Genomic DNA, 137,569 nt, shown 5'->3' with positions numbered 1-137,569 from the left:
TCTTTCTTCCTTGCAGGAAGATCTTTCTCAGCCATGGCTTCAGGAACTGCCTTCAAGAGCCCCAGCAAGCCCTCGGAGAGAAGGAGCTCAGGTGAGCCCTGGCTGGGGGTGCTTTGTGCGTTGCCTCAGAGGCCCCCGGGGGTTAAGAAGCCAGACAGAAAGGCACATTCCCTTCTGAGTAAACCTGCTTCTTAAACCATGGCCCAAAACACACTGCAGAAATAATCCCGTTTGAGAGGGCTTTCACTGCCCTGGATCAATGCTAGGGAATTCTGGGAATTATAGTTTGGGAAGCCTTCTCTGTCAGAGAGCTCTGGTGCCACAAGAAACTACAACTTCCAGGGTTCCTTAGCACTGACGCAGGGCACTCAAAGCGGTCTCCATCCAACTGCATGATCTCTGCAGTGTCTTTTGGACTCGTCTGGTATTTTGTTGGAAGGACTGCTTATAGAGTGAAAACTGTTCTTATCTTTGTGTTGTTTTAACTCTTTTATCTCTTCATCCACCTGGAAGCCCTAGAAGTCCAGGAGGCGACACACAAATGCTTTAGATGAATCAGCAGAGGCCACTTGTGGGCCCTTCTTTCTGGAGGACGCTACAATTCGGCTGCTCAGGAGGGTTTGTGTACTTGGGCTCCAGTTTCTTTAGTCTTAATTCCTTGAGACAACCACAAATTCAGGACTAGATTACAAAAGAGCCATGCATACAGTTAAGCCTCCTGGAATTCCTCCCCGTTGCAGCTTTTGCTGTACAGCACAATGGCAACAGTTTGTGGTTTTGCTTCTCTGTGAGAAAGCAAAGGAAGGCTTGGAGTCTGAACTACTCAGAACCATTACTATCCTGCAGTGTTTAGACTGAAAAACAGGAGTAAGACAAAAGAGTACTAAGACAAGTGCATCATCCTGTCATCATATATGATAACTACATGGAATCACTCCCAGGTTCATGCAGGAAGCCTGTGGCAGAGTGTTAGAATCCTGAAGTCTTCTACCAGATGTATTCTGACTCTGGATGCTGGGGGATGTGTTGCGCTTCGCGTAGCATGTGTAGATGGTGATATGTGGTACTAGGCTGGACCAGGTGTGAGTTATCTAGTGTCCTTGAGAGGCTGGCCTGCAGAGACTTGGAATGCAGTTTCGTTTCTCAGGGGAGAGGGATGGAGGATGGGAACTAGTGCTGGGAAGGAGGGGCTTTTGCTGGGGGTGGAGTGCTTTGGCTTCGGGGGGGGGGGGAGAACTTATGCATTGCTTTGGCTGGTGGGGGGGTCAGTCTCAGCTTAGAAGCAGGTGATGAGACATGGCTGATCTTGGAACCTTCAATAAAGTTCTGTTGTTTCATTAAGCAAGCTGACTGGTTGATTGTCCAGGATGCTGGTCCCACACTCTGAGCCTCCTATACCTTGGCCTGTAAAAGCATTCTTGTGTTGTGTTAACAAAAGCTTATTTACTGGAAGTGAAAGCCTGGATATTGTCTCTTTCTCTCTTTGCCATCCAGGACAGGGCAGCCCTTCACCCTCAGTAACCATTCCAGCCTCTCCCTTCATGCAGAAGCTTGGCTATGGAACCGGAGTCAGCGTTTACCTGATGAAAAGGTATGGCATCTTAAAAGGCAGGAAAGATCAGGTTGAGATTGCTATGAAGTGGGTTTAAGCCTCTTATCCTTCCAGAAAAGCTGTGGGAGAATGGATGGTTTATCCCTGAGTTTACCTGGCCTCCAGATTTGGGACAAATGTTGGAATTACGTCCGCGTGAGATTGATTCTTGCGACAGGTACCTTTTCCTGTGGCTTGGCTCACTTGCTGCAGTAGCTCAGCTACTATGGAGACTCCTCATTATGGGGCCTCCCATATGAACGTGTTCTGTGTGGTGTGTGGCTGCAGCTTAGATTATTTGAAGACATGAAACTTGAGGGCCCAACAAGAGGGTTTTGAGTAAATTTCACAGTGTTGCTGCAGCAAATGTGTCAGTCAAACTAATTCTGGATTTGGCGACCAACATGATTTGGGGGAGCTGAGCTTCAATAATAGCCCCTGTAGGGTAGGCTCAGGTTCTAGGTATTGGCCCTCGGCCATTTCAAAATGGGGCAGGGCGGTTGAGTGTAAGCAGAGCTTCCAGTCTGTCCAGAGATCCCTCCTAACTGAGGCTCCTTCTTTCCAGGTCTCCCAAAGGCGTCTCTCGCTCTCCTTGGGCAGTGAAGAAAATCAATCCCCAATGTGACTCCAGCCAGCGAAGTACCTATCAGAAGAGGCTGAATGACGAAGCCACCATTCTGAGAAACCTCAAGCACCCCAACATCGTGGGTGAGTGAGTGAGGGAAGGGCCTTCGTTCTGACTCTTCTTAAAGGCTTTTCTTCTGGGCTGACATGCCCAGGTTTTTGGTGCCAGGCAGAAATCTCCTTTCTTCTCTTTAATAATAATAATAATAATAATAATAATAATAATAATAATAATAATAGTAAATTTTATTTATATACCGCTTTCCCAAAAGATCAAAGCGGTTTACACAGAATTAAAACCAGTTACAGACACATCATTAAAATAGATAAAAACCAGTAACACAATATACACTACACAAATCTAAAACAGTCATTCAATAGGGTGAAGCAAAGAGTCGATGGGATCAAAATACACAACTTCATTTTCCAGAGGGGAAGGCTTGACAGAAAGCCTTGGAAGCTTTGCTAAAGGTCTGTACACCGAGGGCTGTAGCTTCTATGTTCAATCTTAGTCTAAGCAGGGTCAGGTCTAGCGAGTACTTGGACGTCGCACCATCAAGAAATGATGTAAGCTACATTTCAGAGGAAGACTGACTTTGAGTATTAATTGCCTAAGAAAAACCTTATGAAATTCATGGGGTTGCAAAGAGGCAGTTTGAAGGAACATACACACAAGTGGAGTGGGGCCTTGGTATCCAATGGGGTTTGGTTCCAAGGTTTTAAAAAAATGCCCAGCAGATCATCAAAATCCATGGATATTAAATCCCATTAAATACAATGGCATAGTAAAATAATGCCCCTTATATATAAAATGGCAAAATCAATGTTTGCTCTTTGGAATATATATATATAAACAAACTGTGGATGGTTGCATTCATGGATAAAGAATTGTAGATCTGCAGGGCTGGAAACAAATATATTTCACATATTAAGGCTCCCACCTTGTCTTCTTCCTCTTCACAGAAGTCTTGAATTACTCCTGAAGTGGGAAATGTTGAGTTGTCTGGGTAGTTGCTATGGCTTTGAAACAATCATGCGATGTGCCTGTGACATTTTGCAGGGTATCGTGCCTTCACCGAAGCCAAAGATGGAAGCATGTGCCTTGCCATGGAATATGGGGGAGAAAAGTCTCTCAACGACCTCATTGAAGAAAGGCAGGCCAACCACCAGGGCCCCTTCCCGGCTTCGACCATCCTCCGAGTTGCCTTGCACATGGCAAGGGGGCTGAAGGTAGGCTGCGCACATTGCATGGGACACCTGGATGCAAATTACCATTGCCTTACAAAGGAGAAGCTGGGGGTAGAAGGACAGGGGCTTGGTTGAAAAGGTTCTCCCTGCCTCCTGCCCTTGCCTCAGGCGGTGGAACCAGCCTCTGGGGCTTGTGCTGATGCCATGGGCAAAAGACTGGGAGCTCAGTCTGGTCTCTGCAGGTGCACATCAGAGCATGGCTCTTAGGAGGAGAGGCTTGCTGGGAAAGAGACGGATGGGCTCACCTACCTCCACAGTGGCAACTACTGCAAAGTAGTGAGGGAGCATTTTTGACCCCGTGCCCTTCCCTGTTAGGTCGCATGAGGGACATTGCTTCTGGTTTTGCTTTTCATGGCTTGAGGGGGTTGTGGAGGGGAAACCAACCACCTCACCAAGTTTTATAGCAGTGCTGCAGCAGATCAAGTGGTTGGTGGGGGACAACTTTTTGCTGCAAAGTCTGGGAACTTTTCAGGTGTCTTTGGGAGATGCAGAAAAGAGATTGGGGCTCCTTGCAAACTGTGGGCTGCACTTTCCACTCCTTTGGCCTAGTACTTTGGGAAAGGGATGGGAGGGTGAGGGGGGCTGTTCCCAGAAGTCCTCAGGAAAGACACAGGAGGGAGGGACACACACAAATCCATGGCCATCCAAGGAGGAAGCAAACAAATGGGGGAACCTGTGCCCAAGCTTGGTAGTGATGTAGCCCCTGCCTTGAGAGGTTTACAGCCCACATGGAAAAGGACAGGAGAGATGCGATGGCAGGTCTTGGAAGACATAGAATGGGGCAGTAGCAGAGGAAGAGGCTGTTGAAAGAAATTAGCTTTCTCCTCCTGTTATTGGCTGGACCCCCTGCATCTGTTCCTATCCTTCCAAGGCTGTAAAACTCAGGGTATGAAACTCTGGGGCTTATGCCAACCATCACTGCTCCTTAGAAGTGACCTCTTCAAAGGTGGATGCACTGTATATAGCAGATTTCTAAAGGAAAGTAGCTCTTGAGTCTGCTAATTCTGCACTTTAAGAGCACCTGACGTTCTGGATGAGCCCTCAAGAGGCTGCAGTTACGCTCACTCTTTTTTTCAGATCCCTCTATGTCCAGATTCCTTTGGAAACAAGAAGACCCTCAACTGACCCCTTTTGTCTTATCTTTTCAGTATCTTCACAATGAAAAGAAATTGCTTCACGGTGACATCAAATCTTGCAATGTTGTCATTAAGGGTGACTTTGAGTCAATAAAGATCTGTGATGTGGGTGTTTCACTGCCTCTGGATGAAAATATGATGGGTAGGTTGAACCTGTGTCACTATTTTGTCTCTGGGAGAAGGCAGTTGCAATGCTGCCTGAGCCGCAGTCCCTTCTAGGGTCTTTTCACACCAGGCAGTAGTAGAGGATTGGAACAGAGAAAACCGAGCTCCTTTGCTGGTGTGTTTAAGCAACTAGGTGCATAGCCTTCCCAAACAAAAAGCCTAACAGCCAAGAGAGATTGCAAGGAAGCCTGAGAAAAGGCCCTGTGCTGCTGGAAAGCCCACTGTGTGTAGATCTGCTTAGATGTTCAGTTTGTAAAGCAGGAATGTGAATGTTGGGCTGAAAACTGTCCATCCAATGCAGGCAAGGCAATGCAGGAAAGGTGGGCAGGGGCTGGGATGCCTCCCCCATTGATCAGTTCCCTGTCTCTCCCTCCATGCTCCTTCAAGATGCTTTACAGTGAAAGCCAGAGGAAGGTTTCTGGTGTGTAACTGGTGTGCCCCACTGTTCTCTGCTTCCTTCTTCACTGGTAGGGAAGTGAAGGAGCCTGGGGACGAGGCCATGAGCCTCTCCTCTCCCAACCACAGTCATGGCCTTCTCTGCTATATGGGAGGCTGTGTATACACTATGATTCTCAGGCTTTAAAAAAAATACTGATATTGGTTCTACATGCAAATAAAACTGAGTCATGCGCTCAAAGGACGCAGCAGCTGTGCAGAGGACTGAAGTGCCTCCCTCCTTCCCTCCACCATTAGAAAGTTTACTCATCCCACCTCACCTGAAGCTTCTAAGGTTTCACCAGCATGCCTACAAATCTGGCTGACTAGTTTGTGAAGGCTTTTGAGAGGGGAGAAGAGGGAATGGGGGAGAAGGAAGTCCGATTCCCAGAATGATGGATTTCCCAGTAAATAGCAGGAGAGGCCGCTTGGGTCTCCCACCCAGTTTTCACAACCATCCATTCCAGTGACCGTTTCTCCTGCCTTCCTCTCTGCCTGTTGTCCCTCTGCCTCTGCAGCTGTCTTGAGCAGCTAGCCTTTCCTCCTGGGAAATGTACACCAGGCCCTAAGGCTAATAGCAATAGCAAGTCCATTTCTATACCACTTATCAGTGCACTTAAGCACTCCCTAAGTGGTTTACAGTGTGTAAGCTAGTTGGGGACTCATTTTAGCGACCGATGGGAGGATGCCAGGCTGAGTATACCCTGTGCCCCCTGGCTGGGATTGAACTCGCAACCTTATGGTTTGTGAGTGACTGGCTGCAATGCAGGCATTGAACCACTGTGCCACCAGGGCTACTCTCGGCATTTGACTTGGCTGCTCTCTTTCCACAGTGAGTGACCCAGAGGCGGTTTACATTGGCACCGAGCCCTGGAAGCCCAAGGAAGCTCTGGAGGAAGGCGGGGTCATCACTGACAAGGCAGACATCTTTGCCTTGGGGCTGACTTTGTGGGAGATGATGACCCTCTCCGTGCCCCATGTTAACCTGCTGGGAGATGCTGACGACTTGGACGAAGGTACGCCTGGGGCTGACTCCTCTTGGCTCAGCAGAACCAGGGCAGGTGGAGCTGCTTTCCGTTGAGCCAAAAATCTCTGAGTAGCCTGGGGTTGGAGGGTTGGGGAAGAGTGATGGAAAGTCAAACACTGAGCAGAAGCCCATCAATGATTCTAGCTCATTCTTTCCAGGAGGAAAGCTGGTTTTCTCTCTCCATGTGCTTTGGTGAGATCTGACCTTTTAAACTTGGGATATTGCTGTGGATCTTGGTGGGGGTGGCCAGAAGCCTAATTCTGTTCAAGTGCTGGGGAGGCGCACGCCGTTTATTTTTATGTTTAAAAAATTGTTATATAATCAAGGAGGGTTTGGAGTACAGAGGAGAAGCTGGCCCTTTAATTTTCCACATTTTCTTTTCCCTTTTCCTTAAGGGGCTTGTAGGTACTTCTGCTCAGAGGAAGTGAGTCAGAGACTTGCTCTGAAAGGAGCCAATCTACATAACTATAAGGCCAGTGAATTGAACTCAAGGACAGAGTTTGGGGACAAAGGCCAAGCCATCAGGGGGTCTTTACACTGGTGTTTAGCAGGGGAAACCCACAGTTTTGTTTCAGAGCCTCCTTAAGACTTCTCAAAATGGACACTGAAGGCCCTGCTGCAGTCACCTACAATACTTGTGGGATGTCTGTCTTCTTGCCTAGGGATATGGGGAACTTCACCTGCCCCAAGTGCAAGTTGGTAGCCCTCTTGGAAGAGAAAGTACAGCAGCTGGAGGCCCAGGTCGCTACGCTTCAGCATCATAGGGAGCAAGAGGTTGTCCTGACCAGAACGGACCAGACGGTCCTGGACAGGAAACACACAGAGGAAGTTGCTGGAGAGGAGGAGGTCACTTCACACACAACAGAAGGAGATAGTTGGAGGAAGGTCACACACAGAAGTAGGGAAACCAGGGAACATTCTGTAAGCTTGCAGCTACAGAATCAATTTCAGTCTCTCTACACTATCAAGGATGATGAGGAACAGCAGCAGGGACCGACCTCAGGGACAGAGCAGGGGACCCTGAGAGCTCCACCAAAGGGAATGGTTGCTGCTAAGCCTCGGAGGAGGCGAGTGGTAGTCGTGGGGGACTATTTGCTGAGAGGCACTGAAGCAGTGGTTTGTGGGCCTGACAAGAGTCTCGGGAGGTGTGCTGTCTCCCTGGGGCAAAGATCCGTGATGTGACAGAGAGGCTGACAAGACTGGTCAAGCCTACTGACCATTATCCCTTTCTTTTGGTTCATGTGGGAACCAAGGATACTGCAAGGCACAGCCTTCAGAATATCATAAGGGATGATGAGGTAGGAAGCTGAAAGAGCTGGATGCACAGGTTGTCATCTCTCTTCTCCCAGTCGAAGGGCATGGTCCAGGAAGGGAGAGGAAAATAGCGGATGTAAAGAACTAGCTCCGTAGATGGTGCCACCAAGAACAGTTTGGATTCTTGGACCATGGGCTGCGGTTCCATGAGGAAGGACTTCTGGCAAGGGATGGGTTGCATCTCACGCCAGTTGGCAAAAACGTCTTTGCCAATAGTCTCAAGAATTTGATCAGGAGGGCTTTAAACTGAGATATGTAGGGGAGGGAGACAGTATTCTGGAAGGCAAAAAGGCTGGAGAAAATAGTCAAACTGTCATAGAGGGAACAAGGCAAACAGTGCAAGGACCCAACAGTGGGAAGCAAAAATGTTTGCACAGGCAGCAAGTAAAGGGAACACATGGGCTTAAATGTCTCTACACTAATGCACAGAGCATGGGCAATAAGCAAGATGAACTCGAACTCCTAGTACAACAAAGCAAATATGATATAATAGGCCTCACTGAAACCTGGTGGGATGAGTCTCATGATTGGAATGTGGAAATAGAGGGGTATAACCTTTTTAAGGCCAAACAGGGAAGGAGGAGGAATAGCACTATATGTCAGAGATATTTACACCAGAGAAGAGATCCAGGACATCAATCCTGGAAGCCAGGTGGAGAGCATCTGGATAAGAATCAAAGGGGAGGGAAACAACAAGGATGTTACGGTGGGAGTCTACTACAGACCCCCAAGTCAGACTGAGGAATTGGATGATGCCTTTCTAGGACAGATGACCCATAGATTCAGAAAGGAGAGATGTAGTAGTGATGGGCGACTTCAACTACCCTGATATTTGCTGGAAGTCAAACTCAGCCAAATCCTCAAGGTCTAGCACATTCCTCACTTGCCTGGAAGACTATTTCATTGTCCAAAAGGTGGAAGAGGCAACAAGGGGGTCAGCTATTTTGGATCTGATCCTAACCAACAAGGATGACTTGGTTAATGGGGTGCAAGTGGTGGGATCCTTAGGTGGAAGTGACCATGTTCTCCTGGAGTTTGTTATACAGTGGAAAGGAGAAGCCAGGCAGAGTCAGACACACATCCTAGACTTTAGGAGAGCGGATTTCAGTAAACTTAGAGAAGTATTGAGGGCGATTCCATGGTCAGGAATACTAAAAGATAAAGGAGTTCAGGACGGATGGGAGTTTCTCAAAAGGGAGATACTGAAGGCAGAATTTCAAACAGTTCCAGTGAGAAAGAAAAATGGGAGGTGTCTCAAGAAACCAGGATGGATGACTAAGAAACTTCCAACGGAGCTAAGTTTGAAACAGAAGATGTATAAGAAATGGAAAAAGGGGGAAATCACCAAAGAGGAATTCAAAGAAATAGGAGGCATTTGTAGGGTAAAGTCAGAAAAGCTAAAGCGCAGAATGAACTCAGTCTTGCTAGAGAGGTTAAGAACAATAAAAAGGGCTTTTATGGATATGTCCACAGCAAAAGGAAGAAGAAGGAAACAATAGGGCCACTGCGTGGAGAAGATGGCAAAATGCTAACAGAGGACAGAGAAAAGGCAGAATTACTCAAGACCTTCTTTGCCTCAGTCTTCTCCGAAAAGGAAAAGGGGCTCAACCTGAGGATAATGGAGCAGAGGACAGAATAGGGGTATTTCAGCACAGAATAAGTAAAGAGATAGTAGAGGAATACCTTGTTAATCTAAATGAATTTAAGTCTCCAGGACCAGATGAACTACATCCAAGGGTACTAAAGGAACTGGCAAATGTCATATCGGAGCCATTGGCAATAATCTTTGAGGACTCCTGGAGAACAGGAGAGATCCCAGCAGACTGGAGGAGGGCAAACGTTGTCCCCATCTTCAAAAAGGGGAAGAAGAGAATCCCAACAATTATCATCCAGTTAGTCTGAGATCAATCCCAGGAAAGATTCTGGAGCAGATCATTAAACAGAGAGTCTCTGAACATCTAGAAGGCAATGCCATCATCACAAAAAGTCAACATGGGTTCCAGAGAAACAAGTCATGCCAGACAAACCTTATCTCCTTCTTTGATAAAATGACCAGCTTGGTAGATGAAGGGAATGCTGTGGATATAGTATATCTTGACTTCAGTAAGGCCTTTGACAAGGTTTCCCATGACATTCTTGCAAACAAACTAGTGGAATATGGGCTAGACAACGTAACTGTTAGATGGATTTGTAATAGGTTGACCGGCCAAAGTCAAAGTGGGCTCAACAATGGCTCCTTTTCATCCTGGAGAGAAGTGACCAGTGGGGTGTCCAGTGGGGCTCTGTCCTGGGCCCATGGCTATTCAACATCTTTATCAATGACTTGGAGGACAGAATTGGGAGCATACTTATCAAATTTGCAGATGACACCAAATTAGGAGGAATAGCTAATACTCCAGAGGACAGGATCAAGATTCAAAATGACCTGAATAGACTAGAAAGCTGGGCCAAAGCTAACAAAATGAAATTCAACACAGAAAAATGTTAGGGCAGAAAAATGAAAAGCACAGATATAGGATGGATGTCACCTGGCTGAATGAGAGACTTCTACGTGAGAAAGGGGTCTGGGAGTCCAAATAGACCACAGATTGAACATGAGTCAACAGTGCAATGCGGCAGCTAACAAGGCCAATGCGATTTTAGGCTGCATCAATAAAAGTATAGTGTCTAGATCAAGAGAAGTAATAGTGCCACTCTATTCAGGCCCCACCTGGAAGACTGTGTCCAGTTCTGGGCACCACAATTTTAAAAGGACGTTGAGAAACTGGAGCCATGTGTCCAAAGGAGGGCGGTGAAGGGTCTGGAACCATGTCCTATGAGCTGGGAATGTTTAGTCTGGAAAAGAGATGGTTAGGAGGCGATATGATAGTCCTGTTTATATACTTGAAGGGATGTCCTATTGAGGAGGGAGCGGACTTGTTTTCTGCTGCTCCAGAGAACAGGACCCAGAACAATAAGATGCAAGCTCCAGGAAAAGAGATTCCACCTCAACATTAGGAGGAACCTCCTGACAGTCAGGGCTGTTCAACAGTGGAACAAACTCCTTTCTTGGAGATTGTGGTGGAGTCTCCTTCCCTGGAGGTCTTTAAGCAGAGGCTGGATGGCCATCTGTCGGGGATGCTTCATCTGGATTTCCTGCATGGCACAATGGGGTTGGACTGGATCAGGGCCCTTGCGGTCTCTTCCAACTCTGTGATTCTATGATTCACCACAGATCTATTGCAGTAAATGTTCTGCTCAGTTGAAACTGAAAGAGACATTATTCATAGTGAAACCACACCCTTCCGAGTTCTTCCAAAATGGAAAGGGGGCCTGGAGAATATCCTCCCTCCCCCGGAACCCAAATCTCTTCTCTTTTCCTGATTCCCAACTTCTTTGGGGATGCAGCGTGGAACTTAAATGGCCCCCAAAGTGCACACGCTGAGCAACCTATTTGCAGGTGCCTCCTCAATTTCTCTCTCACACACATATCCTGTGATGTCTTTTCTAGATGCGTCTTTTGACGAAGATGACTTTGACGAGGATGCCTATTACGCGGCGCTTGGATCCCGGCCCCCCCCTCAACATGGAGGCGCTGGGCCCCTCCTACCAGAAGGCCATTGAGCTCTTTGTGCTCTGCACCATGGAGGACGCCAGGAAGCGCCCGCCTGCCGCCCACATTGTGGCCGTCTTGGAGCCAGACGGAGCCGTTCAATAGCACCCCCGCCACGCTCGCCTTGCGCCACAAGGACAGCAGCGCTCTTTTCTCCCAGAGGACTTGCTGTGTGGGAGGCCAGAGCTTCAGGTGTCCATAGTTTTTATAATTAGGGCTTGTTGCCCTGCGTGCCTTTCTGTTTTAAGCTGTTGGGAGCACCCAGACTCAATGTTTCAGAGTCACGAATGAGGGATCCAGGTAGGGGCTTTTCCATACTGAGTTGTTGTGGACTGATTTTGAGGGGCCTTTTGAGACTAGTGTTGTAAATGTGTCTCTTTTCTCCCCCTCAAAATCCAAATATTGTGTGTGTGTGTGTGTGTGTTTCTCCCCCATTTTTGAATCACAGACTTTTGTGGTAAAAATAGAATTATACTGCTGTTCTTTTGGAGAAAGAAACAAACATCCATCTGTTCTTGGCCAGTTCAGAAGAAGGTGGCTGCCCTTGTTCCCAAGATGGCCAGAGCAGTCTTTCTGTATTTGCCGGGTGGCCGAGGCCTCTCTGTCCACCAGAGTGACCATGTGGGCAGCCAGGGGAGGCCACTGGACTGTCCTGCTGCAATGGACCTCTTTGTCAACCGCCAGCCTCGGACTTCCTCTCGCTGCTTCTTCTGCTCTCAAAGGAGAGAACGTTTGGCTCATTTGCAATTGTTTCTCTTTGTTTGTCTCAGAAGCAATCTGGCTGGTCAACCAGCCCTTCTCCCAAAGAGGTTTGGGACATCAGCTATAACAAAAATGAAATCAATTTAAATAAAATAGTAGCTTTATACCATGTGTATGTAGATATGTACAATGGTCTTAACAAATAAACAACTGACAACAGTACTCCTGTTACTAAGGCCTTGCTACACAACCGAACAAGGGACGGTTACCCCACTCATCTGCTTCTTTGCTGAGAAACAGAGTTCCTTGCTTTCCACTTGTCAATCCATATCTAGCTAGAATTGTATATGGTTTTGCCATTTTGGTCATCTAAGCTCCCAAGGTTGAGTCCCTATATTGGGAGAAAAGCAGGATATAAGAAAAATATAACAACAGCCCAGTCTGCAGATGAATGTCAGCGTTCCCTGCAAGATTCTGATATGCTTTAGACTTTGAAGAAATTATTATATGGGAGGAGAAGAATAATTCAGAATCCCAGTGACTCCATGCATCTGAAGAAGTGGATTAAGATCCACCAATGCTTCTGCTAAAAGGAATAATAGAATCGGACTTGGAAGAGATCTCAATGGTTATCTAGTCCTACTCCATTCTGCCATGCAGGAAGTCAGTCAAAGCACCCCTTGGGACAGATGGCTCTCCAGCCTCTATTTAAAAACCTCCAGAGAAGGAGACTCAAAGGCAGCATCTTCCACTGTCAGGAAGTTCTTCCAAATGTTGAGCTGGAATCTCTTTTCCTGTAGCTTGCATCCATTGCTCTGTGTCCTAGTCTCTGGAGCAGCAGAAAACAAGCTTGCTCCCTCCTCAATGTGACACTCCTTCCAATACTTAAACAGGGCTATCATAACTGTCTCTTCTCCAGGCTAAACATCCCCAGTTCCGTAAGTCTCTCCTCATAGGGCTTAGGGAGCTGAGTATGTTTCCAGGCCCTTCACCATTTTGATCACCTTCCTCTGGACATGCTCCAGCTTGTCAACATCCTTTTTGAACAATGGTGCCCAGAATAATAAACATGTTAGCCATGTTTAAATATTTGAAAGGGTGTCATACTGAGGCTAGAGCAAGCTTGTTTTCTGCTCCTGAACAGACCAAGACATGAAGCAATGGAGTCCAACTCCAGACAAAGATATTCCACCTGAACATTACAAAGACTTTCCCGAGAGTAAGAGCTGTTCAACAGTGAAAGACACTGCTGCCTCAGCGAGTGGTGGAGTCCCCTTCTTTAAAGCCTGTTTTAAGCAGAGATCGTCGCAGGGAAGGCATGGATTGCATCTTCATGCATGCCAGAATGGGTTGGACTGGATGGCCTTTGTGGTCTCTCTCTTCCAAGATTGTATTACTCATTCTCTCACCATAAGCATGGCATAGTCTAGAGTCTAGACACACTGCTTCTTGCAGACATAACTGTCTTAGAGATGGTTATTTTTAAGCATCCTTTGCAAGCTGCCTTCGGTCCAGTTTGGAAGAAAGATGGCCCATAAGTAAAATATATGTAATTAGGCCTATAAGATGAAATTTGTTTATTGTCTTTTGAAAGGAATATTTCTTGTACTTGTAAGACAACTGGTACTTGTAATGCGTTGCCATGGGGAAGACCATCAACTTGCACTATCTTGATGCACCATGATTCATAGTTCACCTGCTGAGGCTTTCTCACGCAGGCACTGACATGTTGCGCTTGGTGGCATTTCCAGCACATTGTGGCACACCTAAGGCATCTCACATCTTACAAAATACAGTTCAGAGTCTTTTCAAACAGTTCACCTTTGTAGCATATTTACACCCCTTTGCTCCAGTTCAGCATCACTATACAGTTTTACCACTTTGTACAGGTCTTGCCAATTTGCAGCCTAGCAGGGCACCTAAGACTGTCCCCCTTTCTAGCCGGACATTTGCTCATCTGATGATTAACCATCCATGATGAAGCCAAGCCCTCCCTCCAGTCCATCTGCCTTGGTCCAGGCCTCGGAGGTAGAGAGGAACTGCTGGACCTCTTACCCTTTCCCTCCACCACTCCCTTCTTCTCCTTCTGTGTCATGTCTTTTTAGATTGTAAACCCGAGGGCAGGGATCCGTCTAACTAAAAAGATTGCATGTACAGCGCTGTGTAAATTTACAGCGCTTCATAAATAAAGGTTAATAATAATAATAATAAATGATCTTTGTCCAACAAAGGGACGGGTTTATTCCACCCTGAAGGAGACAAGAGGCTGACTTCCAGGTCCGTGTTATGAGACCTGCATCCATTGCTCATGACTGAGGCTGCCATTGACCACAGTCTTCTTAGGTGCTCCCAGATATTTGCTCCTCCTGAGATGCAAATCGCATCAGCTTGGCCTGGCAGCACCCTTTGGCTGCATTTCTATCTAGGCTTTGGGTTTTTGCCTTGTTCTGAGCTGGCTGGCACTGAGCCCAGACAGTTTTTATGATTCCTTTCATTCACAAGTGCCATCATATAAAGACACTGTGCAAACACTTTAACTCTGATCTGACACCTTTTCACTCTTAGAAGATTCTTGGAGGGCCTAGAATTGGCAAAATATAAGAGCTGCCTTATCATGCCAGTACTGCAAGCAAAACATTTCTTCCTCTCCTTTCTTGCCAGGCCAAGGACACCTAGCCTTTCCAAGCTTTGTTGTTACCTCCTTCAAGTCAATCTCGACCCATGGCGACCCTCTCTCTGGATGAGACATCCCCAAGACCCTCTGTCCTTCCCTGCTCTGCTTAATTCCTGCAGCCCCATAAAACCCTTACTAGATCTCCTTAATAGAGTCCCTCATCTCTTCCTCCTTCCCTCCACCTTTCACAGCATTACTATGGTCTTTTCCCCGTGAGCCTTTTCTTCTCATGATGCCTCACTTTGGTCATCTTGGTTTCTTCCAGGGAGGTTTCCAGCTTGATCTGCTCTAGGACCCCTTTGTTTGTCCTTCTGGCTGCTCTCCATGGGATCCTCAGCTATCTTCACCAGCCCCACATAATGCCAAATGAATTTATTGTCTTCCTATCTTCTTTCCTAACTGTCCAGCTCTCACATCCATCCATGGTAATTGGGAATACAATGGTTTGTATGATTTTGACTTTTGTGCTCAGTTCTATATCCTTGCATTTTAGGATCTTCTCTAACTCTTTCATAGCCGTCCTTCCATTCTTAATCTTCTTCTTCAGATTTCCTGTCTGCAGTCTCCATTTCTATCTGTTTGATCTCAAGTATGGGAATTCTTTTACTATTTCTGTTTCTTATGATGAGACACCCCAAATGAGACACAGGCAGGAACAGAGCATTAAGAGAGAGAGAAGGCGGGAGAAATAAAGGGATATCACATTTGCAAGCTTACCCAAAGGCATAAGAAAAATGCCAAGACAAATAGCAGATACCCTTAGGAAGGCAAATGGCATCCAAAGCAGCATTACACATAAAACAGGGAGGTGGCATTTGAGGAGCGTGAGCCAAGGGAAGCTGGAGATAGCAAAAATGGAAATGGGAGGCATGGACATATCAGTACTGGGGATAAGAGTTACAACGGACAGGAATGGGCCACTTTGAATCAGACAACCACAGAGTGTTCTCTTCAGGGAATGAAAAGACGAGAAGAAATGGGGTGGCTTTCATACTAAGGAAAGATGTGGCAAAAGCAGTCTGAGAATACAATGCAAAACCAGACTGAATCATTTCAGTAAGGCTCCACGGTAAACCTATGAATATCACCTTAATTCAAGCATATGCACCAACCACAGAGGCGGAACGGGAAGAAATTGATAAGATTCTATGAAAGAGTAGAGGAAGAAATTGACAGCACACCAAGACAGGAAATCTGGTAACCTTTCCTACCGTTGTCAACATGGAATCTGCGGCAGTTTCTCTCAGCTGGAGAAAGTGGGGTTGGCGTTTCGATTAATCCTGTGAACTGAAGCACCAAGCAAACGCCTGCCCTTCTGCAGTGGAGAGCCACCGGCTGCCCCTTTCGGAAGAGAGACGCTTCTTGCGTCACGCTCTTGACGCTCAGACGACCTCCAAAGGCAGAGGCACACGGGGCCTGGGTCCCTTTGGCCCCCTGAGTGGTTAATGCAGGGCTGGGCTAACAAGGTGCAGAGGCCTCCGCTGCTTTTAGTTTCGGGATCAATTCAAAGAGACTGAGGAAGCCAAGGAGCTCCGTAGAGCAACTGAAATCCAGCCAGCCTTACAATAGCTGGGCTTTAATCGGGGGAGATGCCTAAAGAAAAGCAAGCGGAGACTCTGGCAGAGTGCAAAGTTCTTTCTTGTTCTGTGTCATGTCATTTCTTGCGAATGTTTGAACAACATTCTATTCTATTTCTGTTTTCTATTCTAGGAAAAGCAGTTTGTTCTGGGAAGGTGCACTGAAAGAAGAACTGAGACGTCTAGGGACTGAGATTTCTGTTGCCCCTGTCAGACGCTTTAATGGCTGTGTAATAGATGGGCATTGGAATTTGTCATTTCAAATGTGGGTTCCAAGGGGATCAGCATCATAGAACCATAGAGTTGGAAGAGACCCCTAAAAGGGCCATGCAGTCCAACCCCCTTCTGCCAAGCAGGACCTCTCAATCAAAGCATCCCCAACAGACAGCCATCCAGCCTCTGTTTAAAAACCCCCAAAGAAGGAGACTCCACCAAAATCTCCATTGAGAGAGTGTGTTCCACTGTCGAACAGCCCTTACCGTGAGAAAGGTCCTCCTAATGTTGAGTGGAATCTCTTTTCCTGGAGCTTGCATCAATTGCTCCATTGGGTCCCAATCTCTGGAGCAGCAGAAACCAAGCTTGCTCCCTCCTCAATATGACCTCCCTTCAAATGCTTAAAGAGGGCTATCATATCACCTCTCAACAGTCATGACGGAACAATCTTGCTGAACAGAAGCAGATCTGAGTCAGGTGAATGCCCACCTGGGAAACCCAGATACACTGCCTTGTGTTCCATGAAAGAAAGAACAGCGGGATGTGAGTGAAGAGGAACGATCTGTGCGTTGTTCCTGCAGCCTGTTTGTGCCCACCTTGTCCCCTCTGCTCACCTGTTCAGGGAAATGGGCCAGGCTGGGATGGATGCACATTGTGTCTGAAGTTACCCCAGATCTCGGTTTGTTCCCCCTCTTCCAAATTAAAACCAGACATGGATGACGGTGCTCCAGAGGGCAGAAATGGAGACAGCAGAAATCCAAACTATAAAAGGGATTCTGACCAAACCTTAGGAAGCCCTCCCTAGTGATCAGGGCTTTTGAAAAGGTGGTCATGGTCAGCTCTCCTTTGATGGAGGCTTTTAAACAGATTGGTTGCTGCTGCCTTTCAAGGAGGCTTCAGCTGCCGGTGTCCTGCACAGCCGCTAGATGTCCCTTGGGCCCTTTGCAATTCTATGATGCCAATCCCAAGAAGCGGAATCAAAAGTGGTACCCTTCCTGTTTGCATTTTAGGGAAGCCTGAAGTTCCCAAGGAGCTTCATTTCTTTGCTCAGGAGAGGAAAGCCTTCCAAAAGACACCAACACCCACAAGATTGTGTCTGTAAAGAGAGGTAAAACGTTACACCAACTCATATTTGATTTTGTCCTTAGTCCATTTTGTTATTGTTATCTACCCTGGAGTCGATCTGGACCCATGGCGACCCTATGACTGAGACATCTCCAAGCCCCCCTGTGCTCCCCTGCTCTGCTCAGGTCCGGCAAACTCAGACCCATCGTGGCCTCCTTCATAGAGTCCATCCTCCATCTGGCCTGGGGCCTCCCTCTCTTTCTGCATCCCTCCACTTTTCCTAGCAGTATTAATGAGTCCATAAGCATGTAAAATATTCCTCTGAGGCCAGCCAGCTAATAAACTGCTGAACTTTCATTCTCTTCTTGGGTTCCCTGGCTTGTTTTTCTGGAATATCTGCAATACTAGCTCATCTTTCCCCTCATCTTTTCCCCTGCATACGATTCTCACAATTCAAAAAGGACATTGAGAAACTGGAGCCATGTGTCCAAACATGTCCTTCTTGTCTTAAGGAGGCAGTGGTCAGACCACTCTTAAAAAAGCCCTCCCTGGACCCTCTGGATAGAAATAACTATAGGCCAGTCTCGTTGTTGCCATTCTTGAGCAAGGTGATCGAGAGGGCGGTCGCCAATCAACTACAGGCAGTCTTGGATGAAGCTGATTATCTGGACCCATTTCAAACCGGATTCAGGGCAGGATACGGAGTTGAGACGGCCTTGGTCGCCTTAGTCGATGATCTCCTTCTGGGCATCGACAGAGGAAGTGTGACCCTGCTGGTGCTCTTAGACCTCTCAGCGGCCTTCGATACCATCGACCATGGTATCCTTCTAGAACGCCTGAGAGAGTTAGGTATCGGAGGCACTGTTCTACAGTGGTTCCGGTCCTACCTCTCAGGCAGATTCCAGATGGTGGCGCTCTTCTAAAAGAGAGATAAAATTTGGTGTACCCCAGGGAGCAATATTGTCTCCTATGCTGTTTAACATTTACATGAAGCCGCTGGGTGAGATCATCCGGAGACATGGGGCAGGATGTTATCAGTACGCTGATGACACCCAAATATATTTCTCTATGTCTCAAACTGATGCAGTGTCTATGGATGGCATCTCTCCTCTGAATGCCTGTCTTGGGGCGGTAATGGACTGGATGAGGGAAAACCGACTCAAGCTGAATCCAGGTAAGACGGAGGTACTTGCTATAGGAAACCCAAGACCAGGTATGGAATTATGTCAGCCAGTTCTGGATGGGGTCACACTTCCCCTGAAAGACTCTGTCCGCAGCTTAGGGGTGCTCCTTGACTTGTCGCTTCACCTGACAGCTCAGGTAGATGCGACAGTCAGGAACACTTGTTATCAGCTTCATATGATACACCAGCTGCACCCCTTCCTGGATCCAAGGGACCTAGAAACAGTAGTACATGCGCTGGTCACCTCTCGATTGGACTTCTGTAATGCGCTGTATATGGGGCTACCCTTGTGCCAAGTTCAGAAACTTCAACTTGTACAAAATATGGCAGCCAGGTTAATTACTGGTACTCGTCGTACCGACCACATAACACCGGTTTTGAAATCCCTTCACTGGCTGCCAATGAGTTTCCGGGCAAGGTACAAGGTATTGGTGATTACCTACAAAGCCCTACATGGCTTGGGTCCAGAATACTTAGGAGACCGCCTACTTCCATACTGTCCGTCCCGCACTCTAAGGTCCTGGGGGAAGAATCTACTTCAGCCAATAAAATCTAGGCTAACTTCAGTCACCCAGAGGGCCTTTTCCATCGCAGCCCCAAAGACATGGAATGACCTGCCGAAGGAGATCCGCGACATTTCTACTCTTACAGCCTTTAAGAAGGCTCTTAAAACGGATCTCTTCCGGCAGGCCTTCCCTACCTAGTTCCTCTCCCCATTTACTGTGACTTATGTCACTCTGTCCACCAATTCTTCTCTTAAATTTAATGAGAAGAATTAAATTAAAATTAATTAAAATAAAATCCTTGCCTCAAGAAGAAGAGCCCTCCCTCCATGACATTATCATCAGACCTGGGAGGGAGTGAAAAAGAGAGGCCCAACTTCCATCAGGCCTAACTGTGAATGTACTCACTTCGCTCTCTTTAATTTTATTGTATTTTATTTATTTATTGTATTTTATTTTATTATCTTTATTTTTACTGTTGTAACCCGCCTGGATTCCTTGTGATTGGGCGGGCTATAAATAAATCATTATTATTATTATTATTATTAAAGGAGGGCAACTGAAATGGTGAAGGGTCTGGAAACCATGAAACCCTATAAGGAGAGACTTAGGGAATTGCTGGGGATGTTTAGCCTGGAGAAGAGAAGGTTAACAGGTGATATGAGAGCCCTGTTTAAATACTTGAAGGGATGTCATATTGAGGAGGCAGTTGACTTGTTTTCTGATGCTCCAGAGACTAGGACCCAATGGAGCAATGGATGCAAAGTACAGGAAAAGAGACTCCACTAAAACATTAGGAGGAATTTCTTGACAGTAAGAGCAAAGACACTGCCGCCTCAATGGAGTCTATGGAGTCTCCTTCTTTGGAGGCTGTTTTTAAGCAGAAGCTAGATGTCGGAGCGAGGAATTGGATTGTGATTTCCTGCATGGCAGAAGGGCATTGGAGTGGATGGCCCTTGGGGTCTCTGCCAACTCTAGGATTCTAGCATTCTGTAATCTCAAATGAGTTGATTGTCTTCCTATCTGCTTTCTTCACTGTCCATCTCTCACATGCCTAAATGGTGATGGGGATTGCGATGGCTTGGGATGATCCTGACCTTTGTGTTCAATGTTACAGAATCATAGCCTAGTTCCTTCATAGCTACCCTTCCCAGTCTTCTTCTGATTTCCTGACCACAATCTCCGTTTTGATCGATAGTTGATTCATGGTATGCAAACTGTGACTATTTCAATTTCATCGTCTTCTAGACTAAATTTATGTAAGTCCTCATGGTCATTATTTTGTTTACTTGATGTTCAGCATTAAGTGTGCCTTCGCACTTTTCTCTTTTGACTTCCTTTAGTAACTGTTCCAAGTCTTTGTTGTTTCCTGCTAGTAGTATGGTGTCATCGGCGTATCTTAAATTGTCGTTGTTTCTTCCTTCGATTTCCACTGTGTAACGCATGGACCCTCCATCGATTCCTCCTCAACCAAGGGGCAGCCAACGTTGATAACCCCATTCCCAGCATGATTTTTACCATTTGTCCCTGAAAAGAAGCCAGCTGGTCCTGGAAAGCTAGCATGGGGCATTTTGTGCCTTCTGGTTGGCCTCATAAAGGGATTGCCGCTCTGCATACTTTGGGGCTCAAAGCCATGAAACCTTCATGATGGCAAAGGGAGCAAAAGAGGACGGCTGAGAGCCATGGAGGCTGAAGAGCTACGTGGAATTACTCAGGTTCACTGAGAAACAGAAAGTTGCTGCTAAAAAAAGAGAATTAACCAAAGGCTGAGAGAGAGAAAGCAGCTTTTAACAGAAAGCAAAGCATGCATTTTACTAGAGAGCCTCTGTTATTATGTGCCTTCTTTCAGGTTGAGTATGACTTATGGCAACCCTCTCTGGTGGTTTTCTTGGCAGGATTTCTTCAGCTGCAATCGACTACAACTATGGCTTTCCTCTGAGATCAAGAAAGTGTGACTTGCCCAGGGTCACCCAAGGGGTTTCCAGGGCTGAGCGGAGGGGATTCGAACCCTGGACTCACGCAGCCCTAGTCCAACAATCCAACGCTGGTTCAGTCATGGCAAGGATGCTTTGCGATGGAAATAATAATAATAATAACAAGTTGAAGGGAGCTTATAAACTCCTTTCTCCCAAGCTGGACTCCAGAGTCCTGAAGCTCCATTATTTGGAAGCAAGAGCCAGGTAAGCCTCAGGCATCCTTCATTTCCCAAACGTCTGACTCCATCCTGGGTTTTTAACATGAAGGCGGGAAGGGGAGCTTCCTCTCTGGCCTGCAACTAGAACTCCTCTTTGTAGGCAGATGTCAATGGATTTCTCAAAAAGTCTCCATGTTTTTGCATCAGGAATAATTTGTTAGGTATTGAGGTAAATTAAGTCCAGTCCAAATGGAGGCTCCTTGAGAAATCCATTGACATCTGCCTACAAAGAGCCTGTGGCTTCTCAGGAAGGGAGACTTATTGGATTGCAAGAGAAGAGTTCCTGTTGAGATGCAAATGGGCTTTCCATTCCCTGGACTTTGGAAATCTCCCCATTTCCACATGGTCAGAAGGAGGAAAAGCCAACCTGCAAGCAATGCCCTCCTCATAGCATCTTAACTAAGGGCAGAAACAACAAAATGTAGGCATCTTGCTAACATCTCCCTTGTTTCTCCCTCTTGTTTGGTTTGTAACATCTTGCCTAATGATGAAGGTGGCAGTGGAGCTTCCAGAGCTTGCAACAAGTATATTGTGCATCTTGATTGGCCAATAAAGGCATCAGTTTGGTGGGTTTTTATTTGAATCTGCTAAGTGGCCAAGACAGCTACCCCTGCATGCCATCTGCTGATGCTAAGCTTATTCTCGGGTTTCCTTGGCAAGGTCTGTTTTCGGAGGAGGTTTGCCACAGCCTCCCGGTGGTCTCTCTTCCGTGTACTAAGGCCCTGTTTTACATCTGATTCCAGGCCCTTTTGACAGCAGAGCCATGGATCCGGCTGCTTCCAGGCCGGAGGGACGGAGGCAGGTCCAGCTGGGCTGCATCAAGACGGAGGCCAAGTGGGACGGCTGGCAGGCCTGGGCCCCCAGATGTAGTTTGGGAAGGGGCCTGAGCACGAAGAAGGGAGACAAAGGACATTCCAGGAAAGCGGCTTGGTCTCTCCAGAGAGGCCTCAGTCAGGGGGGCTGCTGCTGCTGCTGCTGCTGCCGCCTTGCAGTCCTTAGCACCCGAAGACAGGAGGACTGACCACTGCCGGCTTTGCTGGCTAGCTGGGGACAGCAGCACCCCAACAACTGCCTGCCTCTGGCCCAGCGGTCAGTCCCACAGGGGAAGCTCAGCCACTTCAAGTGCTCACCTACCATTCAGGACCTGATCCTATGGGACTACTCTAGGGCTTCAGGATCCGGTCAGACTAGATTTGGAGCAGGCCGTTCCACAGAAGGAAATTACTCAGCACATAAACTGAATTCCTGGAGGAGGGATGGGCCTCCCTGCCCAGAGGCTTCTTGTACTTTGGGACACATTCAAAGAGCGAGGTTTTCTCCTGTTTTGGCCATTATGGAGGAGGAGGGGGGCGGCGAAGGGAGGGAAGGAAGCTGGTTTTTGGTCACATTCAAATGAAGACAAAAAATCCCAGAACCACACTGGATTAAACCACCCTGCAGGAAAACTCACACTGTGTAAATCAATTACAAATTACAATAGTATTGAGCATGCACAGACCTAACACTTCTACCTTGCCTTCAATACATATTTGCAAGACAAACCTCCCAAAAAGTAGGGAGGTTGCCTAAGAAACAGAGCAATAACTCTACTGACGGCAGCTAGGATAAAACGATCCAAGCTCTTAATGCAAAAAGGGAACGGACGCCAAGCGCTCGCCCAACTGCATGTGAGGCGGCGGGTTTTGTGTGCATTTCGGGGGTTGCAAAAGTTCAGTGCTATGGAGATTAAAAGACGGTTTTTTCCAAAAAAAGGAATTAGTTCCAGCAGGAGGAAGGGGAAAAGCAGCGTTTGGTTGTGTCATTGTTTCCTTGAAATTGCACGCAGCAAAAGGAAAGAAAGGAGTGTTTCTCACAGATACTGGATCGCTGGGTTTCTTTTCATCAGGAAATGCTTTCGGCACGAAACCGCAGAGAAACCAAGAACAGACCGAGTTGTTTTTATGAGGATTTGCAAAACGAGGCCTGCCTTCCCTCCCTCCACAAACACAGCAAAAGGCAGCGGGAAGAAGCGGCTCTGTTTGTGCCAGAGGCTCCAAGCCCTCTCTCTTCTGGGCCCAAAGATGCCGCAATGCAAAGCAACCGCAGGAAACCCATTCTGCCATGCAGGAACTCACAATCAAAGCACCCCTGACAGATGGCCGTTCAGCCTCTGTTTAAAGGCCTCCAAGGAAGGAGACCACCAAAATCTCAGAGGAAGTGTGTTCCACCAGTGAACAACCATTAAGAGTGAAGCCACCTTGGCAGCATTGTTGAACCTACAACCAGATTGATGTGCAAATGGTTGCAAGCATGCAGATCCTGAGCATAGAGCTGCTCTTAGGTTGCTCTTAGGTGTTGCAAGTGGGACTGGTTTTCTTACAATCAGCTGAATGAACTAAACCGAAGCTCCGCGTAGCACTTACTACATTCTCCAGCCAAGCTCCTTCTAACTCAGAGGCTGGTCCTATGATATGCAATATTTATTAGTCGCTTCCTTCCTCTGTTTGGCTTTATTCTGACCCTTTTATTGCTTCCTGTTCAAGCAGTAGAGGAGCTTAGCTACTACTACAGAGTTGCCCTTTAGTTGCATCAGCTCTTGTTTCCTACACACGCTCCGCTTTCTTTTTACAGAAAAGAATGGCAGGGGAAAGAAGCTGACCAGCCAAGGGGCAGCCAAGGGGCAGTGAATCCGTAGCCGTAACCCCATCCCTGCGGAGAGGAAGCCAGGGTCCGTGTCTGGATTCTGTCAAGAGCCGGAGAGTGAGCAAATGATGGGAATTCCAAGGAAAGGCCTGGCCTGGGAGCAGATCTCCTTTCGCAGGAAGCCTCCAGACCTTCCAGTTTATTTGGAGTTCAGGAGCAGCTTGGAAGCCACAGGGCCGGTGCTGGGGCCGGGTCCAGGCAGTCCCACCCTGCGGTCTTTATCTGCGGCCACTCAGGCATCTCTGGCCCATCTGGGGAAACGGTTGGGCTTTTTGAAGTTCCGCCTTTACGAGAAACCCTGGGTTCGAAGCTCATCTGAGCCAAGTGTGGGAAGCAGGCTGGGCAAAGGGCTGGGTAGGGCTGTGGGGGTGTTTGGCTTGGGAAGGCAAGCCTAGAACTGGGCTCCTGGCCTCCCGATGTCTTTAGCGGCTTATGGGCTCTTGTAGGTTCACAAGGATGTTGGGGGACACTTCTTGGCTTGCACACTTGCACAACCACAGCAATTGGTTTCCCAGAGGCAGCTTGAGAGTCACATCTCTTGGAAGGATTTACTTTAAACCCCAAAGTGGGATAGCAGTGGATGCATGCCACCCTGAAAGAGACACTATGGCAGCATTCCCACTATGATTTAAAGCAAATCGCTGATCAGGTTATATGACCGTCGTTCCCATTTGAAACTGGTTCTGATCCTACTGTGATCGGTTTCAATTGCGATGAAGTGAGGCAAACGCAAAAACCTCTGCTCTTTCCTAACACTCGCTCTTTGGCGGTTCTTTTGGAAAGAATTGATTCCTGAGCGTGTCCAGCAAGTGGGAACTACGGATCTCAATCACATCATTCTGGAGGAGAGGGGCTTGCCATCCCTCCTCAGTTTTTGGGACATCTGCCATTTCCCCCTCTCTCAGCACTGCCTTTGTGCTTCTGTTGTGACCTATAGGCGCATGATCTTTTTAAAAGATGTGATTCATTGGTTTTGTCACTACTTGCAATTACTCAGGTGGCAAGCCGGGCGATTGGGCTGATGGCAGCTCAGTGAGGCAAGTCATGGCAAAACCAATCAATCGAATCTTCTATCCTTTTTAAAAAACTATATAGTTCCCAAGCCGGGTGGCCGCTTATGTCGCTGATGATGCACAGATCATTGACATGCATTTTGAAATGGCACAAACCAGTGACGACAACAATTGTGCCAAAATAGAAGCAATTACAAGGGGATAATGAAAAGATCCACTTTCATAGTGGGAACGACAGACCTTTTGGGATCAATGCACCGACATGGAATGAAGGCGAATTGCAAACCACTTTAAATGTAAGTGGGAATGTGTCCAGACATGCACACAAACCAACATATGGTTCCCAGGAATGGGAGGACCATGCGGGACTCAGCCACAAGAATCTGCTGCTTCTGTGTACTTTACAGGGAAAAGCAATATGAAGTCTGTTGCTGTTAGCTACGGTCAAGTTGACTTTGTCTTATGTCGACCCCATGAATGAAAGACCTCCATGTCCTCCGTCATCAGCCGCCCGGCTCAATTCTTGACGGGTGACACCATGAGTTCCCCCACCGGTGGAGCCAGCCCTAGTGCCACCACTTCCTGCTGGTCTGCAGCTTGACCAAAGCGTGGCCAGATCTGCTGTCCTTTCCTGCGTCTGAGAGCCCAGGCAGAGAGGACAGTTTTCCCTCAAGGGCCAAAGGCAGGGCTATTGGGGAGCCCAGACCCCCAGACCTTTCCTTTTGGGGGCCTGCTTGGAAAAACAACTGTCCCCCAGCAGGTAAGCTGAGCTACACCTGGCAACCTGGAAGGTCATCTGGTTGCCCAGAGGGCAAGTAAAAGTGTGGTTTCACATGCCCTTTGGTCCTTAATGGCTGTGCCCCCAACATTTCACAGGCGAAATCTGCGAGAGGTGTAGCCCAGCAATATCCCAGTGTGTCCAGGACAGCCAAAGTTATGAGAAGCTAGGAGAGGCTGCAGCAGTTTGCTCTTGCCTGAGCCGCCTGGAAAGGGCGAGATTCTTGCCTCTCCTCTCCTCTCCTCTCCTGGGATGAATTCATTGAATTAACTACTTTTCAACTTTGAATGCAATTTGCAGCAAGTGGAGTATGTTAAGGACAAAGGAGGTGAGTAGGAGGAAGAGAGAGAGAGACACTGGAGCATTTTTAAGACCTACTGAAAAAGTGGGGTGGCAGAGGATTAATCGGAACCGTCCCTGGAAAGTGGGAGAAGTTGGGGTCATGAATGCCAGGGGATGGCGGCTCCGGCTGTCTGAGCAGTCACTAATTTTATTTTGAAAGAGTTTTTAATTGCTTGTATTTGTATTTAATGTTTTAGCCTGTTAATGTTTAGCTATTCAACATCTTCATCAATGACTTGGATGACAGAATTGGGGGCATTCTCATCAAATTTGCAGATGACACCAAATTAGGAGGAGTAGCTAATACTCCAGAGGACAGGATCAAGATTCAAAACGATCTGAATAGACTAGAAAGCTGGGCCAAAGCTAACAAAATGAACTTCAACACAGAGAAATGTAAGGCACTGCACTTAGGGCAGAAAAAATGCAATGCATAGATTGACCTCCCTCCAGTCTGCCCCCAACCCCATCGCACACATTACCCATCATCCACAGCCTGGATCAGTGGCTCAAGCAGAGCAAGGAGGGCACGGCTGCTGCTGCTGCTGACCGATGAGCCCTAAAAATGGGTCAGTGGCCCTCCTTCTTCCCTGTCCAGAGCTGCCCATTCAGGATTGCCCAGGCTCTGTGGTTTCTGGGCCAAAATCGAATGCCTAGGAATGGCTCCTGGGGATGTTTGTGAGCCGGCTTGGGTCTGGCATATCAATGCGATCATTAAACAAACAAACAAAGTATCAGCAACAGTTGCACACAGTCTCATTCAATACTCATACACAGCCATGTGCAACAAACACATTTTCCTGTTTGGCAATTGAGAGAGAAGAAGAGGAGGGGAAGAGGTGATATGATAGCCCTCCTCCAAATGGCTCTCCGTCCGGATTTCCCTCCAGTCTCCTTGCAGGCGATGTCCGCCCTCCTGCGCCCTCCGGCCTCTTCTCCCCACAGACATCTTCCTGGCCCCTTTCCTTTCCAGCTGCTTCAGGAACAAGGCGCCTGGCATGGACTTCCAGCCAGAAGAAAGGACTAATAGAAGAACTGAATCAGCAGAAGAACTGGGGGAAGTGTGCATGGGTTTTCCTGCTGCCCCAAAAGGTCTGGGTGTGATTGTGTGTGTCTCTGGTGCCAGGGATGTAGCCAGGATTTTAGGAAGGGGGGGGGGGGGTCCAGAATAAGTGCCAGCATTATAATGGGGCTTGGGCTCGGCAGCGCAGCAGCACACACCATTCATTTTTCTAATGGAAGGGGGGGTCCGGACCCCAAGAACCCCCCCTTGGCTACGTCCCTGCTGGTGCCCGCACATGTAGCAACCCAGAGATGTTGGCCGCTTCTTCGTGGCTTGCCATGCTTGTCGGAGGGCAGCCCAGTAGCATTGTCCATGGGCATCCTTGGCTCTCCTTATGGGGCAGAGGCCCCTTTGCTGGCACAAGGGACTTCCAAAGGGTCTCTGCAGCCAGACCCTTGCCGATGTGGACTCTGAGCCCAGCAGCCACAAACACCTTCCTCCATTGTGCTTCTGGACTCAGTTCCCTTGAAGATCCAAAGGGTGCATGTCCACTACAAATGTCCATCTGGTCACTGGTGGGTGGCCCGCAAACCCATGCTGGGTAGTAGGGAGGCAGTTCCAGCTAAAACCACACACACACACAAGCAAGTTGAGGGAGAACAGCCAAGCCAAGCCTCAGAATGGCTGAAATGCCTGTATTTGGAGCCAAAAACTTTGCAAAAACAGCTTTCCTATCTCTCTGTGTGTCTGGCAGCCGGGTGGAGCGGAGCAGGACAAGGCAAAAATAGACCCAGAGGCCAAGAGTGCCATTCCGCCCATCCTGTTTCCTCACCCTCACAATTCAACACAAAAGGTGTCCCTGGGCCCAAACGCGGGCAAGAGGGCCCTTGTGAACCCCACTTGGCCATGGGTCCCAGGGCAGGGCTGGGCAGGGGTCTGAGGTTAAAGGGGGGCATGCAAAAGGAAGAGACTGTGGCAATTCCTTGGAAACGCAAAAAGAGCCACAGTGGGAATGCGGCTCATGAAGCGCAACACAAAATCTCCTGCGCTGGGAAGTGCATCCAGGCATGGAATGGGATTAAACACCCACAATCCCCATCCAAGACATAAAGTTTGCTCTCCCCGGTCCCTAGGCTGGATTTGTGTCCCGTGTGTGTGTGTGTGTGTGTGTGTGTGTGTGTGTGTGTGTGTAGAGACGCAAAGGTTAGGATTTGTTGTACACAGCCTCCCTTGGGCTATTTTGGCTCCTTCCAGGAGATTTCTGGCTCCGTTTGCTCTCAGAGAGGAAATGTATCCTGAGTAGAGAGAGATGTCAAGGCCTGGGGGAAGCCCAGAAAATTCGGGGGGGAAGCCATTTCCCCCCATTCCTTCCCACCCAATGCTAAAATCATACATTCCATAACTTTATCCTTATTTCCCCCCCAATTTTTCCAGTCTTCCCCATGGCTCCCCATCTCTAATCCTGAGGTAAAAGAGTTGTAGGAAAAAGGGAAGAAAATATGGTGGCTTGTTTTGGGGACATGTGGACCAGATGAACTCCATCCAAGGGTTGTAAAAGAACTGGCAAATGTGATATTGGAGTCATTAGCAATAATAGTCTTTGAGGACTCCTGAAGAAGAGGAGAAGTCCCAGCAGAATGGAGGAGGGCAAACGTTGTCCCCATCTTCAAAAAGGGGAAAAAAGAGGATCCCAACAATTATCCTCCAGTTAGTCTGACATCAGTTCTAGGAAAGATTCTGGAGCAGATCATTAAACAGAGAGTCTGTGAACATCTAGAAGGCAATGCCATAATCACAAAAAGTCAACATGGGTTTCAGAGAAAGAAATCATGCCAGACAAATCTAATCTCTTTCTTTGACAAAATTACCAGCTTGGTAGATGAAGGGAATGCTGTGGATGTAGTATATCTTGATTTCAGTAAGGCCTTTGACAAGGTTTCCCATGACATACTTGCAAACAAGCTTGTAAAATGTGGGCTAGACAAAGGAACTGTTACATGGATCTGTAATTGGTTGACCGGCCGAACCCAAAGGGTGCTCAACAATGGCTCCTTTTCATCCTGGAGAGAAGTGACCAGTGGGGTGTCCAGTGGGGCTCTGTCCTGGGCCCAGGGCTATTCAACATCTTTATCAATGACCTGGATGACAGAATTGGGAGCATACTTATCAAATTTGCAGATGACACCAAATTAGGAGGAATAGCTAATACTCCAGAGGACAGGATCAAGATTCAAAATGACCTGAATAGACTAGAAAGCTGGGCCAAAGCTAACAAAATGAAATGCAACACACAGAAATGTAAGGTACTGCACTTAGGGCAGAAAAATGAAATGCACAGATATAGGATTATGGGGGACACCTGGCTGAATGAAAGTACATGTGAAAGGGATCTAGGAGTCCAAGTAGACAATAAGTTGAACATGAGTCAACAGTGCAATGCGGCAGCTAAAAAGGCCAATGCGATTTTAGGCTGCATCAATAGAAGTATAGTGTCTAGATCAAGGGAAGTCATAGTGCCACTATATTCTGCTCTGGTCAGGAATAATAAATAATAATAAATAAAAATTTTATTTATATACCGCCCTTCTTAAAATCAGGGCGGTGCACAGCAGAAACACAACAATACAATAATACAATTATACAAAATGATTAAAACAGTGCAATAGAAATAATAAAATTCATGCCGGCAAAACAGTGCTGACCGGGGGGGGGGGGGGAGGAGAGTATTCTGGGGAAGGTCAGGGGTAAGCCTGTTCAAATAGAAAGGTTTTTAATCCCTTCTTAAATTGGGCTAGGGAGGTGGCTGAGCGGAGCTCAAAGGGCAGCGAGTTCCAGAGGCTGGGGGCCGAGATGGAGAAGGCCCTCCTAGAGGTGGAAATGTATTTCCCCTCTGGAACTCTTAACAGTTGCTGCCCTGAAGATCTGAGGGTGCGGGACGGATTGTACGGAGAGAGGCGGTCCTCCAGATACCCTGGGCCCAAGCCATTTAGGGCTTTATAGGTGATAACCGACACCTTGTATTGCGCCTGGAAACGAATAGGCAACCAATGTAGGTCTTTAAGGACCGGTGTTATATGACTGGCCCTGGCAGAACCAGTGATCAGTCGGGCTGCCATATTCTGCACAAGTTGCAGCTTCCGGATATGGTACAAGGGTTGCCCCATGTAGAGCGCGTTGCAGAAATCCAAACGAGAGGTTACCAGAGCGTGTACTACAGTTTCAAGGTCCCCCCGGCCCAGGTAGGGTCGCAGCTGGCGAATCAGCCGAAGCTGATAACAGGCGCTCCTGACCGTCGCATCCACCTGAGATGTAAGGTGGAGCGACGAGTCAAGGAGCACCCCCAGACTGTGAACTGAGTCCTTCACGGAAAGCGTGATTCCGTTCAGGACAGGTGGAACCACCGCCAACCCCGGACCGGGAGAACCTATCACGAGTACTTCCATCTTCTCTGGATTCAGGCTGAGTCTGTTTTCCCTCATCCATCCCATTACCGACTCCAGACAGGTCACGAGAGGAGAGACGCCAACCCCAGTCACTGCATCAGTCGGAGACATAGAGAAGACTATTTGGGTGTCATCAGCGTACTGATAACCCCGCGCCCCATGTCTCCGGATGATCTCTCCCAGCGGTTTCATGTAAATGTTAAAGAGCATGGGAGACAGAATGGCTCCTTGAGGGACCCCAGTTTTAAGGGCCCTCTCATCGGAGCACACGTCTCCCAGCTGCACCATCTGGGACCTCCCGGAGAGGTAGGACCGGAACCACTGGAGCGCAGTGCCCCCGATTCCCACCTCTGCCAGGCGCTCCAGAAGGATACCATGGTCTATGGTATCGAAAGCCGCTGAGATGGCCAAGAGCACCAACAGGGACACGCTTCCCCTGTCGATGCCCAGACGGAGATCATCGACCAAGGCGACCATAGCAGTCTCAACCCCGTAACCCGCCCGAAAGCCAGTTTGAAATGGGTCCAGATAATCCGTTTCATCCAAGATCGATCGAAGCTGGATTGCAACCGCCCTCTCGATCACCTTCCCCAAAAATGGCAATAGCGAGATTGGCCGATAATTATTATGCAACAGGGGGTCGAGGGAGGGCTTTTTAAATAAAGGTTTTACTATGGCCAATTTCAAATTAGTTGGAAATTGCCCATCCCTCAAAGATGTATTAATAATCCGATGTAACAATGAAGTCACAATCGGGGGCCCCTGTGCCGCCAGCCATGAGGGACAGGGATCGAGAGAGCAAGTTGTCTTCCTAACGCTTCCAAGGATCTTGTCCACATCCTCGGTACTGACAGACTCAAACTGATCCAGAATAACCGAGTTCACAGAAGCTCTGGATGCCTGTGGAATAATCCTGTGTCCAGTTCTGGGCCACACAATTCAAAAAGGATGCTGAGAAACTGGAGCCATGTGTCCAAAGGAGGGCGACAAAAATGGTGAAGGGTCTGGAAACCATGAAGCCCTATGAGGAAGGACTGAGGGAGCTTAGGATGTTTAGCCTGGAGAAGAGAAGGTTAAGAGTGGATATGAGAGCTCTGTTTAAATATTTGAAGGGGTGTCACACTAAGGAAGGAGCAAGCTTTTTTCCTGCTGCTCCAGAGAACAGGACCCAGAGCAATGGTTGCAAGCTCCAGCAAAAGAGATTCCATCTAAAGATTAGGAGGAACTTCCTGAGAGTCAGGGCTGTTCGACAGTGGAATGCACTCCTTCCTTGGAGGGTGATAGAGTCTCCTTCCCTGGAGGTCTTTAAACAGAGGCTGGATGGCCATCTGTCATTGGGGATGCTTTGATTTGGATTTCCTGCATGGCAGAAGGGGTGGGACTGGATCAGGGCCCTTGCGGTCTCTTCCAACTCTATGATTCTAACGAGGGAACGGGGCTCCGTGTCTGGAAATCTCCCCAGCAAAAAGGGGAAAGCCTGTGGTTTCTTCCATGCCATACTGAAGGCCCCTGAGCTACAAATGAACAGACTATAGACCCTATGTTTAGTGAAATCTTGAAGGCATCACTACCATCCCCATCATCCCCACCTTCATCCTCTTTCTGAGGGAACAGAACAGAATAGAAGTGCTTGAACGGGAGGGAAAAGGAGGCTGGAAATTCAGAGAGAAAGGTTTGAATCCAAAATTAAACATTTAAAATCTGTCAGGTGAACGCAAGGAGAACAGGCCAAGGCAAACAGCCTCAAAGCTCCTAAAATTATCCCCAGCTAGAGGCAGTGTGACATAGTGGTTTCAGCACTAGACTATGACTCTTGAGACCAGGGTTCGAATCCCCACTCATCCATTGTCAATCCAATGGGGACCTTGGGTGAATCACACTCTCTCAGCCTCAGGATGGAAATGGCTGAAGCCCCTCTGAAGAAACGTGCCCAGAAAACACCACAATAGGTTTGCCTTAGCTTAGGTGCGTGCAAGTCAGAAACTTGACTTGACAACAACAACAACAACAACAACAAAAGGTGGATGAAGAGCTTCAGGTGCTTCTATCTTCGATTGTAAGGCTGAGGGCCAGGAAGAGTAAGGCCCTGAGGGCCTTTGTGGCTGAAGGGCCCAGCGGAAATACTCCACAGGAGTAAAACAAAGAGAGTGGAGGTGCAGGGCTGCTCAGTTGAGGGGGGATCTGTGAGGGTTTGGATGGCTGCATCCCTCTCTTTCCCCAGGAAATACATCTTTCAGGTTTCCCTCAGAGAAAAATGTATCACACAATGAGGAGAATAAAGGAATGAAGGAGCCGTTCTTTAAAAGGCTCAAGCTGGGGTCAGGCTCTTGGGGAAAGCTGATAACGGGAAGAGGCCAGAGACAAGATGGCAGCAGGCAGGGCCTTTGCGCTTCTGAGGAACAGGGCCATGTATTCGCCTGGCAAAATGGCGCCTGCAAGCACAAAGGCGGATGCAAAGGAGGGGTCTGAAAGATGTGGTGATATGAGAGCCCTGTTTAAATATTTGAAGGGATGTCCTATTCAAGGATGGAGCAAGCTTTTTTTCTGCTGCTCCAGAGAATAGGAGACAATGGAGCAATGGATGCAAGCTGCAGGAAAAGAGATTCCAGCTCAACATTAAGAGGAACTTCCTGGGAGTAAGGGCTGTTCGACAGAGGAACACACTCCTTCCTCGGAGTGTAGTGGAGTCTCTCTCCTTGGAGGTCTTTAAGCAGAGGCTGGATGGTCATCTGTCATTGGGGATGCTTTGACGGAGAGTTCCTGCATGGCAGAAGAGGGTTGGACTGGATCAGGGCCCTTCTTGGGGTCTCTTCCAACTCTATCAAAATGATTCTATGTCCGTATCGATCGACACAAAGAGAGACACAAGAGTCCCCAAGGATATTTGTGCGGCCTCAAATACAGCAGATCGGTTTATATCTGAACGGAGGAGAAGTAAAGCCCCAAAACCAACCCAGAGTCAGGATCTGAGGAAGAATGGTGCCACAGAAGCACAAAGCAAGGAAGACTCTCCAGTTGTTTCTCTTAACATGGTTCACCTTTCTTAATAACTAACTCTGCGTAATCCTTTTGTGTCCATGTGCCTTGAGGTAGCCTGTGGATTTATGGCAAACCCATGGATTTCATAGGGTTTTCTTAGGCAAGGAATCCTCAGAGGTGGTTTGGCCCGTTCCTTGTTCTGAAATTGAGTCTCCAGCACCTGGGACTGGTTGGCGGACTCCCGTCCAAGGACTATCCCAGGCTGACCCTGCTTAGCTTCCAAGATCAGATGAATTTTAGGTTATTTAGGCCCTAAATCCTTCCATGTGTGTGAACATGTGCCTTCAAGGCCTCTTTTGACTCTGGTGACCCCATGGATTTCTCAAAGGAGGCAAGGAATGCTCAGAAGTGGTTTGGCCAGTTCCTTCCTCTGAAAGGGAACCTCCAGCACCTAGTACTCCTTGGTGATCTCCCATCCAAACACTATCCAGGGCTGACCCTGCTTAGCTTCCAAGACCAGATGGCATCCGGTGCCTTTAGGGAACCTTCCTTAAAAAGTGGCCTCCAAATTCAGCTCAAAAACCCATTAATGTCTTTCTTACACTTTTCTTTGAGACGATCCCAGAAATCCTGCTGGAGCTGTGAAACCTGCCATTGGCCGCAGTTAGAGAGGCAAGCGCAGGACTCCACTTTTGCACAAACACACACAGAAAGGAACAAGTCCAGCTGTTTTCACTGTTTATCTTTCTGACTGGCAAGTTAAAATCCTCTTGTTTTGGCTTTGTTTTAATGAAGAGGGACAGAAAAAGCCATCCCAAACCCTTGGATTTTAAGGCCTTCATAGAGTCTTAGGGTGGTGCATGGGCCATCCAGTCCAATCCCCTAATCACGTCATGCAGGAATACCTAGAATCATAGGATGCTAGAGTTGGAAGAAACCACAAGAACCATCTAGTCCAACCCCATTCTGCCATGCAGGAACTCATCATCCTCAAAGGCCATCCAGTCCAATGCCCTTCTGCAGGATTAGACAACCAAAGCACTCTCTGTGAGAGATGGCCATCTGGCCTCTGTATAAAGACCTCCAAGGGATACCCCATTACACTCTGCTGAGGGAGCAGAACAGCTCTGACTCTCAGGAAGTTCCTCCTAATGTTCATAGAATCATAGATACCTAGAGTTGGAAGAGACCCCGAGAAGGGCCCTGATCCAGTCCACTCCTCTTCTGCCATGCAGGAACTCTCCATCAAAGCATCCCCATTGATAGATGGCCATCCAGACTCTGTTTAAAGACCTCCAAAGAAGGAGATTCAAGGCAGCACCTTCTGTTGTCAAACAGCTCTTACTGTTCCTCTTAATATTGAGGTGGAATCTCTTTTGCTGAAGTTTGCATCCTTTGCTCTGGATCCTATTATCTGGAGCAGCAGAAAACAAGCTTGCTCCCTCCTCAGTGTGACACCCCTTCAAATATTTAAACAGGGCTCTCATATCCCCTGTTAACCTTCTCTTCTCCAGGCTAAACATCCTAAGCTCCCTTAGTTGTTCCTCATAGGGCTTCATGGTTTCCAGACGCTTCACCATTTTGGTCGCCCTCCTTTGGACACATGGCTCCAGTTTCTCAATGTCCTTTTTGAATTGTGGTGCCCAGAACTGGACACAATATTCCAGGTGGGGCCTGACCAGAGCAGAATAGAGGGGCACTATTACTTCCCTTGATCTGGACACTATACTTTTATTGATGCAGCCTAAAATAGCATTGGCCTTGTTAGCTGCCGCACTGCACTGTTGACTCATGTTCAGCTTTGTCATTTAGCCTGTGGTCCTCTAAGACTCCTGGATCCCTTTCGGATGTACTACTGCCAACAATAACAATAACAACAAACATAGTTTGCTTCTTACCAACCTCCCCGTGGATCATGGTGGGGAACGGGACAAATCAATAATGAACAACAGCAATTAAAACACATTTATTAATTAAAACATACAACAGTCTGAAAGGACAGGTAATACATAGAGATGCACACAGAAGCCAGGCGTCCCCCATTTTATATCCCAACCTTTCATTTTTGCTGCCCAAGCGTAGCTCCTTCCGGTTTTCCTTGATGGAAGAAGACGAGCCCTCCCTTCATCCTCCATCTCTAGGGAGAGAGAGGCAGGCTAACACCACCAGGCCTGCCTAGAAGAAGACGAACCGTCCCTTCATCCTCCATCTCTAGGGAGAGAGAGGCAGGCTAGCTCCAAGAGGCCTGCCTGGAAGAAGACAAACCCTCCCTTCATCCTCCATCTCGAGGGAGAGAGAGGCAGGCTAGCTCCAAGAGGCCTGCTTGGAAGAAGACAAACCCTCCCTTCATCCTCCATCTCGAGGGGGAGAGAGGCAGGCTAGCTCCAAGAGGCCTGCCTGGAAGAAGACAAACCCTCCCTTCATCCTCCATCTCTAGGGAGAGAGAGGCAGGCTAACACCACCAGGCCTGCCTAGAAGAAGACGAACCGTCCCTTCATCCTCCATCTCTAGGGAGAGAGAGGCAGGCTAGCTCCAAGAGGCCTGCCTGGAAGAAGACAAACCCTCCCTTCATCCTCCATCTCTAGGGAGAGAGAGGCAGGCTAGCTCCAAGAGGCCTGCTTGGAAGAAGACAAACCCTCCCTTCATCCTCCATCTCGAGGGGGAGAGAGGCAGGCTAGCTCCAAGAGGCCTGCCTGGAAGAAGACAAACCCTCCCTTCATCCTCCATCTCTAGGGAGAGAGAGGCAGGCTAGCTCCAAGAGGCCTGCCTGGAAGAAGACAAACCCTCCCTTCATCCTCCATCTGGAGGGAGAGAGAGGCAGGCTAGCTCCAAGAGGCCTGCCTGGAAGAAGACAAACCCTCCCTTCATCCTCCAAAGGGGGAGAGAGGCAGGCTAGCTCCAAGAGGCCTGCTTGGAAGAAGACAAACCCTCCCTTCATCCTCCATCTCAAGGGAGAGAGAGGCAGGCTAGCTCCAAGAGGCCTGCCTGGAAGAAGACAAGCCCTCCCTGCATCCTCCATCTCTAGGGAGAGAGAGGCAGGCTAGCTCCAAGAGGCCTGCCTGGAAGAAGACAAACCCTCCCTTCATCCTCCATCTCTAGGGAGAGAGAGGCAGGCTAGCTCCAAGAGGCCTGCCTGGAAGAAGACAAGCCCTCCCTTCATCCTCCATCTCTAGGGAGAGAGAGGCAGGCTAGCTCCAAGAGGCCTGCCTGGAAGAAGACAAACCCTCCCTTCATCCTCCATCTCTAGGGAGAGAGAGGCAGGCTAGCTCCAAGAGGCCTGCCTGGAAGAAGACAAACCCTCCCTTCATCCTCCATCTCGAGGGAGAGAGAGGCAGGCTAGCTCCAAGAGGCCTGCCTGGAAGAAGACAAGCCCTCCCTTCATCCTCCATCTCTAGGGAAAGAGAGGCAGGCTAGCTCCAAGAGGCCTACTTGGAAGAAGACAAACCCTCCCTTCATCCTCCATCTCGAGGGAAAGAGAGGCATTCTAGCTCCACCAGGCCTGCCTGGAAGAAGACAAGCCCTCCCTTCATCCTCCATCTCTAGGGAGAGAGAGGCAGGCTAGGTCCAAGAGGCCTGCCTGGAAGAAGACAAACCCTCCCTTCATCCTCCATCTCGAGGGAAAGAGAGGCATTCTAGCTCCACCAGGCCTGCCTGGAAGAAGACAAGCCCTCCCTTCATCCTCCATCTCTAGGGAGAGAGAGGCAGGCTAGCTCCAAGAGACCTGCTTGGAAGAAGACAAACCCTCCCTTCATCCTCCAAAGGGGGAGAGAGGCAGGCTAGCTCCAAGAGGCCTGCTTGGAAGAAGACAAACCCTCCCTTCATCCTCCATCTGGAGGGAGAGAGAGGCAGGCTAGCTCCAAGAGGCCTGCCTGGAAGAAGACAAACCCTCCCTTCATCCTCCATCTCTAGGGAGAGAGAGGCAGGCTAGCTCCAAGAGGCCTGCCTGGAAGAAGACAAACCCTCCCTTCATCCTCCATCTGGAGGGAGAGAGAGGCAGGCTAGCTCCAAGAGGCCTGCTTGGAAGAAGACAAACCCTCCCTTCATCCTCCATCTCGAGGGAGAGAGAGGCAGGCTAGCTCCAAGAGACCTGCTTGGAAGAAGACAAGCCCTCCCTTCATCCTCCATCTCGAGGGAGAGAGAGGCAGGCTAGCTCCAAGAGGCCTGCCTGGAAGAAGACAAACCCTCCCTTCATCCTCCATCTCTAGGGAGAGAGAGGCAGGCTAGCTCCAAGAGGCCTGCCTGGAAGAAGACAAACCCTCCCTTCATCCTCCATCTCGAGGGAGAGAGAGGCAGGCTAGCTCCAAGAGGCCTGCCTGGAAGAAGACAAACCCTCCCTTCATCCTCCATCTCTAGGGAGAGAGAGGCAGGCTAGCTCCAAGAGGCCTGCCTGGAAGAAGACAAACCCTCCCTTCATCCTCCAAAGGGGGAGAGAGGCAGGCTAGCTCCAAGAGACCTGCTTGGAAGAAGACAAACCCTCCCTTCATCCTCCAAAGGGGGAGAGAGGCAGGCTAGCTCCAAGAGACCTGCTTGGAAGAAGACAAGCCCTCCCTGCATCCTCCATCTCGAGGGAGAGAGAGGCAGGCTAGCTCCAAGAGGCCTACTTGGAAGAAGACAAGCCCTCCCTGCATCCTCCATCTCGAGGGAGAGAGAGGCAGGCTAGCTCCAAGAGGCCTGCCTGGAAGAAGACAAACCCTCCCTTCATCCTCCATCTCGAGGGGGAGAGAGGCAGGCTAGCTCCAAGAGACCTGCTTGGAAGAAGACAAACCCTTCCTTCATCCTTCATCTCTAGGGAGAGAGAGGCAGGCTAGCTCCAAGAGGCCTGCCTGGAAGAAGACAAACCCTCCCTTCATCCTCCATCTCGAGGGGGAGAGAGGCAGGCTAGCTCCAAGAGACCTGCTTGGAAGAAGACAAACCCTCCCTTCATCCTCCATCTCGAGGGAGAGCGAGGCAGGCTAGCTCCAAGAGGCCTGCCTGGAAGAAGACAAACCCTCCCTTCATCCTCCATCTCGAGGGAGAGAGAGGCAGGCTAGCTCCAAGAGGCCTGCCTGGAAGAAGACAAACCCTCCCTTCATCCTCCATCTCGAGGGAGAGCGAGGCAGGCTAGCTCCAAGAGACCTGCTTGGAAGAAGACACACCCTCCCTTCATCTTCCATCTAGAGGGAGAGAGAGGCAGGCTAGCTCCAAGAGGCCTGCCTGGAAGAAGACAAGCCCTCCCTTCATCCTCCATCTCGAGGGAGAGAGAGGCAGGCTAGCTCCAAGAGGCCTGCCTGGAAGAAGACGAGCCCTCCCTTCATCCTCCATCTCGAGGGAGAGAGAGGCAGGCTAGCTCCAAGAGACCTGCTTGGAAGAAGACAAACCCTCCCTTCATCCTCCATCTCGAGGGAGAGAGAGGCAGGCTAGCTCCACCAGGCCTGCCTGGAAGAAGACGAGCCCTCCCTTCATCCTCCATCTCGAGGGAGAGAGAGGCAGGCTAGCTCCAAGAGGCCTGCCTGGAAGAAGACAAACCCTCCCTTCATCCTCCATCTCGAGGGAGAGAGAGGCAGGCTAGCTCCAAGAGGCCTGCCTGGAAGAAGACAAGCCCTCCCTTCATCCTCCATCTCGAGGGAGAGAGAGGCATTCTAGCTCCACCAGGCCTGCCTGGAAGAAGACAAGCCCTCCCTTCATCCTCCATCTCTAGGGAGAGAGAGGCAGGCTAGCTCCAAGAGGCCTGCCTGGAAGAAGACAAACCCTCCCTTCATCCTCCAAAGGGGGAGAGAGGCAGGCTAGCTCCAAGAGACCTGCTTGGAAGAAGACAAGCCCTCCCTTCATCCTCCATCTCGAGGGAGAGAGAGGCAGGCTAGCTCCAAGAGGCCTGCCTGGAAGAAGACAAACCCTCCCTTCATCCTCCATCTCGAGGGGGAGAGAGGCAGGCTAGCTCCAAGAGACCTGCTTGGAAGAAGACAAACCCTCCCTTCATCCTCCATCTCTAGGGAGAGAGAGGCAGGCTAGCTCCAAGAGGCCTGCCTGGAAGAAGACAAACCCTCCCTTCATCCTCCATCTCGAGGGGGAGAGAGGCAGGCTAGCTCCAAGAGACCTGCTTGGAAGAAGACAAACCCTCCCTTCATCCTCCATCTCGAGGGAGAGCGAGGCAGGCTAGCTCCAAGAGGCCTGCCTGGAAGAAGACAAACCCTCCCTTCATCCTCCATCTCGAGGGAGAGAGAGGCAGGCTAGCTCCAAGAGGCCTGCCTGGAAGAAGACAAACCCTCCCTTCATCCTCCATCTCGAGGGAGAGAGAGGCAGGCTAGCTCCAAGAGGCCTGCCTGGAAGAAGACGAGCCCTCCCTTCATCCTCCATCTCGAGGGAGAGAGAGGCAGGCTAGCTCCAAGAGGCCTGCCTGGAAGAAGACGAGCCCTCCCTTCATCCTCCATCTCGAGGGAGAGAGAGGCAGGCTAGCTCCACCAGGCCTGCCTGGAAGAAGACGAGCCCTCCCTTCATCCTCCATCTCGAGGGAGAGAGAGGCAGGCTAGCTCCAAGAGACCTGCTTGGAAGAAGACAAACCCTCCCTTCATCCTCCATCTCGAGGGAGAGAGAGGCAGGCTAGCTCCACCAGGCCTGCCTGGAAGAAGACGAGCCCTCCCTTCATCCTCCATCTCGAGGGAGAGAGAGGCAGGCTAGCTCCAAGAGGCCTGCCTGGAAGAAGACAAACCCTCCCTTCATCCTCCATCTCGAGGGAGAGAGAGGCAGGCTAGCTCCAAGAGGCCTGCCTGGAAGAAGACAAGCCCTCCCTTCATCCTCCATCTCGAGGGAGAGAGAGGCAGGCTAGCTCCAAGAGGCCTGCCTGGAAGAAGACAAACCCTCCCTTCATCCTCCATCTCTAGGGAAAGAGAGGCAGGCTAGCTCCAAGAGGCCTACTTGGAAGAAGACAAACCCTCCCTTCATCCTCCATCTCTAGGGAGAGAGAGGCAGGCTAGCTCCAAGAGGCCTGCCTGGAAGAAGACAAACCCTCCCTTCATCCTCCATCTCGAGGGAGAGAGAGGCAGGCTAGCTCCACCAGGCCTGCCTGGAAGAAGACGAGCCCTCCCTTCATCCTCCATCTCGAGGGAGAGAGAGGCAGGCTAGCTCCAAGAGGCCTGCCTGGAAGAAGACAAACCCTCCCTTCATCCTCCATCTCGAGGGAGAGAGAGGCAGGCTAGCTCCAAGAGGCCTGCCTGGAAGAAGACAAGCCCTCCCTTCATCCTCCATCTCGAGGGAGAGAGAGGCAGGCTAGCTCCAAGAGGCCTGCCTGGAAGAAGACAAACCCTCCCTTCATCCTCCATCTCGAGGGAGAGAGAGGCAGGCTAGCTCCACCAGGCCTGCCTGGAAGAAGACGAGCCCTCCCTTCATCCTCCATCTCGAGGGAGAGAGAGGCAGGCTAGCTCCAAGAGGCCTGCCTGGAAGAAGACAAACCCTCCCTTCATCCTCCATCTCGAGGGAGAGAGAGGCAGGCTAGCTCCAAGAGGCCTGCCTGGAAGAAGACAAGCCCTCCCTTCATCCTCCATCTCGAGGGAGAGAGAGGCAGGCTAGCTCCAAGAGGCCTGCCTGGAAGAAGACAAACCCTCCCTTCATCCTCCATCTCTAGGGAAAGAGAGGCAGGCTAGCTCCAAGAGGCCTACTTGGAAGAAGACAAACCCTCCCTTCATCCTCCATCTGGAGGGAGAGAGAGGCAGGCTAGCTCCAAGAGGCCTGCCTGGAAGAAGACAAACCCTCCCTTCATCCTCCATCTCGAGGGAGAGAGAGGCAGGCTAGCTCCAAGAGGCCTGCCTGGAAGAAGACAAACCCTCCCTTCATCCTCCATCTCTAGGGAAAGAGAGGCAGGCTAGCTCCAAGAGGCCTGCTTGGAAGAAGACAAACCCTCCCTTCATCCTCCATCTCGAGGGAGAGCGAGGCAGGCTAGCTCCAAGAGACCTGCTTGGAAGAAGACAAACCCTCCCTTCATCCTCCATCTCGAGGGAGAGCGAGGCAGGCTAGCTCCAAGAGACCTGCTTGGAAGAAGACAAACCCTCCCTTCATCCTCCATCTCGAGGGGGAGAGAGGCAGGCTAGCTCCAAGAGACCTGCTTGGAAGAAGACAAACCCTCCCTTCATCCTCCATCTCGAGGGAGAGCGAGGCAGGCTAGCTCCAAGAGACCTGCCTGGAAGAAGACAAACCCTCCCTTCATCCTCCATCTTTAGGGGGAGAGAGGCAGGCTAGCTCCAAGAGACCTGCCTGGAAGAAGAATAGCCCTCCCTCCAGTCCATCTGCCTTGGACCAGGCCTCGGAGGAAGAGAAGAGACACTAGACCTCATCCCCTTTCCCACCACCATTCCCTTCTCCTTTTGTGTCGTGTCTTTTTAGATTGTAAGCCTGAGGGCAGGGAACCGTCTATTATCCCCTCTGTTGTAAACCGCTCGGATTCCCAATGATTGGGCAGTATATAAATATTATTATTATTATTATTATTATTATTATTATTATTATTATTTTGTTAGTCCTCGCCCAACTTTCCAAGTGTTAAGGTTAATTTGAATTCAGATCCTGTCCTCTCCGGCGTTGTTAGCTACCCCTCCAAATTTCGTGCCATCTGCAAATTTGATAAGCTGCACATTTACATGTACTTGACATTTCTCCCTGCTGAATTTCATTTTCGCTCAGCTCTCTAATCCGCTCAGGTCATTTTGAATTCTGCGCCTGTCCTTTGGGATATTGGCTACTCTGGGATGTTGGCTAATTTGGTGTCATCTGCAAATCTGACACGAAATTAAGAGAGGTAGCAAATATCCCCGAGGACAGGATCAGAATTCAAAATGACCGGAGCAGATTGGGAGAAAACTAACCAAATGTTTATTTTAGGAGAACCCACAAACCATTCTCCTTCCCCATCTCTCTTATCTTCTGTCTCTTTCTCTCCCCAAAAGTTCCAGGGTCCACAAAATAGCCCCCACAGACCCCCACTTTTTCCTGTTTTAATTAATGGGTAACCCAAACCCAGTGGGGGACTTTGAACAAGTCACACTCTCTCATCCTCCTCAAGAAAAGGCAATGGCAAGCCTCCTCCGAACAAATCTTGCCTAGAAAACCCCAGGATAGATTTGCCTTAGGGCCACCGTAAGTCAGGAGCAGCTTGAAGGCACACAACAGCATCAGCAACAACAAACCCAGTTAAGAGCCAATGTGGCATAGTGGTCTGAGCTGTGGCCCTGGAAACTGGGATTCAATTCCCCGCTGAGTGATCCTGGGTAAGTCACAGCCCCAGAAAACCCTGTGATAGCAATAGCAAGTGCATTTCTATACTGCTTATCAGTGCACTTAAGCACTCCCTAAGCGGTTTTGCCCTCAGGTCACCATAAGTCAGAAATGACTTAAAGGCACACAATCCAGTTAGTTTTTTAATTGTTCCACCTTTAGCAATAGCAAGTCCATTTCTATACCACTTATCAGTGCTCTTAAGCACTCCATAAGTGGCTTACAATGTGTGTAAGCTAACTGCCAATCCCAACAAGCTGGGTACTCATTTATGCGACTTAGAAAAGGATGTAAGTCCGAGTCGACCCTGAGCCCCTGGCTGGAATTGAACTCGCAGGACCGGTATTTAAAGACTCTGCCACATTTGTGGCTTGCTCTTCTCCTCCCATCCTAAATAACACCCAGCATTTTATTCAGTGACCTATTAGTTTTGCCTGTTTGCAAAGACACTCTATTTGCTAGTCCTTTTCTCCATATTTTAGCTGTCCCTCTGCTTTTTAAATGCCTCTCAGACGCATGAGTCCAGTCCCCCTGAGAAACCTGGTTGAAACTCATTGTAATCCTCTCTGAACAATGGCACAAAGATGGCATCCAGGGGCCTTGTCTGTGGCCTCTGTCCTGCTTGCTTTTGGGGTGTGAGATCCGTGGCCCCCGAGTCCAGTCCCATGTGCTTCCATTGTGCTTATGGGGGTCACCTGCCTCTCTGCAACCGGGGCCCTTTCCCTTGCCCAGCCCCCCTGGAGGGGCCACCTTGAGCATGTTGTTCCGCGTGGGGCAGACAGTGGGCCACAATGGCTGGGCTTTTCCCTTCTGGCTCCTGGCCTTTGCCCCCGGCTTCCTTCCCCTGAGAGAGAGACGAGGGGGTTTTGGCTCATAAAGGAAGAGACAGGAAGGCAGAACAGCTGGATGCCAAGGCAGGCAGCCAGAGGAAATCCCAAAGGAGGGCATGCACACAGGCATATTTGTGCACATGTGTTCACCATGTTGGAGTTTCCCAAGACTGATGTGTGGAGGTATGCAGCCTCTAACACTGGAAGAAGTGTTTAGTCCTGCTGGCTGACAATCGTAGAACTGGAACAGACCTTCAAAGGCTGGTCAATCCAGCCCCCTTCAGCCATGCAAGAATGCACTATCCAAGGACAGCCTCCGTTTCAAAACCTCCAAAGGAGGAGCATCCTTGAAACATCCCTTCCTCCAAAGCGGAGCTCTTGAGGCGGCCTGCAGCCCTGGGGAAAGCCCAAAAGAGTGAGATTTGTGGAGTGCTTCCACTGGAGATATGCCAAAGCCCAAAGCTGGAGGAGACACGGCCTTTTGAACCGGGCCCAAGGGTTGAGCTGGTTCCTGCATCTGTACTCTTTATTCGAAAGGTGTTTGTTTCTTTGGTGCATCCATACGTTAACTATTTGTTTCAAACTATAGAAGTAATGAGCATCTCACATTTCCCTAACAGCAAAGCCTTTCCAAAGCAATCCAAGTCATACCAGAAGCTATAAAAATACAGAGCAAGAAAGAGGCAAAACCCACCAGGGCAAAGAGCAGCGGGAGGAGTAACAACAACAGTCAGTAAAAGAGCCATCTGCAAGATCATAAAACGGCGGCCAGCTGGTAAAACAGCAAGTGGCCAGAAGCCCTAAAGCCATCTCAGCTTGCCCTGATGGCGGCTGGAGGCCTTATCCCCACTGGGCATCTTGGCTACCAAATGGCCCCTTCCCTCTGGGGTCCGTGGGGAAGGCGCGGCGGGGGTCAAGAGTGAACCCACCAGTGTCCATCACCCCAGGGCTCTGAGGGGCAACATGGAGCACGGCGCTTCATCTGCGCACTTCAGGGCTGGGAAAGGTAGGGGGAAAAGGTGACCCAAATGCAAAGGGACCTGGGAGCACATTTGAGATGAAATGAGCAAAATAAGAGATATTCAGGGGCAGCCGTGTTGGACACATGGCAAAGTACAATAACGTCCCAAATCCAACCATCAGCGGTACCTTTATTGGGCCGGCCAAAATGCACCTGATCCATGTTGCAAGCTTTGGAAGCTCCGCTGGCTTCTTCATCAGGCAAAGTTGTTAGAAATCCAACAGCAGAAAGAAAGGAATGATGATGCTGGAGTATTGATTGATTGATTGTATTTATACCCTGCTCTTCAGCCAGAAATGATTATTACCATTCTTTTCTTATTTTGTTTTCTTCTATCCCGCTTTTCTCCCAACATAGGGACAAACAACAAGTGTAAAACAATACAATTAAAAACTGTACAAGAATATTCAAATATATAAATATGAAATGTAAAAAATAATTAAACCGTTATATAAAAAACATTAAAATGTCTAACATTACACAACCTTTAAAACCCAGTCCTTCTCAGTATCCTTATTATGGGTATCATGAAAGGCTCTCAGAGGGGCTTCCTGACAGTTGGTGAGACCTTCCCTGCCCTCCTCAGGCTCCCAATCTACAGAGACGGGACACAAAAGGAGAAGACGGGGTGGCCATGGGGAAGGGGTCTGCATTTTGTCAAGATGCTGTTATAGTTGTTCTTAGTTCAGATGGGATGGAGGGCTATCATGGAGGCCATGCCTCCTCCTGCTCAGCCATGCAGGCTCTTGTAAACTCCAGGAAATACAATGTAAAGTCCATTAGCAATGCAAAAAGAAACCTCCTTTGAGGTCCAGGCTGTCTCTGTCTCTGTGTCCTCTGTGCAAAACATGAAGGCTTCTTGAGAAATCCAGTGTCCTCTGCTGGGAGGGAGCCATTCTGGATCCCAAGGGAGCCTCTTCCTTGAACTGCCCATGGACCTTGCCTTGCCTTGAGGCTGAGACTCTCCCGGGGCCCATGGCTGCAGATAGCCCTCCCTGCCACCTGAACTAAGGCCAGAAGCAGCCAAAGGCAGGCCTAGGACTCCCGCCTTCCCTCTCTGCCTCCTCTTTGCCTGATGAAGAAGAAGCCAGAGTGACTTACAAAGCTTGTGACATGTCATTGTGCATTTGGGTTGGCCCCATAAAGGTCTCATGTTATTGGATTGCTATATGGCCCGCATGGCTGCCCCTGGATGTCCTGTGTCTGGCTCCTCGCCCCTTTCTTTGGCAACACCTTTTGTGGGCCTTTAGTCTTCTTCCTCAGGTGCCTGGAGACCCCAATGGTCAAGGAGCCGGGGGCCATGGCTCCTAGCCCAAGGGTCCCTGAAGCCCTGGCTCTCTTCCAGCCCCAGAGGCCCTCTTTCTTTGGGGCCCAGAGCCTTCCTGCTCTTCCGGCGGCTGAGGCAGAGGGACCAGATGCCATAACTGCCACGGAGGGGGACAAGGCACCGTGGAATGGAGGGACGGCAAGAAAAACCTAAGGCATTCCCAAAGAGAAGCTACAAGAACGCATGGAAATCTCAGTGCATGCTTCTTAGTCACACTTGAAGTGGAGGACATTTAGGAATCCTTCTGGACAGAAGGCAGGAATGGAGGACAGGTCCTGGGGAAGGAGGACGTGTTGGGTCCCCCTGCCCTGATGTGCCTTTATGTCCACAACAACCTATGTCCAGCCTCTGCTAGTGCTCTAGTGGCAAGGTTCCCTATCCATGGCCTTCTTCCTCTGAAGCTGAGAGAGTGTGACCTGCCCAAGGCCACTTGGGGGTTTCCACGGCTGAGAATGGGTCTGAACCCAGAGCCCTGTCCAGCACCCCCACCCCCACAGTACTCTGCCCCCCCAAAAAGGGTCAATGCCCCATAAGTTCTAAAACGGAGGAGTCATTGCAGAAGGCTTCCCAGAGAGATCATGACAGACTACTTGTCCATAGGGAATCGTTAGAGAATAATTGCCCCAATCGTTCCCTATGAGCAAGTATTCTCTAATGATTCTCTATGGGCAACTCTGTCCCGTGGGCCTCCAGGGCCCTCTTCCTCCGGGGCTGAGAGAGTGTGACTTGCCCAGGGCAGGGGGGTCTACGGTTGTTGCAGCCCCCTTTTCGGACCCCATCCTTGGGCCCCAATCCCTGGGAAAGAGGAGGAGGGCGATGCTTGCTGCCCCTTTCTGAAAGTGGGGCTCCTCGGCGGAGCCTCTCCCTCCCCATTGACCCTGTCTGCCTTTTTGCAGAGACTTTGGCCATAAAAGGGAAAGTGGCCGAGAAGAGAAGGAGGGAAGGAAAGAAGGAGGGGAGGAGAGAGAGGGAAGGAAAGAAGGAGGGGAGGAGTGGGGCGGAAGGAAGGAAGGAAGGGAGAGACGGAGGGCCCCCAACCCCAGCCCTTGCTCTCCTGTTGGGGGGGGAGAGCCCCAGAAAGCCCTGGGAGGGAGGGGGAACACTGGGTGTCCCCTAAAAAGTGAGGGTCCACTGACCCTCCCTTGCCAACTCCTTGACCCCTTTGTGCTGCCCAGGGGGGCTTCAGACCTAAGTTGGGGGGCACTTGGCACCCCGCTGAGAAAACCTCAGCCCTGCAAGACTCCCCCACCCCCTTTTCCCCTGCTGGGGATGGAAACCCCCCAGAAGACCCTCCCCCTCCCCCCAAAAGAAGGGCTGGATGCCCAGCCAGCCTCAGCCCTGGCCCCAGGCACACGCCCCAAAGAGCCCCGTCTCTCAGGCTTAAGGGAGGAAGGGAAGGGGGCCAGACTGGCTTTCCAAGCCCCAAACTAGTCCTTGGGAGGCGGCTAAAAATAGAAAGAGGGAGGGAGGAGGAGGAGGAGGAGGAGAGTCAGGCGGAGGAGGGGAAGGGAGGGGGCAGCTGAGTCTCCAGGGGTGCCAAGGGGGGCTCTGGGGGACCCCTCCCTCCTCCTGCTGAATGCTCAGGTTCTGCTCTTAGCGAGGCAGGAAGGGGGCCCTGGGAGCCCCTCCATCCATCCATCCATCCATCCATCCATCCATCCATCCATCCATCCAGCCATCCAGCCATCCATCCAGCCATCCATCTCCTTCTTCCCTCCTTGGCTGCGGATGCTGCAAATGGCTCCAGGAGGAAGCCAAGAGGGGACAACACAGGGAAGGAGCCTTGCAAGTGCCCCCATCCTCCCCGGGCCTAAGTTCCACTGGCCCCGTCCAGCTTGGGACACGGGAGGCAGCCAGGGGCCAGGAGCCCAGCCAGCCCCCAGGCCTGGCCTTGCCTAGTCCCCAGGCTGCCTGCCCTGCCAAGCCAAGAGGCCCAAGACAAAAGGCAGAGAGCCAGGAGGGAGGCAGGCAGGGAGAGGCCCAGTGGCTCCAGGAGTTGGCTTCTTCCAGGGAGAGACCAGCGGGGCTCCAGCAGGAAAGGGCCCAAAGAGAGGCTGCTGGGAGCCTGGACAAAGAGCAAAGGGGGAGACCCTCCTTGGGCTCCAGAGTCAGAATCATCATGGAAAGAGGGCTGGGGAGGGGGGCATTGGGACTGACTTCTTGCCCCAAAACTGGGACTCAAGGGAGCTTCCAAAGGAAAGGGCTTACAAAAAAGGCAGGATTCCAGGAGAACTAAACTATTAGCCACATTTTAAAAGATAAAAAGAAAACATGCATTTAAAGACAGGAAGACAGTTTAGAAGAATGCAGCACACTTGCCATTCATTTCTAAAAGTCTGTCTTTCTTCAAGACTAGAATCATAGAATGCTAGAGCTGGAAGGGACCCCAAGGGCCCTCCGCTCCAACCTCCTTCTGCCCTGCAGGAAGACCCCATCCAAGCCCTCCCTGGGACCCAAGGAGGGAGTCTGAAAAGCAGCATCTTCCACTGTCAAACAACCTTTACCTTCAGGAAGTTCCTCCTGAGGTTGAAGTGGAATCTCTTCTCCTTTAGTTTGCATCCATTGCTCCATTGTGTCCTATTCTCTGGAGGAGCAGAAAACCAGCTTGCTCCCTCCTCAATATGACACCCTTCAAGTATTTAAACAGGGCTATCATATCACCTCTTAACCTTCTCTTCTCCAGGCTAAACATCCCCAGATCCTTCAGCTACTTCTCATAGGGCAATATGGTTTCCAGACCTTTCACTATTTGGTGGCTCTCCTCTGGACTTGCTCCAACGTCTCGACATCCTTTTTGAATTGTGATGTCCAGAACTGGACACAGGATGATTCCAGGTGAAGCCTGACCAAAGCAGAAGGGAGTGGTGTCTGTTGATGGAAGAACTGCAAGGAAGGGGCTGCTCTAGTTTCCTCGGGGAGGGATGCCCAGGGTCTGGAGGCAACCCAGTTCAGGGGGGGGACTGAGAAGGGGGCTTCCACCGAAGACACTGGAGCCCAGGCAGGCTCCTATGGGGTCTGTTATGGTCTTTCAGGTCCAGTTCTGGACTGGCAGCCTGCTCCACTATTCCCTGGAGGCAGTGGGCTAGTATAGGGGACTTGGGCCAAGGATACAGGTCCCCCCTCACTTTCTAGTGCTGTGCTGACCCTCCCAGCATCTGCTGCCATACACAAAGCAGCTGGTGGTGGGAACCACAGAAGGAAAGGAGGCCAAAGCAATCCCAGGCAGAAGAAGAGGAGGAGGCCTTCACTTAATAATAATAATAATAATAATAATAATAATAATAATAATAATAAAAGTTTTATTTTTATACCGCCCTTCTTCAAATCAGGGCGGTGTACAACAAAGTCATATAAAAACAGTAGACACTAAGCCAATACAAATACAGAATCCGCATACAAAGAGCTAAACATTTTAAAAACATTGCAACCTCATGCCAGTCTACAGTGCTGGCAGAGGGGGGGGAATAATAGTCTAGGGGGAAATATTCAGGGGTAAGCCTGACCGAATAAATAGGTTTTTAAACCCTTCTTAAATTGGGGTAGGGAGGTGGCTGCGCGAAGCTCTGCAGGCAGCGAGTTCCAGAGGCTGGGGGCCGAGATCGTAAAGGCCCTCTTAGAGGTAGAAACTAATCTAGCCTCCGGAACTCTTAGAAGTTGCTGCCCAGATGATCTGAGGGTGCGGGGCGGATTGTATGGGGAGAGGCGGTCCATCAGGTACCCTGGGCCCAAGCCATTTAGGGCTTTATAGGTAACGACCAACACCTTGTATTGCGCCCGGAAACGAATAGGCAGCCAGTGCAGTTCTTTGAGCACTGGTGTTATGTGACTGGCCCTGGATGTATTAGTGACCAGTCGGGCTGCCATATTCTGCACTAATTGCAGTTTCTGGGTATGGTACAAGGGTTGCCCCATGTAGAGCGCATTACAGAAGTCCAGGCGAGAGGTTACCAGAGCGTGTACAACAGTTTCAAGGTCCCTCTGGCCCAGGTAGGGACGCAGCTGGCGTATCCGCCAAAGCTGATAACAGGTGCTCCTGACTGTCGCATCCACTTGAGATGTAAGGTGGAGCAATGAGTCAAGGAGTCCATCCTTTCCGTGGTGCAGGGGTTCAAAACCTGCGGGGTGCAGTCCTGAAAAGGCTGCCTTCCCTTCCTCCCTCCCTCCCTCCCTCCCTCCCTCCCTCCCTCTCTCCCTCCCTCCCTCCATAATGCCTTCTTCCACCTGACACTCTGAATGGGGCAGATTGCTAGGACTGGACATTCTGGAGACCCCCCCAGGCAGTCTGCCCCTCCCTGGAGGCCCACTTTCACCCCCATGGGACCCCTATGCGCTTGCATTGTGAGGCCCAGTGGGAGCCCTGGTCTAGTCCTCTGGCCAGCTGAGCCCCTCCCCACTCAGTGACCTCACTCTCCTTCCCTCGATGACATCATCACTTCCAGAGGAGGGACCCAGCCAGAAGTGAGGTCACTGGTGGTCGTGACAAGTGCCAAGGGGGTTCCCAGGGCCTCTTCCGGCCCCCACCCCACTTTTGCCTCTAAGCTTTGCAAACCCTATTGTGAGGTCAGCACTCTCCTTTGCTGCGCTCTAAGCACTAGGCCAGGGCATCCATCTTAGGTAGCCCTTGGAGGCAGCCATCCAGCCATCCGTCTGGCTGTCATAATTGAGAGAGATTGACTTTGAATCATAGAATCACAGAGTCATAGAACTGGAAGAGACCTCCAATGGTCATCCAGTCCCAACGCACTTCTGCCCTGAGGAAGACTCAGTCAAACCATTCCCAGTGACAGAGGTCCATCAGCCTCTGCTGAAAACCTCCAAAGAAGGAAACTCCACCACTCTCTGAAGCAGAAGTGTCTTCCACAGTCAGGATGTTCTTCCTAATGTTAAGGTGGAATCTCTTTTCCTGGAGCTTGCATCCATTGTTCCGGGTCCTGTTCTCTGGAGCAGCAGAAAACAAGCTTGCCATCCCTTCAAATATTTAAAGAGGGCTCTCATATCACCTCTTAACCTCCTCTTCCCCAGGCTAAACATCCCCAGCTCCCTCAGCTGGGGATGTTTAGCCTTCTTGGTTCTGCAGATCAGGGACTGGGAACCTTCACACCTCTGCAAAGTTCTCTTTCTGCACAGGAGTTTTTATGGGGTGTGCTATTGGTATCAGAGCTGACCCTGCTTAGCTCCAGACCTCCCTTTTCTCCAAGGCAAATGCAAAACCCAGGCTGGGTGGATGTTATTGGTGGCAGGGTTTGACCCATTGACTGTGCCAAAATCCCTGGGACACAAGGCTGGCTCTGTAAGCCAGGCGATGGGCAGCATCTTCTGGGGCCCCACCCGCCCCCTTTGCACACTGGGGCAAAGCCACTTAGAGGGGCCCATGTGCCTGGCTCTTCCCGCAGCCTGCCTCCTCCTCACCCACCCAGCCAGGAAACCATGCGCTCCTGGCTGGGAGCCCAGTTACTGGGAGCGCTTAAGGAGGGAAGGAAGGACCCCTCTCCCCAGCTGGAGGAGGAAAGTAGAGGAGTGTGTGACCAGAGGAGGGTCTCACAGGGGACACTGGTGGGAGGGAGGATGGGGGTCCAGGCAGGAAGGGCCTGTGCTTGGAGGCAGGCCAGCTGGCTGGGGGCTTGTCCCAACCCAAAGACCGCAAGAAGGTGTATTGCCAGCTTCCCATAAGATGCCCTTTTCTGTGCCAAGCACTGAAAGGCTGCCTCTGGGCATGTAGTCTTTCAGCCCTCCCTCCAAAGGGCTTCTTCTTTCATCCCATTCCACATCTCTTGTGCCATTTATGCACAAGTTCAGAAGATGTGATTCCTCAGCATGGATAGAGAAATGCCTGGCAGAATGAACATGGCCTCCCTTTGCCTCCCCCTTTATGGAAGGTGAAGGAAGAGATGGTCTGGGCTTCCCTAGGTGAGGCTGGGGGAAGGAGGCCTGAAGGCTTGGGATAAAAAAGCATTGGAACTGAAACCCCTGCCCACTTTGTATGCAGCAGCGCTCACAGGGCAGAGGGAAGGTGTGGGGCTGGAGGAAACCCACAAGCCTTGTTTATCCAAATTGTGTGGAAACCCTGGAGCCGAGGGGCCCCAGTGCCAGAGGTAAGGGGGCTGGACTGCCTCTGCTGCAACCTGAGCTGTGCCCCACGCACGGGATCCGAGTGTGAGGCCTGCTCCTCCCCACGCACACAGAGACTCACACAGACTGTGTGTACACATCCTCCTTTGGGGCCAAATATGTCGCCCCAAGAGGAAAGCCAAGCTTGTGTCTGCTGGCAATTCCCAGCTGGAGGAAGTGTTGTGTCTTGCATCTCTCTCCATCTCTCTCTTTCTGGCCGCGTGGCTTGTGTTCTCCTCCCCACACAGCTGTCCAGGGCAGATTCAAGAAACGGAGCCAAGCAGGCTCTTGGGGGGGGGGGTGAAGGGGTCCTGGCAGCCCCCTCTTGGCCCAGCTGAAGGGTCTCTGTCCATCCTGGGGACTTTCCTAGGCCCAGGAAACTCACTCCCAGGAGCAAGCTTGGTTTCTGTGGCTCCAGAGACTAGAAGGCTTGCATCCTTCTGTAGTTTGTTAAAATGAGCCCCCAGCAGCTTGTTGGGGGCAGTTAACTTACACACATTGTAAACCCCTCAGGGAGTGCTTAAGTGCAAAGAGAAGCAGTGTAGAAATGTGCTTGCTATTGCTTGCTAAACACAGAACAATGGTTTCAAGCTACAGGAAAAGAGATTCCAGCAATTAGGAGGAACATCCTGACAGTAAGAACTGTTCAACAGTGGAACATACTCCCTCGATGGAGTGTTATGGCCATCTGTCAATGGGGATGCTTTGATGACGAGTTCTTGCATGGCAGAAGAAGGGGGTTGGACTGGATCAGGGCCCTTCTTGGGGGTCTCTTCCAAATCTGTGGTTCTCTGATTCCCAGGGCCTCACAGCTGAACCAAGCCCCCCTGCCCTCCACATAGACCAGGGATGAGGGTCTGGGGAGCTTCTGCCTCAGAGTCAGAGCGCCAGGGGTTTGCCTTGGTGGCCCATGGCCTCTCCAGACCCCCAAGTCGGGGATTGCCTGCCTTTCTGTCATCTGGTGCAGTCGCTCATCCCCCCCCCGCCATCTTGCAGTTTGGAGTCTGGTTTGGGGGGTGTTTAGGGCTGGATAAAGCTAAAGGGACAGGCAAGGTAGCCTGGGCCTCAGGTGGGGCAGGAGCAGTCAAGGAAGGTCTGGGATGGAAAAGAGCACAAAGCCGCCATCTCGGCCCACAGCAAGGAGGCCCAGAGCAGCCCCAAGTCTGAAACAAAGACTCCCCTGTCTCATGCGCACACATGCACTCATGCACCCCTTGGGACCATGCAGACAGACGGACGGCTGGCTTGCTGAAAAAACCGCCCTGGAGAGCGTGACGTGGGGGAACCGGGCCGGGATGCGAGTGCGAAGAACCCGTGGCTCACACCAGACACAGTGTTGCTGAGGTCACTTCCGTCCCTGCCCAGGGCAAACATGGCCTTGCTGTGTCCACGCATGACCTGTTCCCCTTCCCCTGGCCCTGTGTTAGGGACCGTCCTCGGTAGCCATGGCACTGGGACTCTCATGCCCCCCCCGGCCCCTCTCCCTTTCCATCCCTCCCTCCTGCTTTCTGCCTGGAGAGTCCCGTCCCGACTGTAACGAGAAGCAGATGTGAGCAACAGCAGCAGCCGCAGCCGCAGCATTAGTGCAAAGCCAGCAAAGGGGGTGGAGGGGAAGAGACAGGGTCCTGGGACCAAAGCTGCAGACTTTGGTCCTTCTTTGTGGCCCAGACGGCTATCTGACCAGAGGAGTCCCAAGGCCAGCCTAGAGAGCCAGGGAGCCGGGCAGTGGGGCAGCCCAGGAGGGCCAGAGTTGGTGGCCGTGGGGCTGAGGTTGGCCAGGCGCTGGGGCCCAGGCCTGCCAGGCAGGAAGTCGGGGGAGAGCAGGAGTGAGGGAGGGAACCTGCCGCCAACTGTCCAGTCAGCCAGCCAGCCAGCCCTGGGAAGGCTCTGCAGAGCTGTCAGTGTGTCAGGAGCCAGAGCCTGGGAGTAGAGCCCTCCGGACGCCTGGCCACAGAGGAGGAGGGCCAGTCAGGGGCCACAGCCACAACCGGGCCTGTTCCACACTGTGGCAGCTGCAACTGCCACACCACTGAAGCTGTGGCTCAGGGCCATGTGCAGCTGACCGGAGCCCCCGGGCACGGCACGAGGAGAGCCCGGGATGGCCACCACCACCACCACTGCCACAGCATGGCTCTGGATCTGGTGGGGCCTGCTGGCCGGCCTGGCCTGGGCCATGAACTACCCCCCCAGGTACAGCCTCTACACAGGGGCCGCCCTGCCCTTCTCCCAGCTCCAGGGCACCACCGCTCAGGCCCCCGGTGGGTCTCGGGTGGCCAGCCGCCACAGGTAAGACTGGCCGGTGGGCCAGGTGGGCCAGGTGGGAGGGGGTCAGCTTCACCTGGGTTTCATTTGAGGGGGGGAGTCCCAAGGCTCAAGATGGAGACGGGGAAGGCAGAAGGGGACAGGCCAGGAGTTGTGGGCAAAGGGGGCAGGGGAAAGGCCCTTCTCTGCCTGGGAGAGCCTGAGGCCACCCCTCAGTGGCCCACATGGCCACCTGGCAAGGAGGACTGGGCAACCGCTTCTGATGGAGAGGAGGACCACAAGCCCTGAGAGGGGAAGGGGCAACTAAGAAGAAGATGGTGGAGAATGGAGGAGAGCAGGCATACTTCTTCACTCAACTGCTTTGCTTTGCTCTGATTTGCTATGTTTTGCTTTGCTCTGCTCTGCTCTTTTCTTCTTTTCTTTCTTTCTTTCTTTCTTTCCTTCCTTCTCTCTTTTCCTGCCTGGAATTTGGCAAAGTCCCTTTTCCAAACCACAAGCTGGCAGGGCCTTTTTTGGGGGGAGCTTTCTTTTGCCTTTCCCAAACAGGCATATTCTCAAGCCCTGGCCCCAAGAATCAATGGGGAGAGGGTCTGTTTCTTTGGTAGCACCCAGAGGCTCCCAAGGGCCCCTGAGGGCCACCAGAGAGGCATGGGGCCCAGGAGAGTTGGGGGGCTCTGTGGTTGTGGATGGTGCTCTTGTGTGGCGTCCTTGCATTTATCTTAGCACCGTTGACCGCAGCCTGCCCTGAAATCCTGAGATGGACAGCAGGGAGTCTAAAAATATTTAAAATAAGAGCAAGCAGGGACATAGCTAGGATTTTAGGAAGGGGGGGTCCAGACTAAGTGCCACCATTATAATGGGGCTTGAGTGCGGCGGCACAGCAGCACACACCATTCATTTTTCTAATGGAAGGGGGGGGGTTCCAGACCCCAAGAACCCCCCCTTTGGCTACGTCCCTGGAGGAAGGAAGGAAGACACAAAGATGGAAGCTGTGGAGAAGGGGGCCTGTTGCTCTGGCCATGTGGCCTGTCCCTCCCCACCCCATCCATATCTAGGGAGAGCCCTCCATGTACCCCTCAGGCCTGGACCCAGAAGGTGGAGGGTTACGATGTGGGGCCTGAGGCTCAAACCAGAGGGTTTGGCCGTCCAGCAGCTTACCCCTTGCTTCTTTGTTTGGGCATTGGCATGACCTTCCCTTCAGCCAGGGAGGCTGGGAGGACCACTTGCCACTTTGCTTGGGTGAGGGGGAAGAGTGGGGGCACAAGGAATGGGGGGACACTTTGCAAATCCAGCCTTGCAGCTGGCACCAAAAAAGAGGGGGCACTATTGTGGGGAGAAGTCCAGGAGACCAACATTGCCAGGGCAAACTGGGGAGAAGACAGAGCCCAGGCAGGCCCAAGATGCCAATGCATCTGTGCCAACCACCATTTTATCCCCCAATCCCATCCTCCTTCTCCAGTAAGTTCCCAAAACAACTGGGGAGGGAAAATCTACTTTGTACCCGATTTTGGGCCCCAAAACGACTGGGGAAGGGTGTGGGGTTGGAGGGGGCCTTGAGGTCATCTATTCCTCTTTATTCCTAAGTCGATTTATTGGCCGTTCTGCACCCATGGCCCCCACTCCAAGCCTGAAGTGGCTAAAAGGATCCTCCAACCATTGGAGGGGAGAAGCATCAATTTAGAAAGCAGACAGAGAGAAAGAACTGTTTCTCCCAAGCGACCCACAAGGCTAGTCCAGGCCAAGGGTTGTGTTGTTTTGGTTGTTGTTGTTGTTGCATGCCTCCAAGTCGTTTCTGACCTATGGAAAGCTATCATGGGGTTTTCTTGGAAAGATTTGTTCAGAGAATCCTAGAGTTGGAAGAGACCCCAAAAAGGGCCCTGATCCAATCCAAGCCCATTCTGCCATGCAGGAACTCTCTATCAAAGCATCCCCATTGATAGATGGCCATCCAGCCTCTGTTTAAAGACAGCTTCCAAAGAAGGAGTCCTTGGAGATGGATTGCCATTGCCTTCCCCAGAGGCTCAGAGAGTGTGACTGTCCCAGTTTCACCCAAAAGGTTTCCATGGCTGAGCGAGGATTCGAACTCCAGTCTCCCAACTTCCAAACCTCCATGCCATGCTGGCTCCCCACAAGGGGTCCTGACCCCCCCCCAGCAGACCCCTCCCCTCCCCTTAAATGACATTAAACGTCATCTGCTTGGGCTCCATCCTGGAATTTCCCTTCCATTAAAGCATAACAGGGTCCTTCTGTGCATGTGCAGAGTGCCTTTCCTTCCCACAAGTTGAAAAGGCTTTTCTATTCATGGTGGGAAGAGCATCCTGTTATTATTTGACCAAATAAGAGCCAGCTCTTGTGAAATGCCCCAGAAGAAGGATTTCCTGAACCGGGGAATTCAGCAATGATAAACCCACCTCTTGGCAAAGCGGTCAGCCCTCCTTGACCAAAGGTCTTTGCTTCCCCCAGGAGACCATGAAAGGCCCTCTTCATCCAATCCGGCCAGCGGTCAGCCCTCGGTGTTTGTGTGTATTTGCAGGCCTGCAAGTTGCCCATTGACTTATGGCGACCCCATGATATGGTGTTTTTTTAAGGCAAGGAATGCTCAGAGATGTTTTTCTTTTCAGTTCCTTCCTCTGAAATAGAGCTTACAGCACCTGGAATTCCTTGACGGTCTGCCATCCAGGTATTCACCAGGAGGTTTATCAGACGTGAGTTTTTGGCGATTTTTCCCGCCTATCGCGCAATGTTAGTGTCACGAACGATGCGCAATAACGCGAAAGCGCGATGTTCTTCCAGACACCATTCATTTCTATGGGAGCCCATTGCGCAACGCTCCCGTAGTTTAAGCGTCATTCCTCCCCCTTTTGGGCATTGCGGGTAAAAGTGGAAGCCAGGCCATGGTCTCCCGTTATCTTGCGAAATGTGTTGCGAAATGGTTTGGTGTAGTAGGCAGCAGCACAACGTAACGCTAAAGTTACTGATTGCAAAGTTCCCATGATGCTGGGCTGCTTTTTGACCCCATTCCCTTCCAGTGGCCTTCCTTCCTTTCCCCCCAGGGAAGGGGGGTGGCTCTGTCTTGCATGAACACCTAGGAGGCTTCCAATGTAAGGAACCCCCAGGGTCATCCACTCCAGCACCTGGAAGGCTGCCCCATTCCTCTTTCCTGCATGGACACTTGGGAGGCTGCAAATGAAAGGGGTCCCTAGGGGTCATCCATTCCAGCCCCATTCCTCTGCCCTGCAAGAACACCTAGGATGCTAGAAATTTAAGGGTCCCCTTCTGCCTGCCACCAATCCCATCATCCACTGCCTTTTCCCAGGGGCCCATCTGCATCTCCCCTTCTGCCTGCCACCGATCCCATCATCCACTGCCTTTCCCCAGGGGCCCATCTGCATATTCAAATGGGCATGTGTGAACATTCATGTATGTGAATATATATATAACTATATATATATGTATATATATGTATATATATACACATATATATATATGTATATATATATTCAAATGTGCGCTCATGTACATACATACATGTATGTGAGTATATATATATATATATATGTATATATCAATACATATTTATGTGAATATTTACTTATAAACAGATAGAGATAGATAGATAGATAGATAGATAGATAGATAGATAGATAGATAGATATGTATATATAAATATATATAGATCGATGTATCAATACTGACTGCCCCCATTATTTGACCTGCCACCAATCCCATCATCCACTGCCTTTCCCCAGGGGCCCATCTGCACCTCCCCTTCTGCCTGCCACCAATCCCATCATCCACTGCCTTTCCCCAGGGGCCCATCTGCACCTCCCCTTCTGCCTGCCACTGATCCCATCATCCACTGCCTTCTCCTAGGCCCCCTATCTGCCTCCCTAATTCGACCTGCAACCCTCCCAGAGAAAGCCCTTGGACAAGTCACACTCTCTCAGCCTCATAGGATGGAAATGGTGAACTTCATGTGCATAATCCTCCCACAGCTAGCATGTGCATATTTATGATCGCTCATAGCGATCATATATATGCACACACTGCAGGCGAAAACAGGAAACAGGAGACTGGAAGGGGCTTCTCCCCTTTCCCCTCTCCCCCCCCCCCCCCGGAAGAAAAAGGTCAGGATGCCACCAAAACCTCCAAGGCGCATGCGCAAATATGTTGTTGCAAAATGCAAAAGACAAAAGGAAGGCACGAGTGTAGTAAATAGTTCCGCAATGCGTGATTTCGCATCACGGAAATCGCAACTTTCACGCAACGTCGCGCTATTGTAGCGCTAACATAACGTTACGGGTGAATGACGGAAAAGCAAGCAATATGGTAAGACATTGCGCGAAATAGTCATTTCGCAACGTTCTTTACACTTCCTTAGCGCAATTGCAGGGTCCAAAACTTGAGTCTGATAAACCTCCAGGACTGACCCTGCTTAGCTTCCAGGATCAGACAGGGATCTGGTGCCCTTCAGGGGATTTAGGCCCCTTAGTTAAGTATAATGAACTATTCATGTATTTGTGTCAACTTGTCTTGAGAGACAGTGTGGCATAGTGGTTTGAGTGTTGGACTATGGCTCTGGAGACTAGAGTTCGATTGTCCGCTCGGCCATGAAACCCGTTGGAGGACCCTGGGCAAGACGTCACACTCTCTCAGCCTCAGGGAAAGGCAAAGGCAAACCTCCTCTGAACAGATCTTGCCAAGAAAACCCCATGATAGCTTTGCCTTGGGGTCACCATGAGTTAGAACTCAGACACGACTTGAAGGCACACAGCAACAATAACTACAAGCCTCACTGTATATTTTTGGTAGCATGGCCTATTATCCACGGATGCCCCTGCCACAAGAAACCTACCCTTTTCTCAGGTGCCCCATTGATTTCCCCCCACAACAGGCTGAGGCTGAGGAAAGCACATCCCCACAGTCTCCGCACCCTCTGGGTCTGGCCACATATCCCACATTCCCCTTTGTCCAGCTCTGGCCTCCGGACAAAGGAGGGAGGGTTGGGCCGGGCTCTTGTGGGGCTTGTTGTTTTTATTGTTGTGTATTGTACAAAACAGAAGAGGCGGGATATAAATATATTGTTATTATCTTTGAGAAGAGACCCAAGAAGTAGTAGTTTGGCCAGAGAGATGGGAGCCAAGACAGCAAGGATCCCTCCTTCCTCCAGAAAACCTTCCACTTGGAACTCAGGTTCCCAGACCATGAGACCCTCTTCTCCCGCTTCAGGACAGGCTTTGGGGTGGAGACTGACTGCCAGGGTTGCTCTGGCGCCTAGGCATTGGCAGAGGAAGCCTGACCCTGTTGGTGCCTCTAGGCCTCTCAGCGGCCTTCCACACGATAGATCACGACATCCTCTTGGAACGCCTGGCAGAGCTAGGAACCGGTGGCACTGCACTCCAGGGGTTCCGGTCCTTCCTCTCGGGTGATGCTCAGGGACAGTCGCTCCTCCAGAACGGAGCTTAAATGTGGCGTCCCTCAAGGCGCCATCCTGCCCCCGATGCTATTCAACATGATATGAAGCCGCTGGGGAAATCATTCGCAGACATGGGGCAGGTCTTATCAGTACGCGGATGACACCCAAATATATCAGCAGCTATGACAACAGATGGCATTTCTCCCCTCCATCAGTGTCTTGAAGCGGTAACGGGCTGCATGAAGAAAAACAAACTCAGGCTCAATCCAGACCAAACGGAGGTACTTACAGTAGGGGCCCCCAAACCAGGTACAGGGTTGCAACCTCCAGTCCTAGATGGGGTCTCCACAAAGGACTGTGTTCGCAGTCTGGGGGTGCTCCTAGATCCATCGCTTCACATGACGAACCAAGTGAATGCGACAATCAGGAGCGCCTGCTATCAGCTCCGGCTGATACACCAGCTGCGCCCTTTCCTGGAAGTAAAGGACCTAGAGACTGTTGTACATTCACTGGTAACTTCAGGACTTGATTTCTGTAATGCGCTCTACATGGGGCTACCCTTGTGCCTAGTCCGGAAACTTCATCTAGGCAAAATATGGCAGCCAGGCTGGTCGCCGGAAAAACTAGGAGTGACCGAATTACACCCATCTTAAAATCTCTTCACTGGCTGCCTGTTAGTTTCCAGGCCCAGTACAAGGTGTTGGTTATCACCTTTAAAGCCCTACCTGGCTTGGGCCCCACCTATTTGAGGGATCGCCTGCTCCCATATAATCCGCCCCCTGCACCCTCCGGTCCTCTGGGAGGAATCTATTGCAGCCTTTAAAGACCAGACTCACTGCTCCCTCCCAGAGGGCCTTCTCTGCAATGGCTCCCAGACTACGGAACGGACAGACGGACGAGATCCGTCAAATTGCCGGCTGTCAAGACGGGTCTCTTCTGGCAGGCCTTTCCTGAATAAAGGTGTCCGGCCACAGAATGACTGCCCCCACATCATGGATCAGCCCCCGCTCTGTCCTTGCTCTATTTCATTGTGTTTTTAATACAGTAGATGTTTTAATTGTAACTTGTTTAATCCTGTTTTAAGGGGGGGAATTTGGGACACAATGTTGTAAATGTGGATTTTAATTTGTTGTGAGCCGCTTTGGTTGTCTTGTCACAGAAAAGCGAGATGCAAATAAAAGTTTTATTATTATTTATTTAAGGAGGAGGAATCTCAGAGCGAGAGTGCTGTCTTGAACCATAGAATGAGTGAGTTGGAAGGGACCTTCAGGGCCATGAGGTCCAAACCGCTGTTTGGTGTAGGGTCACCAGGTAGACTGTGGGATGGACAAGGCAACTGTGAGGTGGATTTGGAATTGATTGAATGGCTGAACCCAAAGAGTCCTCAGCAATGGCTCCTCTTCTTTGTCCTGGAGAGAAGTGACCAGTGGGGTCCCATAGGGGTCTGTCTTGGCTATTCAACATCTTTATCAATTACTTGGTTGAAGAAACAAAGGGCATGCTTATCAAATTTGCAGATGACACCAAATTAGGAGGAGTAGCTAATACTCCAGAGGACAGGATCAACATTCAAGGAGACCTTAATAGGTTAGGAAGCTGGGCCAAAGCTAACAAAATGAACTTCAATACGGAGAAATGTAAGGCACTGCACTTAGGGCAGAAAAATGAAATGCACAGATAGAGGATTATGGGGGACACTGGCTGAATGAGAGACTTCTATGTGTGAAAGGGATCTTTGAGTCCAAGTAGACCACAAGTTGACCAATGGTCAACAGTGCGATGTGGCAGCTAAAAAGGCCAATGCGATTTTAGGCTGCATCAATAAAAGTATAGTGTCTAGATCAAGAGAAGTAATAATGCCACTCTATTCTGCTCTGGTCAGGCCCCACCTGGAATATTGTGTCCAGTTCTGGGCCACACAATTCAAAAAGGACATTGAGAAACTGGAGCCATGTGTCCAAAGGAGGGAGACCAAAATGGTGAAGGGTCTGGAAACCATGAAGCCCTATGAGGAAAGACTTAGGGAGCTGGGGATGTTTAGCCTGGAGAAGAAAGGTTAGGAGGTGACATTATAGTCCTGTTTAAATACTTGAAGGGATGTCATATTGAGAGAGCAAACTTGTTTTCTGCTGCTCCAGAGAATATGGAGCAATGGGTGCAGGCTCCAGGAAAAGAGATTCCAGCTCAACATTAGGAGGAGCCTCTTGAGAAGAAGAGCATTCCCTTGGTGTGTGATGGCGTCTTCTTTTTGGAGATCTTTAAACAGAGGCTGGATAGCCAATTTTTGGGTATGCTTTGATTGGGAGTTCCTGCATGACAGAATGGGGTTGGACTGGATGGCCCTTCTTGGGGTCTCTACCAACTCTGTGATTCTATGAGATCATCCCCAGCAGAGAGCTGTCCAGCCTCTTTTGGAAGACCTCCAGAGAAGGAGACCCCACCATCTCTCTAAGCCATTGGCTCCATTGGCCAACCATTCTTACCTTCAAGAAGTTCCTTCTAATGTTCAGTTGAAATCTGGCTTTCTGTAACTTCAAACCATTAGACCTGGTCCAAGCTCTGGGCAGCAAAGGGCCTGCCCCCTTCTCTCTGGGACATCCCTTGAGGAACATAAAGAGGGCCATCATGCCACCTCTTCATCTTCTCTTCACCAGGCTGAACATGCCCAGCTCATATATTTTGTCCTCCAGACCTCTTAGCATCCCCAGAATTTGGTCCAACCTGTCCTTAAAATGAGGCACCAAGAGCTGAATGCAGGACTTACACGCTGCCTCTCTGCTTAATATATAAAACATATTCATATATATAACACCGATATATTGTATAAAATACCAAATTTAATTACTACAAAGGAGGGCGACAAAAATGGTGAAGGGCCTGGAAACTATGCCTTATGAAGAAAGAATTAGGGAACTGCTGGGGATGTTTAGCCTGGAGAAGAGAAGGTTAAGAGGAGATATGATAGCCTTGTTTAAATATTTGAAGGGATGTCCTATTCAAGGATGGAGCAAGCTTGTTTTCTGCTGCTCCAAAGAGTAGGAGACACGGGAGCAATGGATGCAAACTACGGGAAAAGAGATTCCAGTTCAACATTAGGAGGAACTTCCTGAGTCACAGTCAGGGCTGATCGACAGTGGAAGATAGATACTGCCTTGGAGTCTCCTTCTTTGGAGGTTTTTAAAAAGAGGCTGGATGGCCATCTGTCAGGGATGCTTTGATGGAGATTTCCTGCATGGTAGAATGGGGTTGGACTAGATGGCCCTTGGAGTCTCTTCCAACCCTATGATGCACAAAGCCTCGAGGTGAGGTTGCAACAGATGCTGGACCCCTAGCTCATTTTCATTCTGGCGTCTGGTGCTTGGGGCCCTCACTGTGCCACGAGGAGCAGAGGATTGGGGCCTGTCTGGGAAGTGGGGGTCAGGAACTGGGCGAAGGGCCTTGGGGCGCCCAGACCCAATGGCCATTCCTTCTCTCTCTTTTCCTCCATTGCAGGAACTGGTGCGCGTACGTTGTGTCGCGCAGCATCAGCTGTGTGGTGGAGGATGGCGTTGACACCTACGTGAAGCCGGACTACCAGCCGTGTGTCTGGGGGCAGCTGCAATGCCCGCGGGTCCTGACGTGAGTGCGGAGCCCCATGGGCCTTTGCTTTGCGTGGGGGCTGGTGTGTTGGGGTGCCACTCCTTTTGGGTGCAGAGGGTATGCCAGGGGCGACGGAGGCAGGGCTGCTTGGCTGGGCTTCTGGGTGGAATGCAGCTGGGTCATGGTCGGATGCCTGCGGCTGGGTGCCTGGCGTGTGCCCAGCCCTTCAAAGACATGCTCTGGGGCCATTGTGGCCAGAGGGATCCAGTGGGGCCAGGCACATGGGAAGGAGACAGGGTGCCCCCTGCTGGGCATCCCCTGGAACTGCAGGACCACTCATTTGCACCACTTTGTGATGCCACTTTGGCTGCCATGGTGCCCTCCATCCTGCGCAGTCTTGCAAGAGCATTTTGAATAATTCCTAGCACTCTCAGGGGGTCGTGTTGCAGGGCCCTTGGAGAGCGTCCATAGATCTGCCAGAGTGAAAAATGGAGAAGGCTGCTGTGCCTTTTTTAATCGCTAGATAGAAGCAAGAATTTCAGAAGAGATTGCCTCTTACTTGACTGGATGAAACGCTAGACTGGCTGAAATCCCTTCTTCTGCACAGCCACTAAAGACCCTAAAGGCACCACCAGATCGCCTCTGGTCTTGGAAGCTAAGCAGGGTCAGCCCTAGTTAGCACTTGGATGGGAGATCACTAACGAATCTGGCCACCTGTCAGGAATGCTTTGAATGTGATTTCCTGCATGGCAGAATGGGGTTGGACTGGATGGCCCTTGCAGTATCTTCCAACTATGATTCTATGAGGTGCTGGAGGCTCTGTTTCAGAGGAAGGAACTGGCAAAACAGATAGCCCTCTCCAGTTTTCATCTGGCGACCCTAGGCATCTGCCACTGGACGTTCTGTGCTGGCTTCTCCAGCTTTAGTGGTCCTAGTTGTTTGGGGTCAAGCAGATGTAATAGCAAAACCTACAAGGACTAGGTCAGCTTCACAGCCAAGGATTCTTGCAAGGAATCTGTTTCCCTGCCAAGCAGCTTGCTTATCTAGAACAGCTGCTACTTGCTTGGGGGGGGCTTGCAGCGAGCCCCAAGGACACCCTGCTGAACCCCACTGGCTACCCTGGACCCCATTCCTAGCTGGCTTCACTCTCCCTTCCTTCTTGGCAGGTACCGGAGTTTTATGCGCCCGCGCTACAAGGTGGCCTACAAGACTGTCTCGGACATGGAGTGGCGCTGCTGCCCTGGCTACTCGGGTGACGACTGCGCAGAAGGAGGGGTGCCCCTGACAACTCCGCGGCCGCGGCTTCCTCCTGGCCGGCCCAACCTCTCTGGCTTCAGCAACACGCTCAGCAGTTTGGGTGGAGAAGGTACCTCCTGTGTCAATATGTCCCGGGTCCTCCTGGGTCAATGGCAGTAATCCATAGAGCCATCAGCACCTTATCAGTTGAAGTCGATTTAAGTACGTTTGGGGTCACTTACATAGGCATACATAGAATCTTTAATGGGGAAATAAGTCTAAGGGGTTGGAGTTTACTAGCTGAAAATGCATGGGATGAATTTCAATGAATTTAATAATGTTTAATGAGGAACACATTGCTAACTAAGGCCTCGACAGACTAGTGATAAACGCCGGCCTGGGGGTAGAGTGGGGGTGTAGCATCCATGCAACGCATGCCACAACGCTGCGCCGATGCCGCCGTCTTGCTGTGTGTCTGACCACATGGTGGGCGGCGTCATGGCACTTCCAGATGACGCAGCTCCAAAGGAGCACCGAAAAGCCACGGTGGCAGTGGCTATGGTGCCCTTTCCACGCCACAAAAAGGAGCCGCTTCTTGTGGCTCCTTTTTCCACCACAGAAGGGCCATATCAGGGCTGTGGCGTGCAGTTGCCACAGCCCCAATCTGGCAAAGAAAGAGGCAGCTGCAGAGCACCCCTTAGGGGTAGTCTGTTCAGCCCCTAATTTCAGCTAACTTTTAACCATACACACACACACACACACACACACACAGACACAGCTAATAAATATATACATTTAAACTAAAAATTACCGGAAAAGGTGTGGCCCTCAAGTGCTTGACCAACCTGAAAAATGACCTTTAGTCCCAAAGAGTGTCCTGCCCCATGCAGCATGCAAAGAAGCCAGCAGACTGCCCGCTGTTGTATGTCGAATGGTGTGGTGGTTTGAGCATTGGACTAGGGCTCCAGGACACCAAGGTTTGAATCCTCACTCAGCCACTGGGTGACCGTGGCCCAGTCCCACTCCCTCAGCCAGAAGAAGGCAATGGCAAACCCCTTCTGAAGAAATCTGGACAAGGAAAGCCCATAATAAGTTTGACTTAGGGTCACCACAAGCTGGAAGCAGCTTGAAGGTGCACAACAAGAAGGAGCCTTCAAGTTGTTTCCGACTTATGGCGACCCTATCAGGGGGTTTTCTTGGACAGATTTGTTCAGAGAGGATTTGCACCATTGCCTCAGAGGCTAAGAGACTGTGACTTGTCCAGAGTCACCCACTGGGTTGCCATAGCTGATCAGGGATTCGAACACTGGCTTCCAAAGTCATAATCCAATGCTGAAACCACTAAGCCACACTGGGTCTCTGTGATTAGAACCTAGAAACCCTTCATTTTCAGCCAAATAAAATGACTGATGAACCAAACTTGCAGAGGAGATCTCGGCTCAGCCTTGCCCGACTTGGGACACCTCCAGATGTGCTGGACCAAAACTCCCATTGTCCTTAGCCAGTGTGGTATAGTGATGATGGGAGTTGTGGTCCAACACACCTGAAAGCACCGGATTGGGAGAAAAGTTCAACTTTAACAGGGTGACTTCTTCATCACTTTGTGGGTGGATGGATGGGGAAAAGGATCCGCTTTGCCAGGGAGACAGTTCCCCTGTTTGCCCTCACCTTGGCATGGTTCGCCTCTGCCCCTGACCAGGTCACAGGGACTCAGAGAAGGTCCAGCAGCTGGAGGAAAAGGTCCAGCGCCTGAGCAAGCAGCTGCAGGACATGCAGTCCACCCTCCACGCCAACAACGCCAAGCTGACCGAGGACATTCGCCGAGCTGTGGAGGCCTCCCTGAACGGCAAGCAGCCAGCAGATGCGGCTGCCCACCCCGAGATGAAGGAGACTCTCAATGAGATCCAGCGCCATCTTCAGCGCCTTGACAACCGCATCTCTGACCACGAGAATGGCCAGGGGGCGGCAGGTGGTGGCAGCAGCAGCTCGGACGTCCGGGGTGAAGTCCTCCGAGAGGTGGAGCGCCGTTTGCAGGACTCATGTGCCTCCTGCCTGGCTGGGGTGGAGGGGCTTCAGCGGCAGCAGGCGGAGGACCGCGACCGTACACGGGCCCTGGAGAAGCTCTTCACTGCCGTGGACCAACGGAACCGAGATGCCATGGATGCCATCCGGCAGCATGTGGGCCGCCTGGCCAATCAGCTGCCTAAGGAGAATTGCTGCGCACAGCTGGACAGCCGGGTGGGTGGGCTGGAGCACCGCTTGAACACTCTTTCAGACTCCCTGGACACATTGACTGAGCAGGCAGGCAGCCCAGGACCACAGTCCCCTCCCTGGGGCCTGGACCAGCGCATGTCTGAGATGGAGAGCCGCGTTAACATCACCCGGCGTGGCCTGGAGGAGCATTTCGCGGACCTGCATGTGATGCTGGAGGGGGCCGATGAGAGGCTGCGGAGGGCTGAAGGGCAGCTGGACTTTGTTTTCTCCCGCCTGAATGACTTCCAGAGCCACATCCACCGGGCCCTGGCCAACCTCTCGCGGGACGTGGGGGTCCTGAAGGACAGCAGCCTCCAGCAGCAGGGAGCCCTGGACCGGGTGCGTGGCTCCGTCCACACCTGCACCCAGATCTGCACCCCACCAGGTAACCAGGACTCCCAGATCAGCGACATCTTGAGTGACCTGGAGCGGCGGGTGCTAGACAACGAGGGTCAGCTGCGCCTCTTGGGTGCCAGCCTCCACCAGCTGGACCTCTCAGGCAAACTGCGCCAGCTGCATGGGCTGGTGGGGGCCAACAGTGAAGGCCTGAGCAAGTTGGCCGGGGAAGTGGGTGAGCTGGAGAACCGGCTGGTGGTCTCCGGGAGTGCCGGACCCCCAGATCTGGCTCGTTATGCCAACTGGACCAACCAACGCCTGGAGAGGCTGGAGCAGGAAGTAGAAGGGTTGGGGACCTGCTCCATACTGCGTGGTGAAGTGGACCAGCTCCGGACGCAGGTGGAGGCCTGCCAGCCGGTCTGTCAGACAGCGGGAAAGAGGCTGGACCCTCTGGGCGGTAGTGGCGGTGGAGAGCGTCCACTGCCAGGGGAGGCCTCCAAGCCCCTGGATGGTTTCAGCGTGATTGGGGGCACCTCAGCGGTCCACCTGCAGTCACTGCAAGGTGAGCTCTCAGAGGTGATCCTGGGCTTCAGCTCCCTGAACGAGACGCTGGCTGGGCTGCAGGCCACGGTGGAGAAGCACCAGACGGACATCCATGAGCTGGGCAGCACCAAGGACCGCATTATCGCCGAGATCAACCGGGTGCAGCAGGAGGTGACGGAGCACGCCAGCGAGAGTGAGGAGCGCTTCCGCGGGCTGGGCCAGGACATCCAGCGTTTCGGTGGGACCGTCCGGGTGGAGGCCTCTGACTGCCGGCAGGCCTCCGGGGGTCTGGCCGAGCGATTGGCCAAGCTGGAGGGGTCCTGCGAGCGGCTGGACCACGTCTCCGGGAGTCTGCGGAAGATCAAGGAGGGTCTGGACAAGCATGTCTCTGCCCTGTGGGGCTGCCTGCGCGAAGTAAACGGGACCCTGCGCACCCACGAGGCCCTGCTGGACAAGATCCACAGCAACCACCTGGTCACCTTCCACCGCCGCCTCAGCACCCTCAACGGATCCCTCCAAACCCTCCAGGATCAGCTCCACGGCTTCACCTTGCAGGACTTCACAGGTGACCCTCTGGACCAGCTAGGAGGCAGAGAAGAGAGGAAGGAGGGAAGGAAGGAAGGAAGGAAGGAAGGAAGGAAGGAAGGAAGGAAGGAAGGAAGGAAGGGCAAGGAGAGGAGGGAGGGTGGGTGGATAAGGGGAGGGAAAGAGGGAAGGGAAGGGAAAAGTGGGCAGAGGGCAAAAGAGGAAAGGGAGGGGGAAAAGGTGGTATGGAGGAAGAGAGAAAGGGAAGGAGAAGGGCAGACAGGCGGAGGGCAGGAGGGTGGGCAGGAGGGCAGAAGTGCCCTATGGATCCCAATCTGGAATCTCTTTCTTTCCCTCCTCCCTCTCAGGCCCTCCAGGACTTCCAGGACCTATAGGGCCCATGGGGAGACAGGGCCCCCCAGGCCCAATGGGACCCCCTGGGAAGGATGGAAGGATGGGCTCCGTCGGGCCCCCAGGTGAGGAGCTCTTTATGGCAAAATGGAAGCCCTGCCCCTTCGGTGTGTGTCTGTGTATTCACTTCCACAGGATGCCCTGCTACCCTTGGCATTCCCCTCCCCACAGGGTCCCCAGAATTAAAGGGGTGGGGGTCTCATGGGTTCCCAAACAGTGGCTGCCCCACACTAAGGAGTGAAGGGAAAGGTACCAGCGGCAGGGAGTCCTTGGGCTTTCTCTCAAAAGGAAATGGAGGAAAGACACTGGGGCCTCCATGTGAAAAGACCCCATTAGCTTCAGAGGTCAAGGGAGGTTGTGGCTGGAGGGTCAGTGTGGGAAGGGGTCAGTTGGACCAGAACATCAAAAAGTCTCTCTCTACCCTGTCCAGGAGGCAGCAGCTCAAGGTGCCCCCCAGCACTGCCCCTACCCCAGGGCTTCCTCACCATCACAGGGGCGCGTGCAGAGCTACCTCCTTTGCCCTCCCAAGGAGGCTTTCCCAGCCTTCCCTGACAGGCATTCCTGACAATGCCAGGACCCTGCATAGCAGATCCAGGGGGAGTGGACCCCCTAATCCCCCAACCTCCCCAACCATGGCCTGGGCTCATGAGTCTCCCTTTTCTTTGCAGGTCTCCCTGGAGAACAAGGTAAATGGTGGGCCCAGTGGTCTGGGGGAGTGGGGGGTGGTGGTGGGCCGCCCTTGCCATTTTCTGGGGGCAGGAGCAACTGGAGGGGAGTGCTGAGCCCAAGGATGCCTGGTGCATTCTTGCCTGCTCTGCCATTCTGGGGAGGGGGTGCTGAACCCTGGACTGACCGGGGGTCTCCTGCAGGCAAGAGAGATGCATGGCAGGGCTGGGCACAAGACACGTCATTGAGTCCCTTGCGGTGGCACTTTCGTGGCCAGGAAGAGGGAGAGACGCTTGTGAGATTCTCTGCCCAAGGTGCCTCAAGGAGGGAAGAGCCTGAGCGGCGAGAAAGGAAATGGTGTGAAGAACACACGGAAAATGGTCACTCTTTCCACCGTTGGCCCCAGTGACACAGTGGCAACCAAGGCATTTGGCTGCCTGAGGCAGAGCAGCAAATGGGTACTCTCCCTCCAAACTTATAGTGGCCAGTACTGTGTCACTGGGGCCAACGGTGGAAAGAGTGACCATTTTCCACGAGCTCTTCCCACCTTCTCCTCTCTGGCTGGTCGGACTCTTTCCTCCTTCCTCTCTCTGGCAATTCAGTTAAGAGAACTGGGAGTCTTTTCAAGCGAAGGGGGGATTGTGTGAGGCAAGAGTGGGCACAGCATCACCCCAAATGTCCAGGCTCCCAGCTGTTTGCGTGTTCAGCCAGCAGCTCCCTCAGCTTAAGTGATTCATTGCTTATGAATAAATGTAAAACTTCATATGATGAACTCACAGCAGTTTATTAGAAACTGGACCTGAGGCACCTCTGCTCCTTTTTCTGTGTTCCACCAACAGACCAGAATCAAAATGGCTTCCAAGGAAATTGGGGGGGGGGGGGTTTCCCAGGTTTCAGTGGACAATTATGGCAACCCTACCCGTGGTGTGTGTGTGTGTGAGTTTCAGCCCCCCATTTCCTTTCCCTGGTGGGACCAGACCCCCCCCCATGTGCACCCCCTGATCTCTGAGGATCGTGGGAACACATTAAGGGGGATCTGGGTGTTGCCATGGTTGTGGGGCTGGGCAGAGCAGGGCAGGGGGCTCATGGTCCTTGAGGGGCTCTGCTCACCCTTGCCCCTTCCTCCTCTTGCAGGGATCCCTGGTCCAGTTGGAACGATGCCCAAAGTCTCCTTCACGGCAGCGCTGACCTCCCGCCACCTGGACACAGGCACCATCGTCTTTGACCGGGTTCTGGTGAACGACGGCGACTTCTACGACCGGGACTCTGGTCAGTCGGTGGCGGAGGGAGGGGTGGGGAGGGATGAGGTGGGGGGTGTCTTTTCAGAAGACCCTCAGGAGAGACCCCCAGCTGGATCAGGCCGAGGGTCTCGCTCAGGCCCTCCTCGGGTCTCCGTCCCGCCTCTTCCCTGACTCTGTTCCCAGGTCCTTTCCCAGGAGACCATCTGAACCGCAAAAGGGGTTATTCAGACATCGGGGTTTTTAGCACAACTGGGCAAATAATCTCACTCATGCATTCAGTTTTTACTGCTCACACTATTTTTTTTATCGGAACCCATTTCTGCGCATCTCTGTGAGGTCGGTTGCTCATATGTGCCAGCACTGTGAATAAAGAAGGAGTCGGTGGTGTGGATGTATTCACATTAAAAGCATGCAGATTTCTATCCCAGTTTATCCTGGGTCTATTCGCATCAGTTATTCAATGCAAATCTTTTTTTCAAAAACTCAGGAAAACACCCAGCATCAATTATCCCAGATTACGTGGGGGTTTTGGCAGCCCCCCATCCCAAAAATATTTACTCTGGTGTGTTCAAAATGTATGTGAACAACAAAGAGTCAACCCACATTCTGCCAGGATTATTATCACCGTTTGAATAACCCCAAAGTCATAAGACTTGGGACGATATACTCAGGGGTCCCTTCTGCCATGCAGGAACCCACAGCTAAAGCCCCCCTGAGGAATGTTACCCTCCAGACCCTGTTTAAAGCCCTCCAGAGAGAGGAGACCCAGACACCCTCCGAGGCAGTCCATTGATCCTCAGGCCCAGTTGGAATATCTTGCCTTGTGACCTTTCCCCCCTTGGACCCTCCGGTCTTCAGAGGGTGCCTTTGGGATCTGGGATCAAGAGGAAATGGGTCCCCTCACCTTCTTCTTTGCTCCACAGGGATCTTCACCGCTCCCGTTTCTGGACGCTACTTGGTCAGTGCCGTCCTAACTGGACATCGAGGCGAGAAGATTGAGGCGGTCCTGTCGCGCTCCAACCAGGCCATTGCCCGCAGCGACTCGGCTGGCTACCAGCCCGAAGGCTTGGAGAACAAACCCGTGGCCGAGCGCCAGCCCAGTGCCGGGGCCCTGGCGGTCTTCATCCTCATCGTCCCCATGGAGGCCGAGGACACCCTCTGCGTGGATCTGGTCTCGGGCCAGCTGGCCTACTCGCCGGACGAGCCCCTGACTGTCTTCAGCGCAGCCTTGCTCTATGAGGACAGGTTGGGGGTCTAGGTGAGCTTGGGGAGGATCAGGCGGGCACAGTGGGCATTCCCCAGCAGCCCAGCCTAGAAAGGGAGGTATTAGGGAGCCCACCCACCCCACTCTCTTGCAGCCCCCATCCAGGCTCCCTTCCTCCCCTTCTGAGCTGGTGCTACTGTCCAGAGGTCTGCCATCTGAGCTTGGAGGCTGGTAGCTTGACTTCAGTGAGTCCTGGGCAGGGAGGGTCTCTGTGCTACTCAGGACTTTCCAATGCCTGTGGGCACCACTTGTCCCTTTCCTACAGCCATAGCCATCTGACAAGCCCTTGGCATCACTCATGCCTTCTGTGCCCTCTGCCACAGCCATCCTGTGGTCCAAAATGGCTGGAGGGTGCCACTCCCAGTGCCCATCCAAGCCAACAGAGCTCACCAGTTAGGAAATGGAGGGGGAGAATGGAAAAAGAGAGGGATAGAGTGTATCCTTTTTGTTATTTATCTGCGTCTGTTGTTCCCCAAAGAAGCTTCTCCTCCTTTTCCCCACTCCGTCCTTCCTCTGTTCCTCCTGCCAGCACCAGCCTCCTCACTGTGCCACCATTGTGCCACCACCCGCCGACTTCCTGCCTTGCTCACACTTTGCCACAGCTGGCACTGCCTCCTCTCACTGTGCCAGGTGCAGAGCTCCTCAAAAGCCATGCCACGCCATGCCAGCTACAAAGAGGGCAAGGCCTTGGGATTGCCAGTCTCCAGGGAGACTGAAGGAGACACCCCATGCGAGAACTTTTGGCTGAGTTGGACGCAAAGGGCCGGGTGGGAGAGGAGGGTTTGGAAAGAGCCCCCTCCCCACAGGGCACAGGGTCTCTCCTGGGGTTGACCCCTCGTGTATTTGCTGTATAATGGTCAAACTCTGCTCCAGGTATGATGGTTGTTGAATAAAGAAACACTTTTCTTTTTTTAAAAAAGGACCTTCTAAATGGCTGAATGAAAGTACATGTGAAAGGGATCTGGGAGTCCAAGTAGACCACAAGTTGAACATGAGTGATCAGTGAGATGCGGCAGCTAAAAAGGCCAATGCAATTTTAGGCTGCATCAATAGAAGTATAGTCTCTAGATCAAGGGAAGTCGTAGTGCCACTCTAGTCTGTTTTCGTCAGGCCCCACCTGGAATATTGTGTCCAGTTCTGGGCCCACAATTCAAAAAGGACATTGAGAAACTGGAGCCATGTGTCCAAAGGAGGGCAACCAAGATGGTGAAGGGTCTGGAAACCATGAAGCCCTATGAGGAAGGACTCAGGGAGCTGGGGATGTTTAGCTTGGAGAAGAGAAGGTTAAGAGGTGATATGATAGCCCTGTTTAAATCTTTGAAGGGATGCCATATTGAGGAGGGAACAAGCTTGTTTTCTGCTGCTCCAGAGAACAGGACCCAATGGAGCAATGGATGCAAGCTCCAGGAAAAGAGATTCCAGCTCAACATTAGGAGGAACTTCCTGAGAGTAAGGGCGGTTCGACAGTGGAACACACTCCTTCCTCGGAGATTGTAGTGGAGTCTCCTTCCTTGGAGGTCTTTAAGCAGAGGCTGGATGGCCATCTGTCATTGGGGATGCTTTGATCTGGATTTCCTGCATGGCACAATGGGGTTGGACTGGGTGGCCCTTGGGGTCTCTTCCAACTCTGTGATTCTATGATTCTATATATCTTTACATTTGAGGGTCTTCTCAGGTTCTTTCATGGCTGCCCTTCCCATTCCTCATCTTCTCACGATCTCTTGACTGAAGTCTCCGTTCGGATCAATGTTTGACCCAAGGTGCAGGTACTCATCTACTATTTCAGTTTTCTTGTTGTCTAGGTTGAATGTGTGTTTATGCACATTTATCATTTATGCGCATGGCTCCATTCTTTAATGGCATCCCAGGGCTTGCCCCTTGACCTGGCAAGGCCTCATCCCTCGGTCTCAGGTCCTGGCCCTGAAATCCCCAGAGGTTTGGGGGAGTCCTCACTTGGCAAACCCCACTTGAAGAAGGACGGTACTCTCTAGGACCCAGAGTCGCCTCAGTCGTCCCACTCCACAGGTGTGCCTTTGCATTTCTTCCCAGTAAAGGTAACTCGTAAAGGTAACTCTGCCCTCCTGGCCTTGAAAGCAGGGACCGCTCCTCTGCTGGGAAAAAGGCACCATAAATAAATAAGAGCAAACAAAGGAGGAGGAGGAGGAAAGAAAGAAGGAAACCAGAAGGATTTACTGGAGACAGGTTAGGCCTCTCTCTTATCCCTTTCTGGGACACATTTAACACACCTTTTCTGAAGGCTCACCTTTCCTCCACCTGGAAAATAGTCTCACCTGGAAAGAGAGGGGAGCAAGGGCCAGAGAATCGCAGAATCTTAGATTTGGAAGGGACCCCGAGGACCCTCCAGTCCAACCCCATTCTGCCGGGCAGGAAAACACCATCCCAGCCCTCCCTGGCGCAGATGTCAAAGGCATTGCCATGCTAGTCTGAATAGTCAGTACCCAAAGGGATCTTGCAGCACCTCTGAGACTCACGGAAAGAAAAAAGGGGGTAGCATCAGCTTTCGTAGACTTGCGTACAGTGGTACCTCGGGATACGAAATACCCAGGTTACGAAATTTTCAGGATACGAAAAAAACCCATAGGAAATTATTGTTCCGGGTTAAGAAAGTTTTTTCGGGTTACGAAAAAACTTTTGGTGCTTTTCTGCGGGATTTCACACGGAATCGCGGCTTTTCCCCATTAGCGCCTATGGGGATTCGGCTTGCGAAAGCCTTTCGGGTTACGAAATTGACAGCGGAACGAATTAATTTCGTAACCCGAGGCACCACTGTACTTCCTCATAAGCATTTGCAACAGATGGCCTTCCAGCCTCTGCTTAAAAACCTCCAAAGGAGGAGACTCCAAAGCATCATTTTCCAATGTCAAACAGCTCTTACCCTTGAGAGGTTGTTTCTAATGTTGAGCTGGAACCTCTTTTCCTGCAGTTTGCATGCATTGCTCCATTGTGTCCTATTCAGCAGCAGAAACAAACTTACCCTTTCCTCAGTTTGACTTCCCTTCAAATGTTTAAACAGGGCTATTATCCTATCACCTCTTGTCTCTTCTCCAGGTTAAATGTACCCAGCTCCCTAAGTCTCTCCTCATAGGGCTTCATGGTTTCCAGGCCCTTCACCATTTTGATGCCCCTCCTTTGGAGCTGCTCCAATTTGTCCACATCCCTTTTGAATTGTTTTGCCCAGAACAGGACACAGCATTATTCCAGGTGAGGCCTGAGCAAGGTAGAATAGAGTGGCACTATGACTTCCATTGATCTAGGCACTATATGGAGGACATTTTGACATTCCTTCAGGACAGAAGGTTGACATGTAGGACAAGTCCAGGAAAAGGGGGGCATCTGATGGTCCCCTTGAGCCCAAGGCCCTTTGTTTCAGCTACACCGTTGACCATTAGCCTGGAAAAGAGACGGTTAAGAGGTGATATGATAGCCCTGTTTAAGTATCTGAAGGGCTGTCCTATTGGGGAGGGAGCAAGCTTGTTTTCTGCTGCTCCAGAGAATAGGACGCAGAACAATGAATGCAAGCTGCAGGAAAAGAGATTCCAGCTCAGCATTAGGAAGAACTTCCTGACAGCAAGGGCTGTTCGACAGAGGAACAAACTCCTTCCTTGGAGATTTTGATAGAGTCTCCTTTTTTGGAGGTCTTTAAGCAGAGGCTGGATGGCCACCTGTCAATGGGGATGATTTGAGTGTGAGTTCCTGCATGGCAGAAGGGGGGTTGGACTGGATCAGGGCCCTTCTTGAGGTCTCTTCCAACTCTAGGATTCTATGACTGAGACTTGGGGAAACCATATCCCAGAGGGAGAGGCGTCCCTACAGACAAGGTGTCAAGGGGCCCAGTGCAAGATGTGGGTGGGGGTCCCTCTATGTCTCCAGCAGGAGCTGGAAACCTGGCCTGGGTTCAGATGGATGGGCTGCCTTGGTTTTCTCAAGAAAGGCAGACCTGACCTGCAAGAGAAGTGCCATGAATCACAGCTTCCTTGGAAACCAGCGACTCAGGAGGGCCCTGGAGACGGTCGGAAGGAACAGGTGAGGAAACGTGCCATTTCTTGCGTCTTGCCGTCTGCCTCTGTACAGCCGTTTTGTTTCTCCCTCCAGGGCTTCCAACGCGCAGAGCCCCCTGGATGCACCAGGCAGCAGCCCCTCATGGGCCCAGAGGATGTGGGTCAGTGGGAGAAGCATAGCTGAGCATCCCCTGCATCCAGTGGGGCAGAGGGGGCTCAGCCCATGCCCCCATCCAGCCATGACACCTCCTTTCCAGCCGTGGGACCGGGAGGCCTTCTAAAAGCCTTTCCCACTTAGAACAGTGGGAAGTTGTGTCCGCACTGCAGAAATAATCCTGTTTGACACTACTTCAACTGCCATGGCTCAATGCTATGGAAACCTGTTCTGGCACCAGAGGTCCATAGCATTGAGCCAAGGCAGTTAAAGTGGCGTCAAGATGGATTATTTCTACAGTGCAGATGCAGCCCACTTCTCTCTTGAAGTGCAAAGGTGCCTCTTTGGGGTGGGCTTTGCAAAGTGAAGATGGACCAGCTTCCATAAAGCCCATGCCACCCGCCGTTCCAAGACCCCTTCCCAGAGTCACCGCAACTGGGCTGGATGGACCACGGCAGAGAGGGACGGCAAGCCACAGCCCCCCCCCCCCCCCCATTGAAGGGGAAAGAAACAAGATGGACCCAGAGAGCTTCTCCAAAATCAAACCCGCTCCTTGCAGCAAGATCCCCTCCCTGCAAAAATTCTCCATCCACTCTGTGGAAGAAGCCACCTTCCTGTAAAACTCTCGGGACCAATGGCTCCATGTGTGTTTTTCTCCCTGGGAAGCACTGGGGACCCCTGCAGTCCTTGGAAATGAGAAGGGTCCTCCTGGGTTATGATTGCAAGGGAAATAAGATCTTTTCCTATGTTTATTATGCTGAGGTTTATACACTGAAACTTTTATTCAGCTGAATATCATAAAGTTTTGGTATAAACAACAGTTTAATAAACATAGAAAAAATGCTCTTTCATAGCCATAATAACCCAGAGTATACTTCTCATCCCCAAGCTTTTTATGGAGCTTTTCCTTGGTTTTCTCACAACCTTCTGGAGAGGACACATGCCAGAGGCCTTAAGAGCAGGGTGGCCAATGAGTCGTCCTCCAGACGTCCCTGGAATGCGCCTCCCTGCGCATCTCTCATTATCCCTCATCCCCACCTAGGCTGGTGAGAGATGATGGGAGTTGTAGTCCAAGCACATCTGGCAGCCTGTGTGTGGATCCATCCCAAACCTGAGAGAGGAAGGAAGGAAGGAAGAAAGGAGAGGGGAGAAAGAAATAAGTGGAAGGAAGGACTGAAGGAGGCCCCCCGCACGGAAGCCGGTGTGTCCCCTGAATCCATTTATTCCCCACATTGAGCAGCACAACACAGCAGGGCTACGGCTTTCCCTTCTCACAGTGACGTCATCCAAAAGGCAGCCATTTCCCAGAGAACACTGGAGCAGTTGCTGGCAGACGGACAAAATGAGGGGCACACAAGTCACTGCCAAGCGCCGCGGAGGAAGTGGGGGGCACAGCAGGGCTTTAACACGGACACCCCACGTCCTGGAAGGAAGGAGCATCCCATCTGGGAGAAGCCTGGTGTCAGCGTCTCCAAGCACACATCCACAGGGGGGTCAAGGAGCAGGGTCCTGGCGAGGGGCCACCTCTCCCACAGTGGCACATGGGCTCAGAAGTCTTCGTCCCAGCCAGAGAACTCCTCCTCAGGCACTTGCCGCGAAATGGAAAAGCGCCGGAAGTTGGCATACGGGGAGCCCTGGAGCAGGGAGACAACGGAAACGAAGTCAACATGGCCTCGTGGTTTGAACATTGGACTCGAGAGAACCAGGTTCGAATCCCAGCTCAGTCATTGAAACCCACTGGGTGAGCCTAGACAAGTCACACTCTCTCAGCCTTAAGGGACGGCAATGGCAAACCCCTCTGAAGAAACGTGCCAAGACAACCCCATGCTGGATTTGCCTGAGGGTCGTCATAAGTCACAGTGGTTCCCAAACTTTGGCCTCCCAGGTGTTTTGGACTTCAGCTCCCAGAATTCCTGATCATTGCTCAAACTGGCTAGGGCTTCTGGGAAATGAAGTCCAAAAACCCAGAGGACCAATGTTTGGGAGACTTTAGCAGCAACAAATAAGAAATCAGGGCAGCCGAAGTCTCCCTTGCCCCCGACATTCTCCTAAAATCCTGGAGCCGGAAGGGACCCAAATGCCACCCCCCAAGTCTGGAGAGGTGGGAGGGGTGGGGAGAGGGGAAGGACCAGTTGTTTTTTGGGGGTTAACATTGCTGCCCCCCGCTTTACCTGTTTGAGCAGCACTGTGGTGGGGGCCTCGATCTGCCGTAGCGCCAACTTCTTCCAGGAGAGGGAGCTGAACCACCTGCGGGGCACAAGGGCAAAGGCTACGTCTGCAAGGGGGTCTACTGGGGCAGGGTGGCCGGGCCTCCTTTTCCAGGACCTTTTCCTATGTCCCAACCCTCTGCCCAGGAGGGTATCCAAAATGTCCTCCATTCAGGGTGACCAGGTGTCCTTCTTTTCTAAGACCTATCTACATTTCAACCTTTTGCCCAGGAGGAATTCCCAAATGCCCTCCAATTTGAGCACCGCCAAGAAGCATGAATTCATATTTATAGAAGTGTTTTCATCTTTTAACTGGTCATCCCCTACATTTTTCTTGACTGTCCTATATTTTATGGTGCCTTGTCCTTCTTTGTGGTCAGAACATCTGGTCACCTTGGGTGCCACAAGACCCCTTTTGGAAATGACTTGAAGGCACACAACAACAGCTATAAGAAACTTAATGCAATTGATATATATATTTATATATATATAAACTGTGCTTTACTAGCCACAAACCCTTCAATGAATCTACATTTAAATAGTTCTTTTAATTTGTCCATTGTGCTGAAAGCAAGCTTTTATTGAATAATGTCCCAAAATGTCCTCCATTTTGCAGTGTCTTGTCCTCCTTTGCAGTTATTAGGACATCTGGTCACTGTGGGAAGGAGAGGAAAATCACTCTGAAACCCATCGCCCTCAGCAGACAGATGGGGCTGGCGTGCTTCCCATTTATAGTTTATATTTATATTAGGGTTTTTTTAGCTTTGCTTTTGTAATGGTCCTCCATTTTCATAGAATCATAGACTCATAGAATCGTAGAGTTGGAAGAGACCACAAGGGCCCTGATCCAGTCCAACCCCCTTCTGCCATGCAGGAAATCCAAATCAAAGCATCCCTGACAGATGGCCATCCAGCCTCTGTTTAAAGACCTCCAAGGAAGGAGACTCTATCACCCTCCGAGGGAGTGCATTCCACTGCCGAACAGCCCTTACTCTCAGGAAGTTCCTCCTAATGTTCAGGTGGAATCTCTTTTCCTGCAGCTTACATCCATTGTTCCGGGTCCTGTTCTCTGGAGCAGCAGAAAACAAGCTTGCTCCCTCTTCAACATGACATCCTTTCAAATATTTGAACAGGGCTATCATATCACCTCTTAACCTTCTCTTCTCCAGGCTAAACATCCCCAGCTCCCTCAGTCGTTCCTCATAGGGCATGGTCTCCAGACCCTTCACCATTTTTGTTGCCCTCCTTTGGACACATGGCTCCAGTTTCTCAATGTCCTTTCTGAATTGTGGTGCCCAGAACTGGACACAATATTCTAGGTGGGGCCTGACCAAAACAGAATACAGCGGCACTATTACTTCTCTTGATCTAGACACTGTACTTCTATTGATGCAGCCTAAAATAGCATTGGCCATTTTGCAATGCCTTGTCCTCCTTTGCAGTTATTAGGACACCTGGTCACCCTGCAAGCTGCCCGCAGCCCTGGTCACTCCCAATGGGCCACCAAGATGGGGCCACTGAGAAATGACCACTCTCTGCTAGGCCAGCACCTGAGGGGGCAGCCTACTCCCCAGGAGACCCACCTGTGCTTCCGGATGCCCCGGATCCCGCTGCTGGTGTTTCCCAATCGCTGCCCAGGTCGCCGCCTGCAATCGTATTTCAGGAAAGAGAGCAGAAAATCAGTTTGGCTTCTTTGCGCAGCACACAGATCATGACCATGGGATTAGCGGATCAGGCCCACGTATGGATGGTTGAAGAATAGGAAGCTGAGAGCATTGGCATTTGGAAAGTCCTGCTGTGTGAACCACCTGAGATAGGCTCAGCCCTATGAAATATTTTGAATTTTACAAATTATGAAAGGCAACTGCGTGTCGCCAAATGAGGACTGACCAGAGCAGAATACAAGGGGACCATTACTTCCCACAGCTTGGAAACTATGCTGCTATTATATTGTGAGCCGCCTTGGGTCCCTTTTTGGGAGAAAGGTGGCATAGAAATTAATTAATTAATTAATTAATTAAATATTAATGCTAGCTAAGAGAGTGTTTGCCTTCTTTGCTGCAACATCACACTGCTAGCTAATGTTCAATTTATGATTGACAATAATCCCAATAATCATACTCAGTTCCCTAAGTTATTCCTCATAGGGCTTCATGGTTCCAGACCCTTCACCATTTTAGGTTGCCCTCCTTTGGACACATGGCTCCAGTTTCTCAACATCCTTCTTGAATTGTTTTGCCCAGAACTGGACACAGGATTATTCCAGGTAAGACTTTACCAAAACAGGATAGAGTGGCACTATTACTTCTCTTGATCTAGACACTATACTTTTATTGATGCAGCCTAAAATCGCACTGGCCTTTTTAGCTGCCACATCGCACTGTTGACTCATGTTCAACTTCTGGTCTACTTGGACTCCCAGATCCCTTTCACATGTAGAAGTCTCCTTAAACCAGGTGTCCCCCATGATCCTATATCTGTGCATTTCATTTTTATGCCCTAAGTGTAGTACTTTACATTGAATTTCATTTTGTTAGCTATGGCCCAGCTTTCCAGTCTATTTAGGTCATTTTGAATCTTGATCCTGTCCTCTGGAGTATTAGCTATTCCTCCTAATTTGGTGTCATCTGCAAATTTGATAAGTGTGCCCCCAATTCTGTCATCCAAGTCATTGATAAAGATGCTGAATAGCAGACTGGGCCCAGGACAGAGCCCCACTGGACACCCCACTGGTCACTTCTCTCCAGGACAAAGAAGAGGAGCCATTGCTGAGCACCCTTTGGGTTTGGCTAGTCAACCAATGACCAATACACCTAACAGTTGCATTGTCTAGCCCAGTGATTCCGCCTCTGGCCTTCCACCCATCCGTGACTGCAATAATGCAAAAGATTTTCAAATTGTAGCACCGATCCTGCCATCATTAAAGTGTCATTCCAATAACGTAAACATCTGTTAATGCAAAAACCCAGCAAATGTCACTTTAATGATGGTTTGATGGCAGGATAATGACAGGATATGTGTGACTTCATCTGAAAGCCTTTTGTGCAATTGCCATCATTTGCGCTTCCCAGATGGGATAAGTGTGAATCCCGTCTGAAAGTCCTTCCTGTGATTGCGCAGGCAGGACAGGAACATGATGGGACGTCCCTCGTCTGATAATCTCCATTGAGTTGGGAGGGACCCTGAAGGGCTATCTAATCCAATCCCATTCAGCCAAGCAGGAATCCACAACTAAAAGGCTTGCAAAAGAATCACAGGGTTAGAAGAGAGGGGGCCCCATTCTACCATTTGGGAAGACACCATCAAAGCTCTCCCGACAGATGACCTCCAAAGATGCATTGGAGGCCATTGATATTCCAACAGTTCTTGCAATAACTATGTGAAAATTAAGGGGAGCGTGCCCCCCTGGCTTGCTCCTTCCTCCTCAGGGAGGCAGATCCTGCAGACCCAGAGCCCTTCCCACCTGGCAGATCGGGTCCTGGCAGGGAGACCCACCTGCAAAGCTTGGCCACGAGGGAGCAAGCCGCCTCGCTGACAAAGACGGGAAAGGAGAAGACGCCGTCCATGATCTTGCTGTAGATCTTCTGAGGCTCAGTGCTGTGGAAGGGGGGTCTGTGGGGGAGAGATTGGAAAGCAGGGCAGGGGCAGGATCAGGGCCAATGTGGGGCACAGGCCCCACTCCTCCCTTGCCACCAGAAGGCCCCCCCCCTCCATGCCACTCATTGCTCGCCCCCTATACCCAGCTGGGCAGAGGCTGCGGGGGCTGTGGGGGCACAGGTTGCACATCTGGAGGACCTGGACTTTCTGGAAATGTTGGTGAGGAGTGATTGGCAACTGCCACCATCCATCCTGTGCACAAGTGTTAGATCCTTAAGGAATGCAGGACATGGCAACTGGGCATTTACTATCTAATCAAGCAGGTGCCTAGCAAATTAAAATAGGAATGTGGCCAGCTCACATGCAGAGAAAGGCAGGAATGTTTCCATCTTAGTATGGCTGGGAAACTGGCTCTTTGTTAGTTAGGATGGGGTGGTCATCTCCCTCCCTTGTCTGGGGAGAAAAGGTGTTGAAAGATCAGGAAAACCAAGACTGTTTGATCTCTTCCTGGAGGGATGCAATGGGCCACAATCCAGCCTAGGAGCCCTGTCTGGTGTCCATAGGGGCATAGGGGCAGTGCCTAGTTCATCCTGGGGACCCTGGTGAGTGGATGTGCGCTAACTGCACCTTTGCCTTTAGGTTTTCCTGCTACATCCCGCTTAACACCATTATGTAAGCAATAAACCCTTGTTTTGGTGCCCTTTGCCACTGCTTCATTGGCACAGACCCTCAAACCTGAATTGACCTGTGAGTGGATCGGGCCATAGGCTCCTTGCAAGATCCCAGGAGGGGGTGGAATGAAACCTCCCCAACCCAGGGAGGGGAGACGCCAAAGGATGCCTTTGCAGACCTCCACCCACTCCTCTTGCAGCCCCACTTCCCTGCCAGCATCTGCATTGCTCAGCTCCCAGAATTCCTGGGGCCCAGTGGTTTCTTTGCCCCTCTTCCCTTGGTGCCCATACCAGCTTCTCCTGGTGTCTCGCCACAGCTGCCCATCTATGGAGACCGTGACAGACTGCCCCACTGCATATGGGGCTGGCTGTGAGAGAGCCTCACCTTCCTACAAGCATCTCGAAGATGAGCACCCCGAGGGTCCAGAAGTCCACGGAGAAGTCATGGCCTTCGTGGCGCAGGATCTCTGGGGCCAGGTACTCGGGGGTCCCGCAGAAGGAGTAGGTCTTCTCCCCTCGCTTCAGGGCTTTGGCAAAGCCAAAGTCTACCTGAAAAGGTCAGGGGAGCAGACCATTGGGGGGGGGGGGGAGGAAGAGTTATCAAGGGGGCAGAGAAAATACAAGGACTCATATGAAGTGTCTCTGGAAAGTATTCCTCCTAAATACCTGTATCTTGGACTGAGGGGCCAGGCATGCCCAGTGCTCTCTCAGGTTGGGGGCTGGAGCTCAGCACCCAGCATCCCCCCACCCCATATATCAGCCCCCCTGCCCACCTTACCAGCTTGACATAGCCCTTGGCATCCAGCATCAGGTTCTCGGGCTTGAGGTCCCGGTAGACGATGCCCTGGGAATGGAGGTAGTCCAGGGCTTCCACCGCACAGGCGGAGCAGAAGATGGCCACCGGCTCCGAGAAGCAGCGGCTATGGGGCAGAGGGAGAGGAAGAAACCCAGTGGATGTGGGGAGAAGCAATGCTCAGAGGCAGGAGTGGCAGGCTGGGTTGGCATACACAGGGTCCCAGGAGTCAGCCCGCCTCAGCAACCCTCTTCTGCCCAGCAAGGTCTCTCCAGGGGAGACGTCAGCATAGCCATGGGGCAGACTTGGGGGGGTAGTCCTCTGTAGCCGCAGTGGAGCCAGGGTTACCCTCAAAAGGTGAAGGGGCTTTTCATACCCCACCATCTCTGCATTGGGATTCCACTTCTAAGTGGCACAGCTCCATCCTACAGCATCCTGGGATTTGTAGTCAGGTGGGTCACTAGATGTCTCTGGCTAAGAACCCAAAATGCCCCTCCCTATACCTCAGATCCCAGGAGTCTCTAGGATGGAGCCCTGATGGCTGTTGAAGAGGAATCAAAGTGTTGCAAATGTGGGGTGTAGCAGACTTGCACTCTTTCCCCACATCACAGGAAGTCAAAGGCATCTCAAGGGCCAGGGGGCAGCAATGGGGAGCAAGAGACCCAGGCCCCTGGCTGGGTAAATGACCCCTCCCCACATTTAGCATGGAAGGGGGGGGCAAAGGCTTCTGTTCTGGAGAGGGGACTCCCTCTAGGCCAGGAATAGGCGCTGCCACAGCCAACACCCTGCCCCATGGATGCTCACCCCTACCCTTGCCCCACAGCCTCCAGCCACCCCTTCCAACACTGAGCCCCTCTTGGCTGTTCCAAAGGCTCCAGCAGTCTTTTCTGACCCACAATGCCAGCCCCCTATCCCCACTCCAAGCCCATGCCCCCCTGCACCCCACGGCCCCCTCTCCATACGCCTCGCGCAGCTTCGCCCATAGCTCCCCTCCTTGGCAGAACTCCAGCAGCAGGTAGACGTGGCGGCTGTCCCGGAAAGTGGCAAAGAGCCTGGAAGAGAGGAAAGGAGATGGGAAATTCAGCCCCACTTCCAGGACCACAACCACCCGCATCCCTCCCCTGCCCCATTCCTCCCCCCAAAACCCCCTGGGGCTCCTACTGTCTTCCCTGAATTTACTCCCCACCAGAAGAGTGGCATCATTAGGGTTGGCGTCACCCAGTGCAGCGACTCATGGTGTGATATCCTCCATACAGAATCCTTGGTCATGTTTTTTGGGCCTTGCGTTACTTATACAGTCGTCCCTTCGTATCCATGGGCTCCTTATCCTTTTACTGGGTGCCTTCAAGGCATTGCCCAATTGTAGCTGCTCTAAGGGGACCCCATCATGGCATGTTCTTGGCAGAATTTGCTCAGAGGGGATTTGAGTACCCAGACTGTTGGGGGCAAATTAGCTTACAGTTGTAAACCGCTTCGACACTGCTTAGGCAGTATGAAGTGGTATATAAATGAAGCTTGTTTGGTTTGTTTGTTTGCCACCATCGCCTCCCTCTGAGGCTGAGAGAGTGTGATGGGTCCAAGGTCACCCAGTGGGTTTCCATGGGCTGAGTTGAGGGATGTGAACACTGGTCCCATGCTCAGACCATGACCCCACGCTGACTCTTGCCTCCTTCCCACAGCCCCAAATTCTCTTTTCCTGGGAAGAGGTCAGGGATGGGAAATCTGGTTCTACTACCACTACTATTTATTTATTTATATCCCACCTTTCTCCCAATATACTGCTCCCACCACACTTGACTCTCGGCCTGGTAGGCTGGGGCTGATGGGAGCTGCAGTCCAACAGCATGCAGAGGACTCTGGGACCCCTGCGCAGGGCTGGGAGGGAGGGAGGTGGCGCAGAGGAGACCCCCAAGAGGAAGAAGAGCAATAGCAATAGCAAGTACATTTCTATACCGCTTACTGGTGTACTAAGCTGTTTACAAAGTGTAAACTAATTGCCCCCAACAGGCTGGGCACTCATTTTACCAACTTATGGAAGGATGCCAGGCTGAGTTGACCCTGAGCCGGTAGCAGGTATCGAACTCACAACCAGTACCGAGCATTTAACCATTGTGCCATTGGGGCTCCTTTAAGAGAAGGGGTCACTGCTCACCGGACGATGAAGGGGCACCGACTCCGAAGCAGGACCTGCTTCTCCATCAGCACATGCTCCTGCTGGCGTTTCTGCACCACATGGTCCTTGCGCAAGCGCTTCAGAGCAAAGAGCCGCTCCGATGCACCCTCCTCCGTGCATGTGCTGCGCACCTGCAGGAAGGCAAGGAAAGGAGACGGGGAAGGAGGCAGAAGGGGTGGAGCCTGTCCATCATCCATTCCTTTATCCATCCCTCTTAGGACCCTTGAATCCAAGGTAGGACCCCAGAGACCCCCAGACCCTCTCAAGGGGCAAAGACAAGGTACTTGGGGGTCTTTTCGTCAGTGGAGGATCTTCTTCTGCCACTCACCAACTCAACGGTGCCAAAGCCTCCGGTGCCCAGGACCACCGGTCGCCCCCGCTGCTCACCCTCCTCATAGAAGACAGGCAAAAGGTCTTCGAGCCCCAGAGGAGGCGGCAAAGAGGAGGAGGAGGAGGAGGAGGAGGATGCTCCTTCGAGGAGGGACCCCCTGGAGGGAGGGAGGGAGGGAGCATCATCAGAGGGTCTCAGAGAGAAAACCAAGTGCCCCCCTTGCCGCCCCTTTGTACCCAAAGACCCCATCCCACACCATACAGATTCCTTAGTAATGTATTTTGTACTAATGTAAATCACAATTTCCGCACATCACCTGAATGTCATGGCAAGAGTTGTGACCTGAACAACCAGCAAAACTAAAATTATACCATCCAATCACAATATCATACGCACAACCTAAATGTATTTACGCATTCATAGTTTCATGTGGCTGAAGATGTGATGTATTTCAATAAAATTTTAAAAGAATACAAAAATTTAAAATTTGTTTTTAAAAAAATATTTTAAAATTCATTTTAAAATAAAAATAAAAAATTGAAATTTTATTTTTTTAATCCTTTCTCCTCCCATGACCCCCCCCCCCCCATCCCTTAAAGCACTTTAAAGGGAAGCAGGCGACGGCCACGGTCCGTTTCTGCCAAAATGCAGATGTCTGAGAAAAAGTGGGGTGTCACTTGGTGTGGTTCGCACCCCCTGCACCCACCTGATGACACCACTGCTCACACCACTCCTTGCCATTTTAAAACTGCACTGCCAGCCCCCCCCCCCCCAATTTCAAAAAGGGGCTTCTAATCTGGCCCCAAGACAGTTTTGCAGCTGCAGGGGGGGGGCACTGGTGTTGCACCAGTTTGGGCAGGGCAGGCGAGACCCCCATCGCCCCCCTCTGAGTGCTGCACCCCCAGGAGAAAGAGCAGTTACTACTCACTTAGGCATTACACCAGCTGCTTCTGGGGCTCCCTCCTTGCAAGGGAAGAGGGGTCCCACCACTCAGTTCAGGGGGCTGAGCAGAGCCCCTCGCTGGACTAGAGCTCCCACCCAGCTCCTTCCTCCGGACCCTCACCCAACTCATGAGGAGGCCTCCCTGTGGCAGCACTGCCCAGTATTGCCAGCCTCACCCCTTCTCTGACTGACTCTGCACTCCCAAGAAGAGATTGCCCACTCCCCCGGGCACCACCGCCGTCACCCCAGTAGGAAAGCCCTGGTTGGAGGCTTTTGGACAGAGGTTGGGTGGCCATCACTTGGGTTGCCTCCAGAGTGGACCCCTGGACTGGCCGGAAGGGGATGGATGAGATTGCCCTTGGGGTCTCAGCTCTATGACTTCAGCTCCAGGCTGCCATCTCCAATTCTGAGGGACCATCAAGACAAAGGCATTTATCAGACAAGGTTTCTGCAGCTCAGATCTGGGGCTTCTGCAGATTGGGCCATTCGCATTGACATGATAAGGAGAATGTATTTTCATACCTGGTAGCTTGAAATGTGAGCCCCTTCAGCGGGACTTGCGAACTGAATCCTTACTGACTCCTCATTTTGTGGCGATTTGGCGAGTTCACTAAATAAGTGGATTGACACAATTCACATTGGGGCTCAGTTCAAACTCACTGCGAATTGGTCTGGTGTGGAATCCCAATCCTGAACACGATCGCAAGACCCCCAGGTTGCAAATCTCCCATGATGCCCTGCTGAAATGTGCCCCATTGACTTCCGGTGGCTCTTTTTGCTTTCAGGGCAAGCGGGGCTCCATTGGAGCGCTCTCTCTGCTTCCCCCCTCTTCCTTCCCCGATGCAACTTCGGCAGAGCAGCCTGGCCAGCAGCGCTTTCTCCCTCCCTGCCCCTCTCTCTCACAGATATCCCTGGCAGCCAAATTCAAAGGGATCCTGTGTCATAGCCCCATCCATTTCATCCTTATGTACATCTATCCAAAGGATGTATACTAAGGTTTGCAAAATAGATGTGAAGGAAATGAAACATGAGGATGGAGGGAGAGATGGAACTCCCAGAATTCCATAGCCTTGAGTCAAGGACCCCACAACAAACTCCAACTCCCATAAGAGTAATACTTTATTTTTAAAATAATAATAATAATAATAATAATAATAATAATAATAATAATAATTTAGGTTACTAGTTGGCCGAGGCACCAGAGCTCTCTGGCAGAGAAGGCTCAGTGTCAATTTCATGCACATCTACATCCATCCTCCTGTCAATCTCAACATCTATCTCACACACACACACACACAAACACACACACCAGAGCTCTCTGGCAGAGAAGGCTCAATGTCTCTGGACACTACAGTTCCCAGAATTCCACAGCACTGTGCCAGGATAGTTAAACTGAAGTTAAACTGGATTATCTCCCCAGTGTGGATGCAACCTAAGAGAAGGCAACTGAATGACAGGAGGATGGTTGTAAATAATATATAGATATAGATATAGCTCTTTAAGGGCTTTTGGACTTCAGCTCCCAGAATCCCAGGCTATTGGCCAACATGGCTGAGGCTTCTGGGAGCTGAAGTCCAGGATCCTTTAAAGGGCACAGTTTGGGGACCACTGGGATAGATATAGATAGATATAGATGTGGATGAATTGGCTCGGAAGACCCTTTGAATTTGGCTGCCAGGGAAGGGAAACTAGAAGGGAGGAAGGAAAAAGGGGCAGCTGTCATTCAGGTGAAGCTAGCATTCGCATGAAAGTGGAGCCTGGCTCCCTTCTTAGCCCCGGAAGTGCAAAGGTTCAGGATGCCTTCAGGGCCCCACTGAGCATGCGCAAGGGTCCCAGTTCAAATCATTGAATCCCCCATGGTCTGCACCGGTGTGGAACTACAATTTGCACTCACTCCGCTTTCCCTGAATCCGCATCACGTGACTTCCTTCAATTCGATTCCTCCTCAGTTCGGAAGGGCAACAGAAGAGCAACCAGGTATGAAAATACATTCTCCTTATCATGTCAATACGAAAGGCCCAATCTGCAGAAGCCCCAGATCTGAGCTGCAGAAACCTCGTCTGATAAACGCCAAAGAGAGCCAAGGATGCAATGCCACCCCTGCTCCATCGCAGAGCATTAGGCAAGCACCACACACACACAAACACAAAAACAACACACAGCACAAGGCAGGAGGGTTGCAACGGTTCCCCATCTGCAGGATCTGTCACCTTGCAAAGAGATCCCTGATCCCTGGAGGTCCCCTTTTTACTCCTCCGCCTTCTATCTTCTTCCGCCCCCACAAGTTCCCAAAGAACAATATTCAACAGCCAAACAAAGCGGGGAAGCTGAAGTGTCTCTTGTCGTCTCAAAGCAGAGGTTGGAGAAAAGCAAATCCAGCCACCCACCGACTCTTTGCCTCAGGACCCCCCTCCACTCCCTCGCCCTCCCCTTCTTGGAGGATTTGAAAGAAGTACTGCCAGAGTCATGGGGAGGGGAGTTCCCATGGACAACCCAGAGGGGCTTCTGCTCAGTCGCCTTCTGCTAGCGGTTGCATTGGGGTCGGCATCTGGAAACCTTGATGGAAACCTCGATGGGGGACACTTTTAGAAAGAAAGCAAAGTGCTGCCCCTTGAGTGGTGCTGGGCTGCATCTCCCAATGCTGAGGAACAATGGGAATTGCAGTCAACAACATCTGAAGGGCCATAGGACCCCTGGATTCAAGAGCCCCACCTGGGTCCAACCCGGCAAGGGTCCCATACTGCTAGGAGTGCCGCCCAGCTCAGACTCCCTGGAGGGTCTGGGTTCAGGTTACGGCTGCTCGGTGGATGGATTTTCCTCCAGGCCTCACTGGCAGGGGATGCATATACACCGGTCGCTTAATCTGAGGCCAGTCCTGAACATTATGCCTGACCACAATGGGGACCACATGCCCCAGGCTGAATCTGGTGTGACACCACAATGTTGTGGACATGAACCAATAGGACTGGCACTGCACCGGCCCCACTAGCTGGTCTTGTTTTTGGGGCCACCAATTCCTCAGGGACAGGAGCACCACATAAAGCCTGCCCAGCATCCTCCACTTCTGCCAAGGACAAAAATGGGCACCTGGCACATGTGGCCCCATAAATGTGACTGGCTGGAGTTCCCATCAAGGATCTGGATAATAGGATTTGTAGTCCATAAATATGTGGAGGGTGACAAGTTACCCATCCCTAGGATAAGGCTGCAGGGAGGCTTAGAGCTGGAAGGGACCCCAAGGGCCATGTAGCCTGGCCCCCTTCTGCCAGAGCAGGAATGTTCCAGCAGTTCCTGCACAGCATTTCCCCCGGATGGAAGGCAGCAGAGCCACCCTGTTTGTGGCCACCTCCCTTTGCTGCCCACAAGTGGACTAGCTGAGCCTCCCAAGGGAACCCCAACTGACATTATCTGCCCCGCTGCTAAGGGGGCTTGGGCGATTACAGGGGGTTAAGGACTGACCGTCTGGAGTCGGAGAGAGGGAGGGTCTCTTGTGCCGTCACTTCCCTGAAAAGGAGAAGAGATGGGAGAAATGAGTCACGCAAAGCCTCCCTCACCCCACCCAAGGACTGAGCACCCCATCTTCCCAGGCCAAAAGAGGGACCAATCCTCCTCTGCAAACATTTCGACCCCATTGCCTCTCCTGAATGGCGTCAGAAGGACTGCCTGCCTTGAGTTCCTGACCCACACTGGTTCCCATGGAGGCACTGGCAAAGAAGGCACCAGTGGTCAGGAGATGACCACTAGGTACCAGAGGGTCACTATTGTTCATTGCTCTGAAATCCCACAGCATCTCAAGAAGAAAAGGACCCTGGGCACATCTTTGTTTTTTGACCTTGGGGCAAGGCTGAAGGCAGGGAGAAAGCACCCCCTCGGTCTCTCTAAGGACCTCATCACACATTGGGGGGGGGGGGGGGGAGTTGCAGCTGAGATCCGCAGTCACTCCTGTTCTAGCAATGCAAAGTGTGATGTTTTTCCACACCAGATCCAGAGTTGCTCCTCTCTAGCAATGCGGATTGAGGTTAAAACGTCATGTTTTTCCACACCTGGTTGCCTTTTGGTTGTCCTTCCAAAGTGAGGGGCAAGCGAAGTCAGTTCAATTCCAAGCCAGTCACGTGATGCGGACTCAAGCAAAGGGGAGTGAGCGCACATTGTATTACCACACCAGAGCATACTTTGAGGGGTCAATGACTCGAATCGGCACCCTTGCACATGCTCACTGGGGCTCTGGACATTGCCCTCCTTCCCTGCCCCCTCCTTAGCTGTCATCCTTTATCGAGGTGAAGGAGGAGGCAGGGGATGATGGGATTGGTGGCAGGTTGAAAGAGAGGAGCAGATCGGGGTCTAGGAGCAGTCAGGGGATGATGAGATAGGTCGCTGGGGTCCCTAGGGCCAGGATCGGGATGCAGGAACAGTCAGGGGATGATGGGATAGGTCTCAGGGGGTCCCTGGGGCCAGGATCGGCATGCAGGAGCAGTCAGAGGATGATGGGATAGGTCGCTGTGGGTCCCTAGGGCCAGGATCAGGATGCAGGAACAGTCAGGGGATGATGGGATAGGTCGCTGGGGTCCCTGGGGCCAGGATCGGGATGCAGTAGCAGTCAGGGGATGATGGGATTTGTGTCAGGGTGAAGGAGTGGAGCAGATCAGGGTCTAGGAGAAGGCAGGGGATGATGGGATTGGTGGGAGGCTGAAGGAGGGGAGCAGATTGGGGTCTAGGAGGACGCAGGGGACGCAGGGGATGATGGGATTGGCTGGTTGGCAGAGAGGAGGAGATGGCATGAAGGAGGAGAGGGGAATGACGGAGCAGGACGCAGGAGCCAAGGGGGGTGGCATCGGAGTGCTTTTCCAGACCAGACCAAATCGCAGGGCCATCGAAGGCAGACTGGAAGCGAATCCTCTGGAGCCACTTTTTTCCTGGTTTTACCAAAATGAGGGGTGACTTCAGAAACGCTGCTGAAGCAATTCGCAAGCGGCTCCCATAGAAATCAATGGCGTCTGATAAAACAGTCACTTTATGACATGAAAGCGCATCGTTGGAAGTGCAATCACTTCGGAAGTGAGCTGGAACTGAGCCACAACAGCACCCAAAAGCTCCATGTGATAGACTCCTAAGACAGCAAGGAGGGCGAGAGGTCTCCCCACAAGTCCAGGCTGGAGGGCTGGGGACCAACAGCAAGGCGAAGCAGGCCTCCACAGGCTCCAAAATAGCAAGAGACTGGTTCCCCCCCTTTATTCCCAATCCTTTATTTGCCTGAAGCTGCAAACACAGCCCAGGAATATGGGTGAATAAGAAAATGAGAGCTCTATGGCCTTGTATTCCAAATCCAGCTTTTAAATGCCCCAAATTGAGATTTTATATACTTCAAACCTAGCTGTTAAATATTCATTATCCTAAGGAGAAACCTTTCTCCTTTAAGATAAAATACTATTTCCACTCTATGCAGCATTTTCAGGGGGGAGGAATTACAGTGGGGAAAAAACCATGATAACAGAAAAGGATAAAGATAAGGGGACAAAAAGTACTCTGCATCCCAAAGTAAGTGGTGGATTAACACAAATCATACATCCACAGAGTCCTCTGTGAGATGGCACTCAGATGTGTTTGCACTGAGTGCATTCATTCAAATGTGGGGGCGGTGTGTGTGTGTAAAGGGGTGAAGAATACCTGCCCCAAAGATCCAAGTACAGAAACCCTACTTCAGACCCCCCCCCCAAAAGATGTGGTGCTGGTACTTACGGCTGACGGACGCACAGTGGGCTCAGCTCCTGGAAGTCTCTGTGGGGGGATTATTATTATTGTCGTCATCGTCGTCATCATCATCATCATCATTGTCATCATCACCGCCCCTTCCCCAAAAATGGGACTCAAGGCCACTTACAACTTTAAAACAGAATTAAGCTATTAACAATATTAAAGAAATTCAAAACATACAATCAAAATAGCAAAAGGCAGCCTAAAAGCAGAAGAGGTAGAGCAATGCACCCACTTCTGCCAAGTAGATGCATTTCTTGCAGGGGAACATGGGCTTCTTAGTCCTCCTCCAAACGGAGGACATTTTGGAATTCCTCCTGGACAGGAGGTTGAAATGCAGGACGCGTCCTGGAAAAGGAGGATGCCTGGTCACCCTGCTCTGATGTCTGTGTGTCTGGATTCTAGTCCAAACTGTAAAAGAGCAGCTTGAGCTGGCACCCAAATAAGCCCAAACCCGAGTCCAAAAAAGGTAAGGGTAAAAGTCAGACACGACTTGACAACTTTGTCAACAGGGAATACCTTTTCAACTTCACATTGAATACATTTACCTTTAAAAGTAGTCCCTTGACATGAATGTCTAGTTGTGTCCGAGTGTCATCTCCGTTACTAAGCCAAAGAGTCAGTGTTGCCCGAAGACGGCTCTCATGGTCATGTGTCCAGCATGGCTGCACCGAACGCTGTTACTTTCCCACCAAAGTGGTACCTATCTATCTACTTGCATTTGTATGCTTTCGAACTGCTGGGTTGGCAGAAGCTGGGACTGGTGATGGAAGCTCATGCCATCATGCGGCACTTGGGCCTCGAATTGCCAACCGTCCGATCTTCTGATCGTCAAAAGTGGCATCTTAACCACTAAGCCACCGCAACCCTCTACTCTAGTCCAAACTTTAGACTAAAACCCAGTGAGGGTCCAGCAACTCCACTGAAGCGGAAGCTGCCAAGCCAGAGGCCCCCATTCTCCCTCCATGCCAGCATCAGCAGAAAGGGGGCTGCCCCTTGCCCCACGCCTCCCCTGCCCCCACAGCAGCAGCAGCAGCAGCAGCAGTGCAGAGGGAGGCATTGTCTTGTTCTGATTGTTCTGATCCTGCAACTGAATGCTTGTTTGTGTGGCTGAGTGTTTGCCACTTTCCGACTGTGAGCCAGCAGGCTGCCCTTAAGGCGCATGTGGCGCACGGCCTAGAAATTGCAAACTTTTTGTATAAAAGTAAAATGCAGCACTGGTGATGAGGAAGCCCCCAGTCCTTGTGCCTTTAGGAAAAACACACAACAACAGCAGCAGCACAACAGGTAAGTGGAAATGTGTCACGTAACAGGGAAGCCATCTCCAGTTGTTTAATGCTTCGGTTATGTATTAAGCTTTGTCAAGCTTACTAACACCTTTTTTCTTCTCACAAATAGTCTTCCCACAGAGTTTTATGCGTCAGATGAAGCCTACAGTTGACCTAGAAACTACATTTGATATTTCTTTATCTTGCATAAGCCTCTTTGGCTGGAGCAGGAAGAAGATGGAGATTTCAGAACCCCAAAGGCAAGAGCTTTTCCTTTTCGGAGGGGGAATCCGATGCTCATGGCTGAATCTTCGTCCCATGCTCACCTCTGGGCAAACAGGCCTTGCTTTGATGCAGAAAACCTGCCAGATCTGTTGGACCAGAAGTGACCAGGGAAGCGGCTGGTGCGATGCCACAATGGGCAGCCAATCCTTTGCCCGTGCCAGTTTTCAGCTTCCTCAGAAATCCCTGCCTCTCCTCCTGGCTTTTAAGTAATGTTGTCTTATCCCAAGATTTTGGTCTTTAATGCTTCTGAAACAGGAAAGATCCTTGTGGCAGAAGCTCTCGAGGATTAATGCCAGCTTTGTTGTCAAGCTCAGGATATGTTACTCTCAGTTGGCGCATGTATTTGCCAGCTCATCTAAATAAATACATGGGAATGGAGCCAGGCGGCAGAACCGAGGCAAGCAGCTGGCCTCAAATGCGAGAGGTAGATGCAAAACTTGGGTCTCTGCCAGACCAGAATGCCAACGGAGCATAAGCCGCAGCAGGGAAGGTGCCCCACTGAACACATTTGCCACCCTCTGTACCCACATGCATTCGGATTAGCCTACAGAAGAGACCACTTGAGCCAATCCAGTGGGCGTTCCTGCCACAATAAGTCTTTAGGATCCCACAGGACTCTTTCTTACTTTTGAGGGAACAGACTCACCCAAGAACACACTCTTCCCAAAAAAACCTTCTAGAGCGTAGACACTGCACCCACTTTTGGCTTTGGGATGCTGGCCTGACTGTCCGCAGGTGCCTTTGTTGCTCTGCACCTGGGAAACCTCAGATATTTCTGAGGCAAGCAACCAAAATGGTGAAGGGTATGGAAACCATAAAGCCCTATGAGGAGCAGCTTAGGGAGATGCTGGGTATGTTTAGCCTGGAGAAGAGAAGGTTAAGAGGTGATATGATAGCCCTGTTTAAATATTTGAAGGGATGTCATATTGAGGAGGGAGCAAGCTTGTTTTCTGCCACTCCAGAGAACAGGACAAGGAGCAGCAGCCTCCCTGCAAAGCTGTTGTGGCCCTCCCTGGTTACTCCCTTTTCCAGGCGCATGGTGTGGCATCAATGGCCCGTTCCCTTTCTACTCACTCTTTGGAGACCGCAATGCAGGTGACCTCCTCCTGCGCCCAGCAGCTGGCTGTCCTCCGAATGTTGCTGCACCCAAGAAGAAGCGGGCAGACAGAGAGAGAGGGGAGAAAGAAGAGTGAAGAGTCCAGGTTTCCCATGACAGTCCCAAACCACCACCATGGGTCCATGCACAAGTGGCCTCATCCAGAGCCACCTGAGTGCCGCTTCCCATTCTGACCAAGTGCAGACCTTCATCATGATGCCCCCAAGTGCAAGTGACTGTCTGTCTGTCCAGCTATAAACATTCCTAGTGTCCTCTGTCTTCACCAGGGGCATGTCTTTTGCAAAGGTTATGACTCTTGCCTACTCAAGACCGACCCAGCTGAAGATGCTTAGGGTCACAACATAGACACTCCCCTGTCCACTCCTCAGCCCACTGTGAGTTGATTTGCAGGAGGCAAAAGGGGATGTTCCCAGCAATGATGCGGTGTTTGGAGGGCTGTTTGCCTACACCACATCATTGCTGGGAACATCCCTTTTTGCCTCCTGCAACTCAACTCACAGTGGGCTGAGGAGTGGACAGGGGAGTCCAAGGGATGGTGGCCGATGATGCCGTTGCCTCTACTAGTCAAAGAATCCTGGGGCCACCTTGCCCCTGCGAGCCCAGGGGTCCCACACTGCCCCTGGCCGGTCCTGGGAGGGTTGCTGTGGGTCAGCAGTGCAGTTCCACACCAAGGGCACAAGGAGAAGCTCACTCTACTGGCCACAGAGGACTGACTGACCAGGCCCAGAAGAACGGGGATGAGTGGCTCCTGGGTGCAAATGCCTTCTCTCTCTTGCACAGACACAGTCAATCTCTTTCAGCCTTAGTTGCATCTGTAAAATGGGTACAAGAGCCTAATCCCAAATGGCAAGTGGGGTGATCATTTAATATCATGGCAGACCTTGGGACTCAGGTGGATTCACTGGGGGGGTGTAGAAATGAGGAAGTTGTCTGCCCATGTGTTGCTCAGGAGAGCTCCTGTGTCCCTTCCCCAAAGATTGGCCTTAGGGAGCCCTGTATCATCCCCCGAGACCCCCAAGATGTGCCCCCCGCCCTCAGGGCAGGGGACAGCATTTGCTCCAAGGTCATCCTGGGCTTGGAGGCTCCTACGGAGAGTGGCCAGTGGCCACAAGGAGGTTGGGGGCTCAGGCTCTGGTTCTTCAACCCCGAGGGACACACAGTCCCCAAACCCTTTCCCAAACCCCACTCTTCCCCCCCACCTCAGCCCTACAGGATGACCCAGGGAGACTCTTCCCCAGCATCTCTGGCTCTCGTTCCCTGCTTGGGAGTAGGCAAACAGCCCTGCAGCCCTGCTCCTGCCCCCAAACAATGGGAATCCCCCCCACTGGTCCGTGCCCCTTGGTGCTTCGAAATCCCACCCCTGCCATGGCTTACCGAATGAGGGCAAGCTCCCCAAAGTGGTCCCCGGCCTTCAGGACCCGGATGTGCTCCTCCTGGCCCTCCACGTTCCTGGTCACCTTGACCTGTGGGGGGGGGAGGAAGGAGAGCCAGGCAGCAGGAGGGAGAGGCGGCTGGACGGACCCTGGGCCTCTTCCCTGTGGCAGTGCCCCCCCCACCAAGGACAGAGATAGGGGGGCATGCTCAGACTGGCAAACGGATGGTTGGTCCATGCACAGGTGCATGTGTGTGGCTGGGCAACTCCATTCCCCTCCTGCATCTGCAAAGGAGGAAGGATCCAAGGCCCCTGGGGAAATGGCTCCTGCTGGGACTCAGGGGCAGAGTTGGAAGGTCTTAGGCCCACATAGGTTCACCAACAGAAGTGGTTGGACCTTATTGCCTGCATTTGGTGCAAAGTTGTGGCACATGAGCTGCACATGCTACACCCTTGCGCATGGATTCATGGGGGCACATGGAATACGCAAGCCTATAACCCTGCTTGGTCTCTCCTCATAGCAGGATCTCAGCCTGCCTGGTTTCCCCTTAAAGTATCCTTAAGAAGCAGGAAAAGCAGGCGTTTGGGAGGTGGCATGGGGGCATGGAGACCCTCTGGTCTGGCAGAGGGCAGAAGGGCATCATTTGGGAGCAGGTTCTGCCTCATCGCCTGTTCCTTTCCCATGCCAGTGGCTCCACCTCAATGCAATGGTGAGGAACCTACTCCAGATTCTTGTCTGAAATTTATGGTGTATAGGATCTCTCCTATTTATAGGATCCCAGAGTTGATTCCGCTTCCCATGGACAGAGACAAACCAAATCGGGGGTGAGGGGCTTTGCTTGGGGACCCACCTGGCCGCGGAGGATGTAGAAGAAGGTCCGGCCTTCGTCCCCTTCCTGGATGATGCTCTCACTGGGGGCAAAGGTGCGCTGCAGCAGGGGCACATGAACAAGCAAGGAGGTCACACATCCTCGCATGCAACAAAGGGTGTGTGTGTATGTGTTTAGGACTTAATAGGGGCTGTTCTTTCCCCTCCAGCCCCAAGTGCATTTCCAGTCACCTCTTCTGCAGAGTCCAGCAGCTGTGAAAGGGCTGCGTCTGACAGGCCTTGTAGGGGCTTCACCCTGTTGAAGGGTGAAAATGGGGAAAGAATCGGGGAGAGAGGAGGAGGAAGAGGAAGAGGAGAAAGAAGAGATGGGGGAAGCCTAGGTTAAGATACACCAAAGGGCAACCTTGCCTCAGGAACAAAATCCTACTCTTCCCTCTCGCCTCCCATGTGGCGGTCAGTTCCACAGCCTCCTCAAGCCCCAAAGGGGACACTCCTGCCCCCATCTGTGGGGTGGTTTCTTCTGCTGTCCCAGCCCAGGATTTCCTCTGCCCCATCTCGGATTCGCCCCTTTTCACTCGCTGCCCCTCACTCCTGGACACAAGGGCCCTTAGCACTTCTTTAACCAGCTTCAAAACGGAGCTGAAGACCATCCTGTTCAGGGCAGCGTTTCCAGCCATTGCATAATTGTCATTTGCTATTTGATGTTCTTTTCTTGTCTGTTTTATTGAATCATTTCCTGTATTGCTATGTATTTTATATGTATTATCCTACCAGAGAGGCTGGCTAGCTCCAACAGGCCTCCCTGGAAGAAGATTAACCATCCATTAAGAAGCCAAGCCCTACCTCCATTCCCTCTGCCCTGATCCAGGCCTTGGAGGTAGAGAGGAACTGCTGGCCCTCATCCCCTTTCCCTCCACCACTCCCTTCTCTTTTCGTGTCGTGTATTTTTAGATTGTAAGCCTGAGGGCAGGGAACCGTCCCATTAAAAAGATTGTATGTACAGCTTTATAGACAAAGGTTAATCATCATCATCATCATCATCTCCCACCCTGGCAACCAGAGACAAGGGAGGGGGTTTTCTTTATGAAACAGAAAACCATGACCCCCATTCACAAGTTACATTTCTTGGTGGCACTTATTCCTGTCCTCTTGTCTCCTACCAGGATCAAGACCATCCATGACTCTGCTCCTACTGGACTCCTAAAAAAGGATCCCTGGTGCCCCCCTGGCATGCACATGCACCTGGTCACTCACCCCCGCAGGCCCGCCAGCACCTCGGCGCGCTTCCGCTTGGCATTCTCGGTGATGATGGTGCGGTACGCCTGGCGGTCAATGGCCCACAGCTGCACCGGCGTCAGCGCTGGGGAGAGGAGTCAGTCGGGGGGGTTAATGGGGGGTTATTTGGGGACAATACCCAGTGAGGCAAAGTGGTTGGAGTGCTGGACAATAATACTGGGGTCCCCCTCTTCTTGACTATGGAAACTCACTGGGCAATTCACACTCAGCCTCAGAGGAAGGCAATGCTAGCAACCACTCTCTGCACATGACTTGCCAGGGAAACCCATGAAAGGTTTGCCATTGGGTGGTCATAAGTTGCAAAAGGTACCCAACACGTTGGGACCCCCAGTTCCTCACTGCCAGGCTCATGCAAGGCAGGCCTGTCCCTGGGCCAGGAAGGGGCTCAGAGTCCACCTGGGAGCCCACCTGCAGTTGCCAGGTGAGCCAGAGGCCCCTTCCTGCCAGGGAAGGCGGGAAAGGCTTGTTTCTTGAGGGGAGCCTCTTTCTCCCCCCCCCCCCTTCGCACAAAGCCCAACTGTCACGTTTCCATCTCATAAATGCAGGCGCGGGAGGCTTTCAGAATGGAACGGCAATTTGCCACACGCTCGGCTCCGCGTGGGCCGCACTCCTGCCATTAACTTTCCGAAACGCACATCGTGATTGACGCATCGGTGCCTCGGAAACGAAAGAAAGCCCGGCAGCATTTCAGAAAGCACAAAGCGCAGGAGCCCAAGGGGCCGTTGTGGCAGCCAGAGGGGCAAATGCCCCACGCCCCCCACCTATGGGAAATAGGGACCCCTCTGGAAAGGGGCTGGGGGCAGCAGGAGGAGGAAGATGGAGGGAGGCCACTGTCTTCAGCAGGCGATGCAACTGTACCATCCCCATGGCAACAGTGCCAAGGATGCCCCATTGCAACCCCAGCATCCAGAAAGACTTGCAAAAGCCCTGAGTGGCAACAGGCAGGGAGGAAATGCCAGCCGCTCGGCTGCCCCCCACCTCTTCCCAGGCTCGCCATTGACAGAAAGAGCCTTTGTGCCCCTTGGGCCAGTGGTCACAGGAGCCCTGGCAGAGGGTCACTTTGGGGGTATAGGCCCATGGAGCAATGTGTGAAAGTCCAGGACCAGAGTTTCCTCTCAGGTTCCCAGCCTAATTATTTTAGGCATTTGGAAGCGCATAGCAGCCGTTGAATGTTATGAGTTGCATAGTTAAATTATTGCATAAAATTCCTGAGGGGCAGCCATCTTCGCCTTTCACAGGAAAATCAACAAAGAAATGCTGCGCGCATAAACACTAACAAGTGCCGTGGGCATGAATGCCTCGGCTGCAATAACTTTGTTTGTTTCTAGGGCCCCCTCCAGACGTCTGGTGTGTTGGCATAACTGTGAAAAATCAATTTGCTAAGATGCCACGTGGCTCCAAGGGGCCCATCCTGTTGCCCACCCACCCAGAGCAGCCCCAGCCCCAAACACTCCCCATCACCACCGTCGCCACCTGGCTCAGGGGGCCAGCTGGGTTCTAGGGTGGAAAGCAGCAAGTGTAGGGTGGGCATGTGCCAACTCAGAAGCAGCAGAAGAGCACCTTGCAACGCCCAAACTAGTGCCAAGGAAACTGGCAGACTGAGGAGGCTGCCAACTCAGGTAGCAGGCGTCAGGTGTGGGGCATAGTGTCTGAGAGCTGGAATGTGACTCTGGAGATCAGAATTCGATTCCCTCCTTGGTCAAGAAACCCACTGGGCGAGTCACACTCTCTCAGCCGCAGGGGAAGGCAATAGCAAACCTCCTCTGAACAAATATTGCCAAGAAAACCCCAGGATAGGGTTGTCTTATGTGTCTCTGTGTGTCTTTTCTGTGCCTTCATGTTGTTTCCAGCTCCTGGTGACCCTGAGGCAACACTATCATGGGGTTTTCTTGGCAAGACTTGTTCAGAGGAGGTTTGCCAGTGCCTTCCCCTGAGGAGGCTGAGAGAATGTGAGTTAGGCTTACCATTCATTGGAAATGACTTGAAGGCACACAACAACAACAACAACAACAACAACAACAACAACAACAACAAGTTATGCCCGTGACAGCTATTGAGGGGTTGCTGCTGATGGAGGAGGGAGAGGAGATGGTGGGCTTTTAGGCATTTGGGCGATTTGGCTGACTTTGGGTACCATTTAAATTGTAAATTTCAAATGATGAATGTTGAATGTGGATTCTTTCAATATGTATGTGTCTTGTTTGTTCTTTTAAACCGATGTGTGTTTTTCACCAAAGTTGTGTTTTTAACTGATGCCGCGTGTCTGTCAGTCTGCTGTTGCTCCCTGCTTGGCTCCATGGGGAGCGGCAGGTAAGAAATCATCATCATCATCATCATAACAATAATAGGCACTACATATCATTCCTCTCAAGCAGCTGCATGTATACACAAACACACAGACACACAGGTGCGCAGGCATGGACATGCATGGCCTCCTCACCTGTGACGGTGGCCGTGCGCCGGCAGTTGTACAGCACGGCCAGCTCCCCAAAGACGTCGCCCGGCATCAGCGTGCGCAACTGGCGCCCCTTCTGTGTCACCCGCAGCTCCCCCTCTGCCAAGGAAAGACAGAGAGAGAGGTTGGCAGCGGCCCACCCAGCGATGGGTCACTCTATGGTGATCCCATGCAGCCTCTTTGCTGGCCCAAGGGGTCTGCCAGTTTGGGTGCCTTTCAGCGGAGAGGCTGGGGTGGATGCCCACCCCTCAGGGGGCACATCAGCAATTGAGTTGGACTGGATGGTCTTTAGAGGACCTTGCATCCCATTGTGTGGCCAGGCTGGCACAATATGGGCACCCTGTTCCTTTAGCTCCTTTCAGCCCCTCCTCAAGGGCTCCCCAACCAAAGGAAGGGGGTCCCCCATCGCCTTTGGAAGGGATCCCAGGGGTCATCTAGTTCAACCCGCTGCCAGCGCAGGAAATCCACAGCGTTCCCACTCAGGAAACTTCAGGACTAAGTTTCAGGGTGTTCCCCTCCATCCCTCCCAAAGTGGCCTCCAGACAGTATCCCTGGCTTTTAGGGGGAGGCATGGAGGGGGACGGACACAGAATGGGACCCAGGCAGCAGGCAGAAGGTCTCCAAGGCTCTGGATCCTGTTTCCTTTCATGCTGACCTTTTGCGCCTTCTTTTAACTCTGTTGGAAGGTTCTGAGTTGCAAACTCTTTGAATAAGCCTAAGCCTAAGCCTAAACCTAAGCCTAAGCCAAGCGAAGGGAGCTGCAGCTGGGCAAGAGCTGGGAAAGGCCCCTCCCCCTAGAGAAGCCCCCCAAGACCAAGACACAGACCAGCCCCCGAGGGGCTCTGGGCAAACAGGGCAAAGCATGCCAAGGGGGTGCGTGAAGAGCAAGGGCATGGAGGAGGGGGCCAGGCAGGGCAGCTCCCTCCTTGCTCTCACCGGCCACGATGTACATGGCCTGCCCCTCCTGCCCCTCGGCCACCACCACCGCTCCGGACTGGCACTCTTCGGGGGTGAAGCTCTCCACCAGCGGCTGGTTCTGCCCATCGCCCAGGCAACGCAGGAACTCGCTGCGCTTGACGGCTTCCAGGATGAGGCTGGCATCTCTGGGGCGAAGGAAGGAGGAAAGAGGGGCTGGCTGGGCACAGCAGCGGGCAGCCGCCCCCCGACCGAGCCCCTGCCCCCAGCCTCCAGAGCCAGCCCCCCCCCCCGGCCTTTGCGGGGCTCACCTGGGGGACTTGGGGAGGCAGGGCAGCTGCCAGTCGGCCTCGGTCAGCAGGGGCTCGGGGACGATGGCGCCCCCCCAGATGCCCCTCCCGGCCTCCTGCTGCTGCTCCTGCTGGTCTTCCTGGGGGGCCTCGGCCGGAGGAGGCTCCCCATGGCCCCCGCCTGGCAGCGGAGAGAAGAAGCAAGGGGCTTGCAGCTGGCAATGCCCAGCCAGGGACCGGCCCCGGCCCCGGCCCCGACCGCCCAGACCCAGGCTCCCTCCCAGACGCCCTCAGCCCCAGCAGACACTGGTTGCGCAGAGCCCCGCAGGGAGGAGGCAGGCAGGCAGGAGGCAGGGCGCCCTGCTGCTGGGGCTCTCCGATCCCGCTGGGGCCCCGGGGCCTGACCTGCCGAGGGGCTCCGGGGGAGGGCCAGGCTCTCCAGGAAGGCGCGCTCCTCTTCCAGGCGCAGCTCCCGCAGACGGAGGTCCATGGCTCCCGGGGAAGGAGGGAGGGAGGGCAGAGGCAAGTCCGTCCGGAGCCCCGCGCCCTCCCAGGCTGCCTGGCAAGAAGGCTTCTCCTGCTGCTGCTCCTGCTCCTCCTCGGCGATGGGGGCGGACCCAGGCCCAGCCCCTCTGGAGGGCGGCCAGGGAGGCAGCTTCCCAGGCAACAAGAGCCCCCCCCCGCTCCCTCCCTCCCTCCCGAGGAGCAGGGCCCTCCTTGCCCGGCTAGAGGACTACAACTCCCATCAGCCCCGGAGCCCTCGCTGCTATCCTCCCAGCAGAGGCCCCCGGGGACGGAGGGCAGGCAGGGAGCCCGGCTCTCTGCACATGCTCCACGGAAGCCCCCTCCCTCCCTGGCTGCCTCTTCCAAGGGCCCGCGAAAGAAGGGAGGGAGGGAGGGAGGGAGGGAGGGAGGGGGCTTCCTCTTCCTTGGGCCCCCAAGGCAGCCTCCTCCCCAGGATTCGCACCCAGGACCCGGCCGAAGAAAGGCTCCCATCACCAGAAGGAAAGCCCCCCTTGCAGCCCAGGACTGGCCCCAAGACAGGGAGGGCATCCCGGGAGCAAAGCAGCCTCAGCCCTGGCTGGACTGTATCTCCCATCAGCCCCAGCCATTGACAACAACAAGGGAGTTGGAAGGAACACATGCAGGAACTCACAGTCAAAGCATCCCTGACAGAGAAAGCATTGGCCTTCTTAGCTGCCGCATTGCACTCTTGTCTCATGTTCAACTTGTGCTCCACTTGGACTCCTGGACTCCTTTCACACCTAAAAGAGTCTCCTTAAGCCAGGTCTCCCCCTGAGCCTATATTTTACTGAATCATTTCCTGTATTGCTATGTCTTTTATAGGTATTATCCTACTAGAGAGGCAGGCTAGCTCCAACAGGCCTCCCTGGAAGAAGATGAACCATCCATTAAGAAGCCAAGCCCTCCCTCCAGTCCCTCTGCCCTGATCCAGGCCTCAGAGGTAGAGAGGAACTGCTGGACCTCATCCCCTTCTTCCCCTTCACCACTCCCTTCTTCTCCTTTTGTGTTGTGTCTTTTTAGATTGTAACCCTGAGGACAGGGAACCGTCCCATTAAAAGGATTGTATGTACAGCTTTATAAATAAAGGTTAATCATCATCATCATCATCGATGCAATTCATTCCGTGTGCGTCCAGAGGAAGGCAACTAAAATGGTGAAGGGCCTGGAAACCTTGAAGCCCTATGAGGAAGGACTTAAGTAGCTGGGGATGTTTAGCCTGGAGAAGAGAAGGTTAAGAGGGGATATGAGAGCCCTGTTTAAATACTTTTTTTTTTTAATTTTTTTAAATTTTTATTGAGAATTAAAAACACACAACAACAATAACAAGTATATCTCGATACAAACTTACTAATCCTTATATCACGTTGTACACCTAAGAGAGATTGGGTAGAGCATATGTCTGGAAAGAGTTGCGTAGCCCAAAGTGGAGGGCATATCTACACAGATATATATACATATATATACATATGCATATTTGCTTGTTGAGAGGTAGATCTTTCTTTATTCCCTTGAGGTTTGGGTATTGTATCTTATCCTCTTCCTTTAGTGTTTTATTCCCCCTTTACCTCTTGCCTTCTCTTGTTTCCCCTCTTGTACCTTTTATTATGATTACTCTCCTTCCTACTATTGCCCTCTACTTTTCCATCTTCTCCTTTCCTTTCCCTAGATCTCTTCTTCTGTTTCTCTCATCTAATTACCTTCTTCCCTCCTCCTCTCTCCATTCTTACTACATACACGCACCTTCCAACACCTACTTTACCTTCATTCATTCTTCTTTTCCTTCATTCTTTCTTCCACCATCTCACATCTCATTCTTACCAGACTTCTCTCTCTGATTCTGTTGGGTATAGTTGTTTTATTTCCCACCCTTTTAAGATTATATCCCCTGCTAGAACCTCCAAACAAGAGCCCTGTTTAAATACTTGAAGGTTGTCATATTGAGGAGGGAACAAGCTTGTTTTCTGCTGCTGCAGGGAATAGGACACAAGGGAGCAATGGGTGCAAGCTCCAGGAAAAGGGATTCCAGCTCAACATTATGAGCAACCTCTTGAGAGTAAGAGTTGTTGGACAGTGGGACACTCTCCTTCCTGGGAGATTGTGGTGGAGTCTCCTTCTTTGGAGGCTGCCTTTAAGCAGAGGCTGGATGGCCATCTGTCACAGAGGATGCTTTGAAGGAGAGTTCCTGCATGGCAGAAGAATGGGGTTGGACTGGATCAGGGCCCTTCTTGGGGTCTCTTCCAACTCTATGATTCTATGATTCTATGGTACCAAAAGCAAGAGCCAATGTCCCTATTTCTCCCTGTTGATGTTCATTTTGTAAGTTTGTCATTTAGGGGCCCAGCTCCAGGAAAAGGGATTCCAGCTCAACATTAGGAAGAACGTCCTGAGAGTCAGGGCTGTCTGACAGCGGAGCACACTTCTCCCTCAGAGTGCAGTGGAGTCTCCCTCCTTGGAGGCTGTCTTTAAGCAGAGGCAGGATGGCCATCTGTCAGCTTTGATGGAGAGTTCCTGCATGGCAGAAGAATGGGGTTGGACTGGATCAGGGCCCTTCTTGGGGTCTCTTCCAACTCTATTTTTCTATGATTCTATGAGCTTTCTAATCTATTAACTGCCCTCCGTTTCTGAACAGCTCTGCCATTCCCCAGCATTCCCTCGTTTTCTGAAGAGGTAAAGAGGGCAAAGCGTCCCCCTCCATCCACTGGAGTCCAGAGAACAAGGAAAGTCACACAAACTCCACAGCTGGGTGGGGAAAGACCCACCTTTCTCTCTGCGATGGTGGTGGGGGTCCCATCTTCCAGTAACCGCTGTGGGAGAGTCTGCGTGGGGCCTGGGGAAAGCCCAGAGGCCCACCTTGCCACCATCACCATTCACGGTTTGCTGACCGGATCCCCTTCAGTGAGGCCAGAGGCTCTTTGCACCTTTGGGTTGGGATGCCAGGCAACAGGAGCGGAGATGCTGCTTTGCAGAGCTAGGACAGCACAACGGTCCCCATCCTCAAGGAACTTACCAAGTGACAACTAGGCCTAGAGGAGACCAGTGTGGGAGAGATTGGGATCGGGAGCCAAGGGAGCTGTGGTTTCCAGTCTGGAAAGAGGAGGGCAACGCTGCAAGGACTCTTGAGCCAGGACCTCCACCCCAAACCACACTGCATTTGCTCCAATGGGCCTGGAGCAAAAACAGAAATGGTCAACAGAGCCCAGGGTTGGGGGGCATTTTGCACAGGGCCCAAGGCTCTTTTATTTGTTAATAAAGTGGCCATAGATGAAGGGAATGCTGTGGATGTAGTATATCTTGATTCCAGTAAGGCCTTTGACAAGGTTCCCCATGACAGTCTTGCAAAGAATCTTGTAAAAGGTGGGCTAGACAAGGCAACTGTTACATGGATTTGGAATTGGTTGACTGGCCGAAGCCAAAAGGCGGTCAGCCATGGCTCCTTTTCATCCTGGAGAGAAGTGACCAGTGGGGTGTCCAGTGGGGCTCTGTCCTGGGCCCAGGGCTATTCAACATCTTTATCAATGACTTGGATGACAGAATTGGGAGCAGACGTATCAACTTTGCAGATGACACCAAATTAGGAGGAATAGCTAATACTCCAGAGAACAGGATCAAAATCACCTGAACAGACTAGAAAGCTGGGCCAAAGCTAACAAAATGAAATTCAACACAGAAAAATGTAAGGTATTGCACTTCGGGAGGAAAAATGAAATGCACAGATATAGGATTATGGGGGACACCTGGCTGAGTTGAGTTGGAGGATACTCCAGGGGCCACCCAGTCCAACCCGATTCTGCCATGCAGGAACTCACAATCGAAGCATCCCCATTGACATATGGCCATCCAGCCTCTGTTTAAAAACCTCCAAAGAAGGAGACTACAAAGGAATGTGTTCCTCTATCAAACAGCCCTTACTCTCAGGAAGTTCCTTCTAATGTTGAGATGGAATCTCTTTTCCTGGAGCTTCCATCCATTGAGACTCTGTGTCCTATTCTCTGGAGCAGCAGAAAAGAAGCTTGCTCCATCAATGTGACACCCTTCAAATATTAAAACGGCTATCATATCATGCCAACCTACTTTTAGAATCGTAGACTTGGAAGAGGCCACCGGAGGCCATCCAGTCCAGTCCCATTCTGCCATGCAGAAGACACAATCCAGGCCCTCCCGGTGTGGATGGCCATCCAGCCTTGGCTTAAAAACAGCCTCCAAAGGAGCTTGCATCCATTGTTCTGGTTCCCATTTTCTGGAGCAGCAGAAAACAAGCTTCCTCCATCCTCGGTATGGCATTCCTTCAAAGATTTCAACACAGCTGTCATGTCACAATGAAGAATGTCGACAATGAGGAAATCGAAGTAGTAAACAAGTTCCTGTTCCTTTGATCAAACACTGATCGGAACGGAGACTGCAGTCCAGAAATCAGAAGAAGGCTAGGAATGAGAAGGGCAGCCACCAAAGAACGAGACAAGAAGATCCTAAAGAGCAAAGATATACAACTGGCAGTGACCAAGCCCCGATATTCCCCACGGATGTGAGCACTGGATGGTGAGGAAAGTGGATAAAAAGGAAAGCGGCTAATCTGAGATGCAATGTTGGAGAAGAGGGCTGGGGATCCCATGGACAAACAAATGGGCCCTGGAACAGATCGAGTGGATCAGGGGAACTGGGTTTGTTTAGCCTGGAGAAGAGAAGGTTAAGAGGTGATAGGTTAACCCTTGAAGGGATGTCATATTGAGGAGGGAGCAAGCTTGTTTTCTGCTGCTCCAGAGAATAAAACACAGAACAATGGATGGAAAGTACAGGAAAAGAGATTCCACCTAAATCTTAGGAGGAACTTCCTAACAGTCAGGACTGTTTGACAGTGGAACACACTCCTTCCTCAGAGATTTTGGTGGCGTCTCCTTCTTTGCAGGTCCTTAAACAGAGGCTGTCCAGGATGCTTTGATTGAGAGTTCCTGCATGGCAGAAAAGGGTTGGAATGGGTGGCCCTTGAGGTCTCTTCCAAATCTATGATTCTTAAAGTTGGCTGGCATCAGGACAAAGGGGAGAAAGTTCAGGGAAAGAGAACTGTAAGGCGAAAACCCAACCCAGAATAACCCCCCCCAAAACCCAGCGCCTGGCTTCCAATGCAGTGCATGTGGCTGTCCACATTGGCTTATGCTGGGCTTCTCCTAAAGTGAACAATGGAAGTGCGCATGGAGCCCCTTCTCTGGCATTGCGCACGGACACTCCGGCGCTGTGTATTCTAATGCACCCAAATGCATTCAGATAGGCAGCATCTTTGCCCGTCTGCATGTGAGGCCAGTGGGGGGGAGGTGCTCTCCCCTCCCAGCATCTGCTCCCCCTTGGTTTCCTCTCTGCCCCCCATAAACCCCCCCAGACACGTTCGCACGCGCATGATCCGCATCCAGAGGCGGCTCCATGGCAACAGCCAAGAGAGCCACTTCCACCTCTCCTTTTCGGCTGTTTTATTTCGCAAAAGATTTTGCACCTCACCTGCGTCAAAAGATCTCCAGACCCTGAACAACAAAGTCAGCTGAACCCATAGAAGGCTGCCTTAAAACAGTAAAAATAATAGCAATAATAATTTACACTGACTAAAAGCATGTAAACAACGGGACAAGTGTAAACAAGGCAGCTTAAAACCAGTTAAAACCATTTAAGGTAAGGGTTAGGTTTCAAACCATGGACACATGTGGATCTGTGTAAAATCGGTTGGCCCACAAATCACAGAATTGAAAGAGACCCCAAGAAGGGCCCTGCTCCAGCCCAACCCCCTTCTTCTGCCATGCAGGAACTCTCAATCAAGGCACCCCCATGGACCCATGGCCATCCCGCCTCCCTTTAAAGACCTCCAAAGAGGGAGACTCAGCCACAGTCTCCTAGGCAGTGTCTTCCACTGTTGAGCAGCACTTACTGTCGAGGTGGAATCTGTTTTCCTGTAGCTTGGATCCATTGTTCCATGTTCTGTTCTCTGGGGCAGCAGAAAACAAGCTTGCTCCCTCCTGAGTGTGATACCCAATGTGACACAAAGGCTTAAAGAAAAGCCACATTTTGATTGGTTGCTGGGTTGCATCTTCTGGGTCTTTAAGGGGAAGGTGGTCCACAGCCGAGAACCAGCTGGTGTTGTGGTTTGAGCCTTGGACTGCTGTTCTGGGGACCAGGGTTCGAATCCCTTTGCTCAGCCATGGAAACCCACTGGGCGATCTTGGGCAAGTCCCACTCTCTCAGCCTCAGAGGAAGGTAAGGGGAAACCTCTCTGAACACATTTCCCCAAGAAAGCCCTGTTGTTACCCAAAATGCCAGGATCCCAGAGGGACCCACAACCAATATTTAATAGGGGAAATTTTATCAGCTCACTTAAAGCTGCTTAAGGGGTTTGGGCAACTAAAAGCAGAGGTCAAGCTTGTGTATAATGGTTCTGAGAAGCAGAACTCCAGAATGCAAGGTCCAAACGTAGTTTTATGTGTAACAGCAAAAGAGAAATCAACTTCCACACCAAAAATGCACACTCATTCACGCATACCAGAACTAGCAATATAAAATGTGGTAGCAGATAGTGGTTTTTAGTTTTGCAAAGGGTGACACTGTGAAGCGAAATGGCTCAGCAGCTTCTTGTGGATCCAGCGATGCTGAGGAGTCAAGGGAGATACAGGCAAGGTGCCTGCCTAACCGAGACAAAATTGGTGGCATTTTGGGAGGCACTTTTATAGGCCAAAACATACCAATGGGCAGTTTTGGGATTAAGGTGATGTTCCCAGGAGAGAAGAATGGAACTGGAAGTCTCCAATGGCTGGACAATCACCATGAATGTCCCTGGACTAAGGATGGAAGTCATCTTTATGCACAGATATAGGATGCACAGATATAGGATTATGGGGGACACCTGGCTGAATGAAACTATGTGTGAAAGGGATCTAGGAGTCCAAGTAGACCATAAGTTGAACATGAGTCAACAGTGTGTTGCAGCAGCTAAAAAGGCCAATGCGATTTTAGGCTGCATCAATAAAAGTATAGTGTCTAGATCAAGAGAAGTAATAATGCCACTCTATTCTGCTCTGGTCAGGCCCCACCTGGAATATTGTGTCCAGTTCTGGGCCCACAATTCAAAAAGGACATTGAGAAACTGGAGCCATGTGTCCAAAGGAGGGCAACTAAAATGGTGAAGGGTCTGGAAACCATGAAGCCCTATGAGGAAGGACTCAGGGAGCTGGGGATGTTTAGCTTGGAGAAGAGAAGGTTAAGAGGTGATATGATAGCCCTGTTTAAATGTTTACAGGGATGCCATATTGAGGAGGGAGCAAGCTTGTTTTCTGCTGCTCCAGAGAATAGGACCCAGAGCAATGGATGCAAGCTCCAGGAAAAGGGGTTCCAGCTCAACATTAGGAGGACCTTCCTGAGAGTAAGGGCTGTCCGACAGAGGAACAAACTCCTTCCTCGGAGTGTAGTGGAATCTCCTTCTTTGGAGGTCGTTAAGCAGAGGCTGGATGGCCATCTGTCGGGGATGCTTTGATTGGGATTTCCTGCATGGCAGAATGGGGTTGGAGTGGATGGCCCTTGTGGTCTCTTCCAACTCTACAATTCTACGACTCTATGATTCTATGATCTTGGACTGTGGTTCATCTGCAAGCCCCAGGTCTATCACCCTCCATCACTGCCATCAGCGAAGGGACTATCTTTCCTGGCTAAGTGCCCCGGTTTCTCCCATGCTGAGCCAGCAGGATCTCCAGTTACGGACCTTACATTGCATAGCTACTTTCCTGCAATGGAGGTACCTGCTCAGCTACCTGCCTAAAACATCCCTTTAATATCAAGTTGATATCAAATGTTGATTTGGGGTGAAGGGGGACTAGTCTGCCAGCAGGATCTCCAAATATAAACTTTATAATACATGGCTAGTTTTCTTGAATTTTGGGGTGCTTTCTCAGCTACTTGCCTACAACATCCCTTTGGTATCAAACCAATACAGTTGCCTTACGGTTGCCATAAGTCAAACAGCACTTGCAGGCACACAAGAAGAAGCCTGCAGCAGAGAATGCCCTGCTCTTGTGACTTCATTTACTAGCAGACAGTGACACACCACCTGAAAACCCACAACTCTTTGTGCAGTAGAATTCAAAGGCATAGCCGTGTGAGTCTGGAAAATCCATATGCAAAGGGATCTTGAAGTACCTTTGAGACGGACGGAAAGAAATAAAGACTAAGTGGGGGCATGGGTTTTTGCAGACTTGAGTCTGATTCCTCAGAGGCATCTTGACTTGTGTAGCGGTTACGCTCAAGCAGCTTTGCTTTTGTGGCAATGCACAGAACAAATCTCTCCAAGAAAGCCTTAGGGTTTAGGTTAGCCTTAGTGTCGCCATAAGTCGGAAAGGACGTGAAGGCACACAACACATACGCAAAGGAACAAAAAGGAAATGTAGACATGCAGGTCATTGTGAATTGCCCTCAAATTTACGTTGATTTATGACTGCCTTGGAGTGTAGTGGAGTCTCCTTCTCGGGAGGTCTTTAAACAGAGTCTGGATGGCCATCTGTCAGAGGTGCTTGGATTGTGTATTTCTGCATGGCAGATTTGGGTTGGGCTGGATCAGGGCCCTTCTTGGGGTCTTTTCCAACCTCCAACTCTGTGGAGATTATCAGACGGAGGACAGGAGCGAAGGCTGTCCTTATCCCGCCTGTTATGGCGATTATGCAAAAGACATTCTCACATGGAGCACTGATCCTGTCATTAAACTGTCAGTTAACTGCATTAGTGGGTTCTTCCATTCATCAAAAGGACAGGACAATTCCACTTCACTGACAATGACAGGATCAGTGCGACGTCATCTGAAAGTCCTTCCTGCGATCGAGCGGGAAGGACAGGGCAAGGATGGAAAAGGACGGGGCAAGGACATCCCGTCCCTAGCCTGATAAACTCCCATGTTTCTACGGTTCTATGGTGATCTTGTCTTGCCAAAGTATGACAGCCTCAGTTTGGTCGTCCTGGCTCCTAGAGAAAACTTGGGCTTGATCTCTTCAAGGACCCCTTTGCCTGTCTTCTTGGCCATCCATGGGATCCGCAGCACTTTTCTCCAGCAGCACATCTCCAGTGAGATGGTTTTCTTCCTATCGGGTCTTCCCAGTGTCCAGCTCTCTCATCCGTACATGCTGATGGGAACAGAATGGCTCGCGCAATCCTCACTTTAGTGGTCAGAGTTAGGTCTAATAATAAATAATAAATAAAAATTTTATTTATATACCGCCCTTCCTCAGATCAGGGCGGTTTACATCATTAAAACATCATACAACATTATTCAACATTAAAAATATTACAATAAAAACAAAAAAGCCCCGAGTTAGCCGATCCTCTTGCCAGTGTGGCGGAAGGAGGTCCGTAGGACAGCTTAATCGGGGAATGCGTTACCAAAAAGGAAGGTCTTCAGATCCTTTTTGAATTGGGCCAGGGAGGTGGCCGAGCGGAGCTCTATGGGCAGCGTGTTCCAAAGGGCCGGGGCGGCGATGGAAAAAGTCTTCCTAGTCGTGGAGACAAGCCTGGCCCCAGGAACCCTAAGTAGTTGCTGCCCGGATGTTCTGAGGGTGCGGGACGGAATATATGGGGAGAGGCGGTCCTTCAGGTATCCTGGGCCCAAGCCATTTAGGGCTTTATAGGTCATTACCAACACCTTATATTGCGCCCGGAAGCGGATGGGCAGCCAGTGCAGATCTTTTAGCACCGGTGTAATGTGGCTGGCCCTGGAAGTACCAGTGACCAGCCTGGCTGCCATATTTTGTACCATTTGTAGCTTCCGGGTTTGGTATAAGGGTTGCCCCATGTAGAGTGCATTGCAGAAATCCAGTCTCGAGGTTACCAGAGCATGTACCACAGTTTCAAGGTCCCTCTGGGCCAGGTATGGGCGCAGCTGGCGAATAAGCCGAAGCTGATGACAGGTGCTCTTGACCGCCGCGTTCACCTGAGCAGTCAGGTGAAGGGACGAGTCAAGAAGCACCCCCAGACTGCGCACGGAGTCCTTCACAGGGAGCGTGACCCCGTTCAGGACAGGTGGAACCACCGCCATTCCTGGACCAGGGGAACCTATCACGAGTACCTCCGTTTTCTCTGGATTCAGCTTGAGTCGGTTTTCCCTCATCCAGCCCATTACTGACTCCAGACAGGCCACGAGAGGAGAGACGCCATCCTCAGTCACTGCATCAGTCTGTATTACACTTTATGATCTTGTACAGTTTTTTTCATAGCTGCCCTTACTAATCCCACTCTTCTTGAAGCTGCCTCTTCTGAAGCCGCATTGAAACCCCACCAACCACAGCGTTGGCTCCCAAGGCGGCTGGAATGCGCGTGTCATGACCACGTGGCGCAGCTTCAAGCCGCACACTGCACACTTTTTTTTACGCCCCTCCCCATCCCTGCGCACCTTTATAGGAGCAAACTGCCAGCGACTGCCATTCCATTGGATGGCTGTCCCTGTGAACCTGCACACATTCGCATGTGCAGCATTTCACCAGGACAGGGCAACAGAGCAGAGGAGTGTCCATGCCAATGCAAGTTACAATCATGCCCCCCCTTCACCCCATGTCTTTGACTGTCTGTTTTGTGTATGTTGCACTCATCTCCATAAGAGATGTCCCAGTTTCTCTTTGGGGCACTTGCCACCCTCACTGTTTGGATATGGCAGCTCTGTCCCTTTTAAATGTGCTCCTGCAATGGAGCATTGGCGTGCACAATCAGGATTAAGGTTTGGAAAGAGCGCCCTGTAGAGCTGCCCTGGCATCAGTGCATCCACATGTATATGCGAAGGTGCCTTTCCCAGGAAGAAGCAGGAAAATCCAACTCTATTTTAGTCCGGCTTTTCTCCCTGTAGTGCAGATTGGGTGCGCTTTCTGGCTGGCTTCAAGGCTAAATGCCACGTCTCGAAGCTGGCCAGAAACCTGCTTATTTTGACCGTCTGTTTTGACCCTGTCCTTGTCTCTGAACTTTATCACAGGGTCTCTGCTGCTCCAGAGACTAGGACCCAGAACAATGGAGGCAAGCTCCAGGAAAAGAGACATTAGGAGGAACTTCATTACAGTAAGTGCTGTTTGACAGTGGAACACACTCCTTCCTCAGAGATTTCGGTGGAGTCTCCTTCTTTGGAGGTCTTTAAACAGAGGCTGAATGGCCATCTCTCAATGGGGATGCTTGTATTGAGAGTTCCTGCAGCATGGCAGAAGAGGAGTAGACTGGATCAGGGCCCTTCTTGGGGTCTCTTCCAACTCTAGGACTCTATTATTCAAGATGATTCCAGATATTCTGCCCTCTCCGCCCAGTTTCCTTCTGGTGTTTCAGGCCCCAGGAGGGGCTCCCAAAGAGTAAATGCACCTGTGTGTATCTCCCCATTGGATCAGCCCCATGCAGCCTCCTCTCTGGGGCCTTGAGAGCATGAACCCCTGGAGGCTTCTCCCTTCACTGCAACCTCCTTCAGGGCTTGCAAATACAGGACTTGGAACGGCCTGGGAGATGGACAGTCCATTCAGGTGCCCTAGTCCATCAGCCATCAGCGGCAGGTAGACTGGAGCCTTTACCTTCCACAGCGGCCTGATCTGTTCCCAGGTGACCATTGGCCAGACTGGGGGTGTACCAGAGGACAGCGTGAGTGACCGCCACGGGGTGGCACCAATCCCAGGGATGCCCTGCCAATAAATGGGAACAATCCAGAGCTCCCAAGCCTCCCTCTCTCTCTCATTCCCTGCCTTTCTCTCAACATGGGACCCAAAGCAATGCGCCACACATAAAAACCAAATACAGTACAGCCTTAAAAGGAAAACACCATAACAGTAGAAAACAGTTTTTAAAAAACAATTAAATATGTCACTCTGTTATGTACAGCACCAATTTAAAAGAGTTTAAAAGCAATTAAAGGATTGCAATGAGAATAAATGCACAGTGTGCCCATTGCTTCCTTACAAGGCCCTCCTGCAGCCAAAGGTCTGTCTAAATGAATGGAGTTTTTGCTGGCGGAACAAGAGCGGGAGGCAATGGATCCTCCAGTGGCAGGGAGTGCCACAGACTGTGACAGGGATGGGACAGAGAAGGAGGCTCATCCCAGGGGTCTCCAGGCTCGGCCATGTCGGAATCTCAGGAAGGTGCTGTGGACCTTTACACAGAATCATAGAATCATAGAGTGGGAAGAGACCCCAAATAGGACCCTAATCCAGTCCAACCCCTTCTTCTGCCATGCAGGAGCTCTCCATCAAAGCAGCCACATTGACAGATGGCCATCCAGCCTCTGCTTAAAGACCTCCAAAGAAGGAGACTCCAGCAAAACCTCCAAGGAAGGACTGTGTTCCACTGTCGAACAGCCCTTACTCTCAGGGAGTTCCTCCGAATGTTGAGGTGGAATCTCTTTTCCTATCGCTTGCATCCATTGTTCCGAGTCCTAGTCTCTGGAGCAGCAGAAAACAAGCTTGTTCCATCCTCAGCATGACTTCCCTTCAAATACTTAAACAGTGCTATCATATCATATCCCCTCTTAACCTTCTCTTCCCCAGGCTAAACATCCCCAGCTCCCAAGGCCTTTATGGTTTCCAGACCCTTCACCATCTTAGTCTTCCTCCTTTGGACACACTCCTGTTTGCCAACATCCTTCTTGAATTGTTTTGGCCCAGAACAGGACACAGCATTATTCCAGGTGGGGCCTGAGCAAAGCAGAATAGAGTGGCGCTATGACTTTCATTGATCCATACGCTATACGTCTATTGATGCAGTGTAAAATCATCAATGGAGTTGGGGGGGGGGGTTCCGGCCACTAGTCAAACACCTATTTAATGACTCATGGTTGCAGGGAATCATCTTCATGGGGTGTTATGTGCAGCAGCACTTTAAACACTGCCATGTTTTTAAAAATTCAGCAACAATTTACTGTCCAAAGAGAAAAGCAGGATATTAAGCACACATGCTCAAAACACACTTATTATTATCAGGTTCTTTGCTTTACCCTGTTCCAGCCTTTTGGCAAGCCCCCTTGGGTCCCATACAGACAGAGAAGTGGGATAGCCATCCATTGGTCATTCGGTCAGTCAGGGGTTTGCCAGGCCATCTTCCAGGGCGAGGGGTGTCTGTGGCCACCTTTGGCCAGCAGTGCCCCTCCGCATTGCCCCCAGGTCAAAAGGCCAATGTCTGCACAAATCTGAGGAAGGCAAAGCTGAGATGGAAAGGGCAGAGTTCAGAAACCACTGGAAGAGACTTCGGCCTCTCAGGCCTCTTTATCACTGACCTGAAGGCATTTGAAAAAGGCTGGACTGCAGAAGCTCACTGGCCTCCTTACCAAAATCCCATGGAGCTGATAAGAGAGTCGGGAGCTGGTCCTGATTGCAGGAAGAAAGGGAGAATAATTCACAAGAGAATGATAAACACAGCAAACGTATGTCAAAAGGGGTCAATCAATAGATCATCTGGAAGATAACCAGCATTCACGTCGCAACTATATTTGTTCAGGTAAATTGCTGGCTTACCTGGAGAAGATAAGATGGAAAAACACTGCTGTTTTTCAAGATGAGTCCATAAGGAAGCTGGAGAAAAGATGAGCAGGAGAATGACTTCCCTAAGTCATCTAGAGATGAAACTTGTCTACACAATATGGGCCACAAGACATAAAAATGGACTTACTTAATTTAAACCTAGGGTTTTGTTTTGTTTTTAATTGAAGTATCATTGGCTAGCAAGGAAAACTGACCAGGAGGTAGAGAGAAAAGAGGGAGTAAAGGAGTACGGAAGGAGGAGAAGGAGGTTGCAGGGAAGGTGAGTGAATGCCTTGCATGCATCCGTCTCACTGCAAAACAGGGAAGGAAGAAGCCTTGCCTGCAAAGATGCTTTTCTGGGAGGGAGCCTGAGGAACTGAGGCAGATGGTTGTTGTTGCTGTTGTTTGCAATCAAGAAGACTTCAGCTTCTGGTGCTCCTCCGAGTGAGAGATCTCCAGGTCCATCCGTCTTCAGCAGCCTCACTCAGGCCTTGCAAACTCAGGGCAGCCATTGTGGCCTCCTCTCCATCGGATAGGATCCAACCTTTAAACAAGGAGGAAATAGAAATGGTAAAAGAACTTTGGTAACCGGGATCAAATATTGCTCAGAGCAGGGACTGCGGTCAAGAAACCATCAGAAGACGAAGGGTGGAGAGGGCAGCTATCAGAGAACTAGGAAAGATCCTAAGATCCAAAGACATGCCCAAAAGTCAGAATCAGAGAAGCCCCCGTATTCCCTATTATTGCCATGGACAGTCAAGAAAGTGGATAGGAAGAGAATTAATTCCTTGTTGGAGATGATGTTTTGCTGGAGAAGAGGGCTGAGGATATACTCTGAATAGCCAAGAGGACAAACCAATGGGTCCTGGAGCAGATCAAACCAGAAGCCTCCCTGGAAGAAGCCAAGATGAGACAACGGAGGCTGTCCTACTTTGGACACATGATGAGAAGGAAAGACTCATTAGAAAATACAATAATGCTAGGAAAGGTGGAGGGGAAGGCCGCATGCGAGATGATGGATAATGGACTCTGTGAAGGCGGCCATGGGTCTGAATGGGTAGGACCTGAGCAGAGGGGGTCTTGGAGAGGTCTCAGCCATAGGGTCTCCATGGGTCAAGATCCACTCGAGGTCAATAACAGCAACAACAAATCCATCTGCAGCGTGGGCCTCTTTTTCTAGTTCTGGGGAAAGAGTGGGATACAAATGAATGAATTCCATGCTGCCCTCTGCCTTACCAAGCACTGTTGTCTTTTCCAGTGAGTCTCGTCTTCTCATCATGTGCCCAAAGTACGACAGTCCCAGTTTAGCCATCTTGGCTTCTAGGAGGAGTTTGTGCTTTATTTGCCCTCAGACCCCTTTATTTGCCAGACCCCACCTGTGGCCCTGTGCACAAGCGGGTCATGTCCAGAGGAGGGAGGATGGGCACAAGCGGGTCATGTCCAGAGGAGGGAGGATGGGCACAAGCGGGTCATGTCCAGAGGAGGGAGGATGGGCACAAGCGGGTCATGTCCAGAGGAGGGAGGATGGGCACAAGCGGGTCATGTCCAGAGGAGGGAGGATGGGCACAAGCGGGTCATGTCCAGAGGAGGGAGGATGGGCACAAGCGGGTCATGTCCAGAGGAGGGAGGATGGGCACAAGCGGGTCATGTCCAGAGGAGGGAGGATGGGCACAAGCGGGTCATGTCCAGAGGAGGGAGGATGGGCACAAGCGGGTCATGTCCAGAGGAGGGAGGATGGGCACAAGCGGGTCATGTCCAGAGGAGGGAGGATGGGCACAAGCGGGTCATGTCCAGAGGAGGGAGGATGGGCACAAGCGGGTCATGTCCAGAGGAGGGAGGATGGGCACAAGCGGGTCATGTCCAGAGGAGGGAGGATGGGCACAAGCGGGTCATGTCCAGAGGAGGGAGGATGGGCACAAGCGGGTCATGTCCAGAGGAGGGAGGATGGGCACAAGCGGGTCATGTCCAGAGGAGGGAGGATGGGCACAAGCGGGTCATGTCCAGAGGAGGGAGGATGGGCACAAGCGGGTCATGTCCAGAGGAGGGAGGATGGGCACAAGCGGGTCATGTCCAGAGGAGGGAGGATGGGCACAAGCGGGTCATGTCCAGAGGAGGGAGGATGGGCACAAGCGGGTCATGTCCAGAGGAGGGAGGATGGGCACAAGCGGGTCATGTCCAGAGGAGGGAGGATGGGCACAAGCGGGTCATGTCCAGAGGAGGGAGGATGGGCACAAGCGGGTCATGTCCAGAGGAGGGAGGATGGGCACAAGCGGGTCATGTCCAGAGGAGGGAGGATGGGCACAAGCAGGTCATGTCCAGAGGAGGGAGGCCAAAATGGGGAAGGGTCTGGAAGCCATGAAGCCCTGTGAGGAGAGAGTCAGGGAATTGCTGGGCATCTCTATAAGACACATAGACTTGTAGGATGAACCAAATTTCATTTCGGTAGCAAGATAATTGCGCCTTAAATACTCAGGAAACACCCAAGAAGTGGAGAAAAGGAAGTCAGTGTATCAGGGATGACAGAAGGCTTGCGCATCAGAACATTGCATCCCTTAAGGGACAATGAAGAGGAACAAGGCGGAATGAATGAATGTGGCATGAAGGACTTCCTATTTAATAGGTATGTCTTGTCTGTTTGTGTGTTGATTTTCCCTCTTTTTATGCTCTATGTTCAAACTTTTATTAAAATGTGTAAAGAATAAAAGTACTTATGGCCTTTCGGGGGAAGGAGGGGAGGACTCTCTGTCCTACCGAGTCCCCAGTTGCCACGCTGGTTGAGATAGATAGATAGATGGACAGAGATATGTACACACATAGTGAAGCAATTAACATACGGAACTTAAAAGTACACACCAAGGACAAAGCGTTTCACCTTCCGCCTTCTTCGGATGCCAAAGATGGACCTGAGCTGCAGCGTAACGGGTGCCAGTTCAGAACACTGTGAGCAGCACTTTCAGTGGATGATGGTTTGTTGCTGTTAGCTGCCTTTGAGTCATAGGATCCTAGAGTTGGAAGAGACCCCAAGAAGGGCCCTGATCCCGTCCAACTCCCCTCTTCTGCCATGCAGGAACTCTCTATCAAAGCACTCCGACCGATGGCCATCCAGCCTCCAAAGGAGACTCCATCACTCTCCACTGAGGGACGGTCTTCCACTGTGGAACAGCCCTTACTCTCAGGAAGCCCCTCCAAATGTTGAGGTGGGATCTCTCTTCCTGGAGCTTGCCTCCATTGCTCCATTGTCTCTTATTCTTTGGAGCAGCAGAAGACAAGCTTCCTCCCTCCTGAATGTGACCTCCCTTCAAATACTTAAACAGGGCTCTATCATAGCACCCCTTAGCCTTCTTTTCTCCAGGCTAAACATACCCAGCTCCGTAAGTCCTTCCTCATAGAATCATAGGGCTTCATGGTTTCCAGGCCCTTCCCCATTATCGTTCGCCCTCCTGGGGACACATGGCTCCAGTCTCTCCACATCCTTCCTGAGCTGCCTTGCCCAGAGCTGGACCCAGTGTTACTCCAGGTGGGGCCTGGCCAAAGCAGAAGGCAGTGGCACTATTACTTCCCTTGATCTAGAGGCTATACTTGCGTTCTAGAATCGCATTGGCCTTTATAGCTGCCGCATTGCACTACTGACTCACGTTGGTCTATTAGGACTCCTACATCCCTTTCACATGTAGCTTTGTAGCTTTGTTAGATATTGAGGGTCAGAAGGTGGGACCAGAATCCAGGACAATCAACCTGTCAGCTTCATGTAGAATAAACAAAGGTTATTGATGGGCCCAGAACCAGCAATTCCAGATCATGCAGCGTCTGGCCCTCATGCTGACCGTTAGCTGAGACAGAGTGACTCAAGGCTGCAGTGAAACCCACAGCAAGACCCCTAAGGCTGCAGCCCCAGGGCAAGGAGGGAGCATGCCCAGCTGTCCGGGTGAGGCCTCAAGCAGAGGCAGAAGAGGCAGAAGAGGGGGCCACACTGGAGGCCCAGAAGCCTCAGACACCCAGTTCCCAAAACCCTGAGGCAAGATACTAGAAGACCCAAGGAGCCCCTGGAGAACCTGCAACAAAAGCCACTCCTCTTGTATGTATCCCTTTGTCAATACAGCTGCTACTTTCAAAGCACAGTCTTTTGTTGGAAGAGGGGGGCTACAATCGGGAGCCTGACAGCCTTTACTGCCAGAGAGCTGGTTTGCCAGATGATTGAGCCTTCCCTGTCTGGAGCCACAACAAACTACAAATCCCAGAATTCCATAGCATGGAGCCATGCCAGTTAGAGCGATGTCTAACTGGCTCCTCCAGGGGGCGCCGCCTGCAGCAGAAGCCACGGGGGCGGGGCGCTGCAGAGCCCGGGCTCTCCCATTGGCCGTGTCCTTCCGGGGGCGGAGTCGGAGGGTGATTTGCATACCTGCCCCGAGGGAGCCAATGGGAGCCGGGCGGCGGCGCGTCGTAGCCAATGGCTGCAGAGAGGCCCGGGCCGCCTGAGGAGGCGACCCTGCCGGGGCTGCAAGGAGGATTCAAGCCAGCGCCGCGCGCGACTGAAGCGGGATGGAAGCGGAGCAGGAGAAGCGGATCCTGTGCGTGGGCCTCGTCTGCCTCGACATCATCAGCGTCGTGGACCGGTACCCCGCCGAGGACTCCGACTCCAGGTAGAGAGGGCTGCCAGACGCGTCCTCCTTTTCCAGGACATGTCCTGCACCGCAGCCTTCTCTGCAGGAGGGGCGTTTGTTTTGGAATGCCCTTCGTTTGAGGGCCTTGTCCTCCTTTATGGGAGGACATCTGGCCATGCTTCGCCCTCTTCCCGAGTGACCAGGTCAGCCGTGGCCTGGGGTCTTCCTTAGACTTGAACCCACCTCCTGCAGCTGAGGAAGGAACATGGTTCATTCACAGCCGTAGCAGACAGGAGACCCAGCTTGGCCCAGAGCTTGGAGCCTCGGACCGAGATTCCATGCCCAGTTGGGCCATAGGTCACACTCTCTCGGCCTCAAGGGAGGGCCATGGCAAACCGCCTCTGGACAGGACAGGTCCGCCTCAGGGTCGCCGCAAGCCGGAAACACACCGATGCAAAGGACATGTGCTGCATTTCATGATGTGCTCAACCCATGTTTTCGGGTGACCTTCCTTCCATTCAAATGCCTCTTCGTCTTGGCTTTTGCCTTGTTAGAGAGCTCTGAGCCGGAGAAGGGCTTTGGGCTGGACTGGGCCAGCAGCCACAAGGCCTGGGCTGCCTCCACCTTTGAAGGGTTCCTTTTAGTAAGGCCTTGACGTTACAGTGGAAACCCTTTCAGCGTTTGCATTGCGTCCTCAAGCAGCCCATTGCCTGACACCACTGTGCTGTCCTTTCCTGCTCTTGATAAACAAATGTGCCCTGGGCTCTGGGTGCGAATCTTGCATCTGAAGTTTAGGACTTTAGGAGGATCCGGCCCATCTACAGGCTAGCAAGCAGCAAATGCGCTGTTACTCAATGGACTTCTTAGTCATGGTCCAAAGGGAGGGAGTTTTGGAATTCCTCCTGGGCAGAAATGCTGGAATGTAGGACATGTCCTGAGAAAAGAGGACACATGGTCACTCTGTCCTCCTTCTCTCCCACAGGTGCCTCTCGCAGCGGTGGCAGCGTGGGGGCAATGCCTCCAACACTTGCACGGTCCTGGCGCTGCTGGGCGCCCCTACCGCCTTCATGGGCTCCCTGGCTCCCGGACACGCCGCCCAGTAAGTGACCGCAAGGTGACCCTCCCTCCCTCTGTCCAGCGGGGCCTTTCTAGGAGGCGGGGGGAGGGCCTAAAGCATTGCTTCAAGGCCCCTTCCCCAGGGGTCAGAAGGAATGTCTAGACCTCTGGGTCTCCATTTCATGAAGCAGCGTGGCATGGCTCAGGGCTATTTGCCAACTCTCTGCCTAAGTCCCTTCCTACCTCACAGGGGTGTTGTGTGGGAATAGAATTGGGGGTACGTAGGGTGACCCCGGGACAATCCCAGGTTTCGTTTCCACTTTCTTTCACCTCGGCCTTGGTTGCTACCTCAGGCGGAAGGGAGGAAGCAGGTGGTGGGTCAGCCTGGCCTGGGGCATCGGACACATGGCTGGTGGGAAGGGATTGTCCTGGCCTTGCTTTCTGCAAGCGCACTGGGCAAGAACTCCAGTGTTCTTCCATTGGGATGTCTCTCTCTCTCTCTCTCTCTCTCTCTCTGCTGGGTCTTGCATGGAGTTAATTAATTAGTAACACAATCAGCGCATAGGGATCTCATAGCACCTTTGAGACTACCTGAAAGGAAAAAGGTGGCAGCACAAGCTTTCTTAGACTTCAGTCTACTTCCTCAGATGGATTTGATGGAGTGGAAAGTCTGAGAACAGACATCTATAGCTGACTCTGTGTGAGAATGTCCATAGGATGCAAAACTCTGTGGATGTGGAAGTGAGGTGATAAGATCCGTGGGAATGATGGTCGTTGGGGGGTGAAGGCAGGAGGAGGGATGTTGCCTAAAGCCAAGGTTAGTAGATAACATGTGAATGACAGCCTTGCCAGATTATTAAGCAAAACTGGCAAATGAGAAGAGGCATCGTTTTTTGTGGGCTTTTTGGGCAACGAGGCTGTCTTCTGGAAGGGTTTATTCCTGACGTTTCACCTGCATTTGTGGCTGGCATCTCCAGAGAATGCTGGCATGGCAGAGAGTGGGGTATATGCTGCGTGGCCTTTGGTTGGGAGGAGTGATTTCCCTGTTAATCTGTGTCTTGTTCTGTTGTTGAACGGCAAGGCCTCCTCCGGTTGGGAGGGTCTGCAAAGAGCCTCTGTGTCTGTTTAATTAGAGACCCTTTGTCTGCTGGGGAAACCCCTGACTTTGGGTGCTTTTCACTTGCATTTTGCTGGGTCTTGGGTTTGGTGTTTGTCAGGACTGGGAGCCAAACTTTGCTAACCTTAAGGGTTTCTGCTTTCCTGTTGAAGTTGTCCAGGTCCCCAGGTGCCAACAACCATCAGGTCAGAATGCACAGGGAAGCCATTGAAATCCACAAACACCTGGAAAGAAGAAACCCTTAAGGTTAGCAAAGTTTGGCTCCCAGTCCTGAAAAACACCAACATTAAGACCCAGCAAAATGCAAATGAAAACCAGCCAGGGTCAGGGTTTTCCCCCAACAGACAATGGATTATGAATTAAAGAGACACAACTCCTCTTGGAATATCCTCCTACCCAGAGTCCTTGCCATTCAACAACACAACAATACACAGATCAACATGGAAATCACTCCTCCCCATCCAGGGTCACACAGTATATATATACCCCACTCACTTCCATGCATTGCCAGCCTTCTCTGAAGAGGCCAGCCACAGATGCAGGCGAAATGTCAGGAATAAACTCCTCTAGAACACAGCCACATAGCCCCCCAAACCCATAAAAAACAAAGGCTCTTCATATTGGGATATAGCGTAGGAGCCAAAAAGGACATGTGATGAACTGACCCAGAGAACCCCCCTGAGGCTGGGGGGCTGGCTAGTGCTATAATGTGTGTAGTGTGCTGATCAATGCATAAACAAGATTCCTGTGGCAGCTCCACAACGAAGCGGAGAGCAATCGTTCCCAGGCAAGTCTGATCAGAAGTTGGCTTCAATGGGACTGACTTCTCAATGCTCAAGTGCAGAATTACAGGCTGAGCGCATTTGGGCAGAAGGTTTGCTGAAGCGGGACTCTGCTTCGGGGGAGGCATTTTGTAGGGTGCATGGGGGGTGATTGGGGGGCTAAAAGGCAGGGAGGAGCCCAACCTAGAGGCTGCCACTGAAGCTCAAGGGCAGGCGCAGGGGCATGGAAGTGCAGCCAGCCTTGGCGGCCAGAGTTAATTGGTGACCACACAGCCGTCCAAGCTTTGATCAATTCGTTTTCCCTCTTAGTGGGACGCGGCTGAGGAGGAGCGGAGGCAGCCACTCATTGACCCAGCAAAGCTAGCAAGCGGGTGGCACCTGTTACTGCAGTTGCAAATAGTCCATTGACTTATGTTAATACTGGGATTGTCCCAGGTGGTACCGGCTGCGTTCAGCAGCCCCTTGACCTTGCAGGTCCCCATTTCCCTCACGCAGGCGATGACAGTGTGCCATAATTGATTCCTCCATCCAGCGCTTCTCAGAGAGTCCCCTGCCCTGACAAGGTTGCAGTCTGAAGAACATGCAGCTGTTTTGCTTGGAAACCGGTGCTTTGTCTTAATTCCCACAAAACACAAGGGGCTGTTTTTCGTAGACTCAGAATCTGAGCCTTGGAGGGGACCCAAGGGCCATGTAGTCCAGCCCCATTCCTCCATTCAGGAATGCATGGCTAAAGCATTTGCAAAAGGTGCCCATGCAGCCTCTGCTTAAAGACCTCCAAAGAAGGACCATCCACTTCTCTCCAAGGCAGTCTGTTTTATATCATTTTATTCTATCTGCTTTTCTTCCAAAATGGGAGCCAAAGATCAAGTATCGGCTAAAACAGGGAACGGTTTTTAAAAATAGTTATTTATTTATTTGGAGCATTTAAACCCCGCTTTTCATCCACAAACGCTCTCAGAGCGGCTTAGATGAGCTGTCCTATTAAAAATACAGTGTTATCCGCTGGGGTTTGGTTCCAGGATTCTCATGGATAACAAGCTCTGTGGTGCTCAAGGCCCATTAAATGTAATGGCATAGCAAAACGATTTCCCTTATATAAAATGGAAAATCAAGATTTGCTATTTGAAATTTATACTTTGTTAGAATATTTTCAAGCCATGGATGCTTGAATCTGTGGATAAAACAATCCGTGGATAAGGAGCGCCGACTGTACTTCTAATTTAAAGTGGTGCAAAAGCAAAACCCGCCTGAAGATGTTGGTGGAGGATGCTGCCCCATCTAACAGTGTTGAGGATCAGTTGAACACAGTGACAGAATCATAGGGTTGGAAGGGACTCCAGGGGCTCTGATCCAACCCTCGCCTGAACTAAAGCACTCCTGAAAGACCCCTGTCTGAACTCAGATCAGCTCTGAAGGGCAGTAGCACCGGCTTGGTCTTTGCCTCAGGCAGCACAGTGTCTTGGGTGGGCCCTTGGGACCCAGGAGATCCAACAAGCTGGACAAAGGGAAAGCTTGGCATGGAGAAAGAAGCTGGGACAGTGGCATAAAGGACTTTGCAGGCTGCCAGGATTACAAGGAGGTTGTGCTAGATCTGGTGTGGGCCGGGAGCCACGGAGGGGATTTCAGGAGCAGAGGTGTCCATCAGCACCTGTGGCCAGTCAGGACCAGAGCCGGGGGTGGTTTCTGGCAGCAGAGCATTGAATGGAGGACAAGGGATGAAGGCTCCAAAAGAGCTTCTGCAATAGTCCGGCTTTGCTTCAATATAATGCCTGAGCCAGGCTTAGGGCAGATGGAAACTGGAAGCTCAGCCCATTGGGCAAGGCTTACTGCCAAGTAGGCGCACGCGGCACTGCAGCCGAGGCCTGGCCCAAGTAGAGTAGACCCACTGGACAAATCAATGGCTGAGTGGTCAGTGGGTAAATCCCAGTCAGGCACCAATCTATATTTTCCAATAGGAAAAGACTTCTGGTGTGGCTCCTCGTCCTGGCTGCCCTGCGAGGATCTTGCTTCCAACCGGTTCGGATGGCGAGGCTCAGCCTTTCTTTCTTATTTCTTTGCTTATTTATTAATTGGATTTATATCTTGCCTTTCTCCCAAAATGGGATTCAAGGCAGCTGACAATAATTTCCAAAGGATACAACTAAAACGTTAATTTAAATTTTTTAAAGAGAATTAAATAGTGCTAGCATTAAAACGTAACAGTTAAAAACACAAGATAGTTGAAACCATTTCAGCAGAAAAAATCAAAAACATCAAAGCATTAAAAGCAGCGCATCAGTTTGACACAGACCCCACAGAAGTAGCATTTGCACTTCCAAAGCCTGCCTAAAGAAAGCTTTGCAAAATGTGGAGGGAATATGGGATAAAGAGGGAAGCCTCTCTGGGTTTTTTGAAGCACAGGTTGGAGGGCCACATTCATGGAGACGGCGTGTGAGGTGTGGGTCAGAATACATGCTCCTTAGGGGTCCCTTCCAACTCTAGGGATCTGTCATTGCACCAGCAGAAGCTCATTTGTGCAGGATGTGTTTGAGTCAGGACCTGTTTAGCAGACGGGCACAAAGCTGCAGGCCATGGGAGCTTTGGGGCATGTACAGAATTCCTTCATTTCTCACCAACTAGCAATGCAAGCAGACTGAGCGTTTTCCTTCCAGGTGAGAGATTCTGGGTCTGTGGAGGAGACTCGGTGCCCTTCAGGTCAGCCTCACATTTTCTGGGGTCTCCCTTCAGAGGCCAGTGCAGTTCCTGCCACGTATTGACCAGCAGTCCAGGCCAACCACTTGGGATGGAGGCACCGCTGCCAACCCTCAAACTGAGGGGGGGGGGTTCCCCTTCTTCCTCCTCCTCCTCTTTGTTTGGTCCTAACTCTCTCCCACCCTCCTCCCAGCTTTGTCCGAGACGACTTCCAGCGCTACAAGGTGGACCTCACCCACGCGGTCACCCACCCAGCCAGCACCCTGCCCATCTCAGTGGTGATTGGCAACTGCACGACCGGCAGCCGCACCATCCTTCACGCGGCCAGGTGCGTAGCGGAGCCACCTTTGCCCACCTGTGGCTAACCTCCTCTTTCTCTCCCCTCCTCTCCCCCCACTGGGCCCCCAAGATTCATCCTGGCTGATTTCCAGCGGCGCCAGGTGGACGTGGCCCATGTGGTCTGGCAGGGCCGCGGGGAGACGCCGTGCGCCTGCTGCCTGGTCAACTGCGCCAACGGCTCTCGGACCGTCACGCTCTATGACACGTAAGGCTGGGCTGTGGCCCCTCCACTGCCATTTCTCCCCCTGCCATTGGGGGGCACCAGGGGGGCACTCTGCAGTCTGCTGGGGGGCAGGGGCAAAGGGGAGGCAGAGCAAAGCCTGCGCCAGCAACCCTCCTTACCCTCCGGGCTCTTTCCTGAAGCCTTTCAGGTGGCAAAGAGCAGCTTCCAGTGATCGGCCCAGAACTGTGGTGCCATTATTGGCTCATATTTGTCCTGCCCTTACTCCCAAAACTGGCGGTCAAGCTGCTTGCAAAAATTAAAACAAATGCAAAAGCATATGCAAAAGCATTAGCTGAATTCTCTGCTGAGGCCAAAATGACTACGCTGGGGCTGTTGTACTTTGGGCATACGTGAAAAGGCAAGGGAAAGTGGAGCGCAGGAGGAAAAGAGCTGGAGGTGGCTTGATTCGGGGCAGCAATTTGCAAGACCTGAGCAGGGCATCTGAGGACTGGGGAGGGGGGGGTCTCTTGGGGGTCTCTCATTCAGAGGGGCACCAACTTGGTGGCACAGAACAACAACAACTGCAAGGAAGAAATAAGTAAAAAGGTATAAAATTACTGTTAATATGCAGTGAAAGTATCCGCAGAATTAAAATTGTTTTAAGCAAATCCATTAAAGATGAAAGGTACAAATCAGTGAAGATCGTTAAAATCCACCACGGTCAGTTATATATTTATTTCATTTCATTTTTATGCCACCTTTCTCCCATTAAAGCAATATTAAATTAACATTAAAAACATGCAAAAATCCCCAAAATACAGTTCTCCAAAGCTGGCTGGGCTACAAAAGTTGCTGTCAGTTGTGTGCCCCCTTCCCCACCACAAAACAAAACGCAGATGCCAACCCACCTGACACTGGGGTTGTGTTGCGTAACTGCCCAGCTGTAGGAGGACGCACTGACTGTTCCACATCGCCATTTAGTACAACCCACATCTGCCTTCACCGCAGCATTGCATGCACAACTCTGCTTCAGCAACTTTGAGCTCAGTGTGGCCCTTCTGCACCAGAGAAGAAATCTCCAGGCAGATCCACAAGGGAAGTTGTGGGTCTGTGTTAACAGCCGTTAAGCTGACTTCAACTTCCGGCAACCCCATGAATGAGAGCCCTCCAAGTCGCCCTGCCACCAGTCGCTCTGGTCAGGCCTTGCAGACTCAGGGCAGTCTTTGGGGCTTCTTGGATGCGGTCCATCCATCCGGAATGCGGTCTTCCTCTTCTCCTCCTGCCTTCTGCCTTTCCTAGCATTGCTGTCTGTTCTGGTGCGTCACTGCCTTCTCATGATGTGCTCAACAGCCTCAATCGAGCCATTGAGGTCCCAGAGTAACTTCTGCCTTGATTTATTTGCCTTACACACATGTAAGACACCCTCCAAATCTGGGCCATTATGCGGCAAAGGTTGCGCCCGAACTCTGCACCAAGGAAAGCTGAGCCATGGGAGCCTCTGCAAAATGACTCCCATCTGCATTTTAATAGTTCTGCATAATTTTTAATTCATTTGCATGATTTTATTCTGCCAGTCGTGGAAAAGGGCAAAGCAGAGTTCAGCGAGCGGAGGGTGCAAATCCTCCCACACACGGTTCTCCCGTTTTTACAGACTAGAAGCATTATTAAGGCAACAGACGGATGGGCAGAAGGAAGCCGGTGGCTTTCCTTGGGGGGCCGGTGTGGCAAGTGGAGATTCGGCCACGGCTGGACCTGGCCCATGGGTGCCCCCCTCCGCCTGCCCTTTGGCTGCCCAGGAGCCTTCCTAGGAAACTGGGGGCGCTTTGGCTTCTCTTTGGGGCCCAAAAAGATAAGTGCCGTCATGCCCTTTGCACATTCAAAGCGCTGGATTAATCATTAATATTAGCAATAATTAATAATAAGAGGAAGCAAGGAGGGGGTCAGAGGGCAGACATTGTCTCATCCTCTTTCTGCCTTTCCTCCATCAGGAAAAGGGAGGGGGCCCAGGGGCTGCATACCTAAAAGATGGCCATCTTTACATCTTTTGTTTCTTTTTAAAAAACCAACAGTTTATTCTTTTCAAGTAAGGCACAACTTCCTTGGAAAGAGGGACATTTAAAAAGAAGGATCATAGAGTTGGAAGAGACCCCACGAAGGGCCTTCATCCACTCCAACCCCCTTCTTCTGCCATGCAGGAACTCTCCATCAAAGCATCCCCATTGACAGATGGCCATCCAGCCTCCAAGGAAGGAGACTCCACCACCACAATCTCTGAGGAAGGAGTGTGTTCCACTACTGTCGGGATTCTCTTTTCCTGGAGCTTCCATCCATTGTTCCGGGTCCTAGTCTCTTGGGTAGCAGAAAACAAGCTTGTTCCAACCAACATGACATCTCTTCAAGTATTTAAACAGGGCTCTCATATCACCTCTTAACTGTCTCTTCTCCAGGCTAAAAAACCCCCAGCTCCCTAAGTCTCTCCTCACAGGGCTTCATGGTTTCCAGACCACCATTTCGGTTAAATGGCCTGGAATACTCCCTCTGCCCAGTACTCCCTAAATCCACTTAGTACTCCAACCAGAACAGACCCATTAAATGAACAGGAACCTGTCAGTTGTCACTGATTCCTTGCACCGACTTTTCCTGGACTGCAGCTCCCACAATAATCCTTTGCAGCCCATTTGCTGTGTTGGCCAGTAGGCCTGCTGGGAGTTACAGTCAAACAACATCTCAAGCGGACACACTCTGCCCCATCCAGCTTTGGGGCACCCAAAAGACCCAGCTGGGGCTATCCCAAAGCACTCCAAACCCCCCAATAGTGTAGAGTCATCGCCTTTGCTCTCTCAATATCAGCCAAAGTTTTAAGTTACTGCATTGCTCCTTCTCCTGCCCGGTCGAACCTTCTCATAAAGTTTATCCAAAAGCAAGTGGCATTACGTGGGCAAAGGCTTCGGCCAGAACAAAGCGCTTGGCCACAGGTTCAGTGGTGAGGGAGGGGCACAGTCTCCCCACTTAGCCCACTCTACCCACCCGCTTGCATGGGGTAGATAGACCATGTCCTCCTGGTCAGAGGGAGTGGGTTGAGTACACCAAAACGTTGTTATCCACCCTCGAGTTGATCTTGACCCGACGGATGAGACATCTCCCAGACCTCTGTCCTCTTCTGTTCTGCTCCGTTCCTGCAAATTAATAGCCTTTCTAGAGTCCATCCATCTAGCATGCGGCCTTCCTCTCTTTCTGCTTCCCTCCACCTTTGCTAGCATTATTGTTTTCACCAGTGAGTCGTGCCTTCTCACAATGCGGCCAAAGTAGAATAGCCTCAGTCTCGTCATCTTGACCCCTCTCATGGTGTCACCCCTTTGCACATCCATAATGATGCCACTGGACCTTAGCAAATGCTTTGCTGAAATCCAGATAAATGACACCCACAGCGTTCCCATCATCTACTAAACTAGTGACCTGGTCGAAAAAGTGATATAAGGTTAGTTTGGAAGGATTTGTTCCTGGCAATCCCCCGACCACTGCATTGCCCCCTCTAAACAAATCCTGCCAAGAAAACCCTATGATAGGTTCACCTTAGGGTTGCCAAAAGTCAGGAACAACTTGAAGCTACACAACAACAACAACAGCAACAGTTTCCTGGATCTTCCTTTTTGAAGGAAGGGACAATGTTTGCCCTTCTCCAGTCCTCTGGCAACTCACTTATTTCCCAAGATTTCTCAACAATACTGTATTTACTCATGTATAAGTCTAGAAATTTTAGTCAGAAATAGAGCCCAAAAACATGAGTGAACTTGCTTTAACTCTTACTTGAAAAGGAACCATTCCTTGGTGAAAGGCAAGAGTGTCATCTGTCCTGGGAGCACTCTGTTATCTCATCCATCCATCCATCCTTTAGTATAAGTGCATACAATTATGCTTCTGGGATTTTGTAAGTTCTTTGGCATTGTTTTCCTTTGCTCCATCCTTCGGATCCTTTGTTGCATGCCCATAAGTTTTACCTTCAACATATCCACAGGTCATATCAAAACCCATAATTATGGCCCCCAAACCTGACCTCGACTTATACATGAAGCTGACTTATAGTGGAGTATATACAGTAATGGCAAGTGGTGCTCAGAGCATCAGGAAGTTCCTTCAGTACATTGGGATGCAATTCATCTGTCCCTGCAGATTTGAACTCGTTACAGTTATTTGGGTGATTCCCAATTAACTGTCTGTTGGCCTCCTTTTGCTGCACTGGTGGCAAGGGTCATACTGGGGAAGACCATAGTGGTGTCATGACCAAAGTGAGGCTGCTCTTGGCTCCACTGCTGCCTTGGTCACCCCTGCCACCCTGGCCACCATTGCCTCCATCACCACTCCGCATTACTGCTCTAAAGGCTGTTTGCAGTAACGCTGGATTTAAAAAGTACTACTAGAGCAGAAAATGATCAGGTATTAAAAGGGAGGGATGCATGCCAGTTTAAAACAGTGCGGCCTCAGCAGATGATGGAGCTGTGCCCACTGGCCCTGGCTTGTCACGACCTTTGGCTAGTGGCCCGGCTTAGAGGCTTGCTGGGGCAGTTGAGAAGGGGGTCCGGACTGCAGCCCCCCAAGTAGTGGTGCCACCCAGTGGGAGATGGGGAGAACTGCACCGCCTGCGCATGGACATTCAATCAAGGTCTCATTCACCCTTAATTCTTGGCAGATTGCTCATTCAGCCACCAGTGCAGCCAATCACTTGTGCCAATGCTCAGTCCTGATCATCTCCTTCCTGGTAATTGCTCCTGAACTGTGTGTTTTTTGTGTTGTGCTGTCCCTGTGTGTGAGTCTTTGGGGGCTGATGGACTGAGAGTTGTGAAGCTGACCATGACTTCTGGCCCAGAGCGGGCAGGGAGTGTGGCCTCTCTTTGGCAGCGTCCTGGGAAAGGCCTCTGGGCAGTTCAGGGCCAACCAAGGAGGGCAGAGGCTGGGTCACTCAGTGTGTGGGGCAGGGGATGCTTTCAAAAGGGGATGAGGTAATGCTTGAATTGGCAATGAAAGGGGCATCGGAGGGTTATCGAAGGGTGGGCATAGCGACCCTTGGAATGGCTTGAGCGTTGCTTCTGAGCCTCTGATGGAGGGTCTGCCGGACACCACTCACCATGCCCTTCCCCTGATAGGCAAGATAGCAACAGCGGGCACAACTTAAGGACCAAGTTCTTGGTCCTGGACCCTAAGCTGGTCTGGCAGAGGAAGTGCTGCCCTTCCAGCTCCCTTATTCTTCCCCTCTTTCCAAAGGACATTCTAACCCCCAACACACAAAATCAAGAGAGTCAGCAGCAGTTGTTTTCCTTCGTTGCTCAGGGCTGATGGTGAAGAGGCTGGGCTTGGGTCAACCCAGGCCTTGTGGGGGGGCATTCCCAGGATTCCTCAGCCAGTGGCAGAAGGGCCTCCCAGCTCAACCTATGCCAGTGAACTGCCAAGGTCCAGTTAATGATTCCTGGGGGCACCAGAAAAGGCCCCAGGAGCCCAAGTACTTCTGGCAAGCAGTTAATCATTGAAGAGCCCCCCTTTCAGGGGAGAGCAGAAGCCCTATGGATGGCAGTTGGGGGTCTGAAAATGGAGAATTAACGCTTTGCAGGGAAGGAGCACATCTCAAATGTACCCTATGCCCCCACCCTATGCCCTCTGGCCTGGGCAACCAGCCGGTTTCAGTGCCAGGGAATGAGGCACTCAAAAAGAAGGGCATGTGTGCTGGACATGACCCAAAGAAGCCTCCTAGGTCCATCCTTTGGCTCCCACGGTGGCTGACCAGGTTGCCGCACGGACACAAGCCAGGATCCTTTGGAAAGAGGGGAAGAAATGGGCAAGCTGGTGGCCTCAGCCTCCTCCAGGTGTTTATCCAAAAAAAACCTTTCAATCCATTCTAGTGCCAGCTCCTTGGCACATCTTGTGGCCGTGAGTTCCACAGTGTTGCTAGATGCTGTGACAAAATCCTTCCCCCCGCCCCTTTGATTTGAAATCTCCCACCATCCATGAGGTGAAGCCCAAGGGGGCACTTCTCCCCCTCCTCCCTTGACCTCCATCTTGCCCTCCAGTTGAATACCAGCAAAGGGGCGAAGAGAGGCAGGATGAGTCAGGGTCTAGGTCTTGGGAGACCAAGGTTTGAGTCCCTGGGGGTGACCCTGAGCAAGTAACAGCCTCAAAAGAAGGCAGATCTTGTCATGATGGGGTCTCCAAGAGTCAGGAGCAACTTGAAGGCCCACAACCATGAAAGAGGTGGCCTTCCCCACCATAGCCAAGGACAGTTTAGAGGGTGCACCCTACAACAGAGGGGGGGCCCTGGGGGCTCAGGAAGAAGAGCTTTGGTGGCTGCCCCTCTATGCCCCAGGGAGGGGAAGCGGCCATGGGCAAGCATGCTGGCTGAGGGCTCAATTCTTGGGCCTGGGGCAAGGGGTCTTCCCAGAGGCTCCCTACAGGGCCAGGGGAAGAGGAGGCTGGATGGGGTGGGGGTCCGTTCTGTCTGAGCTGGTGTCCAGTTGTGGCCAGTTACTCTGAGTCAGGTTGGCCTCCTCAATCGGTTAAACCTGCGCTGCCCTTCAGGCCAAAGGCTGTGGTCCAGCCCCTCTCACAGACCTTTGTCCTCCCCCCCATTTCCCCCCTCCCCACACCAGCAACCTGCCAGACGTGACAGCTGCTGATTTTGAGCGGGTGGACTTGTCCCAGTACAAATGGATCCACTGGGAGGTGAGTGGGAGGCGCGGGAGAGATTACGGCTGGGAGGGAGTGATTGGGTGACATGCACACATCTCTGTGGCACAGGGTGGCAGGGCCCACTGGGCAGCAAGGTATTTGGATTCCCCTGGCATGGGTCAGTGCTCTGGCTGGCAAGGCTCCTGGTGGCCTATGACTCTGTCCCCATTGCCATCTTGCATCCCACCCATCAAATGCATTTGGGAAAGTTTTAAGGTCACTTTGGAGGAGGGGTCCCATGTCTCAGAGCCTGAACCCTCTTTTCCAGTCCACAGGGCAAAGGGGAGGGATCTCAGGATGGGAGCATTGCCCTGAAAAGTGTGAGCGCATGCACACATGCCTGTGTATTCTCCTGCTTTGCTAGACGAGTGTACCACAGGTATGGAAAACACTCAAGTGGTACTGGGGGTGTGCTTAATGTAGACATAGTCCTGATCTGGCAAGCAGCCTACATTGGGCACAGCATGGCTTTGCAGTGATGGCAGTGACCTTTAGTTAGAACAAGTGGTAGCCAAACACACAAAGTGGCCACCACAGGTGTTCAGCTGTGAGAAGAGAGCCTAGTTCCAGAAACAGCCCTGTCTGAGAACAGAGAGGTCCTTCTCCTGCAGACGGTGGGGAACGTGCCCCTAGGAAGCCATTCTGGGGCAGCCATGGAAAAGGCCCTTCTCCTCTCCCTACTTCTCCCTCACCCTCAAAGCAGGCCATCCTTCTGCCCATATAATTCAGACTTTTTTGCAAGAAGAAGGTGGCCCACAGATGAGAAAGTGATCCCCAAAATGTCCAGGATCTAAGATGACCACAGGCCTTCATGCACCAAACACATTCCCCTCAATTGGACCTGGAGGCAGGCTGGCAGGGCCCACAGATCCTTGATGGGAGGGGGTGAGCCTCCAGTATGCCACTGGGGAGGTCAGTGTGCTGGACAAGGTGCACCCTACAGCCCTTGCCTTCATGGGCAGCCTCACACTGAGGGCAGTGTCCAGGGCCCCTACTTCAAGACACCCCCAAGGATGACTACTTGTGGCCATGTCCCTGTCACCGTCACAGCCGGCCTTGACATTGGCACTGGTGGGGACACAGCTGGCCTGCCCACCCACCCAACTCAGAGTAACTGTCTCCCCAGGGCAGGAACGCCTCAGAACAAGTGAAGATGTTGCAGTGTGTGGAGAAGCACAACCAGACCTGCCCGTCCTCTGAGCGCGTGGCCACCTCCGTGGAGGTGGAGAAGCCCCGGGCAGAACTCTACCAGCTCTTGGGCTATGGAGACGTGGTATGGGGCCTGGAGGGATGGGGGATGGATTTCCTGGCTGGCCAGAAGGGGGTCCCTTGCAACCCCACAATCCCCACCCACCTTCTGGTCATGTGCACATTGACTCCTCTGCCATGCCCTGCTCTTAGAAGACCCCCAAGGTAGCCATGGGGCAAAGAAAAAGGGAAGAAGCCAGGCCTGACCCAAGCAAGTGGTGGTGACTGTCTGCTCTCATCCTGCAGGTGTTTGTCAGCAAGGACGTGGCCAAGGATTTGGGGTTCAGCTCAGCCCCGGAGGCTGTCCAGGGTTTGCATGGCCGAGTGAAGGCAGGGTGAGTGGACAAGGGGCCAGGCTGGGTTCCTCCCCTCCCATTATCATCCTCTTGCTTTTGGGTGGGGGCACCACATGGGATGAAGTAGGTGGGCTTCAAAGGGCAGCTGTGCTCACCTGGCCCACTCCAATCCTTTTGGCATCCTTCACACTCTTCTAGCTGCCTCCTTGGTGGGAGGTGTGCTCTCTTATAGCCCCCCACCACTAAATAACTCACCCCCCTTTCATTCTGAGCCCCAACCAGACCCAGTTGCACCAGTCTTCCCATCCTGGTGGAAATGAATCAGGGCAGTATTATCATTAGGGTTGGTGCCACCTGTTGTGGGTGCCCAGAAGGGCTGCCAAGAGGACAATGGTGGGCTGCCCCACTGCCTCATTCATCTGCCCTCCCCCCAAACTGGCTGCCCAGCTAGACCCAGGAAGGGGTGCCAGGGGGCAACTGGACAAGAGAGGCAGCAGGAGGTAGTGAGGGCTTCTCCTTCAGGCGTCTCTGCTACCTTGGTTCCCTCAGCCAAGAGATCCATGGCGCGGAGAAGCTGGAACGGGCATTCGTACACTCCTTCTCTGGCCACCTGGAAGCCCATTCTGCGTTTGGCTCCACTGCTCACGCAGTGGCTGCACCAGATCCGGAACAGAAAGCACGCCATACCCCACCAGTGACTTCTGACGGAAGTCAGTGATGTGCCCACCTTATGGCTGGGTGTTGCTGGGTCCTCCTGGTACCCATATTGGGGAGGAGCAACAGGGCCTGGGGAGTGGGGGGTTATGAATCTCAATCCCAATGCCCCCCTGCCTGGTTCCCTCCCCAGAGCCACCTTGATCTGTGCTTGGGCCGAGAAGGGGGCTGACGCCGTGGGGCCAGACGGGCTGCTGGTGCACTCGGACGCCTTCCCCCCCGAGACAGTGGTGGATACCTTGGGGGCCGGAGACACCTTCAACGCCGCCGTGATCCTGGCACTCAGCAGGGGTGAGTCCTGTTTGCCCATCCCACCTCACTCCCTGATTGGCACATGGGGCCCATGGCCTTCAAATTGCTCCTGTGTCCTCAATAGTGCCATGCACACCACCCACACAGAGAAGGGGGTCAAGGTGTGTGTCTGACCCATTCCTCATCCTGGAGGCCTTGAGCAGGAACTCAGTGGTGCTGGGAGGGGGTTGCCTTCCTCAAGGCCAAAGGCTGGCAGTCACCACTTTCCCCCACCCACCCCTCTCTATGCCAGGAGAACCCCTCCACGACGCACTGACCTACGGGTGCCAGGTGGCTGGACGAAAGTGTGGGGTGCATGGCTACGATGAGATCGTATGAGCTGCACCCAGGAAGGCTTGGCTGCTGCTAAGGTCTCCCTTCACTGAGCCATGGATCGCCAGGGTGCTGCAGCTCCCATTATCCAGAGTCCCCTGCAGTGGTGTGGCTGAATGGGGCTCGCATGGACTTGGCCTGCATGGACTTGGTGTTGGTCTCTCTTGGGAGAGGAGGAGGAGAGGCCAGTGTGGGGCTGGTCTTGTCCCCAGTTCTAAAACCGGGACCAATAAAATCCCCAAATCCACTGGCACTGCTGCTGGCTTCAGGGGAAAGGGATGGATGGTGGTACGGGGGCAAAGTGGGGTCATGGTAGACTTGTCTCTTGCTCACCTAGCCAGCCTGGTGGCTCAGGAGGGTCAGTGTAGGCAGTGGGGCAGAGGATAGCCATGCGGGCATTGGGGCCCCCCTGCTATCAGACCCACACAGAGCAAAGGAACTCTGCCCTGGGGGCTCTGGGCAATGGTTGCAGGGGGAATAAGATGGCACATGGGCACACACCCCAAAAAGGGGGATCCACTCACCCCAGGCTGAAGATGCTGCTGGGCCAGAGCCCACCATGAGGAGGTGAGAAGTTCTCACTATCCCCCCCCCCCCTCGAATCTTTCTCATCCAGGAAGGCATTTGCTTCAAAATACTTTATTAGTACAGATGTCGGGGAGAGTGGGAAGATGGTTGTGGGGGCACTAGCCCCCCAAGACAGCACTGACCCTCCCTGAGAAGCACTAAGTGGGTGGGGGGCTTGCAGGGGAGGCAAGAGGGGCTGAAGTGAGGGGGCATGCCTGGCTCCCCAGGTCTGACTGCACTGCAACTCCCATCGGCCCCCAGCTGGGATGACCAGTGGTGAGGAATGCTGGGATTTGCAGTCAACAGCTCCTGGGGGCCTTGTGATCTCCCCCCCCCCCAAGAAGTCATGGTAGGGGGCTTTCCTAGAGACTGAGAGAGGGGTGTTTCCTTCCTTCCTGAGGGAGATGCAGAGCCTTCAGCTGATAGACCCTCAAACACTGTCATG

General features: G+C 51.6%; 4 protein-coding genes across 5 annotated transcripts in view; 3 read left to right on the top strand and 1 right to left on the bottom strand.

The window, feature by feature from the left end:
- LOC149310288 (lymphokine-activated killer T-cell-originated protein kinase-like) overlaps positions 1-12,046 on the top strand; it is a 13,510-nt gene extending 1,464 nt beyond the window's left edge. Inside the window, 8 exon segments of the mRNA XM_089528654.1 lie at positions 17-91; positions 1,495-1,591; positions 2,157-2,299; positions 3,276-3,445; positions 4,612-4,741; positions 6,033-6,215; positions 11,031-11,092; positions 11,094-12,046. Of these exon segments, the coding sequence (XP_089384780.1) occupies positions 34-91; positions 1,495-1,591; positions 2,157-2,299; positions 3,276-3,445; positions 4,612-4,741; positions 6,033-6,215; positions 11,031-11,092; positions 11,094-11,237 (987 nt within the window). The 5' untranslated portion in view covers positions 17-33 and the 3' untranslated portion in view covers positions 11,238-12,046.
- A 41,543-nt stretch (positions 12,047-53,589) lies between these two features.
- LOC149310287 (EMILIN-1-like) lies at positions 53,590-72,728 on the top strand. Its single transcript, XM_089528645.1, has 8 exons — positions 53,590-54,295; positions 63,180-63,305; positions 64,433-64,632; positions 66,202-68,199; positions 68,528-68,635; positions 69,239-69,256; positions 70,371-70,505; positions 71,401-72,728. Exons 1-8 carry the CDS (start codon positions 54,108-54,110, stop codon positions 71,733-71,735), a joined length of 3,108 nt encoding a protein of 1,035 aa, XP_089384771.1. The 5' UTR covers positions 53,590-54,107; the 3' UTR covers positions 71,736-72,728.
- Positions 72,729-76,804: 4,076 nt separating this feature from the next.
- On the bottom strand, positions 76,805-102,702 carry LOC149310286 (cGMP-dependent protein kinase 1-like). 2 transcript variants are annotated; one of them, XM_089528643.1, is made up of 20 exons: positions 102,612-102,702; positions 102,228-102,387; positions 101,938-102,104; positions 100,987-101,100; positions 98,505-98,610; positions 97,482-97,545; positions 97,273-97,350; positions 96,424-96,512; positions 95,007-95,072; positions 92,365-92,403; positions 90,088-90,132; positions 85,684-85,843; positions 85,335-85,486; positions 84,145-84,234; positions 83,168-83,309; positions 82,775-82,938; positions 81,617-81,733; positions 79,705-79,767; positions 78,086-78,161; positions 76,805-77,548 (listed from the first exon to the last, which is right to left on the bottom strand). In XM_089528643.1, exons 1-20 carry the CDS (start codon positions 102,694-102,696, stop codon positions 77,462-77,464), a joined length of 2,064 nt encoding a protein of 687 aa, XP_089384769.1. In that variant the 5' UTR covers positions 102,697-102,702; the 3' UTR covers positions 76,805-77,461. The 2 variants fall into 2 exon arrangements, with proteins under 2 accessions (XP_089384769.1, XP_089384770.1); XM_089528644.1 differs by lacking the exon at positions 90,088-90,132.
- Positions 102,703-120,751: 18,049 nt separating this feature from the next.
- Positions 120,752-136,738, top strand: LOC149310285 (ketohexokinase-like). Its single transcript, XM_089528642.1, has 8 exons — positions 120,752-120,852; positions 121,796-121,912; positions 126,653-126,787; positions 133,597-133,669; positions 134,802-134,948; positions 135,170-135,258; positions 136,067-136,224; positions 136,478-136,738. Exons 1-8 carry the CDS (start codon positions 120,752-120,754, stop codon positions 136,561-136,563), a joined length of 906 nt encoding a protein of 301 aa, XP_089384768.1. The 3' UTR covers positions 136,564-136,738.
- Positions 136,739-137,569: the final 831 nt, after the last annotated feature.

The sequence above is a fragment of the Sceloporus occidentalis genome, unplaced genomic scaffold (assembly GCF_023333645.1).
Source record: "Sceloporus occidentalis isolate IW3139 unplaced genomic scaffold, rSceOcc1.0.p SCAF_6, whole genome shotgun sequence".
NCBI lineage: Eukaryota > Metazoa > Chordata > Lepidosauria > Squamata > Phrynosomatidae > Sceloporus > Sceloporus occidentalis.
Note: the sequence above shows the minus strand (reverse complement) of the source record. Positions and strands in the feature narration are given on the sequence as shown.

Coding starts and splice junctions, on each gene's coding strand:
- LOC149310285 (XM_089528642.1), top strand. CDS start 120,752: ATGGAAGCGGAGCAGGAGAAGCGGATCCTGTGCGTGGGCCTCGTCTGC. Junction 133,670..134,801: donor ACAAATGGATCCACTGGGAG/GTGAGTGGGAGG, acceptor CTGTCTCCCCAG/GGCAGGAACGCCTCAGAACA. Junction 134,949..135,169: donor TCTTGGGCTATGGAGACGTG/GTATGGGGCCTG, acceptor CTCATCCTGCAG/GTGTTTGTCAGCAAGGACGT.
- LOC149310287 (XM_089528645.1), top strand. CDS start 54,108: ATGGCCACCACCACCACCACTGCCACAGCATGGCTCTGGATCTGGTGG. Junction 64,633..66,201: donor CAGCAGTTTGGGTGGAGAAG/GTACCTCCTGTG, acceptor GCCCCTGACCAG/GTCACAGGGACTCAGAGAAG. Junction 70,506..71,400: donor CTTCTACGACCGGGACTCTG/GTCAGTCGGTGG, acceptor TTTGCTCCACAG/GGATCTTCACCGCTCCCGTT.
- LOC149310286 (XM_089528643.1), bottom strand. CDS start 102,696: ATGGACCTCCGTCTGCGGGAGCTGCGCCTGGAAGAGGAGCGCGCCTTC. Junction 97,351..97,481: donor TGCTGGACTCTGCAGAAGAG/GTGACTGGAAAT, acceptor CCCCTGCTGCAG/CGCACCTTTGCCCCCAGTGA. Junction 81,734..82,774: donor TTCGAGATGCTTGTAGGAAG/GTGAGGCTCTCT, acceptor TCTCCCCCACAG/ACCCCCCTTCCACAGCACTG.